The following is a 104,068-nucleotide window of genomic DNA, read 5'->3' as shown; positions in this document are numbered from 1 at the left end:
TATATAATAATCATTAGTATATTATTAATTAGCCTATTATTATTAACCCCACTAAAATGCCACTTGTATGGAATTGGCTTCATTATTTAATGATGTAAGATTAATGTCTACATCAACAAATGTTAACCATACAATCAAATCGTATCGAAACGTATCGTTTGTACATTGTATCAAATCGTTTGGTTTTAAAATATATAATCTTTTAATCGTATCGTCACTTGTGAACCTGCAGCCATGTTTCTCTTGTTTCTTGTTTCTTCAGTTTATTGATCCATTTTAATGCTTGGTACAACTATATATTTGTTTGGATAAATATCATGATAACAAAAATAGATCATAAGAGTTTAATTTAAGAGCTATATTTAGCAACTTCCATGTCTTTCTTGATAATAACCAAAAGCACTAAAGCATTTTCCTGAATGTGTGTGTGTGTTACGTGGGGTGTGGCTTGCATGCTCTGAAGCAGGAGGAAGGATATATACCTGTAGTACTTTCAACACCAGTGCCCCCCATTGCAGTACCCAACAATGGCAGACAACACCTTTTATGTAGCCACATGGATATATGTAACATAGTATAGTACAGAATAGTTATGTGATGTTAACACTCATTTTTGAATCAACTGGGGGATAGTCTTTAGTAGTGGATCTCGATGACCAAATGATGGGAGTAACTTGTTGATTTAATAAATAAAACAAACCAAAAAGATAACTGTTCCCCAGTGTATTTGATCATGTTTACATTTAAAACTATATAGCGACGTATCTAGTTAATTCATTTAAGTGTATACATTCTCATGATCGCTCGTAAGCTGTGATGCTTTGTGAGCGCGTCCATTCCTTCATGAGGGTGACGTAGACCTTCGAATGAATTCGTATTTAACACACGACATCACCGTTTGCCTCTGAAATTTGCTGCTAAGATTACTTTGAGTGAGTCATTTTGTATCATGTTGAGCAGTAAGGATATACCACAGTTAACCGTTTTTGTCGCGTACTGACCTATTTGGTCACCCCCCTCTGCTCCGTGACAGTGGTAGCGTCTGTGATAACCTTGGTGTGAGCCAGCCGAGAGGCTCAAGAGCGACGAGAGAGGCTGAGAGCAAGTGGTGCCGCGAACATGGCGGAGACCGAACGGTCGTTCTACGAGTACCGGGAGAGCCACGGCTATGACAGGGACAGCGAGGGATTCAAAGCAGCGCAACCGTTGCGGGGGTGAGTCGGCCATTTAATACTTTTACAAGGCAAACATAGTTAGTGTGTTTAGCTCGCCAATGACAGGCAGACCCGGGTGGGTGTGCGCGCGCGCCTGTGTACCCCTTATGACAAGTTGTAAACATACTTACTTGGGACAACATTAACATACATTTTCCAAGGGAAAACGTGGCTCTTTGTGTCTTTTAACGACGAACGAAACGCACCATCATCTAGGAGGCGTGTGTGCGCGCGTGGTACATTCAATTCACCTTTTGAGTCCGTTTAAAAACAAAAGTAAACGCTACACATCCAAAACAGGTCCACTGGGTTACTTAAAGGCAAAGTTTGGGGAAGGGAGGGGGGGTTCAAAACGTCAAGTGTAAAGAAATAAACATTCTGGAAGTTTGTCACCATTTTTAACTTAACAAAAAGTTGTAGAAATGTTTGTCATTACAGTTTTGTGTGTGTGTGTGTGTGTGTGTGTGTGTGTGAGAGAGAGAGACACACACACACACATGCACGCAAACACAGAGCTGCTCCTTTCTCTCTCACGCTCTCTCCCCCCCTCCCTGCCAGCCCATGTGTGTGTGTGTGTGTGTGTCCTTATGTTATGGGGACATGTTTACGCATCAACAGGGCCCCGTGTTCCTTTTTTTGGATCCAAGAACAAGTTGCCATGACGATGATTATATCTGAAGTTGAAGACTGTAATTATTACATTTGGGAAAGGTCAAAGGTCAAGCAAGTAAAGGCTGAGTGGTGCTTGCACAAATGCATGTCAATGTGATGTCCTCTGAAGTGATGGAAATATGTGTGTGTGTGTGTGAGGGGGAGGGGAGTGTTGTGTCTGTGTGTGTGTGTGTCTGTGTGTGTGTGTGTGTGTGAGCATGAGCAGAGGAAGGAGGAGGGAGTGTGTGTAAAGGATGGGAGGGGGAGCGAGTGTGTGCGTGACAGAGACAGACACGAGTGTGTGTGTGTGTATGAGAGAAAGAGATGGGGAGGGTGAGCAGTGTTCAAGGAGTGTGTGTATGCATGTGTATGTATGTGTTATTGAGCAAATGTAGTTTTGTGTAGTTTGTGAGCAAATGTGTTTGTGTTTGTGTGTGCAGCAGTTTAAAGGTGCCGTTTATCAGAAGGTTGAGATGATGATGTGACCGCGAAGGCCGTGTGTGTGTCTGCATGTGCGTGTGACAGAGTATGTATAAAGTGTGTGTTGGTGTGTGTGTGTGTGTATGAGAGACAGAAAGAGGGGAAGTGTGTTAGAGGCACTGTGAAGGGGAGGGGAGCGTGTGTTTGCACGTACATGTGTGTTTGAGTGGGGGAGGCTGTGTGTGTGTGTGTGTGTCACTGTGGAGTTGATAATCAATTGCCGTGTTATCAGTCGAGAGTGCGTACCTGTTACATACATGTGTGTTGTATCAAACAATACAAAAAGTGCTACCTGAAGAGTGTGCGTTTGGCTTTAAGAGTGTGTGTTTGTGATGCGCACACAAGACAAGTGTGTGTGTCTTACAGAGAAGATGGAGGATGTGTGTGTGTGTGTTGTAGTGAGAGTACCGTGTGAATGTGTGTGTGTGTGTTTGAGAGGAAAAGAGAAGGGAGGGTGTGTGACGTGGTGCGTGTGTGTGTGTCTTGTGTGCGTGCAAGCTTCTGAAGGGAAGGGTGTGTGTGTGTGTGTGTGTCTTGGAAACTGAAAAAGAGGGCTTTTAGCTAGTGCATATGCTCTGTGTGTGTTTCTGCGTGTGCATCTTTTCCATGTCTGTTTGTTCTGGTTGGAGGTGTGTGTGCATGTGTGTGTGTGTGTGTGCTGCGTGTTTGTTCTGCAGTCAGTAAGAAAAGGAGGTGTGTATGGGGGTGGGGTGGGGGGCAGTCACAGGGTTTGCGTGTGTGTGTGCCTCTCCTAGACAAGGGCAGTGTGTGTGTGGTAGTGTGTGTCTTACCAAGGGAAGGAGACAGTGTTTATGCATCTACTTTGTTTATGAAAGAGGAAAGGACAGTGTGTGTTTGTGTGTGTGTGTGTGTGCTTGTGTGCATGCACTGGTGCGTGTACGCATGCTCAAAGCAGCTAAAGTTGTGTGTGTGTATGTGTGGTATCTATGAGAATGAGTGTGTCTGTTTTATTATTGAGGATCTGTGTGTGTTTTATAGTGTGTGGAGACATATGTGTAGCGGGCAGTTGCGTGACAAGAGGTTGTGTGATGTATCCTCAAGTCTTGTGTGTGTGTGTGTGTGTGTGGGAGAGGAAAATGAATAATGTGCATTAATGAACACAAAGTACACAATTTATCACAGCAGTATTCATATAAGTGCATAACTGAATGTTGTGTTTATGCTGGCCATTGTGTGTTTGTGAGGAATAAATTGTGTGTGTGTGTGTGTGTCAGAGATGGAACATGAGACTGTGGGTTTGGTTATTTGAGAGAGAGAGAGAGAGAGGAGAGCAAGTGTGTGTGTGTGTGTGTGTGTTTGTGAGCTTTAGTGAAGGGGGAGGGTGTGTGTGCGTGCATGCAAGCTTGGCTAGAGAGAGGATGTGTGCGTGCGTGTGTGTGTTTGCGTGCCTGTAAGCCTGAAAGGGAGGGGTGTTTGAGTGTGTGTGTGTGTCAGTGTGTGTGTTTGTGTGTGTATGTGTGTGTGTGTGTGTGTGGGCCAGAGAGGGGGAGGGGATTGTTTCTCTGTGTGTGTTGTGTGTGTGTGTGTTAGTGTGCGCGCACATGTGGACTTTGAGCTGTGTATGTGCTCATGCACGTGAGAGTCTTGAGTGTGGATGTGTGTGTGTGTGTTAGGTTGAAGAGTAGGGAGCCCAATGTACAAGGACATAAGAAAGAAAGAATCACAGAGGAAGATGACAGTGAAGGGGGCAACATAGTGTTAACACACAACAAAGTTTCCAGAAACTCATAGAATCTACTATACTGCAGAGTATAGTTCAGCCCCACTCTGTGCTTTGTTATTCTACAGGTGACAGGAAGTGATTATCAGTGTCTCCCTCTGCTGGTCACGGTGAAAAAGCATGCTGTGGAGTACAGAAACAGTTTGGATCAGGATCGAATTCATTGATGAACACCTCTGTGACTGTCATTGCCATGGCTATTAATATATTACTAATTGAAAAATTGTTCAAATGTTTTTGCAGTTGCTACAAAATAATCTGCATGTTATAGTATTAGATCACAGGCAAATAGTATATCAGTAAATATTGCCCTTTGCTTGTTGGCTAAACTCGTTTTTTGTTCTTCTGCCACCTCTTCCACCAACTATGTCCAACATCAGGTTGTGAGATCCATCCCTTGCAGATAGTTCAGCATCAGGTAGATTAATCCTCTTTATTGGTAGCTGTGTTGCCAGATCAGAGCAGAACCTGCACGAGTTTGGGGGGCCCATGGTGGCACCAAACAATTACTGACACCTACTGACCAATGCAGAATACTACATTCACAAGTTGAATGGTTTTCTTAATGGCATACTGTATGTTTGGTTTCCCATTCCCATTTTATGCTTTAAAGGGGACCTATTATGCTCATTTTTCGACCCTTTGTATTGAGCTGTGGACTCCTATAGAGCAGCTCCACACAATAACCCGCACAGAAAACCTTTTAGATTTTGCAGAATCTGCACCTATTCCAAAACTGGATTAAAGCCGCACAATTTTAGGAGAAAAAATTGTAACATTGATTGTTGCGTGTACCAATACAACTATGTCATGATACAGATACCGATATTGCCGTCTTGAATGTCGTCCGATACTGATATCAGTTTGATATCAGGATGTAAGGAGGTCCCAGGTCAATTAGCTATTTGAAATGGACGTTATTCACCATCAGCTTTTTTCTCTTTTTTAACTAATGACTTTTCTGTCGTCCTTTTGAGAGTTTCCCTTTTGATGCTGCATCAAATATGATGAGGTTGGCTGTATTAAACTAACCCGGTTCTTGTGCACTTGTGGAAGTTTTGCACTCAGCTGCAACATCGTTTGCGTGCTTCTCTGACTTTTACGGACAAAATATACTATCTTGTTTACACGTTGGCACATGCTGTTGTTGTAATCACTTGGGCTCTATCTGGGCATTGCTGGATAGAAGTGGAATTCATTGCTTGTACCGGAGTGCCACATAATCCGGCTATAATCCGATATTTGTTTTCTGTTGATATCGTCCGTTCAATATCCATTATTGATCACTAGTTCTCATGCGAGTTTTGTGTACAAATGTTTTGTTTTAAATTAATGTAAGTGTATTCATAACCATGAAATGTTGTATATGTTCATCTACATTGGATTGTTTTTGGCGTGTGTTTTAATGAAGAAAATGTATATCAGAGTACCCTCTGATTCGTTAGATTTTTCATTTGGTGGCCGTGTTAGATTTAGCTTACCATATATCCTGTATTTTATATATCCACACTCTATTAGGTGTTTTTTTTTATTGACTTTGACAGGTTGTGTGAGCAAAACCTAGTAGCGATCTTACTGCCTGCCTGAGGGGGCAGTAGAAAGATGCTACTCGCTTTGTGTGGTCAGTTCTTGCACAGGAGCAAACACGCGTGCACACACACTCACACACACAAACACACAATACCAAGAGTCCGGATGGGAGTGGAGTGGGATGGATCAATACAAAGACAGTGGCTCTGCTTGATATCTGTGCGGATTGACTGTCTTTTTCTTCTCTGTCTACATTGTGCTTTCGTATTATTTCATTATAAGCCATTTCCTCCTTCACAACTCATAGTTTTTTGTTGTCCTTTTTCTTCTTTCCTTGTATGTCTGCAACACACATGCACACACACACCCACGCAGACATTAACAGACAGTAATGAATGCTTCTAAATCCAAAGCACGATCTTCTTATGGCCTACTTTAAAGAGCCTTCAATGTCACGCAAGTAAAACAGTGTGACGTAAAAAAATGTACACACACTGACAGCAAAAACAACAGAAATATAGGATCCCTTAACCAGTCCAGAATCTTGCTTGCTTGTAATTCTTTTTATACCACTGTTGTAATTTTTTAGGTAATTAAACACAAAATAGGATATATCTTTTGCAGTCCAATAAAGGTTACTTGTAATGGCCTTTTGTGCTGACATCTTCCAGGTAGATCTCTGCTTAATGCTAAGCTTAAGTCTCTGTTTCAAGATTCTAAAGAAAAGGTGGATTTCTAGCTAAGACAAAACAACCATTTCTCATGTTGACGAAGGAGCAGTCTTATTGTCTATTTGCTGTGCCTTCGTTACTGTTTTTCTTTTGCATTTTGTTAGCTTCTATGAGCTGGCCAAAGACAGATTGTATCGATGTATGAGGTGGTCATCATCTTATTGATCAATCACTGACCTGATTGATGTGAAGTTTGGCCAGTAAGCCCATTGATTAAGTGATAATTGCATGTGTGTGTGTGTGTGTGTTCTCTCCAGACGCGGCTGTGGAAGGAAACGGAAAGGGACACCGGTGAAAGTCTTTGTTACGGCCACCGAGGAGGAGAACAACCTTGAGCACACATTTTGCAGAGGTGTGTGTTATATTTCAAATGCCATATTTCTGTTGTCATCAACAGATTTTTATATATATGTGTGTGTGTGTGTGTGTGTGTGTGCACGCATCTGTCAGTGAGATTGTTATAGAGGCGGGGCTTGTGCAATTGAGTGTGACCTACTTCTGTGTGCGTGTGTGTGTGTGAGATTGCGTACATATGTGCAGCTGTGCATGTGATGTAGAAGAAAAGGAGAGGCATGACCGGTGTGTGTGTGGTTACTTGTAATCCTTTTATAAGGAAAGCTGTTGTTCTCTCAGGTGATCGCAAGGAAGCAGCAGAGAGTAAGCGTCCCACACTGGACGGGCCTCTCTGCAGCACAGAACCCTCTCTAAGCAACTGGTGAGTTAACAATACTCATTGGCGCTGTGAGAATAGTCTACTATTAACGGTTTGTTTTGGTCAATCTCGCCATCACATCATATAAAAATGTTGTGTACCATTCTGACTAATTTGTATTTGTAATAAAGAATTGAGAAAAGAAAAGTTGCGCACTTTTCTGAGGCATGGCGACAGCGACCGTGTTTCGGTTTTGGTTGTCTTGGTCGTATTTATGTCACTAAATAAATGTTTATTTGTGTAGCTGATTGGTTTAGCCTTTTTCTTTGAGTTGGAAAATTTAAATGAATGGTTGTTTGTTTATATGTGCCCTTCAGGGTGTACCCCGCCTCTCGGCCGAAGACTGTGGGTGATAAGCGGCATAGATAAAGTTTGGTTGGGTGGATGTTTGGTGCCGTTTTGGAGCACTTGCAGCTTTCCCATTGAAATTCATTCATTGATCCAGGAAGTGAAGCGGCATTTTGCCATGTAGCGCACAGGCAATTTTAACGGGCGCACACACAGTTCACACCAAATGGATGGAATCGAATGACTTAAAATTATAATATGGGTCCTTTTAACTGTGTTCAGTTTGATTGTGAGAAATTGTAAACCTCTGATGCTTTTTCTTCCAAGCGCTCCATCAGAGAAGACACAGGACAAAATCCCCCACCCATCCAAAGCCACCAGCTCCAGCTCAGCCCCCACACTGGCAACCTCCTCGGCTCGAACTCCGACACCAGCGCCTGCCCCAGCCACTAACGCAGCCACCTTAACTCAAGCAGCCCCCTCTGTGACACCCGCATCTACAGCACCCGCTGCCCCAGCAGCCTCTGCTCCCGCCCCGGCAAGCAGCTCCTTCCCACCTTCCCCAAACTGTCGCATCAGAGAGGTTCACTGTGGCAGCCAGGTGCGACTGGTGGTCATCGCCATCCGAGACATCACCAAGGGGGAGGAGATCACTGTGGACTACAGCCTGACAGAGTGGGGAGAGAACTTGGTCAGTGCCTTTTTAATAATGACATTATACAAGTCTGTTAAAGTCTGCTTCAATGTTTTTTTCATGAACATTCTTCTAGCTTCTTGCTCAAATTCAAAATTGCCTTGTGATACATCAACCCTCTTAATTTAAAAGACCACAATAATATCATCCATGGGACATTGTGGTTTGCTTTAATGGGAACAACTCGTGCTGCTCACGCTTAACGCTCTTCTCCCCAAAAGCCTTAATGCTATTCAAGGGGTTTTAACCTTTGCCCCTTTCCTCTTACGTCTTTTCGACTTTAACATGAATTCACAAAATGCCTACATTTTGCACATTTCCACTTGCACCTGAATGCATTCATTTTTTTTTAGCTGGGAGATACAAATGTCAAAAACACTACTGTGATGAAATCTGTGGCATCCTGGAGAGATGGGAAAATCTGGAAAAAGCTCTGGATTATGTGCTGCACATTAGTTACCATAAAGAGTAAACCTGATGTGTGTGATCCCCCCAAGCAGGCAACCACAGGTGTATTTGCACGTTGCTGCTCATGTCTAACACACTGGTGTATGCACACACACACACACATATAAAGCTGGGGCATGGGGTTACCATGGTAATGGCTGAGCTCCAGCACCTACCTATAGTGCTTAAGCAACTGTAACCATGGTTAGTAGGTGACATCTGTTCCTTTAATGGATCCTATTAGATCAATTTTCTTATGACAGCATTTACATTTAGTAGTAAATTGAGAGCCTGACGTCAAAGGTTAAGAGGGAGCACACGATTTCTTAAAAAAAAAAAAAACACCTTAATTGTCAATATTACATCTAGAAAGAAATCCAATGTCAGTGTTGACTTTATGAAAATAAATAATGCACCATTGGGCTGTGTGATGGTGGTGATGGTGGGGGGCACATATGATCTATCAGCCGAGGGTGATTACAATGACAGATGTTAATAATAATTATTGCACATCTGTGTTAATGTATCTACTTTGTGTACTTCAGGGTTTCCGTGGTTCCATGTCTGCAGCACATCATGAATGTAACTCTGACACAGAGAACAACAACTTCAAAAAGGTATGTGGTTGTTTTCACTTGCTAAACTTGCTAAACTTGCCCTTTTGAATTGAATATCTAGTCAATTATACTATATTATATATATTCATTCATTCATTTTCTACCGCTTATCCTCACAAGGGTCGCGGGGGTGCTGGAGCCTATCCCAGCTGTTTTCGGGCGAGAGGCGGGGTACACCCTGGACTGGTCGCCAGCCAATCACAGGGCACATATTCACAACCATTCACCATAAACAACCATTCACACTCACATTCATACCTATGGACAATTTGGAGTCGCCAATTAACCTAGCATGTTTTTGGAATGTGGGAGGAAACCGGAGTATGCACGGGGAGAACATGCAAACTCCACACAGAGATGGCCGAGGGTGGAATTGAACCCTGGTCTCCTCGCTGTGAGGTCTGCGCACTAACCACTAGACCACCATGCCGCCCCTTATATATATATTTTTTTTTTCAACAATTTTAAATATGGTTCAGAGCTTTGACATTTGTGTGCTATCACGTATCTCTTTGTCTGTTCTCAGGAGGACGAGCCCGTGTCGCTAACCACCCAGCAACAGAAACAACGACCACATCAAGACTTTGTCACCCCATCTTGGTCCCTCTCCCCCTCCTCCTCCCCAATCTCCCATTCTGACGGCACTGACTCCGATGCAGGAGATGAGGACAATACGAGCTCTCGCGGACGCATTTCACGTCGCCGTAGGAAGCGTCGTGGCACCCCTTCGAAGAAAAAAACTCCCAATCGGACACCGCCCGCGTCCTCCAGCCGTCCTCTCCCTTCATCCCACCCTCCCTCATCCTCTCCTCCCAGCTCCATCTCCACAAAACCTGTGTTCAAAGCTCCTGCTCCGCTCAGCCCCAACACCTCAGGCAACGTGAACACAAATAGCCCGAGAGGAGCGGTGTCCATAGACGCCATGCGCCAAACATGTGACTACTGCGGACGCCACTTCCGTTCATTGGGCCGCCACTTAGACAAACATCACTCCCACCAGCCGGATGTGTGCTCCGCCCTCGTCGAGCGTTACACTCAGATGCACAACACAAACCCGGTCTCGGTCGACACTCAACACAACTCAAAGTCTTCACAGGCGACAAACCAAATGGAACAGAGTGGCGTTCAGGACCTCTCCATGTCCCCGCCTCCTGCCACAGCAACCAAACAATCAAGCTCCACCTCACCTTCGCTCACGCCGCCGCGAGGACAGAACGCAGTGCCCGTGTCAGTCCTGAAGAGGAGCCCGCCCCCTGTGGCTGTGACACCGCCCAAGAAAGGCAGCACGAGGAGGCTAAAGAGAGAGCGACAGGAGGAAGAGGAGGATGAAGAAGTTGTGGAGGTAATGGAGGTAAAGAGGGCCAAAGAGGAGGAGGATGAGATCAGGGGTGCTCAGTCCTTCAGAAATAAGTTGTCCAAAGAGATGCAGCAGAGAAAAGACGATGATGACAAAGAGGAGGAAGAAGAGGAGGAGGAAGAGGATGAAAATGGTGTGATGGATGTGGATGATGAAAGTGGTACAGAGGATAAGGAAAAAGACTCTCTCAGGTAAGTCTTTTTTAAGACTGTTTGTAGCTGTTTATTGTCAACACAGTCATCCCTGCTTTTTCAAAAATTATTTAAATGATGATATTTTGTGGTTAACTTTGTCCTACTAGTCAAAAAATGTTGAAAGACAAGTCACTTTGCCTGCTCCTCCAGCAGTTCCGGGCGTCACCACATGCTGCCACTCCTGTCATCTTTATCGTCCCTGGTACTGTACCTCCGCCGGCTGCAGCACTCGGCCTTCCTGTCGCTATCTCGCCAGCTGCAGTCCGCCGAGGCCTGGCGCCTCCTTTGCCACTCCAGCCTGGCACTCCTGATCCTGTACAACCGACGGCGGGAGTGCGAGGTATCGAAGTTGTCCATCACTGAGTACAGAGCACGCGTCACTCCGCAGTGCCCTGTTCCCGTCCCACCCGGTGCTCCTCCGGCTCTCACCCCGCTGGAGGCCTCCTTGTCCCCCTTTGAGCGGCTGGTGCTTCCCCACCTCCCTCGTGTTGGCGTCCAAGGCAAGCGGGGACGCATCCAGCCTCTCATTCTCCCCCCTCACTGCGAGCCCTGCCTGGAGCTCCTCCTGCAGACGCGGCAGGACGTGGGCGTGGACCCGGCTAACCCTTACGTCTTTGCCAGACCTTACCACTCCCCCGCCACGCCCCTAAGAGGCACCGACCTCCTCCGCAGCTTGGCCCGCTCCAGCGGCACCCGCAATCCCAGAGCCCTCACCCAGACGAGGGTCCGACGCCAGGTGGCTATTTTGACCCAACTGCTGCTTCTCGGAGAGGGAGAGGAGCCGGGTCAGCTGGAGGGCGGCGCGGTGGAAAGGCTGGAGCATTTCCTGGAGAAGGAGTACCATGTAACGCAGAACTGTGCCGGCATTGGTCAAGATCCAGGCCTGATGGGAAGAGTGGGGCGTGTCGTGCTGTGTGGCGAGAGGGATGGAGTGCTGTTCAGAGGGATGAGCCTGAACCACATCTGCTTGGAACTCGACGGTGAGATGGACACACTGGAAAGTGTTAGAATTCTCCCCAAAAACACACTCCTTCACTTCTGCCTTTTCTTTTCTCCATCAACCTGTCACAGTTATGTCAGGAAACTCTGCTGACTCTTACTCGGAGGGAGAATCTGAAGGGGAGCACAAGGAGAAACCAGAGTCCCCTGCCCTTTCCCCCATGCCAAAACCTGCACCGACCCTGCTGTACGTCAGGAAAGGCAAGAACAACGGCCGGGTGGGACGACCCAAGAAACTGAAGAACAGCCAGGCACCTCCTCAGCCTCCACCGCCTCCTCCTCCTCCGCCTATTAACCGCAGGCGAGGCTCAGGTGCTATATTATTTTACAACTTTGCAAAAGTTATTCATAATGTTTTATACGCTCTACTATACGCTCTACTATACGCTCTACTCCCAGGTAAACGTGGCGTCCTGAAGCGTCCATGGTCAGAAGCCGAGCGAGCGGCAGTCGAGGAGCACTTGACGCAAAACATCAACGAGCTCCGCGTGCCGGCCAAGGCCGACTGCGAGCGTTGCTTGCAAAAGTGCCCTCTGCTGGTCAACAACCAGCGGGACTGGCGGGCCATTAAATTTTACTGCCACAATCGCATCCAGCTGCTGAAGAAGAATCAGCGGCGTGAAAGCGAACCCCTCACTGTGTGCTGAAATCGGACGGCGACGGGGACCCCCCCGGAGTCCGACACGGTGTAGAATCTCAAAATGGTACCTGGTTAAAATTTCACAGTCCTAATTTCACTTTGTTGCGATGACTTCTAAGTAGATGGCATTTTACGTATGAGCCTCTTCAAGAACACTTTTCTTTTTTTTTTTTTTTACTTTTCTCGTGGTCTTGAGAGTACACGTCACCGACCTCAGCTTGCGCTGTGTTGTGTCTGGACGTCTCCTCTCTGAACTGAAACTTGTGAACTTTGTGCTGCATTTAATCCATACAGTGTTGTTGTACGAACATTATGAAGTAGCATTACTGGTTCATGCACCTGGAGATGTGACAAGGACTACTTTTCCATTTACTTGCCGTCGACTTAAAAATTCCAGAGAGGCAGAAGAAGGTAGATGAATCCAAAAACACTAGTTCTTCAATTGAGGCAATTGGCCTCCATTTTAGCTTTTGTCTTAAGTTACGGTACTAGGTGATCACTCAGCTCCTCTTTGAGTCTAGTTAGTTTTCCTTCAAGAGAACATCCCAGTGGAGGCAATTCCAAAGAGTAGAAGTTGTAGATTTTCTGTGACCGTGTTAAATGTCATCAGAATGTTAAAGGTGTTCAATTTGTATCCCTAAAGGGTTGAGTTAGGGTTTCTACAAAGAACGGAATCCTCTCAACTTTTCTGGGTTGGACTTTTTTCAGTGCGATAGCCCTGTAAGCTGGATATCACTTTAAATGTAAATAGGAGACTCGTGCTGGTGTTAAGTTACTTCAAAAGTGGGCTGTTACAATATCTGAAAAGTGATTGTTTTATGTTTTTTTTCCGTGTTTGTTGCAATGTCAGTGTTGTCTTCTCCAGTGAGTTGGAGTCGTCCCTTTTTCAGCCACACTGAACACTTTTTCAGCTACACCACATAATTAGCATTTTATTACATCGGCGAAGAATCTATTGAACAATCATGCAACAATTTCTGTGAAAACGCAAGATGGATACTTGAAGTTAATGGAACGTTCTTGCTCTAGCCTCGCCAGTTACATTGTACATAACAAATATATTATCATACAAAATCGTAGACTATATGTAGCCTTCTCCATGTGTGAGTTCTGACTATCTGTACATAATCTTGTTTTGTAAATACTTCTCAGAGAAACAAAGAGAAAAAACACAATGTTTGACTTGCCTTGGTTAGTGTTATGTTTTTTCTTTTTTTTATAAGTCTTATAAAACAAAAAGTGCTACATTTTGTGTTGTGATTTATTCACAGCGGGTTAATACCCAGACTTAGATTCCCTTTGTTGCCATTTCTGGTCATTGGACAGTTTTCTGTTTGATGTTCAGTCTTCATTGCTACTCTCACTTGTGGTCACAAACTGAGTACCGTCATTTCTGTGTGGAGTTTGCATGTTCTCCCAGTGCATGTGTGTGTTTTCGCCAGGTATTCCGGTTTCCTCTCACATTCCAAAAACATGCTAGGTTAATTGGCGACTCCAAATTGTCCATAGGTATGAATACTCTCTCTGTGATTAGCAGTACAAAAAATGGATGGATGAACAGATAGTGCCAAACAGTGCATTGTACAGTAAATGGCTGGTTAGTAGCCTACCGGAAAATGCATTGTTGTCCTCATCCTCCTCCGATAGGAACTAAAACCACTAAATTTGTCCTCTTCACTGTCGGATTGAACAGCCCCACAATTCCCTGGCCACACACTCCGCCATTCTGGCTCTCTTTCACTGTAGCTCCCAGCACCACCCCACCCCTCTTCCACTGTTAGTCTCCCATTTCCTCCACGAAATGGCGATAATTAAACATGACCAAAAGCTGAAAAACATGTTACTTATAGCTTTTTGCGCTTCTACCATTGATAGACTTTAAAGAAAGAGATGGATTTCACCTAGTGCAAGCAATTTTGGGAATCATGGTGAACAAGGGAACACTGGACTGACCTTGCATGCAAATCTCCATATGGCCACAAGATGGAAGTGTAGTGTTGCCTCATAGACAGAAGCAACTCTGAAACAATTTTATGTAAAACAGTCTTCTGGTTGAGGAGGTACACTTGACATCATAGTCATTTTCACTGCATGCTTATGCCCTAAATGAGCATGACCTAGTGATGAGTTGGATTACATGGATGCGGACCAGACATGGCAGACCCAAAAGGACAGACTGTAGTAATGATGGAAATTCCAGCAACAAAAAAAAATACATACAGAGGTTCGCCAGCCAATCACAGTGCACATATAGACAAACAACCATTCACACTCACAGTCATACCTATGGACAATTTGGAGTCGCCAATTAACCTAGCATGTTTTTGGAATGTGGGAGGAAACCGGAGACAACCCACACATGCATGGGGAGAACATGCAAACTCCACACAGAGATGGCCGAGGGTGGAATTGAACCCGGGTCTCCTAGCTGTGAGGCCTTTTCCCTTTAAAGGGGAATGCTGAAGGGATACCCGAGCCAAAGCAAGCCGGATACACCACATGAAATCTGGGGGGAGGAAGAAAAAATAACAAAATAAGATAATTATTCTCTCTTTATCTCGTTGTGTTGATGGTTTAGTGAGTTATTGAATTACTGATATGCGTAAATAATTGATAATGGGGTCCATATTTCAATGAATGCTGACATATGCTTCAGTTTGTGAGCTGTTTTTTTCTATTGATATATGATCTCTTATTAGATTGATCCAGTCTGTGTTTTTTTTTTCATTTCATGCCATGGCTGACTTCATGACTTCATGCAGTGTTAAGGTAATGTAATGTAAGGTAATGTCTCAATGTTTTGTGTCATTACTGCCACCTAGTGACCAGATTACGATATTAATGAGGGTCGTGGGGGGTGCTGGAGCCTATCCCAGCTGTCTTCGGGCGAGAGGCGGGATACACACTGCCATCAAATCCCAGGGCACATATAGACAAACAACCATTCACACTCACATTCATAACTATGGACAATTTGGAGTCACCAATTAAGCTAGCATGTTTTTGGAATGTGGGAGGAAAAACCAGAGTCTCCAGGGAAAAGCCACACATGCACAGGAAGAACATGCAAACTCCACACAGAAATGGCCGAGGGTGGATTTGAACTCGGGTCTCCTAGCTGTGAGGCCTATGCGCTAACCACTCGTCTCCGTGCAGCGCAGATTAGGATATGTAATTTGAATTTCAATATATTTTGACTAATAATTGACCGCAGTCTATCACGAAATGGTGATCATTTATGATCTTATTCGCTACCAAAGATGTAGTTATTAATTTTTTTTTCAACCCGACCACACACTCCCAAACTTTTACATTTTTGATGTGTATTAAATCTATATATGACCTATATATGATATATCTATATATGAACTATTATTTTTTTGGAATGCTGTTATGGAAGAAAATTTACTTTTACACAATATTACATTTTTTTAAATACAAAAAGTACACAATATTCCGTGTGTTTTGAAAAATCGGTAAAAATACACTGACTACTTTAAGTAGTATGTGTCATTTCTGTATTATATTGGCTTATATTCACCTTTGTGACATAAAATAGGGTGTGTCATCGGTATTGTACGCCAGAACCAGTTACAGCACATTCTTCCAATGTGCATGTTTATGACCGGAGTGTGTGTTTTTGTTTCCATTCACCTGCAGTGTTCCCATGCACGCCCCATTGTGTTACCTGTATAAACACGGACACTGAGTCGATTGCGTGTTATTCATTCGCCAATGTTGACCATGACCGGGAAAGTTATTCTGCTGGGACTCCTGCTCGTCTGTGTGTTTGCAGGTACAGATTTTATATTTTATGTTTTTACACTCTAGTTATATCCACTTGTTAATGTTTTGGGGGGTAAAATGCTATGTACTGTATAACGTTTATTACAGTACAGTGACTAGAGACGTATTTACTCAGAAGCTAGACTCATAATTATTTCTTTTGCAGGCACAAAGACGTCTGGAGTCAAAAGAAAGGTGACACAACATTTATTGTAAAGAATGGTCATATTATAGCCATGTTTGAATACACATACATGTCATGTAGGATTGATTGTAGGATTCATGTACAGTAGTCATACATATTTCTCGGTGTGCCCTGCGATTGGCTGGCAACCAGTCCAGGGTGTACCCCGCCTCAGTCAGCTGGGATAGGCTCCAGCATACCCCCGCGACCCTAATGAGGACAAGTGGCTAATAATAATAATTCTCAGATGGTGACATTTAAACAAATATTAGTTCATAGAACAAGTTTAGTTTAAGTTATTTAATATTTTACATTTTTTTTTGCTTGTTTCCTCGGAAGCCGAACTGTCCTAATACAGGCAGTCCAGACCAGGCTATGCCATGCCCAATGAATCTTATGCCCGTGTGTGGGAGCGATGGAAACACATACGCCAACGAGTGCACCCTTTGTGCTGAGAGACAGTGAGTACACACAGGTGCTCCACACCCACACAAAAACCCACACATAGTTGCTCACCTTTTAATAAGGGTTCAACGTTCTGTTATGGTGTTGAATAAAATAAAAAAAATAAAATAAAAAAAAAACAGCAGACTTTATTCTGAACTGTGATTGGCTCAAAACAGCCTCCCACACATGATGACACGTGATCTGTTTCTTTGTTTTGTGAAAGATAAGTACTTAGAATAGATCAAGGTCACTTGTATGTGCCTGATAATCCTGCAAGAGATAAAAACAACATTGTGTAAGTTTGTGTGGCATTCAAGCTTCCACTCCTGAGGAAAAAACAGTTTCAGTCTGTTTCTTTAGTAACACATTATTCACGCCTTCGACATTTTAACTGCTAATTTTTATTTTTAAAAAAAGGTATCTTTCCTCTCATATTCATCTCATACTATCTGTCAGACTTTATTAAAAAGATCAATTCAATTTACATGTACTTTAAGCAAAGTTTAACCATGTTGTTGTTTCCTGTGTATAGGATTAAAAGCATGGACATTTTGGTTGCAAAGGATGGAAGCTGCGAAGCTTAGAAGCTGCCCAGCAAGATGGATCCCAACAATGGAAATCTTTCGATCCCCATAACCAGCAGATAAACCATTAAAAAAAAGTAATGGTTCATTGTGCTACTGATGTGTCAAAAATACTATTCATTAAAGTTAAGGAATGATTGCTTTCCTGTCTATGACTAAGAAATTTCAAACTTCCATGAAGGAAGAATGAAAAGGCCCAAATGACATTAAATGATGAATACATGCCCTGCTAACTCTAACACAGTATAGCGTAATGCACAAGACTGATTACTTCACTAATTTGGCCGTATCTAAGTATCTAGAGATTCAGATACAGTGTATGATTAAAAGTTAAAAGTGAGTGTTAACAATATCCACTCAATCATTTTCTTGGTCTTTTGTTTTTTGGTTGTCGGAATGTCCCTGAATGCATCTCGTGTTCTTGTAATGAGAATGCTGAAGCAGTTCGGAAGAACAGACTTGAGACGTGTTTGTGAGCTGGAGATTGCAAGGCTGTTGATGCGTTCAGGTCAGAATAAAGTTATAAAAGTACACCAGACTCTATGGAATTCTACGCTGTGTATTTGTTCTGGCGTGTTAGCATAATTGATTCAATAAATTAGTTACGCGGTTGAAGTACTATTGTACTATTTTATGCCACCCTCGGCATAAGCACTATTTGATAGCTCGACTTTATACTATATATATATAGCTTAATTGTGTTCAGCTCGACTTTATACTATATATATAGCTTAATTGTGTTCATTGAATAACATTAATATATTTTTTAATCAAAGTGTACACACATTATTTTACACTTAGCTCAGAGCTAGCAAAAATTCTCCACTCTTGTGCGCCTAACCACGCCCCTTTTTAAAACAATATGGCGGGCTTTCTGCCCCATTGTGTACTACATTCTGTTACATGCATTTTCAGTGAAGTCGACAGTCTTTTTCATCTTTGTTTGTTCGCTCTAAACCTTATTGAGCCACGACTTCAGGCGCTTAAATACCATACTACACTGACATTCAATGGTGACTCCAGCTAGCCACCAGATGGTGCTGTTTATCATTCTTTGTGTCAACTATTATGTGTTCATATAGGATCTCCGTCCAGGAAGTCTGTGTTAAGTTAAGTAATACAAAATGGGTGAATGGTGACGTTCATATTTTCTAGCAGGTCGCTACTCAAAGACACTTAAAAAACATTTTCACACAAAAACAACTGATTAAAAGAATCTGCCAATGTCAGCATTTTTCATTTTTAGGTTAATTGATTAGAAACAATTTGCACTTGTGTTGCTGCACAGCTGTAGTCAATTGTACTAATTGTACAATTAGTACAATTGGCTAATTGTACTAATTACTAATTACTAATCTTACTAATTGTAAGAGAGCATGCTATTTTTTCATTCTTCTTCTGGGCTCAATATGGTCCGAAAAGAAGAAGTGTCTTAGTCAAGGATTGTGATTAGAAAGGCCATATAATGTGGGAAATTAAGATAAAACTTAAATTCAAATAGTCATCTACAGCAGCAAATTCTTTAACAAGGTTTTACAAGGATAGAAAAAAAGCAGCAGTTCAAGAAAACAATTCTACTTACCTAAACTTATCTCATATCTGTGTAACAATACAGAATATACGTAAATATAGCGATAATTACAAAAAAAAAGGAGTGTGTGTTGAATTTTATCAAACGTTTACAACCTGATTGTGTGTTTTTGTTTGTCTTCATTGACCTCCTCCTGCACGCCCCATTGTGTTGCCTTTATAAACACCACACTGAGATTTCACAGTCACTTATTTCCATCATGATTGGGAAAATTCTTCTCTTGGGACTCCTGTTTGTCTGTGCGGCTGCAGGTATACAAAATTTTATATATTTTTAACATGTATTTTACAGTGTTGTTCTTGCTTTAATATATATTTGGCTAGCAATTAATAGAGAGAACTAAATGTTTTTTTAATGATTGTTTGTAGATTTAGAATTATATTCAGTGTACATTCATATTATAAGTTCAGTGACTTTATTTGCATTACAACCTGGCCTCAATCATTTCTGTTTTTGCAGATACAAAGGGCGGGAACATGCCGAGAGAGGTGACACAAGCTTTGTAAACGCTTTTAAATGTGACTATAGCATGGATATTGGACATATATATATATATATATATATATATATACTATGTGTGTGTATATATGTATAGCCAGTCATCACAACATTGTGCTATCAGTATAGCTAGGTCTACAGTTTATTATAAAAGAGAGCCAATAAAATAATTGCATTTAAAATGATATTATTGTTAACAATATGTTGGAATGTTGTGGTATTTTGGTACCAGTACCAAAGTAGAGGGACAAAATATTAGACCCCACTCCGTATAGTATTACACACAATATTAATTCAATTGTACACGACTCTGATTTTCTCTTCCTTCGAAAAGTTTTTTTAATTGTAATTTTTGCTTATTTTTTTGGCAGCCATCCTGCTCAGGTACATCTGGAGATTTGATGTGCATAATGGTCTACGTTCCTGTCTGTGGGACTGATGGAAACACATACGGCAATGAGTGCGTCCTCTGTGGTAGAAGACAGTGAGTATACACACAACACACAACCACCATCTACTGGGCAGGATTTGAATAAAAAAGTGTAACACTTTACAATGAGATACACACAATTACAGTAGTTAATAAGTAACGACACTACCTATCCCTTAGTGACTACTCAAAATGTATGTAACTTGGTCATTAGTTCTTTGTTAGTTCCTCAGTAACTACTCTTAAATGTATGTACCTCAGTCATGAGTTATTCATTAGTTCCTCAGTAACTACTCTAAATGCAAAGGTATGTGACTTAGCTATTAGTCCCTCATAGGTTATTTAATAGTTACACAGTAACTACTCTAAATATGTGTAATTTTGTCATTAGTTGTCTTAGTTCATCAGTAACTACTCTAAATGCATGTACCTCAGTCATGAGTTCTTTGTTATTTCATCAGTAGCTTCTCTAAATGTATGTGCCTCAGTTGCTCAGTAACCACTCTACTCATTAGGTCTTCATTAGTTCACTAGTAACTACTCTAAATGCATGTACCTCAGTCATTAGTTATGTGTTAGTTTCTCAGTAACCACTCTAAATGTACGCACATTAGTTCCCTGGTAACCACGCTACTCATTAATTCTTCATTAGTTACCCAGTAGCTACTCTAAATGCATGTACCTCACTCATGAGTTATTCATTAGTTCCTCTGTAACTACTCTAAATGCAAAGGTATGTGGCTTAGTCATTAGTCACTCATTAGTTCTTCATTAGTTACCCAGTAACTACTCTAAATGTATGTAATTTTGTCATTAGTTCTTTGTTATCTCATGAGTAACTACTCTAAACAAATGTGCCTTAGTTCCTCAGTAACCACTCTACTCATTAGTGCTTCATTAGTTCCTCAGTAACCACTCTATACTCCTTAGTGCTTCATTAGTTCCTCGGTAACTACTCTAAATGCATGTACCTCAGTCATGAGTTATTTGTTAATTCCTCAGTAACTACTCTAAATGTATGTGCCTTAGTTCCCCGGTAGCCCTTCCACTCATTAGTTCTTCATAAGTTCCCCAGCAACTACTCTAAATGTATGTACCTGTGCCTAGTCTTTAGTTCCTCATTAGTTCTTCAGTAACTACTCTAAACTTCATTTTTTAGCCTTTTGGTAGACTGTATAATGACAAGATAAAGTTAGTGTACAAGGCGGCAAATTTTATATATGTTTTGTGTTTTCTTTCTCCAGAACTTCAGGGAGGAACATTTTGATTGCCAGAGATGGACCATGCTAACCAGTGCAGATGCCCACCAAAAGCATCTCAGCAGTGGAAATAATAATCAATAAATAAACCATTAAAAAAATAATGGTGAATTCTGGTATTGATGGTTTTCAAGGAAAACAAAGTATAAACCTAGTTTTATTTAAAGATGCTATCCTTCCAAAAATATAAGTTCACTACCAGTTAGCATATGTTATCGTGGTTTCACAGAAAGAGATTGTACACAAAAGTCAAGATTCTAGTATGTGTTAAAATGAATGAGAATTGTGTTTGTCTTCCACAAAAATTGATTAATGGTTGTCACAACTCATGTCCTTAATGTGCATGCACATACACGTATAGGCAGTCTCAAGTCTGGAAGATCTAGAAAGCTTTCTGTCTGGATTATTGTGTGTATCTGCTCTATAATAGTCCACAACTCAATACAAAGCGACAAAAATGAGCATAATAGGTCTTTGTTGATAAAATCACAGTCTACTTTTTTTCTGCAGTAACCACCACCACTAAAACTAAACTCTCAACCGCTGACATCACTTCCTGTCTCCCTCCACTCTGCTCCCATAGAGCATTTATCCTATTTACTCATAATATTGCTCACTAATATTGCATAACACGAGTGGAGGTGACTATAGGGGTGTTATTTCATGTCTACAAGGCTCTCATAACATTAAAATCGAATGTGGAGGGTCGTAAAGAGGATTTGTATGCTGTAAATATGCAAATATTCTGATTACTGTAGACTCAACCAACCATCTATCTTCTATGCTGCTTATCACAGGGCACAATCATTCCCACTCACATTCATATCGATGGAGTCGGCAATTAATACTATTTAGCACTATTTACAAATGTAGCAGTCGTTACTGAGCAGGGACAGAGTGATCTATAGTAGTACGTTCAAACGCTAGCACCCCCATAGCACTATCTGACCAGGACCTTTAAAGTTATCAGGACCTGAAGTTAGGGGATGAAATGACCACACCGTTGTCTACTAACTGATAACTCAATGTTTACACTTCTTATACTAAGTAACAGACTTGTCAATAATGTGAGACAGACAGTGAAGGTGTGGTGAGAGGTAGAAAGACCAGAAGTACATGACAGTAGGTTTGTTGCATCCAACGGTGAAAGGTCAAATGCGCTAGTCACATGGTTTAAACCAGGAAATACAGAAGTGAAATTTATCCAAGTCCGTTGCACGAGCAGCGGAAACAAGTTTTTGACCAACAATAGATGATTTAGCGGTCATGACGGGCCAAGCGGAACATGTGTAAGTACTTTACCATAATGTGGTTCCATTCCTGTCTGTTGCTTAAGTGATTTCCAGTATATTCACATTCATCGTGACGGAGCAATACTGTCTTGAGAATTCATTTTGTGTAATACCTTCATTAGATTGTGCAAGTGAACCTAACGTGTATCAACGTGTGCAATGATACTTATTCTTTTCTTTTCCAGGGAAGTTAAGGATTGTCAAAATGGAATATCGATTGACCTCTTTTTGCACCTTACACTTCTCCCAGCTGTAAGTTAACTCGTGGTCATGGTCATGGTTTATTTGTTTTGGACATGCTTAAGAAGTTACATTGTAGGATTCAACTTGCACAATTCATCATATCCCAAAAGGAGGAAGCAGCCAAGCTGATTTAATCTTAGTCTTTTCTACACATTTTAGCAATTACTATTTATTTAATATCATTTAATCTCACCCTGTGTTTAACATGTTGACGCGTAATAATACTGGAGTTGTGTTTTAAATGTGTTTACATATTATTAGTATTAGAAAGTTTGTTCACTTCCTGTATTTAAAAGGTGACAGGTTTCTAATTTCATTCATTCATTCATTCATTTTCTACTGCTTATCCTCACGAGGGTCACGGGGGTGCTGGAGCCTATCCCAGCTGTCTTCGGGCGAGAGGCGAGGTACACCCTGGACTGGTCGCCAGCCAATCACAGGGCACATATATAGACAAACAACCATTCACACTCACATTCATACCTATGGACAATCTGGAGTCGCCAATTAACCTAGCATGTTTTTGGAATGTGGGAGGAAACCGGAGTACCCGGAGAAAACCCACGCATGCACAGGGAGAACATGCAAACTCCACACAGAGATGGCCGAGCGTGGAATTGAACCCTGGTCTGTTTCTAATTTCAATATGTAGCAATACATATAGCTTCTTCAGTGGTGAAAGAAAAAAAAAAAAGAAAGTGGTTAGCGCACAGACCTCACAGCTAGGAGATTAGGGTTCAATTCCCACCCTCGGCCATCTCTGTGTGGAGTTTGCATGTTCTCCCCGTGCATGCGTGGGTTTTCTCCGGGTACTCCGGTTTCCTCCCACATTCCAAAAACATGCTAGGTTAATTGGCGACTCCAAATTGTCCATAGGTATGAATGTGAGTGTGAATGGTTGTTTGTCTATATGTGCCCTGTGATTGGCTGGCGACCAGTCCAGGGTGTACCCCGCCTCTCGCCCAAAGACAGCTAAGATAGGCTCCAGCATACCCGAGATGCTAATGAGGATAAGCAGCATAGAAAATAATTGAATGGATGGTTTACTGGCTTTTATCTCACAATCTGTCCGTAATGGCATATCGCACAAGATTATGATTGTCATCTTTTTCTGACATTCCAGTTCACATATGTGACAGCTTTGTTGTGTCTATGTCGATATTTAATTTGGGCCAGGTCAGGACATCCTGCCATAATGTGGTCATTTGTTTCCTGGAATTGACAACATATCCTGCACATTTTACGACGTTAAGTCATGTGCTCTCCTGGTTATGTCGTGTTGCGTTTTGTCAGATGCTCCTTTATAAACTCTGTTTCCGCAATGCTAGTTTTGCGAATGAGCTTTATGATGATGACAGGTATAATAAATACTGTACTAAACGTCAATCAAATTGTATATTTTTTTTGCTATGAATGCAATTGTAGTTTACTCTAATGCTGCGATGCAAAGATGGCGTTGCCACGGTTACATTTGTTTGCTGTCTTTCAGGTGCTGATCGCCATTGTGCTATCATTCCTTCAGAGGAGAGCAAAAGTTTTGGCCATCGACCGTAAATTTCCTTTCTTGCACGGACGTTTTGGCATTGTGGTGTAAGTGATTTTTGCTGTTTTGGCCAATAATAATGCCCCCGGGTCGCATGTTGGACACCCATGGTCTGTAGCAAGATGTGAGGTGCCAGTTTAAACTTCACAGATGACAGAACTACAGCTCACGAAAGGAAACTAAAACGTTTGATGACATCGTTGTACATGTGCAATGCAAAACATTGTCATTGGCAGGCCGTTGGACACCATAGGCAGCTTGAGCAATCGTTGGTCTTATGGGTTCGCCTTTGGCGCCGTGTCCTACAGCGTCCTGCTGCTCTTCTCAGAACATTACATTCCTTTCACTGTCCCACCCTGGGCGAGGGGTACGGACACCTTTCTACCAATTTGATCTGTTCTGTTCCCTGTTCTCTGTGCTAATGGAAAGTTAACATAAGACAACATGTTGATGGTCTTCAGCTGTGGTTTACCTGGTTGGAGCTTTGGAGGTGGGCCTGGTCAACTTCCCGTTCTTTGCATGTCTGTCAACACCCTTCAGGACAACCGGAGCCCTGCTGGGAATTATCTACACTTTGTGTTGGTGAGATTACACACAATAAGTAAAAAGAGACAAATTATAATAATAATATGTTTGGTTGTTTGCAGGCTTATCATCACAGTGTGGGACACCTTCACATGTCCAGGTGGCAAGGTAGGTGAGTAGTAAACCACACCTGAAATATTCCTATTTACTTTTAATATAATAACCACTAATACCTAAATTGACAGATTTTGGGAAAATATGAGAAGATAATTGTCCAGTGGCCTTGTATCCTTTCACTCGTTTTTCTTTTGGGAAGATTTGTCTCCAGGTTGGTCAAAGATGTTCGGATACAGCTACAGCTGGAACAAGAGGTCAGTATTTCACATACAAACAGTCAAATACAACAAAGAAATAATTTATTAAAATATAATAAGTCATTGGGCGGCACGGCGGTCTAGTGGTTAGCGTGCGGACCTCACAGCTAGGAGACCAGGGTTCAATTCCACCCTCGGCCATCTCTGTGTGGAGTTTGCATGTTCTCCCCGTGCATGCGTGGGTTTTCTCCGGGTACTCCGGTTACCTCCCACATTCCAAAAAACATGCTAGGTTAATTGGCGACTCTAAATTGTCCATAGGTATGAATGTGAGTGTGAATGGTTGTTTGTCTATATGTGCCCTGTGATTGGCTGGCGACCAGTCCAGGGTGTACCCCGCCTCTCGCCCGAAGACAGCTGGGATTGGTTCCAGCACCCCCCTGCGACCCTCGTGAGGAAAAAGCGGTAGAAAATGAATGAATGAATGAATAATAAGTTATTCATTTTTCTACCACCAGGACCCACATGAGCTCACTGAGCAACACCAGGTGCAGCATGTTAAGAGACTACTGAGGAAAGCAAGTTCACACAGGTAAACTACATACTGGAACAAAGACATGCATTCCCTCTTAAAAGTGGAATATATGCATTTGTCAAAGTGGACACAAAATAATGAACACTCCTTGTAATTTATTTGACAATAACTACTTGATTTGATTTGCAAATATAGCAAGCCCTCTCCACTTCACGCTTTGAATTTCACAGTTTCACTCTATCACGGTGCATGCTGGAGCCTATCCCAGCTGTCTACATCCTGGACTGGTCGCCAGCCAATCACAGGGCACATATAGACAAACAACCATTCACACTCACATTCATACCTATGGACAATTTGGATTTGCCAGTTAACCTAGCATGTTTTTGGAATTTGGGAGGAAACCGGATTACCCGGAGAAAACCCATGCCTGCACGGGGAGAACATACAAACTCCACCATGGCCACCAGCCTTTTTAATTGGCTTATTTTCTGTTATTATGTCAATATTATTGTGTCATTTGAGTGTAAAGGTGACTATAGGGATGTTATTTCATGTCTGGAGGGCTCAAATAGTGGCTTTCTTTTTGCCTCATTCTCATACAAGAAGAACCTTTGCTACAGTTGTAGCTTTGTATCGGTGTCACCGCACTTCTTGGCTGACCAGTCAGTTTTATAAAAGACCCATATCCTGTCATTTGTTAATCATGGATTCAACTCTATGGTATGTCTAGGAGTTGAAAATCTTCCTGTAGCCATCTCATGTCCTAAACTTGTTTGGCATGTTCCTTTGTCTTCATGTTAAAATAGTAGCAAAGATACCCATGAACCACAGACTGGACCGCTCAGGTGCAGGTGTTTTTATAGTACAATCACTTGACACACATTAACCCGACTCAGGTGATCTCCATTTATCTAACAGTGACACTGCAGGTATCAGCTAGCTGGATTTGTGCTGAATTACTGTACGTCAATCATATTTATTCAAACAATATTTTGTACTGGCGGCACGGCAGTCGAGTGGTTAGCACACAGACCTCACAGCTAGGAGACCAGGGTTCAATTCCACCCTCTGCCATCTCTGTGTGGAGTTTGCATGTTCTCCCCGTGCATGCGTGGGTTTTCTCTGGGTTCTCCGGTTTCCTCCCACATTCCAAAAACATGCTAGGTTAATTAGCGACTCCAAATTGTCCATAGGTATGAATGTGAGTGTGAATGGTTGTTTGTCTATATGTGCCCTGTGATTGGCTGTACCCCGCCTCACACCCAAAGACAGCTGGGATAGGCTCCAGCACCCCCGCGACCCTCGTGAGGAAAAGCGGTAGAAAATGAATGAATGAATGAATATTTTGAAATTTCCTCTGCTGCAGAAAGCCACTGAGCTTGTTCCAGAGCAAAGTGTACGAGTGGGATCCCTTCTTTAAGTTCCCTAACAGAATCATTGGCACTGCCATCATATCTATCATCGGCCTGTACACGGTAAAAACACACAGTAAACAATCAAATGTTTGAATGGATATCAAACAGTACCAAACATTTCATTTTTGATCGCTTTTAGATGACACTGGCTGACTACAGTCTGAGTAACATGGCTTTTGGTCAAGTGGAGAAATGGAAGAACGCCCTCAAACACTCCTGTAATCAGACTGAAGCCTTGGGAGTCATGATACCACAAATGGAAGAATTCATCATCGTGGCCAGGAGTGAGTTGTACAAGATGACCGGACAAGCCAGAAAATACGATTCAATAATGATAGTAAACCATTTATTTATTTCTGTCATTCTAGAGACTTGGTTAGCAACCACCATCTTTGCTAGTCTCAATTCAGTCGCCTACACGTTCCATGTACTGGTTTGTTACAGGTAAGCTACTGTAGATATACTCTAGTCTATATACCTGTATTACAAACCACTGTCAACTTATACATACATACAGTGAGTGAGGGAAATAACTTAATAGTGATAGCGTAAAGTGAAGGAATTTGTTCCAAGATTAAAAAAAAAAAAAGTCATGTACAGGCAATGCTTTCAGTAATAATTAATATAAATAGTATAAATGGAAGTTAGAAGTTAACCACTGTATATAAAACTTAATATAAGGTGTTCAAACTTTTAATTTTTATTATTCTAGAAGTACAATTCAATTAGAAAACCCAGCAAAATTGGAAGAGAGAGTAGTAATTGTGCAAGAACAAAGATTAAATATTTGAAGAGTAAAGTTATTCTATTAACAAAAAATGCATAAAATTAAGCTGGGGATAAAAAGTTGTAATATTATTACAGTCGTGTCAAAATATTATGAGAAAAATTGTACAGGAATACCGATAAATAAATAGCTAAATAATGTAATGAAAGGAGAAAAAGGTCATTCTAATAATATGCTTTGTTACCGATAGCACAAAGCTGAGACACAGGCTGTTTTTTCTTCAAATATAAAATTAGCATATTTTATATTTAGCATATCTTAGCATATCTTTGTGTAAAAGTGGCACCTGCAGCCTTTGATTTTTCAGTTTGCTGCCCTCTGTGGGAAAAAGGTTGTACACAACTGTTATATAATATATACTGTAAGAAGACCATTTGACAGACACCGATAATAAGACATTGGCAAAGTGAGGCTGTCATCTGGTGGCACTTTATAGTTATTGCTGGGATTTAACACCAGAATTGTAATATGCTGTAACCAGCTGTAACGTGCTAATTTGGTCATGTCACGTAATGTCACATGTGATAACGGCTTGAATTCTGAGTTTTGTTTAACTTTTGAGGTAATCTTCAACTCCATGTGATATAACTTTAGATTAGACTTTCGATTATTTCGAGATTCTACTGTATCTGAAATGAAAACATCACATACTGTAATGTGTTGTCACCACAGGAAACACTTAAAGAGACTTTGGAGGGGAGAGAAAGGTTTTCTCCCCGAGAAATTTCACAACCCCAGCTCTGCTCGCAGTGTGGTAAGCAACACTTCCACAATGCAGTCATACAATAATCGCATGCAGTGATTCCACACAACCTTTTAACTCAACAACTTGAACATGAATGATCAGCTTTGGTGCTTCTGTGCAGGCCTCCATTGCACGATACTCTGGATGGCAAATTGCTTTTACACTCTGGGGTAAGATTTTATTTGAACTTCTTTTGGAAAATTCAGATTTACTTCCTGGGCAGCATGGTGGAGTATGTGGTTTGCATGTTTGACTCACTGCCATTTGATTCCGGGTTCTTATTTCGGTTCTGGTGTGTGGAGTTTCTACTATCTGATTTTCTCCCATAGTCCAAAAACATGCATGTTAGGTTAATTGGAGACTCTCAAGTGTCCTTAGTGTAAGTGTTAATGGTTTGAAGTCTGCAGTGGTGTGAAAACCTGTTTGTCCCTGCCTGGTTTCTTATTTTTTTGCATGTTTATAGTACTTAAATGTTTCAGATCATCAAACAAATTTAAATATTAGTCACTGACAACACAACACAATAGAAAATGCTATTTTTAAATGAAACTTTTTGCAGGGTTACTTTTACACCAGATGTAATGGGACACACACCACAAAAATTATGCTTTTGTCTCATCAGACTGTATTTTTCCAAAGGTCTTGGGAATCATCAAGATATTTTCTGGCAAAATTGAAACGGGTCTTAATGTTTTTTTTTTTTCCAGCAATGGTTTTGGTCTTGGAACTCGGTCATGTAGGTCGTTTTTGCCTACATCACCTTTGGATGTTGTTGTGGGGTCTTTTGTGACCTCTTGGAGGAGTTGTCACTGTGCTCTTGGGGTAATTTTGGTTGGTCGCCACTCTTGGGAAGGTTCACCACTGCTTATGTTTTTGGCATATGTGGATAATGACTCTCACTGTGGTTTGCTGGAGTCCCATGGCTTTACAACTGTTTTCAGGCTGATAGATCCCGATTAATTTCAGTTATGTTTTAACACGGGATGGGGGTGGGGGGTAATCACTTTTTTTAATTGCATTAAAAATTTATTTTGTGTTGAAATATTTACATTTGTTTGATTATGTGCAACATTTTAGTATGCCGAAAAAAAAATGAAGTGGGCAAACATTTTAAAAACAAATGCAATATGAGATGACAGAAAACCTTTTCTTCTTTCAGGTTATCTGATGGTCCACTTTGTTCACTTCCTGGTCGTGTTGTTGTTGGTGTATGTGATTGTCATTCCCATCCAACATGGTGAAGCTCTGACCATGCTGTCCAACTTGGGCCTTCTTATGTAAGCTTTTGTGTGTGTGAGCAATATGGCAATATGGATACATGACCGAGTTTCTTCAGTTATATTGATGTGTTTCACTAGTCTGACCATCAGTCTGGTAATTGCCATGGTGATTCTTCAGATAGTCCTGGTCCAGATATTTTTCCTTCAGGACAAGTTGTCTCCGACTGATAAACACAAACCACTGGCTCTCAATAATAGGTTGGTAGACATACAGTATTCTCATATTGCAAGTATGAGTGGTAAAGATGTACATGACGTGAAATGCCATTGTCCCCTCTCTTTCACTCTTAGGAAAGCATTTGACTGCTTCAACTATTTCTTCTTTTTCTACAACGTGATCATGGGGATCAGCAACTGCATCGTGAGGCTGCTGATCAGCATTGTGCTGGGAACATGGCTGGTATCCCGCATTGACCGAACAATTATGCAGAGAGGATATGAAACTATGGATGCAGGTAAATCATGCATAGTTAGCACTTCACATATACATAACAAACAAGCAAATGATCATTAGAAAATAAACTGTTAATCTCAAGTGCTGTGCAAGGGCCACCGCTAGTTATATTGTTTATGCAAAAGTACTTTGACACCTCGGTTTTCATTTTTAATTCATTCCAAAAGGTCAGATGAAAACCAAAACAAACAAAAACCCAGGTAATTTTCCCCAGAATGTAAATTCAATTAATCTGTTCCAGACACCGTAAAATATGTAATTCTTGCTACTTAATATACATATAAATAAATGTTATCAAGAAGTATTATAGTTTTAGAAGCAAAAAAAACCCAACGCAAATATTATAAATTAAGTATGAATGGAATGTACTTCCTAGCGAGAAGAAATTCAATATTGTTTCTTCAAATTGCTTGCACTTGCAACTTTATTTGGCCCCATGGTGGGTTATTGAATTAAAAATATGTGTTTCCTGCACTTCCCAGGATATAGTACGTGGATTGGGATGATCTTCGCTGATCACTATCATAACAATCCAGTTATGGTGTGTTTCTGCCAGGTGCTCGTCTCCACCACTGTGGAGAAACACACAGTGTCTGCGTACGGTGCATTTAACAACACACCATCGGGTTTGTAGTAATACTGCATGAACTGTGTACACGGTTATGATTGACACGTGTTAATGTTTCTTCTTTGTTTCCAGAATGTCCTGTGAACAGTCGGGCCAGGAGACAATGGGCCTTGCTTTACACACTCCTGAGGAACCCCCATCTGATCCTGCACAGAAGGCATCACCTCTCTTCATTGGTGACTTCAGCCAAGTCTTCGTCTCCCCAATCGGATGCGGTAGTGAGGGCTTGGGTCATGGCTTCCCAATCACAGAACCAACAGGCACTGTCAGTGCACTTATCAGCCAACACAGAGACACAAAATCCAGACTAAAATGGCATTCAAAGATGGTTGGAGTTGGACTATGATTATTTCACTGGTCTCCAAGCTGTGTGACCTGCGCGCTGACCACTCACTCATTACGCATTTATACTTTTGTAAAACTTTCATCTCATATTAAAGTCTGCTTGGACTACCACTGTGTGCATTTCAGGGGTCAGTAAATGTGTTGGTGTTTTCAACACATTGAACGTGTTATTATGAAAAGAACACTCTAGCATGCTGTATGAACGCTCTTTTTTAAATTCCCCTTCCTTTATTTCCTTTATATATACAATTATCAATCACATTAATAATGTATGTATTTTTCGTAAATACTAAATGTGTCGCGAGTTTAGCGATTTCCAAACAGGCAGTAAACTACTCGGCGAGAGCGCGCTTCGGTGTGTGAACGCGGCAAGGTAGAGAAGGTAAACCAGGTGGATCAATTTTCGACTACGACAGGTAATTTCTTCTCGAATGTGTCGTAATATGTTATTGAATCGAGCAGACGTGGCTACTCTTCGTCGTGTAGTTTGATTATCTGGTGAATTATATACATTCTTAATTTGTTTATTACAAACGTAGCAAACAAATAAACTCGCACTTACATCCGGGTAACTGTCTATCTAATTTAGTTAACTCAAGTCGCCAATTGTTGGATTGTATTCGATTTCAACTCTTTATCATATTAAAACAATACAACAGAATTTATGATTATGATGTGGGGTAATGTGAACTTAATTCGAGCATTCGGTAATACCAGGCTTTTGATACAAGATGCTAGCAAGACTTTTGGCAATCGCGCCTCCCTTGGGCCTTTATTTAGTGTGTTTGAAGTACGTAGACTGGCGAATTCAAAATAGTAGATAATGCACCACACATAACATTTTCACTTACAATGTCAAAATTGTTTGGTGTTTTCTCTCTATTAATGACTCAACTTGATGGAACACCATTTCCCTGTTAGTCAACTAACAAACTTAACTCAATGTATGCCCCAGTTTACTGAAATTGCTAGTTATCCACCAGCACACTATCATAAAAACACAAGCACACTATTGCTTTGCTTGTTTTTGGTTCTTCTAAGGATAAGTAATAAAGAAATACATTTATTGGCTTATTAGCATATAGCTATGCTAGCGTGGTTCATTTGGTCAAGTGTTAACCCAGTCCAGGACCAAAAGGACAAGACCTATTAGAGAGGCGGATATCTCAAATCCATACATTTATTGGCTTATTAGCATATAGCTTTGCTAGCGTGGTTCATTTGGTCAAGTGTTAACCCAGTCCAGGACCAAAAGGACAAGACCTATTGGAGAGGCGGATATCTCAAATCCATACATTTATTGGCTTATTAGCATATACGTAGCTATGCTGGCGTGGTTCATTTGGTCAAGTGTTAACCCAGTCCAGGACCAAAAGGACAAGACCTATTGGAGAGGCGGATATCTCAAATCCATACATTTATTGGCTTATTAGCATATAGCTTTGCTAGCGTGGTTCATTTGGTCAAGTGTTAACCCAGTCCAGGACCAAAAGGACAAGACCTATTGGAGAGGCGGATATCTCAAATCCATACATTTATTGGCTTATTAGCATATAGCTTTGCTAGCGTGGTTCATTTGGTCAAGTGTTAACCCAGTCCAGGACCAAAAGGACAAGACCTATTGGGGAGGCGGATATCTCAAATCCTGAATGAGGCACGTGTGAATGGCACCAGAGGACCAAAATGAAAACAAAATAAACATAATTTAAGTCCAGAATTGTAAATACTGTAGCTAAACCCACCACGTACTCCTATGTTTATCATGGTTAATTGGTTCCAGAACTGCTACACAGTAAGTGAATTTCCACGAAGTAGGACACTTTATATTATTTATGTAGGCAGAGCATAGAAAATTCTTCAAGACCTTCTAAATATATATATATTTATTATCATTAGAGCCCTCTACACATGACATAAGTTAACATAATAATGGAAAATAAGACATCTCACGCCAGTCACAGGCACGCTCCACACTGTTATCCATGCTAACAATCCGCAACACTACATTAGATAGCTGACGTCACACACGTCACCTCTCAGGCCTCACTTGTTAATGACGTCACAGATATTACACTACATACAGTATACCATCATTTAAATGCCTTTTATTTATATTTTTGTTAGAAAATGCTTAATTGTTCAAGATTTACCAAATAGATGTTCAGACTTGTCTGCAGCCTTAATTACTGAACGGTTCTATTTAACCTTGTTAAAGTTGGCACTGTTGGCCTTAAATGTATAATAATGTTGTGTTTTAAATTCAAAGACAAAAAAGTGAACACTTTTTTGCCTTTGTGTCTTATTCATTGCATTTAAGGTTCTCTTTTGTAACCTTCTTTTTCTTATTCCTTGCATTTAAAGAAGGATGTCAGACTGCGAGTCCATCAAAAAAATGTTGCGGGCTGTGCTGCAGTCCAGCAAGCAGGGTGTGTGTATTAGCAGACTGCAGTCAGAGTTTCGCTCGCTGTGTGGAGATAATATCCCCCTGAAGAAACTAGGCTTCTCCGATTTGGAAGGCTACCTCAGGAGCATTCCCTCTGTAGTGCGGCTGGACTACCACATGGGGGAGGTAAGAACTGATTTTATCCGGAAGATAATCCTGAGATGTGCCAGTGCTGGGAAGTAGTGGTTAGAAAGGAGATCTGGTTGGGAATCTCTGTTGGAACATCTCAGTGTGGGATTTGCATGTCGTCCCCGTGTATGGTTTTCTATGTGTTCCTCTAACCTCTCAAAAATTGTCTATAGTTGTGAATGATTATTTGTCTATATGTGCCCTGCGATTGACTGGCAACCAGGCCATGATGTACTGATGAACTCTACCTTCTCACAGTCAAATGTCAGTCTAAGTGTGCAATGCAGTTTTTAATGTTTTACCACAAATATATATATTTTAGTTCAAGATTGTTTCCTCCCCACACTCGAAACACATTCTGTAGTAAACCAGATTGCATCATATCTTTCTATCTATTTGTAATTGTAACTTGCAATGTATTTTACAGTTGAGATGCTTTGCAGCAGTATGTAAAGAGACAGCACACATCGCTGAGCTGGTGGCCCGGCAGAAGAGTTCCAAGAAATTGGGAAGTTCCCAAATAGTTAACTGCAGGATGAGACGCAAAGCTTCCGACCCTTACATGTTGAGAGGTAGGATAGGTTTGTCTCTCCCCACACACTCTTTGTCTTTTAAGGCGACTAAGACTGCTTTTAGGACTACTTGCTACCACCTCATGGAGATTTGTTTATAGGGAGACCAATGTCAACTCTGCGCCAGCCTTCAGCTGGTAATGCTTTCAAGCCGGCCAACCACTATCAATCCCATGGTGGCTACAGAGGTTTCAGTGCCTCAGGAGATGTCAGGTACATGTACATGTTTTCGGAGCTATCTGTCTGCAAAACAGTGGAACCCTGGTTCGCGTACTGCCCAGTTTTTCAGTTAACATGGAAGCTTCATGCCAAAATTTTGCCTTGGCTTGCGATCTTTTTCATTTACACCTTTACGCACTTTGTCCCAACAGTGGTATGCAATTTTGTGTGGCTATTTTTGAACGGTGAATTGATTATGTGTCATGGGCACTCGGCTTGGTCTGAAAAATAATTATTTAATTAATGACACAATAAAGGATCATCAACTTGATTATTGTGCTGGTCTCAATGTATGGCCATGTGCATGTGTTTGTTTTTTCTGTCTCCGGCCTCCAACCAGGCAGGAAGAGGCTTCACTCTGCATTCGTTTCAGCATTTATTCCATAGAACAATGGCATGAACGGAGTGAGTCCTTTTCCCACTCATACAGCTCTTTGTCTCGATGAGTGGAGGCAGGGCTTGTAGCATACACACAGAGTGCAGAAGACTGTAGCCTCATTAGGAGCAATACAAGGTAATGTAGTAGAAATGATCAAATAGCACATTGGAATATACTGTTATATTTTTTTTGTGTGTGTTTTCATTCTACTTTTCATAAAAGTTATGTTAAAATTCCATCCCGTTCGTTCTTGCAGGTCCAATCTCATGTCTCGTGACACCCCTTTGAAAAATGTATGCAGATGTTTGTGTGTTTCTGTTCGTCTGACTTTTTGCAAATGAATGACGCTATCCAAGGTTCCACGATAATTGATTGATGATTGTGTTTTTGTTATGCCATCTATGATTAATGTAATATTTTTCTTTGAATGTGTCACTTTTACACCTAATCTAACATTTTTCTGAAAGGTTATTGGAAAATAGACAAGGATTCACTCAACCAGTTGAACACAGACAACCTGCCTCTCAACAAAGTGTGAACTTCTGTGTCTCCCATGACAGGTGATATACAAAAAGCCCAGCAACCAGCTGATTGATCTGTTGTCAGTACTGTACTTTATACAGTATATAAGGAGTGTAATGGGTAGCCTGAAATCACAGTATATAATGTAAAACAAAAGAGTAGTAATTACACTGAGCAAGAGAACTAAACATTTAGAGATTCAAGGGGCCCCATTCTTTGGGTGTGCATTTCAATATACGTAACAAGAGCAAAGACATGTTTCAAATCTTCCCACTCTTGTGAGTGATAAAAAGAATGCTCTAAGTTTGTTTTTTTTTTTTCATTTGCAGGACCAATAATTTGGAAAAGCTCCAGAAACCACAAGGTACCTACCTCAAGTTGTTTGTTATAGTCAATCCCTATGAATTTGATTTGATTTTTAAAAGAGGGAGAGGTTTATCTAAAAAGTAAGTATTTAAATATTGGTGAGGCAAGTTGATATATAGAGCACAATTTGTATACAAGGTAATTCAAAGTGCTTTATAGAAAACGTGAATAAAAGAATTCCATTAAACATAAAACCATTCTAAAATCAAATAAACAAGGCTAAATTTTAGCCTATTTCTCAGTGCAGGAAATCAGGAAATAAATTACAAAAATGATAAACGACAGCATCAGATTTATAATCTTCAGAAATGTGTAATTCTTTATAGCCGTATGCAATATATTTAAAGAAAATCTATATCTTGTTATCCATACACAGAGAATCCACCTGAACAAGTTTCCAGACTCAACTGTTCAGAGGTACAGAAAATACTTTCTCCGCTTGCCACATAGTATATTCTTTATTTACATTCACTCTAAACTTATCACAAATAGTAGATTGTCAATAAAATCATTGTTGTGAAATCCTGTCATACAGTCAAGCCAGTATGATGTGAATCTGGTGCAGAAAAGACTAACCCAAGTATTGCAAAAGTACTGCTCTGGGCTGTGGATGTCCAAACTGCCGACGATCTTCCGTGACATGTTTAGTCAGCCGCTCCCTCCTTGGGTGCTCAAACATCTGGAAAAGTGGCAACACATTTGTATGGTACGTGTCACAGTGAAACTTAATATTAATGCACTATGTTATGTTATCTTTTATTTGTCTTTAAAAATAAAAAGTTTTGTACTAAAAATAATTTGCTATGGTTATAATGTACTGTATGGCCTTTGCAGGTAGAGCAATCTTATAGCACCAGCGGTGACCGTCTAATTTACCCTCCTCTACCTTCCTCTGATGCTCCGAGAAGCAGCTCCCCTGACTGCCCCACCAAATCCGCTCTCATGTTAAGCACTGTACCTGTATCCACGTCTTCACAGGCCTCTTTGTTTCAAAAGCCTGCTGCATGTCTTCCAGTGTGCCCTGTTCCAAAACCTAGAGTTCCATCCATGAAGCCCTTAGCCAAGCCAACGCTCCCCACAGCTCCACAGCCCGCTTGTCATGTCACTTCTCAGCATGCAGTTCAGGACAGTCTTGTAGTCACTTCCAGGAATGTCAACTTTGTCACAACTACTGGCAAACTTGGGCAAAATTCCCCCAAAACTAACCATCCAACCTTAGCTCCTTCTTATCAACACACCTCTGAAGCTTTATGCCCACAAACACCCACATTTTCCTCAAGCTCTGATTCTGGCCCTCGTCCTCCTCCCACAAAGTTCTGTGCTGACATTGTGCCAGCTGATGTGTGGGAAAGGATAAATGAACTTCTGTCCAAGTACAGCAATGGGCTATGGGTCCATGCATTGCCTAAACTTTTCATGGACACGTACAAGGCCCCGTTCCCTGAACATCTCCTGGATAAGTTATGTCTTCTTTGCACTGTTGAGTACCCTGTTCCATCTGACAAGAGGAAAGTAAGTAGTCACTATTTTTTTAATAAGAATGTTTGGATTATGTAACAAAGGTTGATCTATGGCATTTGTTTCTGTCATTAGGCCATTCTGTATAATTCCATCAGAGGAAACACGGACGTAACTGATCGCACAGAGGGCAGAAGCCACAGTCTTCTCTCAGGTGTGGAGATTGTTGGTCCTGTGGTTCCTCCTTCTCTAGTTCATCCTTCAGTGCAGTACCCCTCTGTACTGGTCATTGATGCCAAAAGCAGTAATGCTGTTACCATACGGTAGGACCCACACTGTGGTAAAGAAGACCGTCATACAGACATACAGTATAATGGCAGTATTTCTTTCCCTAACTGAAAAAAGTGTTCACCTTGTGCAGGTATGTAGGTGAGGGCTATTCCAATGCTCAGGAGGCAATGGAAGATGCAATGCTGTCCTTTTATAGACATAGCTCCACTCTCCATCCTCTCTCCAATCCTGTCGTGGGTCAGCTAATAGCAGTCAAGGGGGAGGGTGGCGATGAACTGGCCAGAGCTCAGGTCACGGAAGTCATGAACCTCAACAAGGTCAAGGTAACCTTCTCTGGTGTAGTGATGTAGAGTTACTTGCATTTGATGTACACTCTTAATGATGAAAGAATTGTTCATACTTTGAAGGCACTTTAATATCCCAATTTGAGACTTCACACGGCTGCAAACGGGTAGAGAGCCAAAAAAAATAAAGCCAAAATAAAGTAAGAACTTGTTGTTCTTGTTTTTGTCAGGTTTACTATCTGGACCATGGGTTTACTGTGGAGACGACGAGAGAACATCTTCTGGAGCTGCATCAGGACTTCTTTTCGCTTCCTTTCCAGGCCACTAATGTTAGGCTGGCAGGTACACACGAAATATGACACATGCCGACTTTTTACCCTGATGGAGGGGAAAAGCGAAGATGAAGAATGTCAAGCTGCATTTCAGTGAATGTTAACTTGAAATGCAACATAAGGTATTTCACCCTTTAATCATTTTTTGCTCACTTCTCAATACTGTCCTCCTTTATTATTCTCAGGTTTAGAGGCATTCAGTACCCATCCTTCTGTGTTGTCCTCATTGGATAAGTGGGCAACTGGAAAAATCCTTCTGATGGAGATGTTGGGGCCTTCTCCCCCGATTGACTTACCTGAGGTATTGCTGTATGACACCTCGCAAGAAGATGACATCAACATCAACTCTGTCTGCCTAAAGGCTCTGCAAGATAAAACCATGAATAATCCCTTAACTGTAAGTGTCATAGCATGTGTAGCAGAATGAATAGACAGCTATATTGAACATTTGAACAGAATTGTATATTAATAGCTAAATATGTACAAGACAGGATAAGTTTAGTCTTTATTACTTATATTTGTTTTGTCAAAGGTCAAATGTCTATACCGCAGGCACCTGCAAGGTATCCTGCTTTGTCAATTCTTACTACTTTGCGTATTTTTCCCCCCTTTAGGTGAATTGTACATATGACAATGTATGTGTCACAAACGTATGTGCTGATGGCGACATCTTTTGCCAGCTGCCCTCCAGAGGAACTGCAAGACTCAGCAAGTTGTTGGTGGAGACCGAAGCATTTTTTATTTCCCAGGTAGTTATCAATGTCTGTAAGAGCACACATAAAGGCCCTTACAGACATGGTGAGTAGCAATGAAAGCCAAAATACACGTTAAGTTTAAAAGTATACTATGCCTTTCATAACCCAACTTCCAATTCTTCATTTGTTATCACAACATGTGAATGTAAAAATGGACAACTATATGAAATATTTTCTGTGAATGCTCCCCCTAGGTGACATCAGAGTTTTTGGTTTCTAAACCTTTCATTGGCAAGGTGTGTCTGATCCGCTACCAAGAAAAGTGGTCTAGAGCAGAGGTACGCATGTTTATTGTAACCGTTCTCTGAATTTAAGAGCAACGAATGATACCTGACCAAGCTTGACAGGGCATTTGCAGAAAAGTGTTTATTCACTTAATGTACATGTTCTTGTGTTCAAAGTGACAAAACACTAAAATTTTTATTTTAAAAAAATGTCTAATGCTGTTCTTGATTTCAGATCAGTCACCTTCATGGCAACAGGGTTGTGGAGGTTGTCTTAGTTGATCTAGGTGTTCCAGCAACTGTTGAGATCACTGAACTAAGAGAGATTCCTCCTCTTTTCATTAAAGATTTCACTCTCATCCCACCACAGGTGTGTTTATATGCAGGATATACAGCACCCAACCGTTTTATGTCTTCATTTTAGCTTCTATCTTTATCATAAGTAAAGGCTCAGTAGTGATTCATTTTCCTATGTAGTTCCTTCAGGATCCTACATATAGTAAATGTTAATTGTTCAGGAAACATTTCGTAGACTGTAAAAAGAGGTTTGGGATTTTTAACTTGGTGGTGTTATCTGATAAATAGGCATTTTGTAATCATAGCCTGTGTGTGTTTTGGTATGTTCAGGCGATCAAATGTCGTCTGGCTGACGTGACACTTCCAGAAGGAGTCTGGAGCATTGATGCTGTTTCATGGTTGAAGAATGCTGTCTTTGGTGTCAAAGATTGCAAAATGAAGGTAACTTACTGTCATTTGTTAGCTGGTGTAATGTGATGATGGATGACCTCACATTTAGTTGTTTTTTTTTTTTCAACTGCTTGACCTATTTCAGATCTGTAAGTTAGGGGAGCACAAAGGAGAGCGATTAGTCCACGTGTACCTCTTTGTGGGTACAGGCAGTGAAGAAGTGAACAAGATCATGAGCCAACAGTTGACGCGTCCAGAGTTGTGGCAGACACCCGACGTCAAGTGCAACTCCAAGGACAATGGTATCATACAGTACACCTGACCACATGAACACCGCCGCCTCTTTAATTAAAATGTGTCTACATCTTCTAGGTCTCAGTGCGTCTTTGAAGCGGCTGACAACTCAACCTCATCATGGACCATGTCAATCACCTTCCCCAGAGAAGACCACAGGAACAATGCCCCCACTGTTGGAACTCCCCCTGGTGTGTGTCTTGGGAACTTTCTTTGGGATGATCAACAATGTTATCAGTTAAAATAATGATTCTATGCTCTTTTTTTTTTTTTCTCTGTCAGCCTGGTCAGAACATCGATGTCCACGTGCCAGTGGCTTGCCACCCTGGTTATTTTGTGATGCAGCCATGGCAGGACCTGCATAAACTGATGGTCTTGATGGGAGAGATGATGCTCTACTATAACCAGACTGCGAAAACCACCACAGCAATGCAAATTGATAAAGGAGAAATCTATGCAGCCAAAATAGAAAAGAAGTAGGTGTTTTACAGTTATTTTCTGTATTGACTCCGCACCTCTAATCCAAGTTGTCTGAAGTTGAGCAAGATGCATAGGTTAATCATCAATGGTAATCTGTACAGAATATTATTCTTACATGGTACCACTTTAGACTTGTTGTATTAGTAACTCAACAGAGCATTATTATTTCTTATTGTTATTACAATTGTAAAAGATAACACTAAAGATAACACTAAATATACTAGGGCGCAAACCTCCCTGAGAGAACACTTATACCACTCTCTGGATTTATTTACTACTACAGGAACATCAGTTGATTGTTTGCCTGATAGGGGCGATCTTGCTCTTAGTCCTTTTCAGCTTTGGTCTACAGTTGCATTGGCCAACATTATTCAAGCCTCACTGTAGATATATATTTATTTACAGTCAACTCACTGTTTACAATAAACCGATAAAGCATTGACATTGGCCTACTATAGAAGGTTTACACATTGTGGAAAATAATAGTAATGGTAATGGTTACCAGTACCTTTATTTACAATGTGTAAACTGTCTATAGCGAGCTAATGTAAAAAAAAAATATATGGAACTGAGGTAGGGTAGAGTATAGTGCGGGCTGGATCATTTTTGAGTGGAATCTGTTACCTCCTCCACCTAGTTGGCATCGTGTTGTGGTGAAGGGGATCTTGTCCAATGGCTTGATTTCTGTCTACGAGTTGGACCACGGCAAACATGAGCTCATTCAGAGTTCTCTTTTGCAACCCTTGATTGAGGAATTCCGACAGCTTCCTTTCCAGGCCATCACTGCACAACTAGCAGGTGGGTTGTAGCTTTGTGGTGGACACAGCAGAGGACATAATGACCATTACTGGCAAGTTAGTGTTACCCACAGGTCATATGCATAAACACCTCAATTGTTACTTTGTAAAGAAACCTTAACATGCATGGTACTTTATGCCAACTAACAAGCTGCTTTCAACATCTGTCCTGTAGGCGTGCCAAAGCGGCAGTGGTCAGAGGAGGCCTCCATGGTGTTTAGGAATCATGTAGAGAAGCATGCACTTGTCGCCCAGATTGAAAGTGTACAGGACCTCTCTGAGGTCATGGGTGAACTGTGGGGGCGCAAGTTAACGGTGTATTTAGTGGATACCAATGTGGAGTTCAAGGACCTTTGGATACACAGCCTCATGGAGGACATGTGTTCTGAGCCTTAGAACATGAATGTTTTGGCATCATAATATTTATTCTTGATTAGTTTTGTTTTTTTGTGCACAATGCATGTAGATTACATTTTGAATTACATGGGAACACTTTTCTTTGTTATTTGTTTTTGTTGTGTTTCTGGAAACATGTTGCAAGTTCATTAAAAAAGTGTTTAAGAATATTATTGGATCTTATCACATTTCATTGTCCTTAATTGTGATGAACATTATTTTACCTGGAAGTATTTTAAACAACCAGTAGACACGTGACTTCTGTAGGACAAGCATTTATATGGCGAAAGTGGTTCCACACAGAATAAAGACAACTCCAAATATACACTACAGTATAACATCATCTGAAGGAGTTCACAATAAATATTTAATGTTTATCTAATGACATGACTAAAATGTTTTAAGTAAAAAAAATCAATTTCCTCCTAGCTAGCCATGGTGGGCCTAACTTTGCTTGTTGCACAGTTTTGTTCAGATCAACACAGGAGGATGGAAAAGTGCTAATGTCACTATGGGCTGGCTTATATGGCCTTCAGATGCAAAATAAAGCCAGATTATTAAAAAACAGCCCCATTGATAATAATGTAGTGTGTTTGTGACATGGGCCAGCACTCCTGATTGTGAAGGTCCTGGGCAGGTTACATTTAGCAACACATAGAAAAGCTAAAAATCTAATTGGACAAAAAGTATCTAGTGCCCCCCCCCCGTCCCAAACAACACGCTACTAAATATAATAGAAATGTCAAAAGTCGGTTTTAAAACCGCCGCAGAATTCGACGACCACGAGCAGAATACAAGAACAGCACGCGCGTGATGTGTACTGTAGAGTTCGCGGGCATTGAATCTGTGCGCGTGGAGAGAATTCTACTCACGTGCGAACATAATTTGACTTTTGTCACATTTCAGACCCCATAATACACGTATGTCCCTGTCCGTGACATGTTTGTGACATCACCGGAGTGACAGTGCAGCCTGCGTGGGGGTATATGGGGGGTGGTTTATGGTGGGAGGAGGTTCTCTCTTCTTTGCCCTTTGCGGGAGATGACTTGCAGCCTCCTCAAACTGCCAACGGACGCCCAGTGTAGGGGGAGGCAACTTTTGTTAGCCCGTTCCGTATCGCCCCAATCCCGTTTTCCTTTCTCCGCCGCAGGACATGGACGGTGTCGTATAGTGAGGACTTTAGGTCGATCCCCGGTTCCGTTGAGGAGCACCCTGCATCGCCAGTCCACGCCGCACTGAGGGAACCATATCTGGTCAAAGTATTCGTCTCTGCTGTCACCCAGCCGGGCCGCCCGGCTATAAATAGCGCTGGTTGAGGTACGTAAATAAATGCTAAATAATACTGCAGCCTGTGAAAGACTTCCCATGAGCAAAGAGTGACTTTAATAATGAACTGGGAAAGTTAATATACATTGCATTTGGTCACTGAGTACTGTTAATTCATAGTTGCAGCTGGCGACGGTTTCCTTATGGTGATGTGTTTAGGGATCTCCTCATATACTGAAAGAGCTATTGACATAATTGATTGCATTGCAGTATTCCTCATTAGGATGCCAGTACATTTTATTAAATCACTGTTTCCACTCAAATACACAGCTGGTGATGACATGAGCTAAGTTTCCATCAGTATCCACGGAGAACTTGCTCCAGAAAAACTTGATCAGCATTGCATAATCAGGATTTCAGTCAACAAGTGCTGTGAGATGCAACAGTTGTTTGCTGGTATGTTGGCCATCAGTTCTGTGACCTACATTTGGGTACACTGGGGTACTGGAGATGGTTAACCTTTACATGCAAGGTCACACTTTTCGTCTTGCTTAGGATTCATTCACTTGTAAGCATTCTAGAAATTAGTAATGTCTTCAGGCAACAAAAATCTGATTAGACACTTAGACATCATCTTGTTCTTCAAATAGTTAAATAGCTTGCAAGCTCATTTATCCATCAATTATTTATGCTCACTCATTTATTCTCACAGGGGTCTGCTGGAGCCTATCCCAGCTGTTTTTGGGCAAAAGGCGGAGTACACCCTGGACTGGCCGCCAGTCATTTGCAGGGCACATATAGACAATTCACTCTCACATTCATACCTATGGACAATTTAAAGTCACCAATTAACCTAACCTCCCACATTCCCAGAACGATGCATGTTTTATGGGAGGGAACCAGAGTACCCAGATAAATCCCATGCACGCACCGGGATAACATACAAACTCCACACAGAGATGCAAACATATTTAAACTGAGGAAAATAACAACTGATGTATTTTAAAAATGCTGCACATTGGATTATTTATGTTCATTTTTTAAAATGGTTATGTTATCAACAGCCTCAAGGGGGCATATTTGCATGGTGTCTGAGCATTGCTATGTTAGGGGTTGTGAGTTAACAAGCATTATACAGTCTCACAACATTATGTTATGGTCAGTGTCACATTAAATTTGTACTACCTCTTACATGCAGTTTTTTTAGAGCTGAATTGTAGGGGTGGACATTACAAGGTAAGAATAATTTAATACCAGAAGAAGATATTGTATCACTGGTAAAATAATATCACAATATTGATTTAATGTGATAATACTCAATATATTGGAAAAACAGCTGCTTTAACCATATGTAAGTGAACCAAAGTAAAAAAAAAACATCAATAAAGAATCCAAGTACTACACTACAAATAGAGACTAGTGTCATATTATGACGTTTAAGGTGTCTCTGATAGATCATTTTTATGGGTACATTTTAGTCTCTGATTCTAAATGATATTATCTTACTGATATATATTAGCCCAGTTGTTACATATACTACCTAAGGTTTTTGATCTACAAATCATTACGATGAATAGAATGCTTTACTACATGTACAATTGATTTATTTATGATCAAATCATAGAATGCTGAGCCTGAGCTACAGCAGGGCTGTTCACAGTGCAGCCATTTTCAGTCCACAGGTTATTATCGACCCTCAGTATATTCTGAAATTAAGCGTATGAATCATTAATGAGATACAGGTTGTATCATTAGATAAGACACTAATTTGCTTCTATCCTATACAGCACAAAGCTCAGATGTAGATGTTAGGTTGATATGGTCAGAGACACAGCATTTTGATATTTTGCTTTCACAATAAACTGACTATTCTTTACCATCCTGGAGCCAGAATGTAGCCGTAAATTGGTACACAATCTAAGGGTCCACACATACATAAATCAATGTTCCCAGTGCGCTTGCATGTAACTGTAAGTGAAGCTGATGGGTTTTGTATTTTTTTTATAACAATGACATCATGCATTGTGACTGTTTGAAGACATTAAGCAGGATTAGTCCGCTCAACAGTTTTAACAACAAGTCCTGCTGCCTGCTCTGTTTTTTATTAGCTGATTTATTAGCTGCTAAGAGTATTTTGGCTGCTCTTGTGAGATCTTTACAGGCATGTGCTTTATAGTTGATGGAACTTGTGTTTATTTTTAAGATTAAAAATCCATTGCGGTCCAATATGCACCGCAATGTAAAGGCACACCACTTCACTGTCGAAAGATAATGTACATGTAGCTTGTGTTGCTGGTTTAGTAGTGTGGATGGAAGTTCAGGGATACAAACTAACTACAGTGCATTTAAGAAACAATGAATTGATATATTGAGTCTGGTGCAACGATCCAGAACCAGGGCCCGTTGTTGTATCGTTATTACTGCATTTGTCGAGCCATGTGTTGCATGACTTTAAGCAGTTTCTGCTGTATCTCCTTCTTTCTCCCTGCATATACGCTTCATAAATAGCCCTGCAGACAGTTCTGTTTGCTGTCAGCTGCTTCTTCTTCATTATTTGGATTTCAGCCCACTTCTTCATCTTTGCTTTTGGAAACTTGTCTTATCGTGGATGGAGCTCAGAGAAAGCAGAGCAAAACAAAGCCTCAACATGATGCATGTCAGATCAGCTTATCAGCATATTTTCCTGCTCAATGGATTTCATTACATACAACAGGCCCCGCGGAATTCTATTTAGTCTTGTTATCTAGAACAGCTGTTCTCAGCTGGTCTTACACTGGGACCTTCATTTTCCCATGGTCACCATGGTCATAAGTCATGACCCACTTTACTAGAATCAGTATTGGATTAAATTCAATTATATTCTCACAGTGCAAAATGCATTTAGGGGCACATAAAGACAATGACAACTTCTGCGCTGTGCTTGGTGGAGGTAATAACATACATAACATATATAAGAGGTGAAGTGGCCAGTGTATCAATGCAAGGAAATCTACAGTATTTACATCTCATTTGTTAAAACCAACAGTAGTGCTATTCACTTGCTGCGACAATAGGCCAAAAGTAGGTCAAGTCGTTTGTAAGAACTTCATAGCTCTTCCCTCTGATTGAAAAAAGTTATTTCAGAAATATTTTCAAAGTGCTATTCCACATCTTTTCAAGTGAAGCATTTGATAAGCTGTTAGCGACCCACCCAGAATGGTTCTGTGATCCACCGCTGGATCCACTAGTTCAGAACCACTGCTCTAGAAGACCATTGGCAACACGGTTCAAACTCTGACACTCAATGTGAGCAGACCTGTTGAGTAGGGCTGTCACGAGACACTGACTTCACGAGACAAGACATGAAGAGATTGGCTAGAGATGAGATTTTAACATTACCTTTAAGAAAAGTACAATGGAACACTATAAATAAATAAAGTATCTGTCATTTATCTATCTACACAGGCATTGTTAGCCGCACCGTTAACACTGAGCCGTGCCGGTACGGCCGTACTGTTGTTGCCGTAGTCGGTCGACATACAGTAAAGTCTTGTTATATCGATGTCGGTTAAAACGAATTACTACTTATTACGATACTATTTTCATTTCCCGGCAAATTTCTAGTCTTTTATGATATAATTAGCTCCGTTAGTACGATACACGGTTATTATGATAATCCGGTTACTAGGATGCCCTTTTCATCTCCTGCCAGCCAATTTGGTCTGCTTATATCGATACAAAAGCAGCTTAAATCAATCTTTGCTTAAGGATTTCAATACCAAAAAAGAACACGGCGAACGGCTGCTTCCAGTCAACTTTATTTTTCACACCAGAGTGCAGCACACACAGCGGAAAACACCCGTCCCTCGCGCCTACCCCTCCGGGTGACAACACCTTCCCTATCGATAGTTCCGGGGTGAATTATGTCCCGGTAACCGGTAATCACTACAGCGTAAGTTTATTTTTATTTACTGTAGTACAAAATTTATTGTAGTACAAAAGCATGCTAGATACGCAATCCTTGAACTCGAACTTGAACTGAAAGTTACATGCCATATCAAAGATCCGCCCACTTTTAATGCAGTTCGGCGCAGGATCGGACATATGGATAGTCCGGTTATATCTGTATTTTTTCCGACTCCCGAGAATATCGATATAACGAGACTTTACTGTATTACTCACCTGGAGGGTCAACTAACATGTGATTGAGAAGTAGACAGGAGTGGAAGATAAGTGGTATACTGTGTTTATTCTCCACTAAACAACAAGCAACAACCACTTAACGTCTTAGTTGCTAACAACAATTACATGACAAGGAAACAAAAATTAGTGGAAAAGTGACCTGCCACTTTGGAATAGTATGTTTTTGGGTCACTTGATTGCATTTTGCTTTGTTTTTTTTTTTAACTCAAAATATCTATTGTCTAATATCCCAGTAGACTGCATTGAGAACCGCATGGTATTTATTCAGAAAGATTACAGTTAACTTTTAAAAAATGTTAATGCATATGATCCACTTTCATTTTATTATATTATACTGGTAAAAATGAAACAGCTGTGAAACAGTGATTGATGTTTTTGCCCAAGGTTATTATGCAATCTCATACTAACCCATGACTAATCCCAGGCCGAGTGCTCATGATTCTCAATCTAACTGTTGAGTGTTTTTGTTGTCACGCACGTTCTCATAGAGGTCAAGAAGGGTTTGTGGCAAAAGATAACTACTTTTCTTATACTGGAATATTAAAATGACTGGTGAGACAATAACAATGCCATTTTATTCCAACTGTTTTGTTTCTATTCACAGGCATCATTCGTTCCCTCCCGACGAATGTGAAGTTGTCGCAGCTGCTGATCGAACATATTGTCGTTCTCATCTGGAGGATTTTACTGAGGTGAGATAATCTATCTATCCACAGAAACGTAGAACAATAGAATTAATCATCTAATTAATCATTATAATTTGTTTGTATCCTTTTATTTATATTCACAACATGGAATAAATTGGTTATTTTAAGTGTTAATTATTGGCGCTAAAAGCTGTTTTGTTCGCAACCGACACATCACTAGTGAGAAGTGACATTGGCGGTTGTTTTTCCAGGTGTGTTCCATCATGTCAGTGTTGAGGAAGGAGATGGAGAAGTACAGGGATGTAGATGAGGACGAGCTGCTCATGAAGCTCTCAGAAGAAGAGCTGCAGAGGTTAGAAGATGAACTGGAGGAGCTGGACCCTGACGTGAGTTTACTTTCTGCCCGTGTGATGCTGGTATCACTGGTGAATTATGGAGTCACGCGGGCCCTGTTAGAGCACGCCGACTTAACATAAGCCACGGCTACAGGAGAGGTCTGTTATTGTGATGGCACAAAGTACTTAAGATGTTGTGTCATGTGGTGTCTTGGGACCATCAGTCATGTTGTTCAGTGGCGTAATGTAAACTAACAAAGCCTATATTGCTTTCCTCCTGATTCATTAAAAAAAATCACAAATGCAATAAAACACATGTATTAACTTGTAGCTTATGGTATCTAATTAGTACTGTATGAAATCTAAAATAAAACTACTTATTCCACAAGTACTATTACTACCCGGAATACTGTACTTTGAATGTTTCAATGTTGCGGAGCCTCCAGTAAACCTGCAACAATTATTGATGGATTGTCCAATTAATTGACAACTATTTTGGTATTTCATCATTCATCATCTGATTTTAGCCTCTCATATCTGAATATTTTTATAGTTTTTCAGCAAAACAAGATCATCAGCATTTTGCCTCTCCACTGTTAACTGTTTGGATGATATCAATTTGGTCCATCTATGGCCTAACTGATTACCAGTACTTGATTAATCGAAATAATTAATCAATTGACCATGAGAATAATCGTTAGTTGCAGCCCAAACAATGTACATGTGTTTCATGATTTATGGTAGTGAGTTGTTCTCAAAGTTGTGTTGACTTTTCTAGTCAATGTTTGTGTGGTAATAGGACTTGGTTATAACAATTCAAAGGCTCATCTTTTAATCATATATTTTATTGACCTGAATATGACAGCCTTAAATATAAGATGACCTGTTTCTGGAAAAATAAAAAGGGCCTAAAAAAGACCAAAGAAATATGTATTTTCTTTTCCCGGATATAAGACAACCCATCCTTTTCAGTCCTGTTTTCTAGGGGAAAAAAACACTCCACTGTATAACTGACTGTACTACAGACGGTACACTATATCCTTCCTGGTAGCTTCCTTATGGTGTGTTTATTTCTGCATGTAACAAGTTCCCCCCCATATGTCATACCGTCAGTGATGCATCATCATGGGTCAGTGGGGTGGCAGCAGCAGCTGTGATCGTCTCCTTAAGCCAAAAGGGGACAAGAGGGATGACTGGAAGGGTATCATTTGTTCTGCTCAGTGTGTGTGTGTGTGTGTGTGTGTGTGACTAATAGACTAATGCCAGTTCTGGTTGCCTCAGATGGACCTGATGACGCAAAGAAGGAGAGTCAGAGTGTGCACCTTGTTTGCGCATGTTTACGAGGGTAACCAATTACAGAACAGTAAAGTGCCTCTCTGGTCTGAAAAACACTGTAACCTTCCCAGCAGGGCTGCTCGTGTCCTTGCCAGGAAGACACTGACAACTCTAGAGAGACACAATTTGTTTGTATTGTTATAGAGTTTATCTTGTTGTTTACTTTTTCAACTAATTTCAGAGAGTGTCTGTGGGATTTTTTTTTATACATAAGAACTTTTGTGAGGTCACTTTTTTTTGTGTTTCTTTGTTCACGGTGTCTGTTTTAGTTGGGGTATGGGGTGAAGGTGGGGGCTGTCAACTTCTTCCACACCACACTCATCACCTACAAGCACACAAGCACCTTGCTTTCTGGGAACAGTTTCACAAAACTGTTCCCGTGAAATTATAAGCATAAAACTGTCCAATATGCCATCAATTAAAATCCAGGGTGCGTTCAAGAGGTTCAAAAGGTGTACCATTCCCTTGGTTAATGAATTAAGATTATTTTTTTTGGTCATAGCGGTCTAGTCAAACAAAGTTGAACCTTATGACATGTATCACATAACAGCTTGCTTTTTTTGGAGCAAGTGGGTGCCACTGGACACTGACTTTCTCCCACTGAGCAGGCCAGTGGCTACGATGTGAATATTTATCAGGTGAGGTACTGGGGCCATGATTAAATGCAAGCAGAGTGGGAAGTTACAGTAGGACTGTAGGGGGAGAGGAAGACCGAGTCTCACTTTGTTAAAAATAACACAGTGAAACAGAACGTTACAGTATCTGCAAATGATGTAAGTGCCAAAAAGCTTTGGCCGTGTCGCTGTGATATACGCCTCAGCTTTACACTAAATACTACTGTGTGTTGTGACGACATCTTTGAACCACCGTTGGAAGAGACTGTTGTACTTTGTTTGTGTTCTTATGCTTGAAGGAAGAGGGAGTGAAGGCAGAATGAAACAGTGTGAGGGAGTTTTGAAAAGAGAAGAAAAGAGAGCCCTCAGAGTGCTGAGAGCATAGATAAGATATGAAGCCATAAGTAGTTCTTCTAAGGGCTTGATTTTGAATGTGCCTTCAGGTTAAAAATAACTCTCTCAGCCGCAAAGCTCTGAAAAATCTCCCAGGCCTGTTCTGTGCACAACTGCACTGTTTATACAATACTGTACATTTACTTTATATTCTATAACATATACACCTCTGCAATCAAAACAATTTAACGCAGTGTCAATCAAAACCAAATCTTTTCAATGCAGGAATTTTGATGCAGGTCTAGATTTTAATACCTTGTGTGAGTGTGCATAAGGAAAAATTTCCAATGAGTAAATGTCATGTCTTGTAATGATGTACATTCCTGTTATTGTCTAGAATGCACTGCTGCCTGCTGGGATGCGTCAAAAGGATCAGACCAAAAAAGCACCCACAGGAACATTTCAAAGAGACAACCTGCTGGCCCATCTGGAGAAACAAGCCAAAGAACATCCAGACAGAGAAGACCTGGTGCCTTTCACGGGAGAGAAGAGAGGTATTACTTGTAACATTGTTGGGTTTCATGTGCAGTCGAGTAGACGACTGATTGTATCTGAATCTCATTTTAAAATCAAATGTCTACCTAACAAAGTTGCCCAAGATTGAAGGTGTTTTATTCCCTTTTTTACGCCACAAGACAATACATCATCAGGCATTTTGTAGCGTGTTACAGTGTGATGGACCCCGGTCTGCTAGCTGAGTGGCTTGTGTGCTAACCACTTCTCCACCGTGCAGCCATTATCATCCTTATTATTATTCCTGCTCCAAATTTGGCCTTAGCAGACATATGCTCTTTACTAAATGTTGTTATTTGTTATGAATCCAGGAACTGCGAATGGTGTTTTTTCTTTAGCTTGCTTTGTTGTCATTTATGCAACTGTCGCGGTTTTGCTTTTTAACTGGCATAAAACATGTCCTACGAAGTGCAAACCAAGGGAGATGATAAGTCTCTTTGCGGCCAAGCGGCTAGTGTTTAGATGCCGGTCCAAATACGACGTGGCAGAGTCAGAACACACAACAGAGCTGAGTATGATGCCAGTCAGGGCCAACACTCACAAAAGTGTCACCAGTGTGAAGTCAGATAAAGGGAAGCTCACTTATGTAACAGATTTCAAAAAGATTCCCATTATAGATTATTGTATCAACACACTTCAGATTATCTATTTTGTCCCTATATGAGGAACAGCAGTGGTTCCCAAACTTTTTACAGTTGCATACCCCTTCAGACATTTGACCTGAACCAATGTGCCCTCTAGTCATGCACACTTAAAAACACCTTTTTATTTTAATTAACCTTAAATGTTGAACATGATTGGTTTATTCATTTTATAGTAATTTCTGTTCAGAAAATTGTATTTTGCATTGTCACATTTTTACAAAGTTTTACATGAGCACTGACAAATAGATAAGTAATCATCCTGTAAATATTTAATTCCACTTTGATGTTAGCATCCTTCTGTATGAATGGCTTCAATTTGTGCATCACTTTTTTTTGTCCACTCGTAATAACTATGGTTTAAGTCTGCTTAAACCACAGTCACAATAAAGTTGTGGGGAATTGCATACTCACAGTGACAGGTTTTCACCGCTGCGCTGTACGGGTATTGGAACACCAACATAAATGAAATCTTCACGATTAAACACTCAATGCACAACTTATTTGTTCATATGATGCACACAGAGCAATGAACAACTCTGATTCCTTTGTGCTCTGCTCTCTGTGCAATCATCATTGAGTGGTAGGCGCTGATTGTTATTAATTATTATTCACGGATCTCCTGTTACAATTGGCCTACCCCACTTTGGTAACCATCAAGTGTACTGTGGCTGAGTGAGTATTTGTGTGTAGTTTTGTTGTCCTACTTGCTTTTTCAGGCCACTCAAAGCAGGTGCAAATCCCCTGGAAATCTGTTTCTGTGTGACGAAGGTTACGATATTGTTATTACAACACTGTATATCTGAGTTTCTGTTCTATGCAGAGGAATATATTATAATAGAGGTGGCAGTTTTTAAGACCCTATGTACAGTATGAGCATCCATTCATGTTGCAGGTAAAGCCTGGGTGCCTAAAAAGATGGTCGACCCCATCATGGAGAATGTGACACTGGAGCCTGAACTCGAAGAAGCCCTTGCCAGTGCTACAGATGCTGAACTTTGTGATATAGCAGGTAACAACATTTACTTTGCTGTATAAAAATGTAATTGAGATGTTCCAAACTTTAAAAAAAATCATGTTATCCGCACAATTTAAATTCTTTGCTTTCACTAATCAATATACAGTACTATAAATACCTTCATGACCTTCCCTACTAGCACATGTTATTCATCTATTCAATCTAACTGCTCTCCTTTCCCCCTCAGTGGTGCCTCCATCTTGCCACCACCCTTTCTCTTCATCACCCCCTTACGTCATTCTCCCCTGCTGGACCACTGTTAGCTGAGCACCATACAGGGTATATGTAGTGTGCATGCATGGGGTTAGCATACAAAGAAAAAACGTCATGTAGAACTGCGCTGCTTCATACTCAAAATTGTTTTGTAGTATCCGCCCCTAGTATTAGTCAATGTAAGAAAACTAAAACAGCTCAGTGTGATGCAGTACAGTTCCACACCATTGTGAAATATGACAGAAATACAACTGCTATTTTTGTCACAACCTTTTGTTAAGACAATGCCTTGTTGCACCTTAGTATCGTCAACCATTAAGCCAGCCTGTGTGACTGGTGTGCTTGAAACCTTGCACGAGTCTTCATCCTTCCATCATCATTTTCTGTTTGCATGATGGTCACTTCAAAGTGACATTCTATATCTTTATTCATCTTGATTTCTTCCTACTCGCTACATGTTCCTTTTTTTTTTCCATTATTTCTGCTATATATTTTTTTCTTTTTCCAGCCATCCTGGGCATGCACACTCTGATGAGTAACCAGCAGTACTATGAAGCTCTGGCAAGCAGCACCATCGTTAACAAGCAAGGCCTTAACAGTATGTAACATTTTCTGAAGGATTCTTACAGCTGTAAAACAACATTTGTTCCAGGTTAAACTTGTTAAAGTACCTTGATTGTTACAGAAAACATACAGTATTCCAGTCCAAAACAAATGCCAACTGCACTTTGAGGTCCATGAAGCAAAATGAGATCAGGATGTTTATTTTAGAGTGACTTTTTATCGGTTCATCAATCTTTTCATTTTCTACTGCTTCTCCTGTTCAGGGTCACATGTTAGCTAGAGCTAGTCCCATTTGACTTTGAACAAGAAGCAGGGTACACCCTGACTTTGGTGTAAAAGCCCCTGCTTTTTTATACCCTTAGGCTAAAACAACGCGGCAACTAATTTATGAACATGTTCTAATCCCATGATATGTCCTATGCTTCAGAAATACTACTAATAATTTAAATACTATCACAGGAGGTCATTACTCAGTATAACATTCTGACTGAGTGTCATACAAAGAACACTAAAGTCATCGCACAGCAACTTAACACTCAAAAAGTAGCTAGGAAATATACAAGACATGTACTAATACGGGTTTAAAATAAGAAAAAAGTTAATTAATTATTTTAAACTTGTATTGGTACTCCTCCCGCGATTTCCAATAGGTTCAGTGAGCTCAGTGTGACTCATGATTGGCTCCTGTCAAATAAAGAGCTGGCTGCTCCTCACTGACTTGTGCACACCTCCACAATGTCGTTTTGTGACGTGGACATGTGTGGCTTATAGTCTCGTGCAGCTGTATATGTGCAAAATCTGTTTTTCTTGCTAAATTTAGTGGGTGCGGCTTCAACCTTGGAACCTGCTCAACCTTGATGCCTGCACAATAGTCAGGTGATTCAACCACGAGACTACATCTCTGACCTATTTCTTTAACCTTTTTTCCGGACAACAGACAATATTTATTGTCTTGTTTTATTTTATATATTTTAGACAGTTATACTGCTATGATTGCACTTTTCACCTCGTTGGACCCAGTAGCTCATTAATCAGCATGACAACTTACTGTGGGAAAATTTATTGTGCCCATGAATAATACAGAACGCTATGTTTTGTTTGACCTATTCATCATGTATGTCTAAGACAGATAATACTTTTGAACATTCACACCAATTGAGTTGAGTTTCAAAAATATTTATTCTGCTAAAGCTGTAAGGGGCAGCTCAGGGGAATAGTGGTTTATGTTTGCCGCACATTGTGTGGTTCAAATCTGTGTGGGGTTTCCATCCGTGGGTATTATCCCGGTACTCTGGTTTCCTCTCACAAAAACACGGTTGTGTGTCCTGGGATTGAGTAGAGACCAGCCTAGGTTGTACTCTGGCTTTTGGACAAAGTCAGCTGGGATAGGCTTCAGCTTAACCATGACCCTAATGACCACATGAAAATGGGTACATTGATTGGTAATATGATTTATTTGCATAGATTCAATGCTGAGAAGGTCATAGAAATTTGCTGAGATGTCACCACTATGCTGCAGATGTTCTCTAGAATGAAGAGCGTTGAAATTAATAGAAAATAGTAGTACCCTGTATTTAAAGTATCTAAATGAAGTGATATATTCATTGTACTTTGGCACTTTGGATAATAGTATTTCTCTGCATTCTTAAGAGAATTCATTCATTCCAATTATTTATATTTCATACGGATTTGGGATGTTGCAGAGTGTGTGCTGATTGTGAGTGTGTGACAGGTGTGATCCAGTCCACCCAGTATAAACCAGTGCCTGATGAGGAACCCAACTCGACTGATGTGGAGGACACTCTCATGAGAATAAAAAGGAACGATCCAGACCTTGTGGAGGTCAACCTCAATAACATCAAGGTACCAAAGTGTTGTTGTTACTGCTGCTGAAGAAACAAACACATGTACAGTCGTACCTCATTTATCACAGTTAAAAGTTAAAGTGTGACAAGTGCAATGACACAAAGTAGGATTTTTCATTTTTAAATTTAATATTTTTGTAGTTAGAGCATATGAAACTTGCTAATGACCTTCTAAATACTGGTGTTACCCATTATAGTAGACATAATAATAAGGCATAATAAGACACAAGACAATAATAAAATAAGACAAAATGTAGATTCACACATATTAGCATTGCAAGTGTTCCTTGTTGTTCCTTTGGGTCTTCCTGCTTTGGCTAATGTAATATTATTGACTGGTATATAATGCTAGAACATATTAACGTGTCTGTAAATGCATTTTTTTGAATGTCTTATATCTGTGCTTTAGTTCATTTAGTTGTTTTAATGTTTGAAAATATTGAAATGAGGCCAAAAGTATGTAAAAAATGCTTAAATATACAAATGTTGGACTAATAATGGACTGTATTCAACCAAGAAACATAAATGATTTGGTTTGGATTATTTAACATTTACTGAGCTATAATGTTCTAATGCTGTTCTACTTTTTTCCCCAGAATATTCCCATCCCAACTTTGAAGGCATACGCTGAAGCTCTGATAAAGAACACGGTGGTGGAGAGGTTCAGTATCGTTGGGACTCGAAGCAACGACCCAGTAGCATTTGTTAGTACATATTTTTTACCCCCTTTTGAAATATGTGAATATTGTCACTCATATTGTTCACATGGGAAGCTAATGTAGCCCTTTGTGAACCCTTTGTGGGCCCCTCACTGTGAAATAATATTGATCTATGCCCATCCATTTGGATCTTCATGAACATTTTAAATAAAAATACCCATGTACAGTTACTATACATTACTATCTTGTGGGTTTTTACAGATATTTTGCTCAATGCTCACATCTAGTGTGGCATTATGCATTTTGATAGTTTGACCTCCTAATTTATTTGTTTATTTTCCTCACTTTGGTGCCAAAAAAAGAACAAATTATTCATGTGCTGTGTGTGCTGCAGTCACTGGCTGAGATGCTCAAGATCAATACAACACTGAAGAGCCTGAATGTTGAGTCCAACTTCATAACAGGGACTGGAATCCTGGCTCTTATTGAATCGCTACAGTTCAACACAACGCTACTGGAGCTCAAGATTGACAATCAGGTACCAGAGAATCCACACATAAACATGTCTCTGTTGATAATGCTTACACAGGAACCCACTCAAGTCACTAAGTCATCTTATGTCAAGTAACTATGAGCTATGCAATCATGAGCTATGTGAAAAACTCTCTGCGAGCTAGTGATGTTACTATCTGTGTCGAGGCTTCGAGGTGTGTGTGGTTCGATGGTAAGAAATGATGTTCGAACCTTCCTGAAGCACCTTATCATGTGATTGATTTAGGAAGTGGTTTGCTGGTTTGGCGTGTGAACCACGTAGCATTTGAAATATAAGGCACAGGTTTGGTTGGTCTTTGGTGAGTTATTAGCGAGTTTTTAAAAGATGGAACCAGCGACAAAAATATTGTGGTTTTAAATCTCTTCATTTAGTTACAAATAACAAAAGTGCATTCCTATTTCTAATACTGTGTTTCACTGTGGTGCGTTCACTTGTTTTGTAGGGGTAAACTAGATTGTAGTATGTTTCACTGACATCTTGATGGCGCCATATAGTAAATGATTTTTTATGAGCTGTCAGTACATGTGTCAACGCAGTTGCCTGAAAGTATCGATGCTTCATCTCATCATCATTAGGACAAGCTCAACCACACATTGGAATATTGCAGAAGATCATTCCTCAATATAGCAGTCTGACTCATGGGGTCATCTTAGATAGACAGCTAAAATCATCACACAGCAACTTAACACTGAAAAGGTACCCAAGAAAGTACCAATAGAAGTTCAAAATTAAAAAAAACAGCAACTATTTTAGCTCCTTCCCATAATGCATTATTCCCAGTAGAGCAGTTCATTGGCGAATGGCTGCCAGGCCACCAGAGGGCGCTCATGAGCTCAAGTGACATGATTCTCGGAGTATGTTTGAATGGTGGCGCCCTCTGGACAGCTGGAGGAACGCGCTGCATACAGTCCCTTAATTGATTTGGGATGACAGAGCTACCATTACAGTCACTTCAACCAATTATTTGGAAAGTATGGTTAGTAAGTCTGGTTATGACTTCTTTGACTTCTCTCTCCAGAGTCAGCCATTAGGCAACAAGGTGGAGATGGAGATAGCCAGCATGTTGGAGAAAAATACAACACTGCTGAAGTTCGGCTACCATTTCACCCAGCAGGGCCCGCGCCTCAGAGGTTCCAATGCCATGATGAACAACAATGACCTAGGTGGGCACACACACACACACACACACACACACTGTATATAATATCAACTATATTAGTTTGTGATGTCAGCTATGGGAGTTTCATGTATTTGCTTCACAATGTATGGAAACAGGAGGAGTTCACAACATTCAAAGAGAGACTTTGCCGGGGAATTGTAATTATGTAATGTTTATTTTGGTGGGAGTAATATATAATTGTTTGATTTAGTGAGATGTGTTGATAATATTTTGCCATGTTTTGTGGCTAAATGGGATTATATAGTAACATATTGAAAATTAGTATTAGTATGATGTGGGCATTATTATATTTCTAAAGCATTAATTTTTTCATACAGCTTTTGTTTAGCATGTAGCCACAGACGATACGTTGCTGACACACCACCGGTTCACAATAATCCACACTTTTTTTCAAATAATTTTAGGTCAGTAATCTTGGAATGACCTCACTGGTTACTTAACCACACTGCAGAATTGTGCAATGGGCAGTTTTAACACGCTCCAATGCTGCCACTTCATCTCTCTATTACAGATTTGACTTTGATCACACGCTAAGAAAAGAATAAGGGTGATGTCATCAGCTTCTCACAGTGCAGTCTGAAAGCTGAGACAAACTAAAACCTTTCTAAATGATGACATCAGCACTAAAAAAAAAAAGATCTGTGTGCTTGGTAGACGACTTACCTCAGTGGCCGTATGCACATCATTAAATGTTGCATGACCTGGAGTTGTATGTTTTAAGGGAAGAATTGTACTTTTTTGTGTATGTTTATATTTGCAATTATATTGTCTTTAGTTTTAGCCTGGGCATAATTCACAGTGGGCTGCGCTCATCAGCACTAATTTACATTTGTGAGTCCTTGGGGGCCCCCAAGCAGTTGCCTGCCTCGCCGAGTGGCAGGCAACAACCCAGAGTACTTGAGAGCTTGCATGGGCTGTAAATGCCAACTTCCCCATTAGGTAGCATGCTTGGGTTGTGCGCTCATCAAGGTGCGTAACAGAAATCCATCAGAAAATATAGAAGATGCCTAGTGGGGTACATGATGTGCCTTTACAGCAGTGCATTTTTTAAAGTTCCTTCAGATTTAATTAACTGTCCACAAAGGGAAATGGTGCAGTCATTCATACCACTATTTTATTGCCTGGAAACAGGGTTTTCGGGAGGGCATATTTCTTTTACATAACTGGCTGCTCCTCTTCTGTTTTGAAGCCCGAGTTGTTAGGTCAGAGTCTGATGGCTCCTTCACCCTGACTTTGTCCGTCCCTGAGCTGGAACGGGCCTTTGGAAAAAAGTTCAAGTCAAAGACTAAGTAAATACAGTACTATGTGGCCATTCAGTTCTCTTCTGTCATTTCACTTTTGTTCCACACCACTGAAATGCCGCCATTTCCTTTCAAAGCCTCTGTTCCTTCTCCTGAGCTCATTCAGGCTTCCTGCTATACTGTCCTTCTGCTCCCAACTTACACCAAAAAATCATTTTGCACAAGTTTTTCAAGTTGTTCAACCAGGACCTCAAACTAAAGTAGACCCAAAACCAAGAAAGGTAGATATACTGAGTCTGACCCAAACATGTGTTATAATAAACAAAACACACTATGCTTGAATGAGTTGTAGAGAAAACAAACCACTTTGAACATATTCCTTCCATCAAAGCTCCTTTAAAAAACAAAAAACAATCAATGGTAGAGAACATAGCAGTTTGATGTTCAAAAACAAATATCAGATTCCCCCATCATGGTTAGCAAGACTATACTGTGCATTGACAAACTAAGTGGGGATCATTTTAACATTTGCTCATATTTGGAACAGTATAACTAACATTATGAACCACTCTGAACATATTCCTTCCATCAAAGCTTCATTTAGAAGCAAAGAACAATCATCAATGACAGAGAACATATGATAGAATCATTATTCTCTGTCAGGTTCATGTTCAGGAAGGAATATCACATCTCATCATCATGGTTAGCGAGACCATACACTTTAGAAACACATTTCTCAAGTCAATAACTATAGAAATGATCCCTGAAAGTATAGTCTTAATTTCATAACAAATGATGACAGGAATTATTCTATGAGACTGCTATTTTCACTCAGGGCATGTACGTATTACTACTTTTATTTTTGCGGTCATGAATTTCTCTAATAATTTCCAATCTAAATGATTCCCATTAGTCATATGTGCTCAAAGCCTAAAGACAGAGACATGATGCATATGTAGTATACACACAACATCCTTCATAGTTTTGAATGCATCTGGCCTACAGAGAATGTGAAAGAAAGGAAGAAGGAACTAGAGACACGTGGGATGAAGATACATATGCTATATAGTGTTGGAATTGTACTGCAGTGTGTGTTCAGGTCAGAATGAAGTTATAAAAGAGGGTCAGGCTCTCTGACTGTGAGGACGCTCCACTGTGCTATGACGACAAACAGATCAGACATGAGGCATAGTTGATCTAGTGTACATGGGTTGATTACGCTAAAAATGTTAACATAATTTTTTAAATAATTTAGTTACCACCATAAAGACATTATTTTGACAACCGTTTTCAAAATATGTATTAGCTCAGCTACAACAGAAAGAAACAGAGAAAAGACAAAAAACAACATTTGTCTCCACATGTGTTTTAAACAGCTCTTTTCTCCAACGTTATGAACCACTCTGAACATATTCCTTCCATCAAAGCTTCATGAAGAAGCAAAGAACAATCATCAATGACAGAGAATATGATAGAACCATTATTCTCTGTCAGGTTCATGTTCAGGAAAGAATATCACATCTCATCATCATGGTTAGCGAGACCATACACTTTAGAAACACATTTCTCAAGTCAATAACTATAGAAATGATCCCTGAAAGTATAGTCTTAATTTCATAACAAATGATGACAGGAAGTCTTCTTCAAGACTATTATTTTCACTTAGGGGGATGTATGTATTATTTATCTTTTGTCATGAATTTCTCTTATAATCTCGAATGAAAATGTTGCTCATTAGCCACGTATACATGGACTCAAATATTCTGCTTGCATTCGGTTTATTTGCTCAAACGTAAAGAATTGAACCTTTGCATACACCTCATTCTGAAAGAAAAGTGCCAGTCTGAATGAACATAAAATCGGTTTCACGGGAGTGGAATATTCCACAGTTTTATGAATATCAACCTAAGTACATCCTCTGAGTGAAAATAGTAGTCTCATAGAATAATTCCTGTCATCATTTGTTATGAAATTAAGACTATACTTTCAGGGATCATTTCTATAGTTATTGACTTGAGAAATGTGTTTCTAAAGTGTATGGTCTCGCTAACCATGATGATGAGATGTGATATTCCTTCCTGAACATGAACCTGACAGAGAATAATGGTTCTATCATATGTTCTCTGTCATTGATGATTGTTCTTTGCTTCTTCATGAAGCTTTGATGGAAGGAATATGTTCAGAGTGGTTCGAAACATATGTGTGGACAAATGTTGCTGTTTTTTCTCTGTTTTGTTCTATTGTTGTTTCCTTATTGCAGTTGGTCTAATACATGTTTTTTAAATGGCTGTCAAAATAATAACGAATTTATTTAATTAATTATGTTAACTTTTTTTGCATAATCAACACATGTACGCAAGATCAACTATGGCTCATGTCTGATCTGTTTGTCGTCATAGCACAGTGGAGCGTCCTCACAGTCAGAGAGCCTGACACTCTTTTATAACTTCATTCTCACTCACTTCCTAACTCTTAAGCAGTTTAATGAGATTCAAGTCCCGCTACACTGAAGCACATGAATTTTTTTGCGGCAGCTCGGCTGTCCGCAATGACGCAGGAGGGGACATCCTGGAGGATTCATAGGCTGACATAAAACAGTAAGCAATTAGTGAGTGCTGATCAACTTATTAATACTTGATTTTCCACAGACAGTTCTATATTCACAACAAATAATACCACTCTGAACATATTCCTTCCATCAAAGCTTCATGAAGAAGCAAAGAACCATCATCAATGACAGAGAACATATGATAGAATCATTATTCTCTGTCAGGTTCATGTTCAGGAAGGAATATCACATCTCATCATCATGGTTAGCGAGACCATACACTTTAGAAACACATTTCTCAAGTCAATAACTATAGAAATGATCCCTGAAAGTATAGTCTTAATTTCATAACAAATGATGACAGGAATTATTCTATGAGACTACTATTTTCACTCAAAGGACGTACTTAGGTTGATATTCATAAAACTGTGGAATATTCCACCCCTGTGAAACCGATTTTATGTTCATTCAGACTGGCACTTTTCTTTCAGAATGAGGTGTATACAAAGGTTCAATTCTTTACGTTTGAGCAAATAAACCGAATGCAAGCAGAATATTTGGGTCCATGTATATATGTGGCTAATGAGCAACATTTTCATTCGAGATTATAAGAGAAATTCATGACAAAAGATAAATAATACATACATCCCCCTAAGTGAAAATAATAGTCTTGTAGAAGACTTCCTGTCATCATTTGTTATGAAATTAAGACTATACTTTCAGGGATCATTTCTATAGTTATTGACTTGAGAAATGTGTTTCTAAAGTGTATGGTCTCGCTAACCATGATGATGAGATGTGATATTCCTTCCTGAACATGAACCTGACAGAGAATAATGGTTCTATCATATGTTCTCTGTCATTGATGATAGTTCTTTGCTTCTTCATGAAGCTTTGATGGAAGGAATATGTTCAGAGTGGTTCATAATGCTGGAGGAAAGAGCTGTTTGAGACATATGTGTAGACAACTGTTTTTCTAAGCGTTGTTCTACTGTTGATCCCTCAATATAGTAGTTTTGGAAGTTTCCTTTGTCAAAATCCATCAGTTTGAACTGACAAAGAAAAAAGAATCCTCATGTTCTTTAGCTTGGCTGGATGATCTTTGTTTTTTAATAATGCTTTGATGAAAGAGTATATTTAGAGTGGTGGATCATTCTGAAAAGCTAACTGTTTCAAGTGTGAACATATGTAAAGATAATTATTGCTGGTGTTGTTTTCTAACTGTGTTCTATTCTCGTGTTGGTGGCTTGTAGTAATTTCCATAAAAACTATGAAGGAATCATTTGGCCAATGAGTATTGTTAGGTTATACATCCACTGATATTTTCTCCTTTGTATTAAACTGGACATTCACTGGGTAAATGAAGTTTATTTCAAGTCAATTTTCAGTCTCAGATGTATTTAGTCTCCCACCTGCACAAAGGTAATGATCAGTATGTGCAAATTATTTTCATGGATGTTGTTGTGTGTATACTACATATGCATCTGTGTCTTTTTTGAGCACATATGATTAATGAGAAACATTTTAATTGGAAATTATTAGAGAAATTCATAACAAAATGCCCTGAGTGAAAATAGTAGTCCCATAGAATAATTCCTGTCATCATTTGTTATGAAATTAAGACTATACTTTCAGGGCTCATTTCTATAGTTATTGACTTGAGAAATGTGTTTCTAAAGTGTATGGTCTCGCTAACCATGATGATGAGATGTGATATTCCTTCCTGAACATGAACCTGACAGAGAATAATGGTTCTATCATATGTTCTCTGTCATTGATGATTGTTCTTTGCTTCTTAATGAAGCTTTGATGGAAGGAATATGTTCAGAGTGGTATTATTTGTTGTGAATATAGAACTGTCTGTGGAAAATCAAGTATTAATAAGTTGATCAGCACTCACTAATTGCTTACTGTTTTATGTCAGCCTATGAATCCTCCAGGATGTCCCCTCCTGCGTCATTGCGGGCAGCCGAGCTGCCGCAAAAGAATTCATGTGTTTCATTTTAGCGGCACTTGAATTTCATTAAACTCCTTAAGAGTTAGGAAGTGAGTGATAAGAATATCCATTTTCATGTTTTTCTTTATCTTTCTGTTGATTTACACACACAATATTAAGACGTTTTTGTGATGTTCGTGTTCTTGGACTGAGAATGTGAAAGAAAGGAACTAGAGACTTATGGGATGAAGATACATATGCTATATAGTGTTGGAATTGTACTGCAGTGTGTGAACAGGTCAGAATGAAGTTATAAAAGAGGGTCAGGCTCTCTGACTGTGAGGACGCTCCACCTTACTCCATGTGCTATGACGACAAACAGATTGGACCCAAGGCATGCTTGCTCTAGTATTCATGCGTTAATTATGCTAAAAATGTTAACATGATTAATTAAGTAAATTAGCCACCACTGTTGAGACAGTATTTTGACAGCCATTTTAAAAACATGTATTAGACCAACTACAATAAGGAAACAACAATAGAACAAAATAGAGAGGAAAAAACAGCAACATTGGTCTGCACATACATTTTAAACAGCTTCTTTCTCCAACATTATGAACCACTCTGAACATATTCCTTCCATCAAAGCTTCATGAAGAAGCAAAGAACAATCATCAATGACAGAGAACATATGATAGAACCATTATTCTCTGTCAGGTTCATGTTCAGGAAGGAATATCACATCTCATCATCATGGTTAGCGAGACCATACACTTTAGAAACACATTTCTCAAGTCAATAACTATAGAAATGATCCCTGAAAGTATAGTCTTAATTTCATAACAAATGATGACAGGAATTATTCCATGAGACTACTATTTTCACTCAGAGGATGTACTTAGGTTGATATTCATAAAACTGTGGAATATTCCACCCCTGTGAAACCGATTTTATGTTCACTCAGACTGGCACTTTTCTTTCGGAATGAGGTGTATACAAAGGTTCACTTCTTTACGTTTGAGCAAATAAACCGAATGCAAGCAGAATATTTGGGTCCATGTATATATGTGGCTAATGAGCAACATTTTCATTCGAGATTATAAGAGAAATTCATGACATAAGATAAATAATACATACATCCCCCTAAGTGAAAATAATAGTCTTGTAGAAGACTTCCTGTCATCATTTGTTATGGAATTAAGACTATACTTTCAGGGATCATTTCTATAGTTATTGACTTGAGAAATGTGTTTCTAAAGTGTATGGTCTCGCTAACCATGATGATGAGATGTGATATTCCTTCCTGAACATGAACCTGACAGAGAATAATGGTTCTATCATATGTTCTCTGTCATTGATGATTGTTCTTTGCTTCTTCATGAAGCTTTGATGGAAGGAATGTGTTCAGAGTGGTTCATAATACTGGAGGAAAGAGCTGTTTGAAACATATGTGTAGACAACTGTTTCCTTTTAACTTCTGTTTGATTGTTGATGATTTAATATAGTTTTAGAAATTTCCTTTTTCAGAATCTATTAAGTGCAATTGAAGAAGCTGCCAAAAAAAAGAATGCTCATGTTCTTTAGTGTTGCTGGCTTTTTGTTAATGAAGTTTTGATGAAGGAATATGTTTAGAGTGGTGGATGATTGTGAAAAGCAAACCTTTTCACATGTGAACATATGTAAAGATAATTATTACTGTTCACTGGCTGTATTTTATTCCTTGTTTTGTTGTGATTTTCCTAAAAACGATGAAGGAATCATTTGGCCAATGAGTATTGTTAGGTTATACATCCAGTGATATTTTCTCCTTTGTATTAAACTGGACATTCACTGGGTAAAATAAGTTTATTTGAAGTCAATGTTCAGTCTCAGATGTATTTAGTACAAAGGTAATGATCAGTATGTGCAAATTATTTTTATGGACGTTGTGTGTATACTACATATGCATCTGTGTCTATGTTAGGTTTTGAGCACATATGACTGATGATAAATATTATAATTCAATTTTATGAGAGAAATTAATGACCGCAAAAACAAAAAGCAGTAATACGTACATGCCCTGAGTGAAAATAGTAGTCTCATAGAATAATTCCTGCCATCATTTGTTATGAAATTAAGACTATACTTTCAGGGATCATTTCTATAGTTATTGACTTGAGAAATGTGTTTCTAAAGTGTATGGTCTCGCTAACCATGATGATGAGATGTGATATTCCTTCCTGAACATGAACCTGACAGAGAATAATGGTTCTATCATATGTTCTCTGTCATTGATGATTGTTCTTTGCTTCTTAATGAAGCTTTGATGGAAGGAATATGTTCAGAGTGGTTGGCAATGCTGGAGCTCTTTGGAACACATGTGTAGACAACTGTTGCTTTTAACTCTTGTTTGACTGTTGATGACTTAACATAGTTTTAGAAATGTCCTTTTCAGAAGTGCAATTAAAGAAGCTGACAAAAAAGGAATGCTCATGTTCTTTAGTGTTGCTGGCTTTTTGTTAATGAAGCTTTGATGAAGGAATATGTTTAGAGTGGTGGATAATTGTGAAAAGCAAACCTTTTCACATGTGAACATATGTAAAGATCATTTATTACTGTTCTCTGACTGTATTCTATTACTTGTTTTGTAGTAATTTCCATAAAAACTATGAAGGAATCATTTGGCCAATGAGTATTGTTAGGTTATACATCCACTGATATTTTCTCCTTTGTATTAAACTGGACATTCACTGGGTAAATGAAGTTTATTTCAAGTCAATTTTCAGTCTCAGATGTATTTAGTCTCCCACCTGCACAAAGGTAATGATCAGTATGTGCAAATTATTTTTATGGATGTTGTTGTGTGTATACTACATATGCATCTGTGTCTTTTTTGAGCACATGTGATTAATGAGAAACATTTTAATTGGAAATTATTAGAGAAATTCATGACAAAATGCCCTGAGTGAAAATAGTAGTCTCATAGAATAATTCCTGTCATCATTTGTTATGAAATTAAGACTATACTTTCAGGGATCATTTCTATAGTTATTGACTTGAGAAATGTGTTTCTAAAGTGTATGGTCTCGCTAACCATGATGATGAGATGTGATATTCCTTCCTGAACATGAACCTGACAGAGAATAATGGTTCTATCATATGTTCTCTGTCATTGATGATTGTTCTTTGCTTCTTAATGAAGCTTTGATGGAAGGAATATGTTCAGAGTGGTTCATAATGCTGGAGGAAAGAGCTGTTTGAGAAAAATGTGTAGACAACTGTTTTTCTAAGCGTTGTTCTGCTGTTGATCTCTTAATATAGTTTCAGATGTTTCCTTTGTCAAAAACTATCAAATTGAACTGACAAAGAAAAAATAATTCTCATGTTCTTTAGCTTGGCTGGGTGATCTTTGTTTTTTAATAATGCTTTGATGAAAGAGTATATTTAGAGTGGTGGATCATTCTGAAATCTAACTGTTTCACGCATGAACATATGTAAAGATAATTATTGCAGGTGTTGTTTTCTAACTGTGGTCTATTCTAGTGTTGGTGGCTTGTAGTAATTTCCATAAAAACTATGAAGGAATCATTTGGCCAATGAGTATTGTTAGGTTATACATCCACTGATATTTTCTCCTTTGTATTAAAATGTCATTTTTCAGTCTCAGATGTATTTATAGTCTCCCAACTGCACAAAGGTGATGATCAGTATGTAAAATGTATTTTTATGGATGTTGTTGTGTGTATACTACATATGCATCTGTGTCTCTGTCTTTATTTTTTGAGCACATATGACTAACGATGACCTCAAAAATAAAGTAGTAATACGTACATGCCCTGAGTGAAAATAGTAGTCTCATAGAATAATTCCTGTCATCATTTGTTATGAAATTAAGACTATACTTTCAGGGATCATTTCTATAGTTATTGACTTGAGAAATGTGTTTCTAAAGTGTATGGTCTCGCTAACCATGATGATGAGATGTGATATTCCTTCCTGAACATGAACCTGACAGAGAATAATGGTTCTATCATATGTTCTCTGTCATTGATGATTGTTCTTTGCTTCTTCATGAAGCTTTGATGGAAGGAATATGTTCAGAGTGGTTCATAATGTTGGAGAAAGGAGCTGCGTAGACAACTATTGCTGTTTTTTTCCCTCTGTTTTGTTCTGTTGTTGTTTCCTTATTGTAGTTGGTCTAATACATGTTTTTAAAATGGCTGTCAAAATACTGCCTCGATGGTGGTGGCTAATTTACTTAATTAATTATGTTAACATTTTTAGCATTATTAACGCAAGTGCAATAGAGCAAGCATGCCTCAGGTCCAATCAGTTTGTTGTCATAGCACAGTGGAGCGTCCTCAAAGTCAGAGAGCCTGACCGTCTTTTATAACTTCATTCTGACCTGAACACACACTGCAGTACAATTCCAACACTATATAGCATATGTATCTTCATCCCATAAGTCTCTAGTTCCTTCTTCCTTTCTTTCACATTCTCAGTCCAAGAACACGAACATCACAAAAACGTCTTAATATTGCATGTGTAAATCAACAGAAAGATAAAGAAAAACATGAAAATGGATATTCTTATCACTCACTTCCTAACTCTTAAGCAGTTTAATGAGATTCAAGTCCCGCTACACTGAAGCACATGAATTCTTTTGCGGCAGCTCGGCTGCCCGCAATGATGCAGGAGGGGACATCCTGGAGGATTCATAGGCTGACATAAAACAGTAAGCAATTAGTGAGTGCTGATCAACTTATTAATACTTGATTTTCCACAGACAGTTCTATATTCACAACAAATAATACCACTCTGAACATATTCCTTCCATCAAAGCTTCATGAAGAAGCAAAGAACAATCATCAATGACATAGAACATATGATAGAATCATTATTCTCTGTCAGGTTCATGTTCAGGAAGGAATATCACATCTCATCATCATGGTTAGCGAGACCATACACTTTAGAAACACATTTCTCAAGTCAATAACTATAGAAATGATCCCTGAAAGTATAGTCTTAATTTCATAACAAATGATGACAGGAATTATTCTATGAGACGACTATTTTCACTCAGGGCATTTTGTCATGAATTTCTCTAATAATTTCCAATTAAAATGTTTCTCATTAATCATATGTGCTCAAAAAAGATACAGATGCATATGTAGTATACACACAACAACATCCATAAAAATTATTTGCACACACTGATCATTACCTTTGTGCAGGTGGGAGATTAAATACATCCGAGACTGAAAATTGACTTGAAATAAACTTCATTTACCCAGTGAATGTCCAGTTTAATACAAAGGAGAAAATATCAGTGGATGTATAACCTAACAATACTCATTGGCCAAATGATTCCTTCATCGTTTTTATGGAAATTACTACAAGCCACCAACACGAGAATAGAACACAGTTAGAAAACAACACCAGCAATAATTATCTTTACATATGTTCACATGTGAAACAGTTTGCTTTTCAGAATGATCCACCACTCTAAATATACTCTTTCATCAAAGCATTATTAAAAAACAAAGATCATCCAGCCAAGCTAAAGAACATGAGGACTATTTTTTCTTTGTCAGTTCAATTTGATAGATTTTGACAAAGGAAGCTTCCAAAACTATATTAAGGGATCAATAGTTTAACAAAGCTTAGAAAAACAGTTGTCTCCACATATGTCTCAAACAGCTCTTTCCTCCAGCATTATGAACCACTCTGAACATATTCCTTCCATCAAAGCTTCATTAAGAAGCAAAGAACAATCATCAATGACAGAGAACATATGATAGAACCATTATTCTCTGTCAGGTTCATGTTCAGGAAGGAATATCACATCTCATCATCATGGTTAGCGAGACCATACACTTTAGAAACACATTTCTCAAGTCAATAACTATAGAAATGATCCCTGAAAGTATAGTCTTAATTTCATAACAAATGATGACAGGAAGTCTTCTACAAGACTATTATTTTCACTTAGGGGGATGTATGTATTATTTATCTTTTGTCATGAATTTCTCTTATAATCTCGAATGAAAATGTTGCTCATTAGCCACGTATACATGGACCCAAATATTCTTCTTGCATTCGGTTTATTTGCTCAAACGTAAAGAATTGAACCTTTGTATACACCTCATTCCGAAAGAAAAGTGCCAGTCTGAGTGAACATAAAATCGGTTTCACAGGGGTGGAATATTCCACAGTTTTATGAATATCAACCTAAGTACATCCTCTGAGTGAAAATAGTAGTCTCATAGAATAATTCCTGTCATCATTTGTTATGAAATTAAGACTATACTTTCAGGGATCATTTCTATAGTTATTGACTTGAGAAATGTGTTTCTAAAGTGTATGGTCTCGCTAACCATGATGATGAGATGTGATATTCCTTCCTGAACATGAACCTGACAGAGAATAATGGTTCTATCATATGTTCTCTGTCATTGATGATTGTTCTTTGCTTCTTAATGAAGCTTTGATGGAAGGAATATGTTCAGAGTGGTTCATAATGTTGGAGAAAGAAGCTGTTTAAAACGTATGTGCAGACATATGTTGCTGTTTTTTCTCCTCTGTTTTGTTCTGTTGTTGTTTCCTTATTGTAGTTGGTCTAATACATGTTTTTAAAATGGCTGTCAAAATACTGCCTCAACAGTGGTGGCTAATTTACTTAATTAATCATGTTAACATTTTTAGCATAATTAACGCATGTATACTAGAGCAAGCATGCCTTGGGTCCAATCTGTTTGTCGTCATAGCACATGGAGTAAGGTGGAGCGTCTTCAAAGTCAGAGAGTCTGACCCTCTTTTATAACTTCATTCTGACCTGAACACACACTGTAGTACAATTCCAACACTATATAGCATATGTATCTTCATCCCATAAGTCTCTAGTTCCTTTCTTTCACATTCTCAGTCCAAGAACACGAACATCACAAAAACGTCTTAATATTGTGTGTGTAAATCAACAGAAAGATAAAGAAAAACATGAAAATGGATATTCTTATCACTCACTTCCTAACTCTTAAGCAGTTTAATGAAATTCAAGTGCGGCTAAAATGAAACACATGAATTCTTTTGCGGCAACTCGGCTGCCCGCAATGACGCAAGAGGGGACATCCTGGAGGATTCATAGGCTGACATAAAACAGTAAGCAATTAGTGAGTGCTGATCAACTTATTAATACTTGATTTTCCACAGACAGTTCTATATTCACAACAAATAATACCACTCTGAACATATTCCTTCCATCAAAGCTTCATGAAGAAGCAAAGAACAATCATCAATGACAGAGAACATATGATAGAATCATTATTCTCTGTCAGGTTCATGTTCAGGAAGGAATATCACATCTCATCATCATGGTTAGCGAGACCATACACTTTAGAAACACATTTCTCAAGTCAATAACTATAGAAATGATCCCTGAAAGTATAGTCTTAATTTCATAACAAATGATGACAGGAATTATTCTATGAGACTACTATTTTCACTCAGGACATTTTGTCATGAATTTCTCTAATAATTTCCAATTAAAATGTTTCTCATTAATCACATGTGCTCAAAAAAGACACAGATGCATATGTAGTATACACACAACATCCATAAAAATAATTTGCACATACTGATCATTACCTTTGTGCAGGTGGGAGACTAAATACATCTGAGACTGAAAATTGACTTGAAATAAACTTCATTTACCCAGTGAATGTCCAGTTTAATACAAAGGAGAAAATATCAGTGGATGTACAGTGAAGAAAATAAGTATTTGAACACCCTGCTATTTTGCTATTTCTCCCACTTAGAAATCATGGAGGGGTCTGAAATTTTCATCGTAGGTGCATGTCCACTGTGAGAGAGATAAACTAAAAAGAAAAATCCAGAAATCACAATGCATGATTTTTTAACAATTTATTTGTGTGATACAGCTGCAAATAAGTATTTGAACACCTGTGTATCATCTAGAATTCTGACCCTGAAAGACCTGTTAGTCTGCCCATTAGAAGTCCACCTGCACTCCATGTATCATCCTGAATCAGATGCACCTGTTTGAGGTCGTTAGCTGCATAAAGACACCTGTCCACCCCATACAATCAGTAAGACTTTAACTTGTAACATGGCGAAGACCAAAGAGCTGTCCAAAGACACCAGAGACAAAATTGTACACCTCCACAAGGCTGGAAAGGGCTACGGAGCAATTACCAAGCAGCTTGGTGAAAAAAGGTCCACTGTTGGAGCTATCATTAGAAAATGGAAGAAGCTAAACATGACGGTCAATCTCAATCGGAGTGGAGCCCCATGCAAGATATCACCTCGTGGGGTCTCAATGATTCTAAGAAAGGTGAGGAATCAGCCCAGAACTACACGACAGGACTTGGTCAATGACCTGAAAAGAGCTGGGACCACCGTTTCCAAGGTTACTGTAGGTAATACACTAAGACGTCATGATGTGAAATCATGCATGGCACGAAAGGTTCCCCTGCTTAAACCAGCACATGTCAAGGCCCGTCTTAAGTTTGCATATGACCATTTGGATGATACAGAGGAGTCATGGGAGAAAGTTTTATGGTCAGATGAGACCAAAATAGAACTTTTTGGTCATAATTCCAATAAGCGTGTTTGGAGGAAGAAGAATGAAGAGTACAATCCGAAGAACACCATCCCTACTGTGAAGCATGGGGGTGGTAGCATCATGCTTTGGGGGTGTTTTTCTGCACATGGGACAGGACGAGTGCACTGCATTAAAGAGAGGATGACTGGGGCCGTGTATTGTGAGATTTTGGGGAACAACCTCCTTCCCTCTGTCAGAGCATTGAAGATGGGTCGTGGCTGGGTCTTCCAACACGACAACGACCCGAAGCACACAGCCAGGAAAACCAAGGAGTGGCTCCGTAAGAAGCATATCAAGGTTCTAGCATGGCCCAGCCAGTCTCCAGACCTGAACCCAATCGAAAATCTTTGGAGGGAGCTCAAACTCCGTGTTTCTCAGCGACAGCCCAGAAACCTGACTGATCTAGAGAAGATCTGTGTGGAGGAGTGGGCCAAGATCCCTCCTGCAGTGTGTGCAAACCTGGTGAAAAACTACAGGAAACGTTTGACCTCTGTAATAGCAAACAAAGGCTACTGTACCAAATATTAACATTCATTTTCTCAGGTGTTCAAATACTTATTTGCAGCTGTATCACACAAATAAATTGTTAAAAAATCATGCATTGTGATTTCTGGATTTTTCTTTTTAGTTTATCTCTCTCACAGTGGACATGCACCTACGATGAAAATTTCAGACCCCTCCATGATTTCTAAGTGGGAGAAATAGCAAAATAGCAGGGTGTTCAAATACTTATTTTCTTCACTGTATAACCTAACAATACTCATTGGCCAAATGATTCCTTCATCGTTTTTATGGAAATTACTACAAAACAAGGAATAAAATACAGCCAGAGAACAGTAATAATTATCTTTACATATGTTCACATGTGAAAAGGTTTGCTTTTCACAATTGTCCACCACTCTAAACATATTCCTTCATCAAAGCTTCATTAACAAAAAGCCAGCAACACTACATGAGCATTCCTTTTTTGTCAGCTTCTTTAATTGCACTTCTGAAAAGGACATTTCTAAAACTATATTAAGTCATCGACAGTCAAACAAGAGTTAAAAGCAACAGTTGTCTACACATTTGTTCCAAAGAGCTCCAGCATTGCCAACCACTCTGAACATATTCATTCCATCAAAGCTTCAGTAAGAAGCAAAGAACAATCATCAATGACAGAGAACATATGATAGAACCATTATTCTCTGTCAGGTTCATGTTCAGGAAGGAATATCACATCTCATCATCATGGTTAACGAGACCATACACTTTAGAAACACATTTCTCAAGTCAATAACTATAGAAATGATCCCTGAAAGTATAGTCTTAATTTCATAACAAATGATGACAGGAAGTCTTCTACAAGACTATTATTTTCACTCAGGGGATATACTTGTTAATTACGCATTGTGACAATCAGCAATAATCATGTTTACATGAGTTTTTCCTCTTTTCGAATGGAATCTTTCCTAATGACTTTTCCAAAAACAATGATATACATGGAAAGGAATATTCCAATCTCTGGTGTACATGCATTGCTATAAGAAGGTGGCGGTAATGCACACAGAAAGCTGCTTGCCAACCGCCAATAAACAACAGAAGAAGAAGAAGAAGAAGACACACACACACACAACCTGACAACTTTCCATTTGTGTGGATACATTATACCTCAATCGGTTTGGGGAAAGGAATATTCCACTTCTGTGTAACCAATTATATGTTCATGTGGACTGGCACTTTTCTTTCGGAATGAGGTGTATGCAAAGGTTAAATTCTTCACCTTTGAGCAAATAAACCAAATGCAAGCAGAATATTTGGGTCCATGTATACGTGGCTAGTGGCTAGTCTCTAATAATCTCAAAATAAATTGATTTTCCACTGAATTTCCAGTTTAACACAAAAACTCTAACCATGTTAGAAAACAAGAAACACAATATTCAAGAAATTTGAAACAAAATGGTACTTTACAAAACAAAGTATCAGATTTAGAACCAAACAGTACTTCATGATTAAATTAAAACATTTCTATGGCAACTACCAAGCACCGACATATGATTGTATAATAATAATAATAATAATAAAATAATTTCACTCAGAGGATGTACTTTTTCTCACTTCTACCCAAGTTCATGGGTGGTAAATAAACTAAAAGTATTTTACATTAATTAAATATTCTACACCAGTTTTTACTTTTCCACTGCTTTAATTCTGCTTTCACTTTTTGCAGCCATGTTGAATGTTGAATGTCTTGCTTTGTTTCCCCCAGTTGAAGATGAAGAGATGCTAATACAGGGTTCTTATTGAGGTTTTGGAGGGTTTTTTTTTGTGGCCAAGTAACATAATTTGAAAAATGAAAGTACTGTATGAAATTGACCTTGTGATATTTGTATGAACCCTGTAGTAGTAACAGTCACATTCATTCAGGTGTTCTACTATCTTTTCCTTGTCTTCTGTCTCTGATCTTTCTCTATCCTTTGTTTCCTTTCATTTGCTTATCGTCCTCTCATAAGCCGTCTCTTCTTCCACAGTGAGAAAGAGAAGGCTTGAAGGAGGACCCATCCTCCCCAAGTGTCGGACAAATGTGTAGAAACCACTCACCCATCCTCCTTCACTCTCCCTTTTTGCCTTCCATCTTCCACCACCTTTAAAAAAAACACACACACACCTCTTCCCCTGTGACCTCCATCTGACCTCAAACGGTCCGACAGCCTCTCCAGACAACCTTGAATGTAATCTCTGGTTATGCAAGTGCAATTCAGGGTTCAAAGAAGACTCTTTTTGAATATTTGAAAAGGTAAATAATAGTGGATGGTGTGGTGACCAGAAGTCCACCCAGCATCGGATGCATGCAAAAAGAGATGCTTCCTTATTGAATGTTTGTGCTGGGATGCAAACTAGCCGTACAGTGCTGCCATCTAGTGTCACTACACCGCAACTGTAATGCCTTAACTCCTTGGACTGTGACTGATTGATGGTGGCTTCACGTTTGCAACAGTTATGTTTGGCAATCTTTGTTTCTACTGTGTTGAATTCATTTGAATTATTCTTATTAATATTATTGTTTTACTGTCAATGACTGGTTTTGGTGTTGTTCCTACTTCCATTGTCAAATTAGCTGAAACTTAACAAAACTCCTGGGTTGCACGGCGGTCGAGTGGTTAGCGTGCAGACGTCACAGCTAGGAGACCAGGGTTCAATTCCACTCTCGGCCATCTCTGTGTGGAGTTTGCATGTTCTCCTTGTGCATGCGTGGGTTTTCTCCGGGTACTCCGGTTTCCTCCCACATTCCAAAAACATGCTAGGTTAATTGGTGACTCCAAATTGTCCATAGGTATGAATGTGAGTGTGAATGGTTGTTTGTCTATATGTGCCCTGTGATTGGCTGGCGACCAGCCCAAAGACAGCTGGGATAGGCTCCAGCACCCCCCGCGACCCACGTGAGGAAAAGCGGTAGAAAATGAATGAATGAATGAAAACAAAACTCCTTTCAGACTACAAGATATTTAATTTATTTGGCTTGCAGATCATTTTATATCGGTCTTTGGCAAGTGTATTCATGATTTATGACATATATTTTACATATATAGTCTCCAGTATATGGATGGATTACTCAGTATTACACTAACTTGCTTTGTCATCCATAGTACAGTTAAGATCTGTATGTTTTGGTCAGATATCTTAGCCTACATTAGTGGTTTTAGCATCTTTAATGTACAAAATGTAGCAAAGTGCCACCCTGCATTCTTTGATTTTTCTGTATGCAACCCTGGCTGGAAAAAGACACCCCTGGGCAAGGTCATTAAAAATAATTAGATTTTACACGGTCAAGTCACCCAGTCAAGCTTCCTGCAAACTGGGACTTCCTTTTAACAATATTTATCTCTTATGCGCGGCACAGACTTCCACTACGGTTCCATTCTAGTGTTTTTTTTATTTAAAAATAAGGTGGGCCTGCACAGTGGATGAGTGGAAGCTCGGGCATCTTCTGTGTGGAGTTTGAATATTCTTCCCGTGCATGCGTGGGTTTTCTCCGGGTACTCCGGTTTCCTCCCACATTCCAAAAACATGCTAGGTTAATTGGCGACTCCAAATTATCCATAGATATGAATGTGAGTGTGAATGGTTGTTTGTCTATATGTGCCCTGTGATTGGCTGGCGACCAGTCCAGCGTGTACCCCGCCTCTCGCCCGAAGACAGCTGGGATAGGCTCCAGCACACCCTTGACCCTCGTTAGGATAAGTGGTAGAAAATGAATGAATGAATGAAAAATAAGATGGCTGACTTCCAAACATCAAATTCTGCCCAGGTAGATAGAGTACATGTTACTGAGCTAAGGGTTTCATCGATGAAGTTCAAACAAGCTTTGGAAGCAGTCCTACGTGCGCTTTTAATGGGACACTTTGGACATTTTGAGTGTGTGATTGCACTGATACCCGTTTGATCCTCAAGTGCTCTTGTTTTTGTTCTACCAAACATTGGCTTTGATTACTTAGTAGATACCACCAGCACTGACTGCAGTGCTAAGCATCTGGCAGAGTGAAGAGGGAAAAGCAGCTGTAATTTACCAATGTCAATTATTCAACAAATTAAAGCAAATAGTTTTTTTTTATCACCCTTTAAAGAAAAACATGGTGTATGTTGAACAAATGTTAATTGTGGATGTAAACATTTGACACTTGCAGCCTTTCTGTTTCCACCTATTCTTTTCATCTCCATCCTATTTATATCATAGGTCTTGATTATGAGGTTTGGTGGATAGTTCACATTTTTGCTTTGGTTGGTTTTTGAAATAAATGAGCCTTGAAACTTAAATAATTACTATGTTTTTTTTTTATTGGATCAGCTCTGCAAAATCTGACATAGAATGCATTTAAAAATGTAAAACAATGACACCGTGTGGTTAAATCAAAGAGTTGCAGGTTGTAAACCGACCACAGCGACACCTGCATCCCATGATGCAACGCAAATGCCGACTCAACTCACAGTGCGGAATATAACACAACTAAAACATGGATTATGGGGGTATCAAAATAAACATTTACACGTGCAAAATAAGAACCCACAAGGCATGCTGGGTAACTTCATGTTGGGAAGTTCTCAGCATGCCTTGCAGGTACTGATCATGCGGGGATACACTGCTAGAGAGCAACTATATTAATTATGGTTGATGTTATTGTTATTATGCATTAATACTACTACTAATAATAATAGATTATATTAATAGTAGCCTATTTTTCTGATGATTTCTTCTGTAGATGTACATGGAAGTGTTATCGCTTATCTTTCTTATAGGTTATATCTTAAAAATAATATTAACGCCATTATTTGGAAATAAAAACATTTTTTCCCTATATTTTTTAGACGGAAGGAACTGTTTCGCTTCAGATTTTATGTTACTTTCACAGCACAGAGAAAAAATATAATACAAAAAAAAAGAACATTTCTGGTATGAACAAGATATTAAATTTTTATTGATTTATCAGGCAGAAACATACATAATAATCCCTTATTGCTCATGAAGGTCTATGTTTCCTCGAGGGCTCGTTCTCACACCCATTCAACAATAAATAAAACCTCAGTTAAACACTTTTATTTGAATGATGTCACTTCAGTGTATGCGGTGGTCGTTTCTAGCCATCGATTTGACATGAAACAAAATCACAATTGTCAATACTGCTTCTGAAAAAGTCTTTAGCGATTCTCTTCCTGGTGAATGATGGTAACAATAATATGCTATTGTGTTATAAATTGGACTTTTTAAAGCTCTTGGCTGTTGTCAAAACCTGCACGACACAGTCTTTGTTTTTTGTTTTTTTTTTCTTAAATAACAACTGCAACAATAAAGAACCCCTTGCAAATGAAACATCCTAAATGCTTTATTCTTATGAGTATCATTATTCAAGGTTATATCGATATGAGAAAACACACAAACTGAGGAGTTATTGCCTTAATATTTTTGCATAACAAAGAAGAGGATTAAAAAGGAGGGGGAGGTTTTACATCGTCACACAACTTGTCAAGACAAATGGCATGCAAAGACTTAAGAAGTTCCGACACATTGAACATTTTCTACACAAACACTTTGAAGGCGGGGGGGGGGGAGAAAGACGACACACGTTTCACAGAGAATGTGTTAACACTGTGCAAAAAAGGTGAGAGACACAACAGCAGCTTTAGGAGCACACAGACGTATTGAAATCTTTTTTTTTTTTAAATATGGCTTATCAAGTCATCACATTTTCTATTTTGGGAGACAGACACACAGTATAATAAATGTATACAGTATATTTTGGATTTGATTGTTGATTGGCCTGGCTTGAGGCTTGTTCTAGATTCTTTATGTACATTTAAAGTGAACAGCAAAGTGAAGGAGGACGTTACGTTGTTGCTTCAAGCTCTTTAAGGGAGTTTAAAAGTAGTCACAGAAAAAGTAAAGACCATAAATGTTTGCGTCTGTGGCCCTCTGCGCGTCACACCCGACCAATGGCGCCGTGTGGCCTAGCCTGACTGCTGCAATTCACACCGTTGCTTCTTAAAACGTGAGATAAACCAATTTGGACTCATTTACAATGCTAATCTGGCGCCAGTTTGGGATTGAAGCCAACCTGTGAACTACAATAGCTAGCACTCGGCACATGCTAGCTGCTAGTCTACTTTTTTAGCATGTCCTGCAGCGGACCTGGCAGGTATTTCATCACTGTGTCCATGATGCTCTCCTCCTCCTCTTCGTCACCGCATCCGGTTGGCACCGCCTTCTTAGGTCGGGTCAAGCTGCCCGCCGCGGGCTCCTCTGCCGCGGCTGCTGCTTCTGCCTCGGCCTCCTCGCGCTTTTTCAAGCCATACTGGTGAGAAAACCACGGAGATAGATGTGAGTATTGAAGTGTAGGAAGGTTATATAACTTAAAATGGCTTTGTGACCTTTTTGCCAAATTTATTCTAAAATTCATTTTAATTTCATTTTAGATGTTCCACTGCACTCTTTTTTTTAAAGTAACAAATGCCTTTACATTGTTCTCACAATTTTCAATATTGGACTTTCATCATTAGTGTACTTTAAACGACAGCATTAGCACTGATGCTAGTGCTAACACAACATGATGTGTCCACCAATATTGTAGACTGCTACAGGCTACTACTCATTTTATCCACCCCATATCGGTAATAATTTAGGAATGCATAATAATGAAGCATACAATGTACAGCATGATAATTTGTGTTGGGATATCAATGGGAATCGGTATTAACATTACATCGTTCATTTTTTTATGTTTGATGCCTAGTTCAATGGTAACAAATATCCGCGAAGAAGAAGAAGAAGAAGAAGAGGGCGCGCACCAACGAAGAAGAAGCCGGAAAAGTTTGGCTTGAACAGCATAAAATGAGCGGTCGGATAAGTGCAGCATTTGCAACACAATGATATCACCATGGAAAGGAGGGTCAACGAAATTAAAAACATACGGATTCATGGTGTGGAATTAAGAGGAACAACGGCACATCACGTAACACGAACACCGTGTATTCCTTCATATAGCATGCATCCTTTAACAACGCCCTATACTCCAAGCCACACGAGGGAGCTGCTGAGTCACCAACAGGACACCCTCGTCTTTGGTGCGCTGCGTGGACTTCCTCTCCAAGCAGTCAGAATCAGGAAATTCCAACAATAAACGTCGACCGACTAATGCCAATATAAGTGGAGGTTCAAGGTGGCTGCTGATGAGGACGTTTGGTGTAAATAAAGAAGGGGAGCTTCGGTTCTAGAGGTAAGTTATTATGCACAGCTAAACCCTTTAAACTCACACAACATGTTTCCGGCCTTCAAAATAAGTCGGCTACATCCTGTTTACAAAGTAAGAGTGTCATTAAAATAGCGAATATTGAAGTAGCAAACAATGTATGCTAATGCTAAGGGCTAACATTAGCCCACGTACTTTACATAGATAAATCTATTTGTTTGATTGTGCCCACATAATCAACAGCATTGACTTCAAGTGTACTCCTGCAGAAAGAAATTCATAGTAAAGTTGATTTTAAATGTATTACTCTTTTAGAGGGTATCAATGTATTAAACATAAATGCTGTAGTCTTAATTGCATGTGTAATTTTTTTGTCAGAGTTGATTCTAATGACAGAAATGCTAACAAGTCAAGCTAAATATTAGACAGGAGAAGAAAGCACGAAACAATAAATTCAGAGTACATTTGTGTGATTGGGCCCACAGTAGCACCTCAAACAGAAAACAATTCAAACATTCTCTAATAACGGCAGCTTGAAAACATTACAAGATTAACAACTGATGGTAAATATCTGCATGAGACGCACGCAATTATTTTTGTTGTGTGTTAATTATGCCTTTCACAACATGAACTGATCATTTCAGTTGCTGCATTTCCACACAGCTATTTGCTCGTCCTCTGCTGATATATTACTCTACAGTCTCAGAAAGTTGGAAAGAGCATTAAAGCAAACAAAGCAATTAAAAATAGCTCTACAATAAACATTTTCCAAGGCAGGGTCTGTTGTTAAAAAAAAAAAGCTGGCAGGTGATATATGACGTCTTCAGAAGCAGTGCTCACATCAAAAGTGAGGACGCGATCCAGAAATCATCAAAACGTTTAAAAGAGGAGATCTGCATTTCAGTGCTCCAAGTAATCAAAGTGACAAAACATCCATTCTACTGAAGCATGTTCTTTTACTTTCAATATTGACACATTTATGATGGTTATACCTTATCCCTGATGCCTTGTCTCATCGATTCCCTCTCAGCCTCCATCTTGGCATATTTGGCCTTCCTTTCCTCCTCCTGCTGCCTCAGCGCTTCCTGCCTCTCCTCCTCTTTCTTTGCTGCATCTGGGTCCTCCTCCTTCTCCTCCCCACCCAGCATTTTGCCCACATCAGGAGGCCCTCCTGTAGGAGGCAAACACAGGTTAAGATGAGAGGGAAGTATAGGGAAGTAGTGTAAGCCAAGTATGATTCCTTATATTCTCGAGTATGGAAGACATGAACTATACAGTCCTTTAGTTAGCTTTACACCTGTATTAAAAAAATTAGTTGACATAATTCTTGTGTGTGTTGCCATAAAAGTGCGTGAGTGAGGAGTGGACAGGAAGTGGCATCATGGGTTCAGAGTTGAGTTTCACCTTGGCATGGGTTATGGCTGAAACAGTAGCCTGTGTTTTTTGGGGAGGATTTTTAATTCGGGATTATTGTGCCTCTTGTGAGATCATTTAAACCAGCAATAAGTCTGGCACTTGTGGGCCTCAGCGAACATTACAATAACATTAGTGACACCTGGTGACCAGTGTAGAGTACTACATATTATCAACATTGAATGCATATTTTAAATGCCTTAAATGTGTATATTACCTAATTTAGCAATTTTTATGCTTGAAAATAATCGATTTAGGCTAAAAAAAATTGCTTAATTATGTATGTGTGACTAATAATAGGCTACATTCAACTACGAAACCAGCATAATGTATTAATATATTATCTTCAGGATCTGAAGCTGCGATTTTGATGCACGGAGTACAGAGGGAAGACTATGGTGTATGTTTCCGCCCAATACAGCATAACATAGAAACTCTGTGATATCATGCAAATATGCCGCGTAAGGCATATATCAATGCTTGATTCTCAGCATTCATCCAATAAAGCTTGTGAACTGATCGTTATAGCCGTTTCCTGTGAAATAGAAGCGAAGAAGAATGACATAAAAAATTAAAACATGTGGACTGTCATGCCTTTTATGTGCGTCATATTTCTAGACAAAGGTAGAAGCAACCAGCATGATGTGAACAGTAACGACTCTAGTTGAGTGGGCAAACCGACCATCATGTTCTCTGTAGTGAGAACATCACAGGAGCGGGATGGACACTTGTGTGAAAAGGATGAGGAGATGTGAAAGATGCGTAAGCCATGGATGTGGTATGATTGTTTTAAGAAGACTGGAGGAGATAAAAGGTTAGTATATTCAGTGGAAGAAGGAAATCATAATGAGAGGGAGGGAATGTGTCAGAAACATTTTCCGAGTTGTTCCAGTTGGTGGGATTATCCGGCAGGTTGTAGTTTTCCAATAAAAATGGAGAGCGTGACTAGAAAGAAGTGACAAATGAAAGAAGATGAGGGGGGAGTGAAATGCAGGAGACAGCAAAGAAGGATGGCCGGGGGGGTTGCGACGGGAAGTCTTCAGGGGCAGACCAGGGGCATCTGAGGAGAGGACGAAAGGAAGCGAGCGAGCGAGAAAGAAAGGCAGAGTAATCCTTGAGAAGAGGCTCGCCTTTGGTATTGTTGATATTTTCACTCATCAGCATAATAAAAAGCAAGTGCGGCACATTGCGGAGATCGAAGACAAAAGACAAGACGGCAAGACAGGCAGAGACAAGACAGAAAAGGAATTGAAAAAGTCCACATCTTGGTCTAGTTTAAATTTGAATGGGTGTTTGTGCTTTCCTCCGATAAACTATGATGTTAAATGTGTTTACCCAATCCAATGACATTGCGACATAAGCCTTGTGCTTTGAAAAGCCTCATGTCCACAATGGCCGCTCTAGGGCACACCCCATAATCTGATTGCTAGCCAACACAATCAAGGAAGGAACCCATTCTGGAGTATTATTAGAGTCCTTCCACAAGAATGAGGTCCTGAATTGAAAATAAATGATACCATGACCATCTCCTCAAAGCATTTTCAGTGGAATCCAATGTCATGGTGGGACTATACGGAATTGACCCAACCATAAAAGATCATTTTCCGTGATATAGCATACATTCATTAATTTATTCATTCATTCATTTTCTACTGCTTTTTCCTCACAAGGGTCGCGGGGGTGCTGGAGCCTATGCCAGCTGTCTTTGGGCAAGAGGTGGGGTACACCCTGGACTGGTCGAATAGCATACAACGTTAATAAATTGAATATTTTCCTAGGAATTTTAGGAATTCCTAAATACTGTTTTCAACATTAGAGAACCGTAGACATGAAATAACAACCACATAATCACCTTTGCACTCCCATTATTTTTTGTTTACAACATATTTCTCAACTCTTATGCCACAGAGACTCAAGACAGCCGCTAGCTAGCAAACTAGTGAGTTAGCAAGCTAACCTCAAAATTATTTATTCTAACATGCATAACAAGCATTTACAGTTGTTTTATGCAGGTAAACAATAATTGCAAAACTATAAAAAATTTTATATTAACATTTTTGAGCGTGCTAATCATGTCGTAGACGGGTGGTGCCGCTGACTTATAGTTCCTGTGTCCATGTTGTGATAAGCTAATAGAATGCTAACAACAACGTATTGTCATGAAAAATACATTAAGATCACGCATGGTACGCTAACCGGAAAAATGTACACAAACCGAGGCAAAATGATGCTAACCTCAAAATTATTTATTCTAAATTTAAGTAGCCAAGAACTTCCACACAGAATGGGAGTAGAACATTTTTTTTTCACTTTATCATGTTGGCTGGCTTCATACAGTGTTATAATGTAATGTAAGGTAATGTCTCAATGTTTTGTGTCATTACTGCTGCCTCGTGACCAGAATACTACGTATCACTTGTATTTCAATATGTTATGAATAATACAAGACCATACTCTCCCACGAAAACAGTGGGTGTGATAATCAAATGGTGATATTGCGAGAGGGACGACTCTACTGATTTTAACAAATTGTTTCCAAATCCAAACAAATCAGAAGTTGACCATTCTGCAGTAACAGATTTTGGACCTCATAGGTTCTACAGTACTTGGGAAACTTGTACCTCATTACATGCAAGGCTGCTTTGACCACAAACCCACGCCTGGCGCCCAGCCATGAATAATTGATTAAACAATCTTTCACCAGGATTGATGTATTGATTGACAGCTCTGAGAGCCAGACTGAAGAGCTGATTGAATTTTTTTCAGTGATTTCCTACGGGAAATTATTGCCTATGAGAAAATGAATGAATCTGAATGTTTCCGCAGTCCAATCAGATTGTACCGCTGTCATCTTTACGCTACTTCTATATTCTAGGAGGGAATACTAGAGATTGGTACAATATGGTGCGATGCATTAAGTAGTATTCTCAATTCATATTTTAATTGTTTTGGTGTCATGAACACTTTCTGACCACTTTTTGGAACCATGAGAAAGGAGGATTACATACATCAGGATTATTTTTTACTGACTCGATATTCTTGATGCCATTGTTAAATCTTAAAATGTAATCTTAAGTAAGAAGAAATCGCTATAAGCTATGCCTTCATTAGTCCTACATGGGGAAATAAAATAAAATAATTGAATACAATTAAATAAAAATAAATAAATACAATTAAAGTGGCTGTGGATAGCGCGGAGGCCACACAGCTAGGAGAACCAAGTTCGATTCCAACCTCGGGCATCTCTGTGTGGAGTTTCCATGTTCTCCCCGTGCATGCGTGGGTTTTCTCCGGGTATTCCGGTTTCCTCCCATATTCCAAAAACAAAACAAATTGTCCATAGGTATGTGACAATGCCCTGTGATTGGCTGGCGACCAGTACAGGGTATACCCCGCCTCTCGCCTAAAGTCACCTGGGATAGGCTCCAGCATACCCACACAACCCTAATTAGGATAAGCAGTATAGAAAATGTATGGATGGAATAAATTCTAAACACAATTACAATTAAAGTCGCTACTGAAGCTTGTAAAAGACAATGGTTCTATCTCACTAATGAGCTGCTTGGACTTTGGCCATAAAAAGACAGTAGATAAATTAGAAAAAAAGAGAGATCCAACAAAGCAAAGTGTTGTAGTCTCAGCAGCACAGAAGAAACTGACATTGCAGCCGCATGCACCCAACCATGACATAGACAAGGTTGTGTGTGTATACGGCATATATAGTATGTATATGTGCGGAGGGTGTTAAAGGGAATAAAAACCTCAAACGCATTTACAGTAATATATGGATATAGATCATTTATATGGATATAAATAATTACTTAGCTTTCGGCATGTATTAATCAGTAATGAGCATTTGAACAACTCCTTGTCGTGTTGTAATGCATGTGGATGTTCCAGTATGTGTATGTGTGGGGTGCATGTTATGGATTTACAATACACAGTGAAGGCAACAGCATTGAAGATAGTGGCTTCTTTCTTCCGTCATAGCCTAAACCAGTTCTGCACAACTTTTAATGATGTTGCGTCCTGCAGCTATCCACATTATATCAACTAACTGTGCAGTGAATCACCAAGCCTCTGCAAAAACAAAGCCAAACATTAACAATGAAAAAGTCATGTTTTAACATGAGAATGAAAAAAAAAAACATAGATGCACCCACAAAATAAGCCTGGATATCTTTGCACGTATAGGAATATATGAGCTGAGGGATTCTGTAAATGAAGCAGTGACTCACAGCCTAGCCTCATTGTCAAATAATACTCTCACTACACTTCCCTTCCCTGAAAGCTTATTAGCACATTCAAATTGTCTTTGCTGGGATGTAAAAGACCGAAAAAAAAGAAGAAGCAGATCCTGGGAGACAAAAGCCTGAGTTATATTGAGCCATGCGCTAAGCTCTTGTGTGCCATTTGCAAGAGATACAGCAACATCCTGTCAAGGCAGGCTATTAAAGCTCTCATGCGTCACACTGGTGGCGCTGAGAGACGATTGACTGAAGTGCTTCCATGCTGAATTTGCAACAGAAAGTTGTCTGTGCAACATTCAATATATAAAAGTGCAGTACAGTGTGTTTTACGAATTAAAACGCAAGTCAACACAAATATACATTTCATAGAGCAATCCTCGAAGAATAAAAACATTTTTAGATGATTTGATATCCTGGGAAAAAGTGCAATGCTATATTCAAGGTGACTCAAAAGTGAAATCAAATGATTTTCAAGTGGTCTCTTTGCCAAGTTTCACAGATTTAATCCTTCTATTGTAAAAGTCTTTGTTAAATCCCAAGACTCGTAAAGAGATTGGATGGAAGACTAACCCTTGCTAACACTCCCAGTGCATGAACTTTGAACAGTTTCAGATTAAAGCAACTCATCTGCTATCCTTCCAGGTTCCCTGGCAAATCTCTTTCTAAGTCCAAAGAGTGATGAGAAAGTCAAAAGTGAAGGGGAAAATGTATTGGCTACCCAATGGTATCTGGATTTTGAATTAAACATACATTTAGTGATGGGTGTTTCCCGCAGGATTGCAATCGTTTGCGGCAATGGTGGGTTGCCGGTGGATCTTGTTGCTTAAGTTACTTAAGTCGAACATAACATGCATAACAAGCATTTACAGTTGTTTTATGCAGGTAAACAATAATTGCAAAACTATAAAAAAATTATATTAACATTTTTGAGCGTTAAGTGCGTAGACGGGTGGTGCCGCTGACTTATAGTTCCTGTGTCCATGTTGTGGTAAGCTAATAGAATGCTAACAACAACGTATTGTCATGAAAAATACATTAAGATCACACATGGTACGCTAACCGGAAAAATGTACACAAACCGAGGCAAAATTATGGCATACATTTTTTATGTTAACTGACAAACACTAAAATCATCACACAGCAACTGAACGGTCAAAAGGTAGCTAAGAAATATATAAGAAAACTACCAATACAAGTTTAAAATAACAACAGCTACCCATAATGCATTACAGTTCATTGGCCAATGGCTGCCGTGGATGCCAGGCCACCAGAGGGAGCTTTTATATGTACGTCTGTGTGTGTGTGTGTGTGTGCTTAATGCTTAGCGTAATATGATTAATGTCTGAGGCAGTAAGTGCTACACACACACACACACACACACACACACACACTGGAAGGGGCTCAAGGTCAATGTGATGAATTTAATAACATACAAAGAGAAGATAGGGAGGCGTGTGTGTGTCAGTGGTATCCCTCTAGGTCAACCAAGCAATGAAAACTTGATTTCCAATCATATGTGAGTGCCACCTCGTGACTGTGTGCACTTCGAGGTGATGGAAGAACATCTCAAGGTGTGTTCTGTTTTCATTTGACCCCAAGTAACACTGTTTTGTTTCACTTCAAATGCACCAAACCTGATAAAAGTCCATGTAAATATAGTTGTTGTAAGACGAGGCGTTGATAATAGATACATTGATACGTTAAAAAACAAACAAAAATACATAAAAAAAAACAGTTGGACCAACGTACTGTATTAACAACACGACAAAGGTTGCGCCATATTGTATTGAGAGCTGGAAAATGCATGCATGCAGTGGTCATGTTGTCCACCTACACCAGTTAAATGCATTGTTCCATCTTTGAATAGAAATATTGGGAAAGGTTTCACTTGGAATTATTTATAATTATTTGTATTTGCATGATTTCCAATGATAAAACCAACCTTTAACCATGAATGGCAATTTATTTAGACTCAGGAACAGACTACTCATATTAACAACAAACCATTGATAGTTTTGCTCCAAAAAGATGAAAAAAAAATAAAAATATTCAATTTATAAGCAATCATCCCTCTTTTCTGCTGATGTAGTTGAGCCTGCTCGATGGTGGCCCATTCCCTCAAACGAATGTCTTCCTCATTTGACAGACCCCAAATCTGTCACACTAATTCAAGACAGGTTCGAAAAGTGATGAGTCAGCAGCGGAACACTCAGGAAGGGCAGAAATTCGAGCACTTCTACATTTCAAGGTGAACCTAATGTATGTGACAATGGTGTTGATGTCATCCAAATGTCAATTCGGTATTCCTCAAGATAAGCTGATTAAAATAGGGGATGTCTTACAGCCCTGACATATTCTTGCTTTTCTTCTCTGATCTTCAGATATGCTCATAATGTTGTTCTTCAATATGTAAATTGCATTCATTGTCCGACTACTTTTGTTAAATCAACAAATATGCAAACTAAACAGGAAGTTTTGCTCCCCATGTTACAATCTATTCCACTACTTTGGATTCAAATATTTCTGTGGTAATTTTATATAAGTAAAGTCCGGTGATGCAGTGCCCCATTAATCCAGTAGATGGCACTGTGCTGAAAAAAATTTAATTGTCAATAGGTAAATGGCACTTTTTTTTACATTTACTGCCAACTCTCCCTGTCCTTCCTCTGTGGTGTGATACAGAGTCAAATTTCCTAAAAATAAACAAATAACTAAATAAATATTTTTTTACTGGGCTTGGAGCATAAAAGATTGTGCAGTACAAATTCTGCCTAGCAACAAGTTCACCACAGGAGCAGCACAACTCCGGCCAAGGTAGTGTTTGTTGTTTGTTTGTTTTTTACACTTTTGTGACATCACACATTATTATACTGTTCATTTAGCCTTTAACATTCATTATTAATGTGAAGTGTTTTATGATTTAATATGAATAATAATAATAGAGTTTTAAATGGATTTTAAAGGGTTATTTAGATTTACATTATATTCAATTCCAAGTGCAAAAGTGGGGAAAATGGGGGAAAACAAGACTGCTTTGAACACCAAACCACAAAGAACCATGAAACATAATTGATTGGAGAATATTTAATGAGCATTGATGTACTGATTGAAAACATTTGAGTCAAGTTGAAATCTTAACTGAATTGATTTACTAGCTAATTATTTTTGCTTCATTATGTGCTTCTCCCACCCTTTCGGTGACCTTTTGTGAGCCAGTGCTGTCTCAACAAATTCACACATGATTTTGTTGTTGAATGAGGTCGGTGTGTCCTGGTCATAAAGCATGACTTATAAAACCAAGTACTACTAATAATCAGTCTGACATGCATACATGTTGAATCAGATGCAATAAAATTGATTAAAAAAAAAGCAAGAGTCCAAAAATCTGCGCAATAATAGTTTTGACTGAAAGTGTCAGAGATGTATTCATGTAGCGATATGTTTATTATTGTGTTTGTAGCTATAGCACTGGTGCAGAACTGCAGTGTGTACAGGCTTTAGAGTCCAGCCCACTACTGAGCAGCATCCGATGCATTGCAGTTGATTTAAGAATTCATACGACGCAGCTACTGTATGAGGTACGGGCAGGATGAGGCAGCAGTGGCATCCTCAGAATCCCAATGAGCGGTAGAGGCGCTTTTGGCCGTTATCTCCCCATCCTCACTGTAACCCGACGACACTGCTGTAACCTGTACAACGATAGCTCGCTGCGACTCGCTGCTACGTGCACAGCAGCTGAATTGCGCCCGCCGGTGTCACTCTAGAAGCTGCAGTTGTCATAGAGGGTGAATGCCATGAATGAGCAGAGGACTAATTAGGGGGAAAATTATAATAAACGTATAAGATGCCGGAATGTCTATCCATGCGTCCGCCGATTAACCTCATTGGTGTCGCAGGAGTGCTGGAGCCTATCCCAGCTGATTTTGGGCAAGAGGTGATTACATTCTACTGCTCGCCAGTCAATTACGGTGTAAGAGGAGGTGTGTCTGTTGGAACTTAGACAATTTGTGAGGTCAAAGGTCACTGACAGGGGCCCTGCTGGTTCACCATCTTGTTGTAGTTCATCCCAAAGGGTCACCGCTTGCAAGTTGTTATACGGAAAACGGCAAGCATGGGATTGTGTTCATAGGTGTATAGTTCCCCAATTCCCTTGCTTTATATTATAGATGGCATTAAATATTGACGTAATCTTAAAAAGTGACATTTTGTATCAAATTACAAATATTGGGTTTGATGTGATATCATTCTGTTTTAATGTAGTTTGTTCAGTATTTTGGTGCAGCGTGGATAAAAAGCGTCCCGTGTCCCAGTAGGGCTTGCACGCTGGTACTGCATGTGTGCCTGCTTGTGCTGAACATCCGCTTTACACCCTCAACACTGCAGTGCTGTTAAATCAAGCCCTCGCCTGGCAGCCGACTCACCTCCCAGTGCAGCTTTCATTACAAAATTCATGATGAAGCAGTTCTGTGTTCTCTTCCTTCAGCGGTCACGTTATCGGGTACGGATGGACCTGCAGCCAAGAGAACAAAACAACCTTTTAGCTAAGAGTTAAGAAAAGTACTTCCACTCCGCACTCGAGAGTTTAGCGGGACAAAAGAGATGAAAATGAAGAGTGAATGACCTCTATAGGGCGTCCTGAAAATAACCACCGACACTTCTTGTGTAGCTGTTCTTTTTATTACAATTCATTGATTCATTGATCGTGTTTTAATGTATGGATCACTTTGCTGCAAACAAGTAACAGTTGCAAAACAGTAGAGATGTCGTTAACCCTCCATTGCACCGTGCTCTGACTTTTTTTCAAGACCGGCGCCCTCGATTTACAACCACAATCCATCTTGTGTGGATTTATGCTGACGCTACTACCTATGAAAATAAAGTGCCGGGACAAAAAAAAATGGAAGCGCACAAATAGGGTCAAGGTGAGCCATGCTTTCTGCCAGGAAAAAGTCATAATGATAACAATTATTGCAACCTCGGGACGTGAAAAGTTGAATAGATAGCATGCATTGTAATTCTGTTTGTGCTTATTTAAAAAGAATACCTTATTTTGAAGTTCATGTTATCCTTCAATAACAGAATCTGGGGCTCAAAGGGTGCATGATTCAATCTTTTGAAGGATTCTACTAATAATGTTTGATCTTACAGCTTTGTTTATGCTGGTACTGCTGCGCAAAACTTGCAGCACTCCACATTATTGCGATGCAGTTGTCTCAATCTGCAGCAAATCATTTCCTGCTTTACCTCCTCTTCATCCGCAGCATCGTCAATTTCTCCCCACATGAACCCTTTTAAACTCAGCACCAGTCAGATGAATGTCACACTTCCTATTTTACGTCTATTCCAATGCAGTCATGTCCCCATCCTGTCCCGAGCGGTGCACCAACAGTGGTTTGTTCCTTTACCTTGATTTGGATCTTCGTCCCAGTCTTTTCTCAGCCAAATTTAGGAGGAAAAAAAAAACCCTCTGCAGGGCTAACGCCAGCCTCCTGCTTCGTTTGTAAGCCGATGCACACAAAATACAAGTTGATGCCTCTAAAAAAAGGATGGATCGAGCCTCTCACTTTGCAGACATGCCGGTTGTGACGGAGTCAAGCTGCAGCGGAGGAGGCGGAGGAGGCGGAGGAGGAGGAGAGTGAGCTCCTGCAGGACCAGATGAGAGCATGCAGAGGGAGAGGAGGGGGAGGGGAAGGGAGGCCAGGGGAGGGGGAGTTCTAGCGCCATTTGAACAGCCTGTTTCATTGCCACAGTGTCAGAGGAGAGGCGCTATCCATCCATCCATCCATCCATTTTCTACCGCTTAAGGCACATCATAGATAGTATAATATATAGTAACAAACTACAAAACTACACGCTGTTGTGTTATGGAAAATTATGTAGTTGCTAAAAAGGTGCTGTCGCCAAGCGAGAACGACAATGAAAGCAATAAAGTCAGGACTAGAATGTATTTTTACATCCCTTCAGATGTGAAACAAAGCCCCCCTGGAGGGTGTCAGCAGTATGGAGATGGGGAAGTTGAACCAAAAGATGACTTCAGGAGACTGAAGCATTAACACACAATCACATTACACCTTAAATTAAACATATTTCTAGCCATTCGTATCAGCCCGCAAACACAATGTCAACAGCCCTCTGTCCATTCATTGTCTGTCCATTCGCGTAGGTCCTCCACACACAATGTAAACACTTGTTTCTCCATTCAAATAAGCCAACAATTTAGACATACATCAGTCCATTCACATAGTCGTACAATGTGAGCAGCTGAATGTCTGATTCATTTTATCACATTGATAAAATGTAAAAATATGACCTTCCAATCACATACACCCATAATGTAAACATCGATCTGTCCGGTAGCGGCACGGCGGTCTAGTGGTTACTGCGTGGTTTGACACGATGAGGTTGTCAACCCACTATATATGATAGTATAACATGGTGTCATCAAGCAACTTAACACTCAAAAGGTATACGCCAGAAATATATAAACATGTGCCAATATGGGTTTAAAATGAAAATGCTAGGGCGGCACGGCGGTCGAGTGGTTAGCGCGCAGACCTCACAGCAAGGAGACCAGGGTTCAATTCCACCCTCGGCCATCTCTGTGTGGAGTTTGCATGTTCTCCCCGTGCATGCATGGGTTTTCTCCGGGTACTCCGGTTTCCTCCCACATTCCAAAAACATGCTAGGTTAATTAGCGACTCCAAATTGTCCATAGGTATGAATGTGAGTGTGAATGGTTGTTTGTCTATATGTGCCCTGTGATTGGCTGGCGACCAGTCCAGGGTGTACCCCGCCTCTCGCCCGAAGACAGCTGGGATAGGCTCCAGCGACCCTCGTGAGGAAAAGCGGTAGAAAATGAATGAATGAATATGTAATATGTGAAAACATGATTATTTATTTCCTTGTTGAACATTTTTTAATTAAAAACTACAGTAGATTTTAATGGGAGCCAAAGCAGATGCTCGGAATGGAGAAACTGGCATCGCCAGACTCTTTTGCATACCCGGCAGACACACAGTGACACTGCTACTGTATATATTCTGAATGCATCACTGGCCCTCTGGAGAAAACCCCTGTCAGTCCACAATTTGTCAGTCTGGTCTCAAACAACTAAAACAAACAAGTTTAAAAGGTGCCACATACTGTAGACCAGCTAACCAATTCTGGTCTAAGTCTTGTCATTCGTTCATTTACACTGCCTCTTGTTTAGTTGGAACATTTTCATTCTTTGAGAGGGCTCTCCATATCCCAGAAACATAAAACTTCTTCAGTTTCATGAAAGTATTCAATGTTTGTCCGAGTCTTAAGGACAATGTAGTTTATTAACTTCCCTTGGTAATCACACAGTAATTATACTTTCATTTAATTGTCGCAATGCAAAATCCAGAACATGCCCAATGGGATACAGTCGTCCCTCGCAATATTGTGCTTGGATTATTGCTCCCTCACTATATTGCTGTTTTGTAGTAGACTGTAGTCTAATATTAGTCAAAACATAGTGAAATACAAGTGATATGTAGTATTCTGGTCTTGAGGGGGCAGTAATGACATAAAACATTAAGACATTGCCGTACATTACCTTAACATGTCTGACATAATAGAATGAAAAAAAAGTTCTCCTCACATCCAGTGTGGAAGTGGTGAGTTTTTTGCTTTTTATTTTTAGAAGAAATGATTTTGAGGCTAACTGGTTAGCTAGCAGCCATATTGAGGCCCTTCAACGTAACGGGCGCCACACACGGGAGGCGACAAACAACTGCGATTGGCGAAACTCATCGCCAATGCGTAGCAGAGCCTGCACACGGGAGGCGACAAGCGATTGTGACCAGCTCCACCTGTCTCCTACGTTTTGATGTGAGATTGTGGATATCAAAATATAATCTTGCTAGTATTGAAAATAAACTTACATAAATGTCCATAGTAATGAATATAAACTTCCTAGATATGTTTAGTTCCTAAGCAGTGTTACGGTAACATAATGAAAGATATTGTGTCATGTATTTCAATATGTTTTGACTAATAATAGACCATATCGTCTTCCACGAAACGGTGATAATCGGGAGCGATAATCAAACTGCGATATTGCGAGGTATGACTGTACAACTGTGTGTCTGCCCCCTGCAAATACTTAAAGCATCCTTGCTTTTTCCCTGATGGCTACATGGGCAGACTCAATAGAAATGGACAGGCGGCGAGCACACAGGACCAAGGGGAGCTCCAACTGCTGCATCTCACATCAATTAATCAAGACGCAGGAGACTGTGTCCAGTCAACCCACTGTGGCACCAACACATCCATCACTTTGTTTATAGCCTGGAAACGCTCCGAGACAACTGCAGCATGCAGTGCGTTCTCTTTCTCGCTCTTTCTCGCTCTCTTTCGCAGGCACACGCATATATATGTCACGTGCACACAATTTACAATCTTTCAGTTTGAGGTCAAAATATAAATCTACTGTAATGTTTTTGGATGGAGCATTACAATTTTTCTATTTTAGACCTCGGTCCAATGCACTTATTATACTCTACAGGCACATTCTAAAAAAAGCATACACTCCTTCAAAAGCATCGTTTTTCAAATCCGGTTTGAGCATTTTATTAATTGGGATGAATTATTTAACACTGAATTCTCAGCAAGGAGTTTGCTTCAATGTCAACATGTCAAAAACATGCAGGCTAATATGCTGTATTTGCAGAGCTGGAGGAAAAGGCAAGGTCTGAGTTGCTGAAAGGCCATTTAAATCTCTATCAGCCATTTTCAGTGGGAATTGTAAACGGCAATGTTCCACAGGGACTGGCTGCCATTCAAAAAAGGGCAAAATTAACATAGTGCAGCTGTCACACCAACACTGTGCAGTGGTGCCTCTAAAAATAATCATATAGCAACACTTCATTAAAAAAAAAGTAGGATTGTGACAAATAAACGTTTTATAGCAATAGTCTTTTGTACAGTACTGGAAAAAAAACAAACAAACAATGAAACCTCCAAATGTTAACTTGCATCTGAGGTTCTAGAATTATCTGAGGTTCTAGAATTTGGGAACCTGCTAAAAAATTTACAAATCTCATCAGAATTTGGTGTTAAATGATGCAAAAGCATCAGGTAATGAGGTTCGACATTTGGAAGTTAGCTCTGAAAGACGTTTTAGATGGCTTTGCAACGCCTGGTTTTACAGAGTTCTATAGCCATCAATGCAATCTGTATTTCCTTACATGGGCTACAGATTGCCTGCACTCAGTAACTGGGGACCTGCATATGGAAGTCCTCGGGAGCAGTTGGGATTGTGACCAATCACAGCGGAGCTAGAGGAGGGCCGTGGGTGGAGTAAATTTAACTGACTGCTTGGGTCGGAAGCAGGAAGTCCATGAAAACACTGCAAAAAAGAGGTGCAAATTCTGGAAGATCTAGAAAGCTTTCTGCGTGTGTTAATATTGCCTATAATCTATAGAATCAATAAAGTTTTATGATGGCTGTAGTTTGACCCTGGAACAGACTATTTGTATTTCCAATGGGAAAACCAATCAGAGGTCAACCAGTGTGGATTGTGGTCAACCTGCTAGTATTATGATGGACTGCATGAATGCTGCAGTTCTGTATGAAGTCAATGTAATGTAACACAATTCCTATATTGGTTTTCCTCCTATACAGATGGTGTGAAAGAGATGCCCTGAAATGACAGCAGCATTGTATCACGGGCAGCAATTTAGCTTAGTGACCGTTCCTGGGGCATGTTAAAGTAAAAAGGCATCAATGTGGCTTTCTGCATCACTACATTCTCAGTGAAAGCCTTTTTAAAATCCCAGCAGCGTCCTTCTTTCATGCACAGAAACCAGCCTACAGTACCCAAAACATCCAACCTAAAAAAAGCCTCATAAAACAAAAAGAAAACCACAGGAGGATTGTGTAATGTGAAACATTACACAACTACCACTGATGTAACACGAAGCTGGTCGATTGGTTAGGGAGAGACATCAGTTGTTCTCAGCACTACCGTCCTTCATATGAACTCTGCACCCGCCTGCATTGGACAGCCATTACCCTTGGCCATGTGAAGCCAATCCACACCTGACCTTGAAAGCACATGACACAATCAATTTTTTAAACCCACATGCCATGAACAAAGGTACTCATTCATTCATTCATTTTATACCGCTTTTTCCTCACGAGGGTCGCGGGGGTGCTGGAGCCTATCCCAGCTGTCTTCGGGCGAGAGGCGGATTACACCCTGGACTGGTCGCCGGCCAATCACAGGGCACATATAGACAAACAACCATTCACACTCACATTCATACCTATGGACAATTTGGAGTCGCCAATTAACCTAGCATGTTTTTTGGAATGTGGGAGGAAACCGGAGTACCCGGAGAAAACCCACGCATGCACGGGGAGAACATGCAAGGAACATGCCGAGGGTGGAATTGAACCCTGGTCTCCTAGCTGTGAGGTCTGCGCGCTAACCACTGGACCGCCAATACAATACAATAACTGATACCATGAAGTTGTATCACATCCCCATTAGCAGTGTACTGCATCAATTGTGACTTACCCCCCTACTTTGTCCCATTACTTAGTTCTACTTGGATTTCAGTGATGAGGAATTTAGTTATTCCAGTTAGTTGCTGGGGCCAAACTTTCTGTAGACTATCCCGAAGTATTCGCGTCTTGCGCATTTTTGTGTGCGGCTGCAAAACAAAAAAGTGATACATTTTTGAGTGGCGCTTGTGTTAATGATGGATCGTTGTACTTAACGCATACTCCAAAGGAAGACACTACTTTGTCCTTTTTGTTTGAAAAAGTCATTAGTGAGGACAGTGTTTATATCCATATCTGTATATATTATTATGCATAAAAGGATTCCATAGCATGTATTATTGTATCTATCGCTGATGAGTGCTGTAGTGTGGTCCAAATTCGAGTACCGGTGTCGTACAGGAAGTACATCTTGTCACTGACAAGGCCTATCCTCATGATCCGGCGCTTTGTTCTGCTAACTGGGCTCAACTATCGCAGCATTTGCAGATATTTATGTGTCTGAGCTAATTTGACGGTAAATCTGTTTGAATGGGCATTTGGTCGAGCCGCAGTGACCTATTTGGTAAAATAGGTGGGAGGAGGTCAAGTGCGTCCGGATCAAGTAGAAATATGTGCTTTTCCTTCGCACCTTTGCAAGTGAAATAATACCCTGAATAGGGATAGATTGATGTATCCTATTCAGTGTCTTTGGGCGGGGGTGTTATATGTGTGATCCTTTTATATGCAGGGTGTATATAATCTTTTTCGATGGAATTCATCTCTGGACTCATTTTTGAATTTTGCTACATTAAGACAGTTATTAATATTACCATATTAATAACTTGACCTCATATACCTTTGCTAGAGTCTGAAGGGGACTGTGACCTATGTGAGTGTTTTTTTTTGGTGAAGTCAGGGGGGAGGAGTGGTTTAGCTTTTGCATTAGTCTGCTGTCCATCACCTGTACAGCACTCTGGAAGTCTCTGGAGAGGGAATGAGGAAAGGCAAGGCAGGAAGGGAGAAGCAAGACAAGAGGGGGGGAGGGGTTGAGGTATTGCATGTGTGTGTGTGTGTGTGTGTTCGTGTTCTGTCCATCAGCTCGCAAGGCCCTCTGAGGTTCCACGCAACAAGAGGTGCTGCTGCTCTGCTGCAATGCGTAAAGGCACCGCTTCATGCGGACAGGTGGACTCGCCGACTGCCTCTGAAATGAAGGCAATCCAAAAGGGGATAGAAGTCGAGCTCCATTTATTGACTTTTAGCATCACATGACAGGTGACACCACCAGACTGGACCAGTGGAGAACAAGCATTAATGTAACTACATATACAAGAAATCTCTAAGTCTCAACATTATGACACGCAACTGTTGATGAAGTCCTTGACTGGGAGCTTCCTTTAGCGCATATCATCGAGACTGAAATGTTACACCTCAGGTGGGAAATGTCAAATCTTTATCTTCAGGAAAGACTTATTCCCTCCTCAATATAAAAAGGTTTTATATGAAATTATAAAATATATTTGATTAAGCATTATGACTGGACACATTATGGCATCATGACTGGGGCGTGGCATGAAAGATAACCAGATTGTGGTGTCAAGAGATCACTTCCTCCCTGATGACCAGCAGGTGGGTGAAGGAGCAGCAGAGGAAGAAGCTCAGTGTGACAACTGGAATTTCTCCATTGGGAAGACGTGAGGCCTGTTTGTGTTCCAAACTTGACTTACTTGATAACAGGGAGACACACATATATAACAGGGGTGTCCAAAGTGCAGCCTCAGCAGTTTTTTTATTGGCACGCGGCACTTTCTAAAAATATAATTTAACAAGAAAAAAATATAAAACTACAAAAAAAACAGCAGTACTTTTACAAACGTAAAGTGAATATTCATTCATTTTCTACCGCTTATCCTCACGAGGGTCGCGGGGGTGCTGGAGCCTATCCCAGCTGTCTTGGGGCAAGAGGCGGGGTACACCCTGGACTGGTCGCCAGCCAATGACAGGGCACATATAGACAAACAACCATTCACACTCACATTCATACCTATGGACAATTAGGAGTACCCGGAGAAAACCCACGCATGCACGGGGAGAACATGCAAACTCCACACAGAGATGGCCGAGGGTGGAATTGAACCCTGGTCTCCTAGCTGTGAGGTCTGCGCGCTAACCACTCAACTGCCGTGCCGCCCGTAAAGTGCATATATTAAGTCAAAAAGTTGTATTCTTGCAAGAATTTTTTTAATGAGGACAATGACATAATATTACGAGATTAATTAGTCAGAAAATGTTCCACTTTCTGAGCAACTTGACGAATTTCTCCTTTTTTAACTTTTCTTTTCCTTTACTTGAATGTGCTTCCATCAGAAGAGTGTGCCTCACGCTTGGAAGACATAATCTAGGTTAAAGTTGGTAAAAATGTTAACGAAAAGCACCAGAAGAGGTGTTGACTACATAACTATTTCTTCATAAGTTCCCTCAGAGAGAAATGTGGAAAAAAATTGAAGAAAAAAATGTCAGTAACCTGATTAAGTTGTGTACTTGTACTTGCTTCCTGCAACTGTGCCAGCAACAAGGTGTAAGAATTGCAAATCCCTCTGCTGTCTTGTCAGTCTTCCCACTGTCATCCCATATTACTGAAATAAGAATAAAAACTGCAAAAAAGGCTGCCCACAACTCCACCTCTGTCTTGCCTACACTCTAAAAAATAATTCAGAGTATCTTTTGACGCCACTTGATTTAATACATAAATGCAATGTAAAAAATGTAATTAATTGATTTAGATAAACTTTCTCAGTTGCTAACTTTATTTTTTTAAGTTATGTTCAAATAATAATGTTGGTTATTACATGAACTTAATTTAGCATGTCATATACACTCAAATTTTATTGTTGGTAAGCTTAAAACAAAATTCAACTTGCCATGACTTAATAAAATTAGCTTGGTAACATAATTTTTGTCAACATTTACCTTTCCATTTTAAGTTCCATCTCCTACAAGACAAGACAGTGCAGGAGGCTGAAGCAACATTTCATGGTGAGTAAAATGTATTTCTAATTGTTCTACTGAAGTGATGGCTTTAAATTAGTCACAGTAGACTTTCATTGAGATAAGTCAAACTTAGCTTGTTTAAACATGTGATTGCTAGCTTGTATAGCACTGTTACCACATGTTAGTTGTATTCTTCCTCTTACACGCTAGTTTAGCCGTGTAACTGCTATCTACAGCAACTGTTACCCAAGTGCCACAGCCAATTTTTTTCCAGAAAAAAATATATTTTGTTCATTCACATGTGCAGCTGGACTTTCCCCCAAATGGTGATCTGATGTTCTGAGAGGAATCAAAGTAGTAAGTACATTCTTTATCTTGTCTACCTGTTTAAATCTGGAGGTGGAAATTTATCATCATGTAAATGCAATGATGTAATCTTAAATTACTTTAATCAGATTTACATTTGTTAAATGTGTCATTGTTTTGAAATATGGGTTGTGATTGCAAACTTTGTAGATTTGAAACTTCTACACAAACTGGGTTGCTAAGACACTACAGGTTGCGTCATGGCCATGGTGGGGAACGTCTGCCATGCATTCACCAGCACTGTTTTTGTTCATTTAAAACATGGGGTAGCCTGAGATCCCATTTATCAAGAAATCACTCCCGTGAAGCTCAGCAAGGTGTCAGGTCAGAAACTCTTTCCTTCACTTGCCAGCTTTCATTCTTTTGCAGTTTGTCTCTTGCCATAACATTGGACGAGTTGTCTTTTGCTGTTATATATCTATGAAGACTTTGTATGTGGTTATTTTGAGCTGCTCACACAAACATACATAAGAATTACAAACTTTTGTCACAGAGGAGCAGTTGAAATGTAAGATTGTTTTCTTACTTTTTTTTTGCAACACTCACGTTCAAAATAAAAATATGCAGCTAATTGCACAAAAGCAGTGGTTGAACTGTCTTTCTTGAAAGTACAAAAAATACCAAAAAGAAAAAATGAAGTGTATGTATATATATATATATATATATATATATATATATATATATTTAAGTAGACAACAAATTAAACTACTTTGAATAAAATGATTAAGTCTGTTGACTCAACATATTTTTTTGAGTTACGAACTTAAAATCTTGTCCCTATGACAACAATTATTCAGTAAGCATTACTTAAAATAAGCTTTGAGTGAAGAGGAAAAGCTATTTCGTGCAATGCAATATTGTTTGTTGGTTCAAAGCAATTTCAAATTAAGTTGTCATAACTAAGAAAGACTAATGGAAACTGTTGCGTTGATTTTTTTTGTTGAGGCTAAACATTTTTTTTTGAGTGTACAAGTGAGACTTGGATGGCACCCAAAAAGTGAGGCTCATGGTGCCCCAGAAAGCCTTTGCTGTAGTACTGTCACTAAGTAATGGAGTGGCGACAGGATAGGGCAAACGCTCCATTCACACCCACTGCAGCTAAATATGAGCAGGAGGGAAGTGCTTAGGAGAGCAAAACAGATTTCCTATCTTGCAGTATGTGAGCATCCTTGGCAGAGGTTAAGGAGCACCCCAGTTAAAATCCAGATTAAAGGGAACACATCATTTCCACAGGGAACGCCGGGCTGAATTGATGACACGAGTCTGAATCAATATCACCTGTGCAAAAGGGGCATACAACAAGTGGAAAGCAACAGCAATTATACAACCCCTATTATACAGGATTAGTTTTGTAGCTGGTGGACTCAAACCATTTCCCTTACTTTATCCTTTCTGACTCTCTTTTCCCAATGCCTTGGCCACAAGTGATCCTGCATGATGGAGACAAGAAGGTTTGCTGTAGAAACATGCCAGTCAGAGTCCACAGCCCACGCAGACCAATACCTGCGAGCCAGAGGTTCTAGGTACTGTTCTGCACCAAGTCGCACTCCTTCGGGTTCCATCTGATGCACGCCACGGTGGTTTGAATGTCCATCCATCCATAGCCGCGACCCTAGTGAGGATAAGCGCCATAGAAAATGGATGGATGGATGGAATAAAGAATCCTATTTTGTTGAAATTCAACGATAATAGTTGGGTGCTGGGATAGGCTCCAGCACCCCCTGCGACCCTTGTGAGGATAAACGGCAGAAAATGAATGAATGAATTTGTTATGGTTTGTGTTATGTTTTAATCTGTGATTCTAGTGTCCCCTTTATGTTTGAAGTAGTGTGCCGTAGTCATATTTTTGGGGAATAAACATAACACTCATTCTTATCCAAAGCGAGGGCACTCCCTATGCTTGGAAAAAGTTACACCGTTGTACCTTTAGGACTGGTAGGTTTCAAACTTAAAAGCATGTGAACATACTGTATATTTCGACAGTTACCATGGGGTCCCGTAGGTAACCTGCTAGTTTTTACCATTAGATCCAGAAATACACGCCTACTGCAATAATAGCCCTAAATACAACAGGATGATATGTGCTCAGTTCTGTTGATATGACACATTTCAGAAGCCAGCAAGAGTGGTTGCAGATTTAAAGCTACATTTACTCATGATGACACGACAATATGTGGCACAAAACAATAGCAGCAGTGATGGCTTGCTCAGGAACCAAAGCGTCACGTGCCCCCCCTGAGGGAACAGACTGTTCTCAAGGCAGTTACCCTCACAGTGCCACCCGTGACAGACCACACATGTCCAAACAGATGCCCCTTTGAGGTCCACGTCCACGTGTATTGCACTGTTGTTAAACTATTGTTTAAAATAGCCTATCTGGTTTTTATCTGCCTTCAAAGACGTTACCGGTGCTGTACTGTACTTGATAATGTAGATCAGTTAAAAACACACAGACAATGGCCACTTAGGTATTAAGGTGTTGATGAAATGACACAATGGACGGGAGCTGGCACAAAGTCTATTTCCGGTCCCAGGATTGAGACTGCACACTTGTGTGTGTGTGTGTGTGTGACTATGTGGAAATATATGTCTATGAGGTGTGATCTTGTCATGTGATACCTCTGGGAATAATAAAGATACCTTGAACGGCAGTCTAGTGGTTAGCGCGCAGACCTCACAGCTAGGAGACCAGGGTTCAATTCCACCCTCGGCCATCTCTGTGTGGAGTTTGCATGTTCTCCCCGTGCATGCGTGGGTTTTCTCCGGGTACTCCGGTTTCCTCCCACATTCCAAAAAAACATGCTAGGTTAATTGGCGACTCCAAATTGTCCATAGGTATGAATGTGAGTGTGAATGGTTGTTTGTCTATATGTGCCCTGTGATTGGCTGGCAACCAGTCCAGGGTGTACCCCGCCTCTCGCCCGAAGACAGCTGGGATAGGCTCCAGCACCCCCGCGTGAGGAAAAAGCATAGAAAATGAATGAATGAATGAACTGAGGGATAAATCAAAGAGTAAATGTTTGTAGCCGTACAAGTTGCACACACAGTATTACCTTTTTCTTGACGTGTGTCATTTTCACACAGATACATATGCATATTTAGTCAGTGGGCCCATACAGTAATAAAGCCTGTGCTGACTGTGCAATCTTAAAAGAGCCACCAATGACTCATGTCCACTGAGAAGGGGGCGTGTCCGCTTGTCTGTGTGTGTTTGATATACTGTAAATCCCCCTCAATAGCATTTGTTTAACACGGAGAGACGGATAACAGACGTATACAAGAATGTGTCAGCGTGGGAAAAAAACATTTAGGGATTGTACTTTGAACTTTTCATTGAGAATGTGTTTAAAAGACACGACCCACAGCAGAAGCTTTTTGCTGCCTTCCAGAGAGCTATGAATCAGTAGTTATTGATTATGTGTTCTTCCTGGTACCATGCACACACACACACACACACACACATCATTGCAAAGTGCTGATGGAGAGCTTTCCAATGCAAGGGAGATCTTTGAATACATTACATAGACACTCAGAGGGCCATGCATATTTAATGACTTTAAAAAGGTAAGGCACAGGGAGAGGTATGTTGGCTCGCCTCTTCTTGCTGCAAGCAAAACACAAATGTTCCCTAAATGGCCTTGCCTCAAATTCACATCATTATTCAATTCAAAAGCTAACAAATGCTGCAAAGGTGCCATTCACAGCAGAGGCCCTGTTTAAAAAATAGTCTTAAGCAAGACTTCTAATGTGTCTGTTTTATTATTAGTATCTAAAGTGGTCCTATAACTACAGAAAAACAGAATATACTGTGAAAACATTTCCATTGCTCTTAATTGTTGTTTTGTCCTGCTGAAAACGCCAACGCAGCCTCTCCCCGCTTTTCATTTGACTTTGCAGATATGATGGTTGCCCTTGAGAGGGACCTTGGTTTGCATTGCAGTCATTATGACGGCAACAAGAGCAGGACACTGGCTGCACTACTGCCACCCTCTGGCCAATACGGCGAAGTACAACACTGGAGATATGCTGCAAATCAAACTGGCATGATGGAAAGAGTATGGAAAGTTTTTAGCTTAGTTACGTTTTGTTTGCTCTGCAATTTTTGGTTCTATAAATTGTGTTTTAATAGCTGCAACAGCAGAGAAAAAACCCATTAGAGACACTTTTATATGTCCATACAGGCACGGCAGTCAGGCTTTGGGAAATTTCCCACAGCACTGCTAAGCCATAAAAATGGATTGAGGAAATGAAATTTAAGGAGTGTGAGCTGAATACGTATGCATTACATTTCAAAATGTAGTCCTACAATGTCCCATCAGCAGTGTGACATAACTTGATATACGCTATATTAGTACTTGCCATTACACTGCATTTCTTTTTCCTGTCAGCATTTGCTTCACTGCCAAAGTTCTCTCCCCCACTACCACCCACGACAAACACACCTCTCTCTTTAAAGGGATCCTGATCCACCAGGATATCCCCAGTTCTTACGCAACACTGGCCCAGCCCTGTTGGTGATGGTAAATAGCCCTGCATTGCAGCATACAAAACATCAACAGCAGGTATGAGTCTGCAGTTGTGTGCCTGAGAATAAGAATGGTTGTATTATATTGTATGTGTTATTAATATTTGAAGACACTTTAGTACATCCTACTGAGACAAAATGTAAAGTTTTAAAACATTACTATAGACTTATTTCCGTGTGTGT

At 39.8% G+C, this 104,068-nt stretch overlaps 7 protein-coding genes and 16 non-coding genes across 27 annotated transcripts; 14 read left to right on the top strand and 9 right to left on the bottom strand.

Annotated features, from left to right (window-relative positions):
* Positions 1-1,059: 1,059 nt before the first annotated feature.
* Positions 1,060-13,535, top strand: LOC131139861 (uncharacterized). Of its 2 annotated transcripts, none has more exons than XM_058089796.2 (9): positions 1,060-1,214; positions 6,605-6,699; positions 6,981-7,062; positions 7,675-8,038; positions 9,034-9,105; positions 9,632-10,653; positions 10,810-11,636; positions 11,728-11,967; positions 12,055-13,535. In XM_058089796.2, the coding sequence occupies exons 1-9, from the start codon at positions 1,120-1,122 to the stop codon at positions 12,300-12,302; spliced, it is 3,045 nt and encodes a 1,014-aa protein (XP_057945779.2). In that variant the 5' UTR covers positions 1,060-1,119; the 3' UTR covers positions 12,303-13,535. The 2 variants fall into 2 exon arrangements, with proteins under 2 accessions (XP_057945779.2, XP_057945772.2); XM_058089789.2 differs by having other exon boundaries at positions 10,807-11,636.
* Positions 13,536-15,955: 2,420 nt separating this feature from the next.
* On the top strand, positions 15,956-17,834 carry LOC131124503 (putative pancreatic secretory proteinase inhibitor). The gene is made up of 4 exons (XM_058065554.2): positions 15,956-16,091; positions 16,248-16,276; positions 16,605-16,726; positions 17,245-17,834. Exons 1-4 carry the CDS (start codon positions 16,031-16,033, stop codon positions 17,294-17,296), a joined length of 264 nt encoding a protein of 87 aa, XP_057921537.2. The 5' UTR covers positions 15,956-16,030; the 3' UTR covers positions 17,297-17,834.
* Positions 17,835-18,913: 1,079 nt separating this feature from the next.
* Positions 18,914-21,178, top strand: LOC144899858 (serine protease inhibitor Kazal-type 1-like). Its single transcript, XM_078793773.1, has 4 exons — positions 18,914-19,138; positions 19,347-19,375; positions 19,757-19,869; positions 21,060-21,178. The coding sequence occupies exons 1-4, from the start codon at positions 19,087-19,089 to the stop codon at positions 21,103-21,105; spliced, it is 240 nt and encodes a 79-aa protein (XP_078649899.1). The 5' UTR covers positions 18,914-19,086; the 3' UTR covers positions 21,106-21,178.
* Positions 21,179-21,914: 736 nt separating this feature from the next.
* Positions 21,915-31,288, top strand: stra6l (STRA6-like). 3 transcript variants are annotated; one of them, XM_058065549.2, is made up of 18 exons: positions 21,924-22,363; positions 22,552-22,618; positions 24,099-24,199; positions 24,389-24,519; positions 24,614-24,734; positions 24,800-24,845; positions 24,923-25,048; positions 25,510-25,583; positions 26,896-27,004; positions 27,084-27,228; positions 27,313-27,388; positions 28,404-28,485; positions 28,598-28,646; positions 29,636-29,753; positions 29,835-29,954; positions 30,048-30,211; positions 30,693-30,836; positions 30,911-31,288. In XM_058065549.2, exons 1-18 carry the CDS (start codon positions 22,341-22,343, stop codon positions 31,147-31,149), a joined length of 1,935 nt encoding a protein of 644 aa, XP_057921532.2. In that variant the 5' UTR covers positions 21,924-22,340; the 3' UTR covers positions 31,150-31,288. The 3 variants fall into 3 exon arrangements, with proteins under 3 accessions (XP_078649354.1, XP_057921532.2, XP_078649355.1); XM_078793228.1 differs by having other exon boundaries at positions 21,915-22,363; positions 27,084-27,388; XM_078793229.1 differs by lacking the exons at positions 21,924-22,363; positions 22,552-22,618 and having other exon boundaries at positions 24,994-25,048; positions 30,911-31,287.
* A 134-nt stretch (positions 31,289-31,422) lies between these two features.
* Positions 31,423-41,897, top strand: tdrd7a (tudor domain containing 7 a). Its single transcript, XM_078793124.1, has 22 exons — positions 31,423-31,599; positions 33,545-33,752; positions 34,183-34,327; positions 34,429-34,540; positions 35,393-35,485; positions 35,777-35,811; positions 36,190-36,230; positions 36,349-36,519; positions 36,648-37,325; positions 37,407-37,594; positions 37,693-37,885; positions 38,077-38,188; positions 38,364-38,575; positions 38,793-38,927; positions 39,128-39,211; positions 39,393-39,527; positions 39,785-39,895; positions 39,990-40,146; positions 40,187-40,329; positions 40,421-40,614; positions 41,256-41,416; positions 41,591-41,897. The coding sequence occupies exons 2-22, from the start codon at positions 33,549-33,551 to the stop codon at positions 41,809-41,811; spliced, it is 3,525 nt and encodes a 1,174-aa protein (XP_078649250.1). The 5' UTR covers positions 31,423-31,599; positions 33,545-33,548; the 3' UTR covers positions 41,812-41,897.
* A 5,970-nt stretch (positions 41,898-47,867) lies between these two features.
* tmod1 (tropomodulin 1) lies at positions 47,868-75,268 on the top strand. Of its 2 annotated transcripts, XM_058065551.2 has the most exons (11): positions 47,868-47,951; positions 48,158-48,292; positions 50,921-51,077; positions 52,633-52,749; positions 53,477-53,566; positions 55,265-55,395; positions 55,994-56,101; positions 56,451-56,594; positions 57,628-57,772; positions 58,979-59,078; positions 74,624-75,268. In XM_058065551.2, exons 2-11 carry the CDS (start codon positions 48,170-48,172, stop codon positions 74,640-74,642), a joined length of 1,134 nt encoding a protein of 377 aa, XP_057921534.1. In that variant the 5' UTR covers positions 47,868-47,951; positions 48,158-48,169; the 3' UTR covers positions 74,643-75,268. The 2 variants fall into 2 exon arrangements, with proteins under 2 accessions (XP_057921534.1, XP_057921535.1); XM_058065552.2 differs by lacking the exon at positions 58,979-59,078.
* Positions 59,595-59,809, bottom strand: LOC131101678 (small nucleolar RNA U3). Its single transcript, XR_009119265.2, has one exon. It is a non-coding gene; the product is annotated as a small nucleolar RNA U3 (small nucleolar RNA).
* On the bottom strand, positions 60,428-60,640 carry LOC144900605 (small nucleolar RNA U3). The gene has a single exon (XR_013628792.1). It is a non-coding gene; the product is annotated as a small nucleolar RNA U3 (small nucleolar RNA).
* LOC144900601 (small nucleolar RNA U3) lies at positions 61,005-61,219 on the top strand. The gene has a single exon (XR_013628788.1). It is a non-coding gene; the product is annotated as a small nucleolar RNA U3 (small nucleolar RNA).
* On the bottom strand, positions 61,705-61,919 carry LOC131101638 (small nucleolar RNA U3). Its single transcript, XR_009119253.2, has one exon. It is a non-coding gene; the product is annotated as a small nucleolar RNA U3 (small nucleolar RNA).
* On the top strand, positions 62,286-62,500 carry LOC144900604 (small nucleolar RNA U3). The gene has a single exon (XR_013628791.1). It is a non-coding gene; the product is annotated as a small nucleolar RNA U3 (small nucleolar RNA).
* On the top strand, positions 63,198-63,412 carry LOC144900599 (small nucleolar RNA U3). The gene has a single exon (XR_013628786.1). It is a non-coding gene; the product is annotated as a small nucleolar RNA U3 (small nucleolar RNA).
* Positions 64,133-64,347, bottom strand: LOC144900600 (small nucleolar RNA U3). Its single transcript, XR_013628787.1, has one exon. It is a non-coding gene; the product is annotated as a small nucleolar RNA U3 (small nucleolar RNA).
* Positions 64,714-64,928, top strand: LOC131101614 (small nucleolar RNA U3). Its single transcript, XR_009119248.2, has one exon. It is a non-coding gene; the product is annotated as a small nucleolar RNA U3 (small nucleolar RNA).
* On the top strand, positions 65,630-65,844 carry LOC131101645 (small nucleolar RNA U3). The gene has a single exon (XR_009119256.2). It is a non-coding gene; the product is annotated as a small nucleolar RNA U3 (small nucleolar RNA).
* Positions 66,511-66,725, top strand: LOC131101684 (small nucleolar RNA U3). The gene has a single exon (XR_009119268.2). It is a non-coding gene; the product is annotated as a small nucleolar RNA U3 (small nucleolar RNA).
* LOC131101699 (small nucleolar RNA U3) lies at positions 67,386-67,600 on the top strand. Its single transcript, XR_009119278.2, has one exon. It is a non-coding gene; the product is annotated as a small nucleolar RNA U3 (small nucleolar RNA).
* LOC131101630 (small nucleolar RNA U3) lies at positions 68,306-68,520 on the bottom strand. Its single transcript, XR_009119251.2, has one exon. It is a non-coding gene; the product is annotated as a small nucleolar RNA U3 (small nucleolar RNA).
* Positions 69,215-69,429, bottom strand: LOC144900602 (small nucleolar RNA U3). The gene has a single exon (XR_013628789.1). It is a non-coding gene; the product is annotated as a small nucleolar RNA U3 (small nucleolar RNA).
* LOC131101692 (small nucleolar RNA U3) lies at positions 69,794-70,008 on the top strand. The gene has a single exon (XR_009119273.2). It is a non-coding gene; the product is annotated as a small nucleolar RNA U3 (small nucleolar RNA).
* Positions 70,729-70,943, bottom strand: LOC131101663 (small nucleolar RNA U3). Its single transcript, XR_009119261.2, has one exon. It is a non-coding gene; the product is annotated as a small nucleolar RNA U3 (small nucleolar RNA).
* On the bottom strand, positions 73,209-73,423 carry LOC131101625 (small nucleolar RNA U3). The gene has a single exon (XR_009119250.2). It is a non-coding gene; the product is annotated as a small nucleolar RNA U3 (small nucleolar RNA).
* A 2,276-nt stretch (positions 75,269-77,544) lies between the features above and the next one.
* On the bottom strand, positions 77,545-91,120 carry cplx2a (complexin 2a). Its single transcript, XM_058065553.2, has 4 exons — positions 90,900-91,120; positions 89,916-90,004; positions 80,824-81,002; positions 77,545-78,937 (listed from the first exon to the last, which is right to left on the bottom strand). Exons 2-4 carry the CDS (start codon positions 89,944-89,946, stop codon positions 78,746-78,748), a joined length of 402 nt encoding a protein of 133 aa, XP_057921536.1. The 5' UTR covers positions 89,947-90,004; positions 90,900-91,120; the 3' UTR covers positions 77,545-78,745.
* Positions 91,121-104,068: the final 12,948 nt, after the last annotated feature.

This window comes from Doryrhamphus excisus, linkage group LG9, assembly GCF_037039965.1.
Source record: "Doryrhamphus excisus strain RoL-2023G ecotype Guam linkage group LG9, RoL_Dexc_Guam_v1.1, whole genome shotgun sequence".
NCBI lineage: Eukaryota > Metazoa > Chordata > Actinopteri > Syngnathiformes > Syngnathidae > Doryrhamphus > Doryrhamphus excisus.
Note: the sequence above shows the minus strand (reverse complement) of the source record. Positions and strands in the feature narration are given on the sequence as shown.

What these genes read in the sequence shown, in the direction of transcription:
- stra6l (XM_078793228.1), top strand. Translation starts at nt 22,341, where the DNA reads ATGACGGGCCAAGCGGAACATGT. An exon ending in ACCTTACACTTCTCCCAGCT is followed by an intron (nt 22,619 to 24,098) that starts GTAAGTTAACTC and finishes GCTGTCTTTCAG; the next exon opens with GTGCTGATCGCCATTGTGCT. An exon ending in GGACGTTTTGGCATTGTGGT is followed by an intron (nt 24,200 to 24,388) that starts GTAAGTGATTTT and finishes TGTCATTGGCAG; the next exon opens with GCCGTTGGACACCATAGGCA.
- cplx2a (XM_058065553.2), bottom strand. Translation starts at nt 89,946, where the DNA reads ATGAATTTTGTAATGAAAGCTGCACTGGGAG. An exon ending in AATGAAAGCTGCACTGGGAG is followed by an intron (nt 81,003 to 89,915) that starts GTGAGTCGGCTG and finishes TGCCTCCTACAG; the next exon opens with GAGGGCCTCCTGATGTGGGC. An exon ending in GACAAGGCATCAGGGATAAG is followed by an intron (nt 78,938 to 80,823) that starts GTATAACCATCA and finishes TTTTCTCACCAG; the next exon opens with TATGGCTTGAAAAAGCGCGA.
- tmod1 (XM_058065551.2), top strand. Translation starts at nt 48,170, where the DNA reads ATGTCAGTGTTGAGGAAGGAGATGGAGAAGTACAGGGATGTAGATGAG. An exon ending in TTTCACGGGAGAGAAGAGAG is followed by an intron (nt 51,078 to 52,632) that starts GTATTACTTGTA and finishes TTCATGTTGCAG; the next exon opens with GTAAAGCCTGGGTGCCTAAA. An exon ending in GATGAACAACAATGACCTAG is followed by an intron (nt 57,773 to 58,978) that starts GTGGGCACACAC and finishes TCTGTTTTGAAG; the next exon opens with CCCGAGTTGTTAGGTCAGAG.
- LOC131139861 (XM_058089789.2), top strand. Translation starts at nt 1,120, where the DNA reads ATGGCGGAGACCGAACGGTCGTTCTACGAGTACCGGGAGAGCCACGGC. An exon ending in TGAGCACACATTTTGCAGAG is followed by an intron (nt 6,700 to 6,980) that starts GTGTGTGTTATA and finishes TTGTTCTCTCAG; the next exon opens with GTGATCGCAAGGAAGCAGCA. An exon ending in AGAACAACAACTTCAAAAAG is followed by an intron (nt 9,106 to 9,631) that starts GTATGTGGTTGT and finishes GTCTGTTCTCAG; the next exon opens with GAGGACGAGCCCGTGTCGCT.
- LOC131124503 (XM_058065554.2), top strand. Translation starts at nt 16,031, where the DNA reads ATGTTGACCATGACCGGGAAAGTTATTCTGCTGGGACTCCTGCTCGTC. An exon ending in GCTCGTCTGTGTGTTTGCAG is followed by an intron (nt 16,092 to 16,247) that starts GTACAGATTTTA and finishes TTTCTTTTGCAG; the next exon opens with GCACAAAGACGTCTGGAGTC. An exon ending in ACCCTTTGTGCTGAGAGACA is followed by an intron (nt 16,727 to 17,244) that starts GTGAGTACACAC and finishes TCCTGTGTATAG; the next exon opens with GATTAAAAGCATGGACATTT.
- LOC144899858 (XM_078793773.1), top strand. Translation starts at nt 19,087, where the DNA reads ATGATTGGGAAAATTCTTCTCTTGGGACTCCTGTTTGTCTGTGCGGCT. An exon ending in GCGGGAACATGCCGAGAGAG is followed by an intron (nt 19,376 to 19,756) that starts GTGACACAAGCT and finishes TTTTTTTGGCAG; the next exon opens with CCATCCTGCTCAGGTACATC. An exon ending in GTCCTCTGTGGTAGAAGACA is followed by an intron (nt 19,870 to 21,059) that starts GTGAGTATACAC and finishes TTCTTTCTCCAG; the next exon opens with AACTTCAGGGAGGAACATTT.
- tdrd7a (XM_078793124.1), top strand. Translation starts at nt 33,549, where the DNA reads ATGTCAGACTGCGAGTCCATCAAAAAAATGTTGCGGGCTGTGCTGCAG. An exon ending in CGACCCTTACATGTTGAGAG is followed by an intron (nt 34,328 to 34,428) that starts GTAGGATAGGTT and finishes ATTTGTTTATAG; the next exon opens with GGAGACCAATGTCAACTCTG. An exon ending in CATCACTGCACAACTAGCAG is followed by an intron (nt 41,417 to 41,590) that starts GTGGGTTGTAGC and finishes TCTGTCCTGTAG; the next exon opens with GCGTGCCAAAGCGGCAGTGG.